Source organism: Natrix helvetica (genome assembly GCF_964273705.1).
Source record: "Natrix helvetica genome assembly, chromosome: 1".
In the NCBI taxonomy this organism is placed as follows: domain Eukaryota; kingdom Metazoa; phylum Chordata; class Lepidosauria; order Squamata; family Natricidae; genus Natrix; species Natrix helvetica.
In genome coordinates, this window is record NC_138548.1 from 246,299,529 (window position 1) to 246,443,707 (window position 144,179).

At 42.2% G+C, this 144,179-nt stretch overlaps 2 protein-coding genes across 2 annotated transcripts; both read right to left on the reverse strand.

Moving 5' to 3' along the window:
• Positions 1-20,324: 20,324 nt before the first annotated feature.
• FDXR (ferredoxin reductase) lies at positions 20,325-62,395 on the reverse strand. Its single transcript, XM_081969370.1, has 12 exons — positions 62,266-62,395; positions 55,638-55,735; positions 42,908-43,003; positions 41,054-41,176; positions 37,208-37,321; positions 36,268-36,369; positions 34,558-34,665; positions 32,392-32,476; positions 27,029-27,228; positions 25,766-25,937; positions 25,253-25,426; positions 20,325-22,519 (listed from the first exon to the last, which is right to left on the reverse strand). Exons 1-12 carry the CDS (start codon positions 62,345-62,347, stop codon positions 22,389-22,391), a joined length of 1,485 nt encoding a protein of 494 aa, XP_081825496.1. The 5' UTR covers positions 62,348-62,395; the 3' UTR covers positions 20,325-22,388.
• Positions 62,396-77,453: 15,058 nt separating this feature from the next.
• FADS6 (fatty acid desaturase 6) lies at positions 77,454-95,946 on the reverse strand. The gene is made up of 6 exons (XM_081951002.1): positions 95,013-95,946; positions 87,909-88,075; positions 83,884-84,064; positions 81,791-81,978; positions 78,974-79,153; positions 77,454-77,612 (listed from the first exon to the last, which is right to left on the reverse strand). Exons 1-6 carry the CDS (start codon positions 95,578-95,580, stop codon positions 77,463-77,465), a joined length of 1,434 nt encoding a protein of 477 aa, XP_081807128.1. The 5' UTR covers positions 95,581-95,946; the 3' UTR covers positions 77,454-77,462.
• Positions 95,947-144,179: the final 48,233 nt, after the last annotated feature.

Here is a 144,179-nt window from a genome sequence, read left to right on the forward strand (position 1 = left end):
ACAGGGGGCGGGGGGGATATCACCTGTAGCTGTTGTAGAAATGACTGAGTAAACGAAGGACAAAAATGCTGATCTGAATTTAAGTGGTGTGAATGTAACATAGTGTCCATTAGAAGTTGATAGCACTGGAACTGGCCATCTCCGACAAGCTACCTTTGGTAAGTAGAAGAGTAAATTCTCCTCCAAGTCAATGCAGTTCCTCAGGAGTTCACGGATATGTGGCCTTTTGGGGGGGAGGGGAGCAGCAGATTGGGTGTAGTTACCCTTGCTTTCTTCCACAAAAAAAAGTGTTTTAAAAAAATTTCGGGCAACAGATTTACTATATATCGGTAGTTTCCCATCCAGGAAGCAAAACCCCCAACTGGGTTTTAGTAAGATGCCAGCAACATCCTTGTTCTGCTAAGGCAGCAGGACCATGGTACTATGGTAGCCCTGATGCGCCTCCAGTAGCGTCTGGGATTTGCTCCAGATAATTGTTTTAATTTTCTAACAGTGCCTGATGCAGGCTATGCTAAGGGATTATAGGTAATTAAAAGATCTGGGATTTTCAGCAGCAAGTCCTGTTTTGTTGAGGCCAGTAATCTCACTGATGTGGGAGACCAACTAGAACCCAGTAACCCCTCAATCAGAAATACAACTCTTCTAATTTACCTCTTTGTAATCCTTGTAATTTGGGGGTGGGGGCTGTGCTGCTGATGTCACTCTCCCCACTTTTTTATATAATTCCATAAAAGCAAAAAAGAAAAGAAAAGAAAAAAGAAAGCCAGGTGAATGGCAATAACAATAAAAGAAAGTGTAAGATAACATTCAGATTATAAAATTCAGCCTCAGAAAATTTACAGTCCAACAATCGGCACAAGTGTCAGCCACGCTTCAGGCAAAGAAATTAAAACATTTGCAGCATCTCACTGCGTGCAAGAAAATGAGATTCAGGACAAGAGTGGCTCACTATAAAAGCCCTTATCATAGATATTTATTATCTGATTGACCTTCATTAAAAATTGCATCTCATCATCCTGTTCGCCATCGGAACCCTTCTGAGAGGAGAGCTCTCATTGTACTATTATCTCCATGTTGCAGATGGAGACTGAAGCACAGCAGAAAGCAGCTGAAGAGAACTCAAGCTCCACATAAGAAACATTCTTTCCTTATTTCATTATAAGTAGAACTGAGATTCTATCTATCTATCTATCTATCTATCTATCTATCTATCTATCATCTATCTATCTATCTATCTATCTATCTATCTATCTATCTATCTATCGTCTATCATCTATCTATATATCTATCTATCATCTATCTATCTATCTATCTATCTATCTATCTATCTATCTATCTATCTATCTATCTATCTATCTATCTATTTATCTATCTATCTGCCAACCTATCTGTTTGAAAGCATGTAAAAATGCAAGTTGTAAAATAGGAACCACCTTTGGTGGGAAGGTAACAGTGTTCCATGCACCTTCAGCATTTAGTCATGCTGGCCACATGACCACAGAGACATCTTTGGACAGCGCTGGCTCTTCAGCTTTGAAACAGAGATGAGCACTGCCTCCTAGAGTTAGGAATGACTAGCACATATGTGCGAGTGGAGCCTTTACCTTTACTCTATCTATCTATCATCTATCTATCTATCTATCTATCTATCTATCTATCTATCTATCTATCATCTATCTATCTATCTATCTATCTATCTATCTATCTATCATCTATCTATCATCTACCCATCCATCCATCGATCCATCCATCGATCCATCCATCAATCCATCCATCCATCTACCCCCTCTCTCACTCTCCTTCTCTGTGTGTGTGTGTGTGTATTTGTGTCTGTGTCTATCTTTGTCTATCATCTATCTATCTATCTATCTATCTATCTATCTATCTATCTATCATCTATCTATCTATCTATCTATCTATCTATCTATCTATCATCTACCTATCTACCTACCTACCTTACCTACCTACCTACCTATCATCTATCTACAGTCTGTCTGTCTGTCTGTCCGTCCGTCCATCCATCCATCCATAGATCCATCCATCGATCCATCCATCCATCCATCCATCCACCCCCTCTCTCACTGTCCTTCTCTGTGTGTGTGTATGTGTGTGTGTATTTGTGTCTGTGTCTATCTTTGTCTATTATCTATCTATCTATCTATCTATCTATCTATCTACCTACCTACCTACCTACCTACCTACCTATCATCTATCTATCTACAGTCAGTCAGTCAGTCAGTCAGTCAGTCTGTCTGTCTGTCTAGCTATCTAGCTATCTGGACAGAACAATTTAAACAAATGTTTTTAGCAGAAAGATGACCTCTGTTTTTTTCTCTGAGACATAAGACTGATCATACTGTCACAAACTAAAAGACCAATTTTTTAAGCATACTTCTTACCATTTACAATGAAATAACAAATGATAATGGGATGTAATATTGACCTCTAAAGTCATTTTTCAGGGAGGAACTGTTGTTAAATGATCACCAAAAGCAGCAGAGCAGCTATATCGCAGAAGCTGTTTTTCTTGTTATTTATATATTTAATTTATTCAATGTGTGATCTAATTTGTAAATTTAATGAATTTGGTATTTAGAAGCAGAAATGTCCAGTTTCTAAAGAGGAGTTGCTGCCGAATTCTCTATTCTGTATAAGTACTTGTCCCCAAGTATTACTCAACATGTCTTCAACTACATTCTTAAACATATCTATCAGGAAGAAATTCTATTGACCTCAGTAGCGATTGATTCGTGGTAAGCATATTTGCGGTTGCACTCTCTTACATCTGATTATCCTAAAACTGATATCCTTTTTCTAAACAAGGTTTTTCAGCCACTGTATTGAAAACAAGCAAGTCAGAAATTGAAAATGCTATTTTGAGTTAAGAGGGAGGGGGGAAGGAAGGGAGGGAGGGAGGAAGAGGAAGGAGAGAAGGGAGGAAGGTTGTTTTTTTAACAGATGAAGGGGCCCTAACAAATACTTTTGTTTTGTTTGGATAAATTTCAGGTAGTGGTGCTATTATGGCCATCAAACTGGCGGCCCGTGGGCCAGATGTGTCACGCACAGGCCATGCCCACCCCGGCTCCGTGCATGGGAAAAACATTGCAAAACATCACGTGATGGCAATGTGACATGTCAAGTTTGACATCTTTGTATTAGAGTACTATTACTCCCAAAATTTTGGGCTCTTTGTTTTTTATTTGACTCCCCATACATATACATCTTTCCAATATTTATATCTATTTTAAATAAAGGGATTCCTCAACTTAAAACCATTCATTTAGTGACCGTTTGAAGCTTACAACAGCATTGAAAAAAGTGGCATTCTCGTGCTCACACTTAGAAGAATCGCATTATCCCCATGGTCATGTAATCTATATTTGAGCATCTGGCAACTGGCATGAATTTATGATAGTTGCAGCATCCCAGGGTCCTATGTTCTCCCTTTGCCAGGTCCCGCCTTAGCCAGGAAAGCCAACTGGGTGACTTTGGGACAATCTCAATCTCAATCTCTCTCTCTCTCCCTCTCCCTCTCCCTCTCCCTCCCTCTCTCTCATCACAACCCACCTCAAAAGGCTGCTGTGAAGAAAATAGGAGGGGGAAGGTGTGTTGGATATGTCCGCCACCTTGAGTTATTTGTAAAAATAATAAGTATAGCAGAGGTGGTATTCAGCAGGCTCTGACAGGGTCTGGAGAACCAGTAGCAGAATTTTTGAGTAGTTCTGAGAACCGGTAAATACCACCTCTGACTGGCCCCACCCCCATGTATTCTCTGCCTCGCGAGTCCCAGCTGATCGGGAAGAAATGGGAATTTTGCACTAACCTTCCCCTGCCACACCCACCAAACCATGCCACGCCCACCAAGGCATGCCCACAGAACCGATAATAAAAAATATTGAATCCCACCACTGAAGTATAGGCAGGATCAAACAAACAAACAAGCAAGCAAGCAAACATGTACATAACTTTCCCATCTGGCTTCCAAGCAAAGTCAGTGGTGGAATATGGATTCCCTTAACCACAAGGTTCTCTTAACTGCAGTGATTCATTCAACAACCATGGCAAAAAGACCATAAAATCAGACATAAATAATTTAAAAATCACCTTGCTTAACAATGAAAATTCTTGTCTCAGTTGCGGTTATAAATCGAGGACTATCTGTACAAATCACTTTGAGGGGGGGGGGGGAGATAAGGAATTGATCTTTCAGTTTTGGGATAGCCCAAAATACTGCTACGTTTAAATCAGGAGAAAAAAAGAAATACATCCTAGCAGTCAGAGAGCTATTAGAAACACAGTGGGAAGCTGTCTTAATGTTATACTTTAGCAGCTATTTAAAAGGAATGAAATGGAGACGAAAACACACGCACAGACCATAATTTTTATTATACAATCAGAAAACCTTCATCCAGTTTTGTTGAAATGATGAATGGAATAAAACCTGGAGTGGAATATTTTCTCATTATTTTAAACAAGTATTTTATACCTTCTCCACCAATCTTCTCCACTTTAATGTGGCCACTCTAAGAATGAAATCAAACATGCTTTATTGTCCTTTTGGAGTGATCAAAGGATGCCTTCAGATCCATCACTACTACAGCAAGGGTTTTTTGGATCAGGCTGTTAAAAGCACGGGGGCAAAGGCACTAATAAAGCTAGCAACTCTACTGTGATGGCTATGTTTACATCCCAGTTCTTGAAGTACTAACGAACTGCAAGGTGTTCAATTTTTGAGGTGGCTGCTTTTCTCAGAATAAGACACACTGGAGGGCATGCTTGCAATACTCTGTGTGTGTGTGTGTGTACACACACACACACACACACATATGGGTTGAGCATCATATTAGTATTCCATTGCTTATCCATTATGGCTTTGAGAATCTTCATCTGTAATTTGATCTTAAACCTTCCAGCTTCTGCAAAAATTTCTCTCAGGAAAAAGGGAAATTAAATTCCATTTCTTCTTCCACTGAGACCCACTATCTGTCTTAGTTTTTTTTTTTTTATCACTTTTTTACTTAGACAGACTTGACCTCTTATGTCAGCTATAAGTGTGCCCTGTAAATGTTTTGGACTACGCCACTCACGTACCCAAGAAGTCAGTTTAATGTGAAGCTTGTGAAAAAGGCAATTGAAGAAAACAAAGGGATGAATAGAGCAATTTCTTATATTTCTTATAAATACAAGAAAAAAGTTTTTTGCATTAAAGTATGAAGACGGCTCTCTGTGTAGAACGAGACAGGAAATGTTAGAAATAACTGGAAAATTCTATTCAGAACTATACAAAGATCAAGATCAGTCAAAAGTAATAACACCCACAAAAGAGGAAATGCCAGATATCCTAGTGGAGGAAGTATCAAGTGCCATAAAACTAATGAAAAAGGGCAAACCTGCAGGAAATCACTGGGTTATGGTTGAAATGCTGAAAGCTGGTGGTCACAGTTTACATAAGGTACTAGCAAAACTATACTCAAGATGCCCCAGAAAAGAAAAAAAATACCTAATGCGTGGGAAAATGCTGAACTTTAACTTTAACTTTATTGGATTTCTAGACCGCCCCTCTCTCGGAAGAGACTCAGGGCGGTGTACAGTCATATTAAAATAGTTAAACAGTAAATATACATGTTATAAGTATACAATAAATAAATTAAACATAGGACTGGAGGAGGTAGTAGAAGTTCCCTGTACAATTTAGTTAAGTTAGATTAAAAATTATTTTAAAAAATTTAAGAAAGTTAAAACATTAACCTTAAAAGCTATCCCAAATAAAATATCCGCCAGGAGGTAAGAGTAGAACTATAAGTGGGCCAGGCCGGCTAATCGGAACAGGTGAGTCTTAAGTTTTTGTCGGAGGAGCGGAAGTCGGTAGTAGTTCTAATATCGGGGGGGAGGTCATTCCAGAGGGTTGGGCCCATCACAGAGAAGGCTCTACTCCTAGGCGCCGCCCGTTGGCATTGCTTGGTGGACGGTACCCGGAGGAGTCCCTCCCTGTGTGAGCGAATTGGTCGCAGGGATGTATGTGGTAGAATGCGATCCCGCAGGTAACTAGGCCCTGTGCCATGGAGCGCTTTGAAGATGGTAATCAACACCTTGAAACGCACCCGAAAAACCACAGGCAGCCAGTGCAGCTCGCGCAGGAAAGGTGTTATGTGGGAGTACCTGGTACTCCCCATGATGGCCCGCGCGGCCGCATTCTGAACTAGCTGTAGTCTTCGGGTACATCTCAAGGGGAGCCCCATGTAGAGAGCATTGCAGTAGTCCAGACGAGACGTCACCAGCGCATGAGTGACTGTGCGTAAGGCATCCCGGTCCAATAGGGGGCGCAATTGGCGCACCAGGCGAACCTGGTGGAACGCCCCCCTTGCCATGGCTGCCACATGGTCATCCATCGACAGCCGGGCATCTAGGAGGACGCCCAAATTGCGCGCCCGTTCCACAGGGGGCAGTTGTTCACCCCCTATGGCCAGTGATGGAATCAACTGGTTGAACCAAGGCACCGGTAACCACAGCCACTCAGTCTTGGAGGGGTTAAGCTTGAGTCTGTTGTCCCCCATCCAGACCCGGACGGCTTCCAAACACCGGGACATCATTTCGACAGCCTCGTTGGGGTGGTTTGGGGTGGAAATGTACAGCTGAGTGTCATCAGCGTACAGATGGTATCCAACCCCAAAACCACGGATGATCTCACCCAGCGGCTTCACATATGTGTTGAACAGAAGGGGCGAGAGGACCGACCCCTGCGGTACCCCACAAGTAAGTGATCTCAGGGTCGACCTCTGCCCCCCTGCCAACACACATTGCATCCGGTCGGAGAGGTAGGAGCCGAACCACCGCAAAACAGTGCCCCCGACTCCCATCCCCTCCAGCCGGCGCAATAGGATACCATGGTCGATGGTATCAAAAGCCGCTGATAGATCTAATAGGACCAGCATAGAGGAACAACCCCTATCCCTGGCCCTCCAGAGATCATCAACCAACGGGACCAAGGCCGTCTCCGTGCTGTGACCGGGTCGGAAACCGGACTGGCACGGGTCTAGATAATCGGTTTCTTCCAGGTGTCGCGGAAACTGCTGTGCCACCACATTCTCTACAACCTTCACTAAAAAGGGAAGGTTGGAGACAGGACGATAATTAGCTAGTTCCGTCGGGTCCAGGGAAGGCCTCTTGAGCAAGGGCCTCACCACCGCCTCTTTCAAGGCGGCCGGTAGGGACCCCTCACCCAATGAGGCGTTCACTAGGCCCAGGAGCCAGCCTCGTGTCACTTCCCAGGATGCCAGTACCAGCCAGGAGGGGCACGGGTCCAATAAACATGTAGTGGGTCGCAGCCGTCCACGTAACCTGTCCAAATCCTCGGGGGCAACAGAATCAAACTCCTCCCAGAATGGTCTCTCAAGACTCACTGTTGATGACTCCCCTGGTCCACTGAAGGGGGCCCATCCACTCCGGATCTGAGCGATTTTATCCTGCAGATATTCTCCAAACTCCTCTGCTCTGCCCTGTAAAGGCGCTTCCCACGACCTCTGTAATAAGAGGGAGCGGGTTACCCGAAACAGGGCAGCAGGGCGGTTATCAACGGACGCAATAAGAGCAGCGCAATGTCTACGTTTGGCCGCTCTTAATGCCACAAGGTAAGTCCGTGAATAGGCTCTTACCTGTGTTCGATCAGATTCGGAGCGTGAGGACCTCCACCTGCTCTCTAGGCGTCTCCTATGGCGTTTCATCACCCTCAGGTCCTCGGTAAACCAAGGAGCCAGGGTGGTTCGTTGCCGTAGGAGAGGCCGCAAGGCGCAACCCAGTCCAAGGCCCCGGCAGCCGCCCTATTCCAGGCGGTCACTAGGTCCTCTGACCGAGAGCGGGTCAGGTCTACAGGAAGTGGCCCAAGTTCCGTCTGGAATCTATCCGGTTCCATCAGGCGCCTGGGGCGGTACCAGCTTGGACAGTCTGGTTCCACCTCCCCGCGGTGGGGGGTAGCACCAGGGAAGCCGATCCGGAGAGATGAGTGATCTGACCATGACAGGGGGGTAATAACTACATCCCCTATTCCCACTGTTCAGATATAAAAACAAGGTCCAGCGTGTGACCACCCTCGTGTGTGGGGCCCTGAATTAATTGGGTCAGGTCCATGGCTGTCATGGAAGCCATGAACTCCTGAGCCACCTCGGACGCTTCCCCTGTCGACGGCAGGTTGAAATCCCCCATAACCATGAGTTTGGGGGTCTCAACTGCCGTTTCTGAGATCAGCTCGAGGAGCTCGGGCAGGGCTGCTGATGCATAGCGAGGAGCCAAGTATACAATCAGCAGACCCCACTGCCTCCCTGGGCCCCATTTCACACCAAGGGACTCACACCCGGATATCTGAGGGACAGTGAACTCTCTTGGCTCCAGATCCTCCCGTATAACTACCGCCACCCCCCCACCCTTACCCAGGGCCCGGGGCTGATGGAATGCATGGAAACCTGGTGGGCACATCTCCACGAGGGGCAAGCCACCCTCGTGGCCCAACCAGGTCTCCGTTATCCCTGCAAGGTCCAGCTCCCCCTCTGAGATCAACTCATTAATGAGGGGGGCCTTGTTGATCACGGACCTTGCATTGCAAAGCATCAGCCTTAGGCCCTGGCTCTGTAGTTCCTGACCACCTAGGCTGCGCGGGTTGGTACAAACGACCGGGCGTGTCCAACAGCCACGGTCTCCCAACCGACTACGAGATCTTCTTCTGTCCTCGCACCCACCCCTCCCTACGACCGTTGTAATAGGGCAACCCTCTGTTGAAGTGTCATTCTCCCTCCCCCCCCTACTACACTCACTTCCCTCCTGGACTCACCTGTTCGCCTGGCACTGGTCCCTCTCCTGGCCTGATTAACCCCACCACCACCCTGGAGCCCCCTAAGAAGGATAAAAGACATTTCATTAAAAGACCCCTAAGTTTACGCTTCCTCCACCTCTCTGGGTTCATAAACCCGTCATCAAGGTGGGCCCCGGAGGGGGCAAAGGGCCATGCCTGCGAGAGGGGGGACTCCCACAGCAGGAGCAAGTCCGACCTCGAGTACGTAATGGTAAAAAGCTATGAGAAAGTCAGGGTGCTGTTGATGTTAAAATCAGTAAGCCAGGATCTAATGGGAGGAAAGCAATGTCCACAATCACAACTAGGTGGGAAGATCTTATGTAGGCCAGGTGATCGGTTGGAAAATAGATAGTAAATAAATAGATGGAGGCCTGTGTGAGGTCCATTGTGGGCGGAAGAGGGCAGATAGTTTGTAGCGTTTGAAGTGATTCTTATACACAAGAAAGGAGCCCAAGATGTTTTAAAAAACTAGCGAAAATTTTGAATAGTTCAGAGAACCGGTAAATACCACCTCTGGCTGGGTCCAGTGGGAATGGAGATTTTGCAGTATCCTTCCCTAAGGAATGGGATGGTAATGGGGATTTTGCAGTATCCTTCCCCTGCCACGCCCAAGAAGCCATGCCCACAGAACCGGTAGTAAAAAAATTTGAATTTCACCACTGTCATATAGGCTGTAAACATGCAGAAGAAGCCTTCACCCTGCCTTGGATACACAATGGCTAAAATGATCATTCTTGTGTTACTGTCTAAAACCTAAACTCACCATAACAGGGTTATAGCAGCATGAACAGCTCATAGGATCACAGGATGATCTAAGAAAGCAGAGCACGCCAGGGGAATCTGTCTTGGAACAGTCTGAAGCCTTTGTAAAATCATTTTCAGAACTGAGTCCATCTGCTGCTTAGCCAGTCTCTTGAGCAGATTGCTTTAGACACCAGCTGCAGGCATGAGTTCTGACAAGCTTTTAAATGGGCACACTTTCAGGCTGAGAAGTACTCTCCTGAAGCATACCTTGTGAAGTTCAAATCCTTGGATAGTAGGAAATAACCCATAATTGAGAGATAAGCTGCTTAATTATGAAAAATAAACAGCCTCATCTGAACTGAGTTTCACACAGATTTTCCAATGAATGTCTATGGAGATTCTCAGTCATCCAGGTCATGGTTGCCCCAAAGATGCTTATTCAAGAGGCTTGGAATCTTCTTGGAACGGTTGAAAGGACTGTGTTGTAGACTGGAGATAGATGATGTCGTATCTCTCCCCTCAGTTGAGAGAGGGCTGTTCAAACACAGTCCTTTCAACAGTTTCAAGAAGGCTCCACACATGTTTGCACCACTCAGGTGACCCTGAGGACACAGATAAACCTCCAGGTGGCCTCAAGGACTCTCTAAAAGGACGCAAATGACCAAATGTCTGCAAGGAGTACAAATCCATCCTCCACCATCCAGAGCTAAAGAAGTTTCTTGGATGAGAAGCGAAATGTCTTCAAAGAAAAAGCAGAGACTCTAGTTGCCTCTTTAAAAAGCACCTTTGAGATATTCTCTGATAAACTTACCGTACAGCTTTTGCAGATATGTGGTTCTGGTTGTTCCGATCCATTTTCAAGGGCCTTTTGATATGTTCTGGTTGTGCCAAAGCAACGTACACTCAAAGAAAGGGAAAAGACACACACACACACATACTCTCTCTACACATGTAAGTTGAATTCAGAGAATGTGAGTAAGTGCAAGAGAAAAAACAGAAAACGAAGAGGAAAAAGATGATTGCAGCAAACAATCCTGAAGAATGAAAAAAAAATGTTAAGGTGTAAGGGATTTGACTAGAGCAAGGCACAAAGGTACATGGATTCTGGTCTCAGAAAACATGAGAGAGAAAGAGAGAGAGAGAGAGATGAGACAAGAGGAAGGGAGAGGAGATACACAGAGATCAATAAGGATGGGCTTAGTGCTATTTGCTTAAGTCAGAGCAGGGGGAAAAAGATAGCAGCAACCAACTGTGAAGAGAGAGATAAAGTATTTTGCATACAGATACCTGCTATCATCAGTGCTTGCAATTGGTGGTGCTCCCAAACAATCCTTTAAAATTACCATGCTGTTTGCCGCAGAAGAAAGATTGGGAGATCAGCCCGTATTTGTGATGTGAACAAGAATGAAGTGAGGTTAGAAAAAAGTTCAAGGGGCTAGGCAGCAGCCCTACGTATCTTAAGTCCCATCATCATCACTCCATCTGGGTTCGATCATTGTAGAAACAAAAAGCTTACTTTAAAAAAAAAGTGTACGTTTCCAGACAGTTATTATATTTATAACTTCTAAAGACTTAAAGCTTCAGTGATTACCCTACATCTCATCCAGTTGAGTACTACCTCTGATACATGGGCCACCTATTGAGTACTATTGCCCGGCCCCTACCTATTAGTGAAAGCTCATTTTGCTGCTTCAAAAGTGACACCAAAGTTAGAAACGTGCTGCTTGGTTTTATATATTTGTGACAAGATAAAGGAATGGATTTTCAATACTAAGAAAAAAAAACATATTTTGCAATTTAATGCCTGGATCTCTTTAGGATGTAATACATAGGTGTCAAACCCACGGCATCACGTTGCCATCACGTGACGTTTCGCAATGTTTTTCTCATTTGCGGAGTTGGGAAGGGCATGGTCTGCGCATGACACATCCAGCCCGTGGACCGCCAGTTTGACACCCCTGATGTAATAGGCTTAAGCGATTATGTGCATCCTCTTTTTTTTTCCTCCCTGCAGAGTTCCACACCTCACAATGAAACCGTTGTTAGTTTTCCCATGGATTATTGACAAAGCTACAGTGGGTTGGTTTGGCAACATGGGAGGACGTAAATCTGACAAACCAAATGGATCTGCCGTTACAATTTGCTAAACCGAAACCAAACAAATCCCATTTAGGCTGAGTCTCAAACGTGAACCCAAGCCATGCATTCTTTGAGCTGTTAAGCAGCACAAACGGGGTCTAAGCAATGCTCTTTCCTTATCCCAGCTCTACTCCCTTTTCCAAGAGCCTTGGCAGGCCTCGCACACAGGCCAACTTGGCAGTGGAATGGAGCCTCTGGAGCCAGCAGCCTTCAAAGCCATCTGTTTGTCGGATGAAGGGCCATTAAACAAAGGACCATGAAGCCATGCACCAACCGGCTGCTGGCTTGATGATTCATGGAAGTTAATGTCAGGGAACTTTTAAAGTGGGATGTCACCCCAGCAGATGGGGGTAATCTAGCAAATTTGTTTCTACGATTTAATTAAACAGATCACTTTTGAAAGGAAGGGCTTGCTGCTTCCCTTCTCCGTTTACGTCAGAATCACCCTGAAGCACATCCTGGTCCAAAATGGAGATTGGAACCTCCATTCTTCCAGCTCTCCTAAGCATTAAAATAACCAAGAAAACAAGCAGTCTGACTCCTGGGATAGCACCGGGCATATGTTGATGAAAAATGCAGACCGTGAAGAGGTTAGGAAGTTAAGCAGTCAGGGAGCACCAGCCATGTGTTGCTCCTCCACAGAGCAACATGTTTAGAAACGCAATGGGAAGGAAATGGCAGTCTTTGGAGTCAGCTAATGAAATGGGCATTTGCTTTGGAGAATGGGCGATTTTGGCACTATCAAGGCTGCCTCGGGATCTGGTGAATGTTTATTCTCTCCCCTCTCCATTAAGCTGTATACTGCACTACAGGAAATGGCTGCTATATTGTTGTTATTGTTTGATCAGTTTCAATTGACTGGGTGTTATTCTCTGAGTTGAGCATGTGTTCAAGTTATACTTGTAGGTCTGTTGGTTTGGTTTGTTGTTGGCATTTGGTTTGTGGTTATTTGTATTATACTTGACTCCTGGGCCAGCTATGCCAAGGCTTGTTGAGCCAGAGTGTCAAGTACAGTTTGGATGTTTCTTATCCTATTTCATTTGTCTTCTCCTAACTGGTGATAATGAAGATCGTCTCTTCGACCTTTCTCCACCCAAAATACGGGTCTAAAGCTGATCTGAGGCCCCCATAAAAGAAAATGGCTGGCTAAGGATCATTGGGACATGACTGACTGACTGACTGAACAAACACAATCAACCTTGTGTAATGGAATTTCACAATTTCTGGCTAGGATTCTAGCGCTTTTGCCGTGAAGCCACTGAAGTCTGATTGTGGTCACTATCCTATGTAAACCTCAAGGTAACTGTAGGTTGTTGACTATGGTGTATTAAAATAGGCCGGGGCTATCCAAACAGGATTTCCTAGCCAAAGCCTGATTAAACAAACAAACAAACAAAGCCAGGTCTGTGTTATCTTTTGAAACCATTGATTTGTCAGCTCCTGGCTCAAAGAAAATTCTGCAGTATTGAGGCAGAAACATTTGACATCTGATGGATGAAAAAAAACTCATGAAAGAAATCCTTTCTCCCATCATGGTAAAGATAAATATACATAGGAGAAGCCTTTAAGGGGATCCTCCATGAAACGTCCTTTGCCCTTTTTTACCACAAAAGAAGAGCGGGTAATTTCTGGAACTCAAGTACAAAAAAAGAAAGCATGCACAATATCTTCTATTAAAAGCTTAGAAATATTGTGTGGCAGCTGTAATGTCATTTGGAGGGATCATGGTTGCCCATGGATTTCAGTTAATACCAACTGGTTGGGTTGCCTCTCCCTATTAAAGTTAGTGAATGCTTCTGATTTTTATTTTATTTTATTTGAATGCAATAAGGCAAAGCCAATTAAATTTGGTCGGCTTCTGTTTTCAAAGAACTATTCTACTGAAGAACTTAGTTCATTGGTTTGGAAAACATAATAAGGGAGGGAAGCAAAATTCCATGGCTTCCAGAATCTTTTCCAACTTTTTTTTACCAGCAGTAGCTACAAGAGGCCTCTTTATGTAAGAAAGATGCATATAGTGACTGTGTGTCTTTTTGTATTTCTGCTTTCCCTCAGATTGTATCTGTGTGTGTTTGTCATATTGTGTGCACTGGGAAATATAGGTTGCATATGCTCTGCTTTGGGTCATGTGTGGAATTTCAAGCAATTTAATAGTTGCTTTCTCAAAAACGTATAGCAAGACAGAATTATAGCAGGGAAATGGAACTCATGACAACAGTCTGATATTAAAACTGAAATATCATGTGTTATATTGTTAAGGAAGGTACAGAATGAGGCAGCAAGAAGGTGAAATATTGGTTTGGGGAAGATCTTGTGTAATTTTGACCAACATAAATAGAAATGCACCTGTAGCCTTAGTGCAATGCTTTGATACAATGGAATTAATCATGGCCGAGTAACAAATATGGTCGAAAACTTAGGACTATCTTTTTTTTTCTTGCACACTGGATTTACAAAAAAAAAAAATCATGGATAAAATCAGGCTCATAGTACTGCAAATTTAAATGCCTATTTCAAAGCTCAATCTTCCTCCAGAATGGAGAAGATGTGCCTATCTCAGGGAACTTTTGAGGTTTTAAGAAATGCTATTAAGTGTTAAGGGATGCGGTGGCTCAGTTGCTAAGACGCTGAGCTTGTCGATCAGAAGGTCGACAGTTCAGCGGTTCGAATCCCTTGTGCCGCGTAACAGGGTGAGCTCCCGTTACTTGCCCCAGCTTCTGCTAACCTAGCAGTTCAAAAGCAGGTAAAAAATGCAAGTAGAAAAATAGGGACCACCTTTGGTGGGAAGGTAAGAGCGCTTCAGTGTTCAGTCATGCCGGCCACATGACCACGGAGACATCTTCGGACAGTGCTGGCTCTTTGGCTTTGAAATGGAGATTAGCACCGCCCCCTAGAGCCAGAAACAACTAGAACGTATGTGCGGGGGAATCTTTACCTTATTAAGTGTTATCTCATTGAAAAGGGCCAATTCTGTCTCACTCTATAGTTGCCCAAACTCAGGTTCTTCTCCTTGTTGCTGGAAAAAATACACATTGGATGTTTGTCTTTTGCCCTTGGTTTCCCTAGTGGCAATAAAAGAACCGGACTACCAATCCTCTACCATACCTTCTGCCTTCCAAGAAGCACCAGGATTAATAACAGGAGATAACCAAGTAGGATGTACTTTCTGCTGCGTACGGTTTGCACCCACAATAGATAGTAGCATGATAACCCTCAGAGAAGATTCAAACTGCCTTCTTTCTATCCTTCAGTCAGCAGGACAGACATGAAACATGCTACCGCCAACGTTGATCCTTTTTCTGTCTCAAGCTTCTGTAGCCACCTCCCACCGAGGTAACGAAAACAAAAGAATTTCATATACGTTGAGATTGTCCTTGAACAGTGGGGAAAACACTACTTTTAACACACTGCAGCTCAGAATGACTCCAAGCTGTCTCAATTATGAGCTGGGAATGAGAAGAGGTCATTGGAGAAATGGTTACAAGTTCTTCCATTTATAGTTTCTCCATTCTTTCCTGCTTTCAAACTACCTGCTGAGACGGGACATTATTTCCCTTGCGATCTATATAACCCACCTGGGACTTTATAGGGGTGGTTAAAGCTTAAGAGTGCCCAAATTGGGTAAAAGAAGACACAGGGCCTTTTAACTCCAGTTTTACATTATTGCATGTTTTTTTAAAGAGCTTTTCTTTCCCAGTGTTTAATACAGTACATGGTGAAAGGCAGGATACCGTACGCTTAATAATACTTAAAGTGTTCAATTCTTAGAGCAGTCAACCAAATTAAAGAAATACAAGCTTGCATTGGTGCTGATGCTTTTAAGCATTAAAAACTTTATCTCAGTTGGGAAATGTAGACTTTTTAAGAAGAGTATTCTAATGTCTTACAGATCCACCTTTCTTAATCTCTGTTCTCAAGGCTGTGTAATTCTTTATGTGTATCTCCAAAGTGCACCAAATGCGTGCAAGGAGAAATTCACAGCAGTAAATTACACTTTTAGCTGTTGCTCTTGACCTTCATGTGTCTGAGAAAGTATCTAAAGCAACATTTAAAAGTGGCTTGTGCTGTTTGATCACTGTCAGATAAAAGTAGGGTAGTTTGTTCTTTTTAAGGGAAGCCCTCTTCATGAATGGAGATTAACACGCTCATGTTCAGCAGAGCTCGATGCCTTTAACACAAGCAGAACCAATGGCACAAAAACAAGATCCTTCTGAGCTCTTTAATGAGGGGCCTCCATTTTGCAGGAGAACACATTTGCCATATTGAAGAATCTGCACACGTCAACAGGCTGGCTTTCATGCTTCAGAAGCTATCTTTTGGACGCGATCTGGGCATCACAGTTTACACATTTGGAAGTTGCCTGGCTTGGGAAAGACTGATACAGGGGTGGGCTGCTGGGGGTTCACAGGGGTTCGGGAGAACCTCTAAGATTCTATTCAGTTCGGAGAACCCCAAAATCCCTCTCCTGGCTGGCCCCATCCAGCCCTCCCCTCCTAGGATTCCCCACATGGCCCGTTTTGGATGCAGGTAAGTGCAGGGCACATGCAGAGGCTCGGAGAAGATGAAAAATGGGCCTACTGGAAGTTCAGGAAGTCTCCAGAGGGCCTCCGGATCCTGGGGAGGCCATTTTTGCTCCCCCAAAGGCTCGATGAAAGCCTCCGGAGCCAGGGGATGGCAAAAACGCACTGCCTCCCCCGCCGGGGTGCAGGAGGCTGACTAGGCCACGCCCACCATGGAACTGGGCAGAGAACCCCTTGCTAAAAAACTTAAGCCCACCCCTGAATACTGCACCCCAATACTGTCAGGACTAACTTGATCTCCAGTCTCTTGGTTTCAAGCAGGAGTTTCTCCAGCTTGTCACGTAGGGTTGCTGAGGATTGAACCTGGGCTAATGTATGCAAAACATATCCTCTGTCACGAGACTTCTCAACGTCTTTTCCAGCATAAGGATATTGACAGGGACCTGATGGATCAGACCCCTGGCCCATTTGGTCCAGCAGTCTCTTCTAACAGTGGTCAACCAGCTGCATGAGGGAGCCCGTCAGTCCATATTTGCAAATGGAACAGTAGTGATATTCAAAAATTTTTATTACTGGTTCTGTGGGCGTGGCATGGCTTGGTGGGCGTGGCTGAGGAAGGTTACTGCAAAATCCCCATTTCCTCCTGATCAGCTGGGACTCGGGAGGCAGAGAATAGATGGGAGCTGTTGTATTCGTAGTGAGGAGACTGAGGCAGCTGTCAGTTCAACAGGTTTATTGGTTTTAACAGGCTGACAGGAACGAACAGAACGCGAGCCGTCTGACAGCTATTTATACTTGCAGCTGTCAGACGGCGAACCAATAGAATTTAACTAATTCTCCCGCTGGCTGGACCAATCAGAGGGCTTCCCTGAACGCCCTCTGCTGGCCAGGCTCCACAGTATACAACAGGAGCGGGACCAGTCAGAGGTGGCATTTACCGGTTCTCCGAACTACTCAAAATTTCCACTACCGGTTCTCCAGAACTGGTCAGAATCTGCTGAATACCACCTCTGAAATGGAAGCAATTTCAAACAAATGTCTATGATTGGGAAGTTGAACAGGGTTGGTGACATGGTTGTTTTTATTGCTTTTTATTATGGGCTGCTTAGGATAGTTGTACAGGTAGTCCTCAAGCTGCAACCTTTCCGTTAGTGACCAAAGTTACAATGGCACTGAAAAAAAAGAGACCTATGACCATTTTTCCTACTTACGACTGTTGCAGCATTCCTCTGACCACATGATCAAAATTCAGAAGCTGTTACTTACCCGTTACTTTACAACTGCAGTGATTCGCTTAACAACTGTGGCAAGAAAAGTTGTAAAATGGGGCAAAACTCACTGAACAACTGTCTCACTTAGCAACAGAAATGTGGGGCTCAGTTGTGGTCGTACGTCAAGGACCACCTGCATATAAGATAAGCAGCTGTATAAGTTGTATAACTAATTATCTCATGGTGACAAAACTTTCCCACTGGCTTTGATCAGAGATATAAATACAGCTGAATACCTTCGGGCAGGAACAACAAGAAGGAGAATTCCTTGTGGGGAAAAATATCTACCCATTATACATTCATTTTTTTTTACCTTTGGAAAAGACTGGAAGCTTGTGAGCACACATGGAATATTATTTTGAGAAGCTCCACTAGGAAAATTAAAAAAAGCTTTATGTTTGAATTGGGGGGAGAGGGAGAGAGGGTGCAAAGGATGTGCTCTGACACCAGCCTTGTACTGATAATCAAACCCACATATGCATGAATAGAATAGACACACAGAAGCCAAGTCTTTTGCTTGCAAACCAGTTGAGCATTGTACAAAAAGCCCATGGGTGTACAGTAAACACTCCTTTGTTGGCTATCCAGATGGAAATGGAAGTTTGTTTATTGTCATGCTGAAGAGGTTCAGCCATGACATAATGTGAGTTGTCTGATTCTGGCAGAACATGTTGATGAACCCACCCATTCTGGCTTCTTGACAAGTAGCAACTGCCTTCTTTATAGCCAAGTAAGAAAAATGACAAGAAAGGGAACGCATATGAAATTTACATGTTCACATTCGCCTTATGAAATGAATCTGCTTTTTAATAAGGTGGTTTTTTTTTTAATAGTAACAAGGTTTACAAAAAGATACAGAGAACTAGAAAAAAAGGAAGGATTATCTAAACATATCACATATCCATCAAATAGTAAACCATATTTTAAAAATTCTAGATTAAAGAAAACAAATAATACCCTACTGTTGTATGATATAAAATCAATGCCAAAGGGAAACATATTGCATTATTTTTTATCAGTAGTTAAAATTGCTTTTCCAAAACAGATGAAAAATATTTTAAATCCAATCCTTAATGTCAGGAATAAAGACTACTTTTCCAATTCCTCAAAATAATTCTCTTTCCAATACAGCCATTATAACTGAATAATCACATTCCAGAGATTTGGGGCATAGTACAACAGTATATTAACATCTTTAATATTAAAAATTTCCCATAAATCTACTTATGATAATACATTACTTCAGAAAGGTATCAGTTGCTTACAAGACCAAATTATGTGAGGCCCCTCAAAATGTTTACATTGTCAACTGAGAAAATCTGACATACATCTTTTCAAATACATTCTTTGGGGTACCCAGAATAGATGAATGAATTTGATGAATCAGTTTTAATCTTAATGCCAATGAAATTGATTTAACATTTTTTAAGACATGAAATTATTGACATCCCATTATTGGATGTTCCATTTTTTAGGCCATAATCTATGATGTGATTAATATCAACTTTGGAAATATTCTTTAGTTTTTGAAACAAATACAACGCAGGTTTATTTTTGAACTTACTCCATCAGAGATGGTGATGGAGTAAGTTCAAATTTCTCAGAAGCAACCACAGCAAGTGGTCCACATTGACCCATCAAGATGTGCTGGGTTGATTATATTACTGCTTTTTAATATGTAAATAAATCAACCAAGGTTTGAAATACCCAGATTTTAGCACAATGGAAGTCATTGCTTTCATGGCTATTATGCATCCAGAACAAGCTCAGAAGCTTCCCAGTTCGGTGGCAACTGTTCCACAAAACCAATTCTTTATGGCCCTTTCCTTCCTACTGGGTTAAAATATTATCCAGCCTTCCTTGCATTGGCAGCAAAACCTCCCATCATAAACTTGGCTGTGCAGAACCTCAATCCTATCTTGCCCGAGTGACATCATTTGTGATGCCCTATGAAATTATATAATTCCGATTTGGGGGATTTGCACATTGCTACAGGCAGGATGATCAGCTTTATCCTTTGGTTTTACTGTCATCCCCTTCAACGCATCATCTGCCAGCCGGTAAATATGCATTATTTGCAAAATGAATGGGGGGTTGAGTCTGATGTTATTGTACTGTTCTGCAATTTGGAGACTTTGTCTGGGCCTCCTTAGGTGAGTTTGTGTGTCTTCATCTCACTGCCATCTCAATTTTTAATAATAATACAAAATAAAGACCCATATGGGAAGACAGTTCCAAATGATAAGCATGGATATTTCAAACGTTCTAAAATTAACTATGCAACACATCAGATTTTGATTCAGACTCTTCAATTAAGACCCAAGGAGACAGCCAGGGCAGAAGGAAAGAGGAACAGACAAGAGGAAGGGAATGGTAAAGGGATGAAAGGAACTGAAGAAAAAAAATGCTACAGGAAAGAACAATTGGGAGAGAAATTACTGTGGTGCCACCTGGTCAATGAACCAAAGGGCCATGAAGCATCTGCCCCGTCTACAGTACAGGTCTAGTCACACTTACAAAAGGTCACCTTGTCTTCAAAATCATGGTTGACAAAACATTGCATTTTTTTGACATCTTGAACTGTGCAGGGAACAATGTAAAATTGAGGAGGGAGAGGCTGTTTATATTTCAGTACACAAAATGGTGATTGAAGATTGTTTAAGAAGGAGAGAAAGAAATGAGGGTCATGAAGCCAAGGAGGAAGATTGAGGCATTCAGGACAATATGGTTCTGCAGTAAATTTCAAATGGACAAATGCCCAACATGAATCCCTCAAGACCTTTACTCATCTTCCTTACCTGTTTCCCCCCCAATTTGGTACACTATCATTTCTTCAGGAAGCTAGAAGCGCTGTCAATATGGCAATAGATAAGGAAAGCAGAATCCTCATTCCAGTATCAGGAATTGTAATCAGAAAGCAGATTGAAGACCAAACCTTCCCTTAACAGCCAGTCTGGATTTAAAAAAAAACTTTAGAGTCTATAGCGGGTCAATCAATCTCCAAACCTGTGCCTTCCTGGTTCCAAAAATCATACTAACCAGACATTATAGAAGATGGAAGTCCAAGACATCTGGAGGGCATCAGGTTTGCTGGAAGGCAGACTTTTAAGTAAACTTCAGAAATTCCCACGAACTTTTTAGAAGCCATCTAACTTTCTTGCTGGCTGTAAGTCATAGTATAGCCTCATGGCGCCACCTAATGAACATTCAGGACAAGTAAGTTGATGGACCATAGGAATTTCATCTTGGAAGGAGAGGACACCCAGTTTTTGGATGGTCAGAGGAGCCCCCAGCTAGTAATATAAGGGCAGTTCAAAGGTTTTAAGTCCATTGAATAGATTTATACGATGTTCAACTATCTCAAATGTGAAAAGTTAGAGGCCCCAAAGACTGCTTTTCTGCTCTTTGCTACAGCTTCCAGTATGAGTATTAATCTCAAGCTTCAAATTGAATTATCAATATGAATAAATAAAAAAAATAGCTTGCCAGGTTTTTCCATCTTAATTGCTGCAACTAAGAAGTAACTGAACTAGAATGGATGGAAATGGTTGCTTCTTGATGTGGAACCATTTTTTAGACAAATAAGAAGTGGGGAAAGATGTGAAACCCATTCTCTCTTCAGTTACATTCCAAAACTTTTACATTCATATTTGCAGTAGTGGAATGGACTGGTTGGCTCAGTTATAGTTTATTGAATTTTATGCTATTCCTTAGGAGTGAGCCTATTGCATACACATGTATGCTACTTTATCTGTTAACAGTAACCCGACTTCAGTTTGAACTGCTAGAAAAAAGAAGCTATTTCGTTTTGATTTCCTAGGACTTGTCAAAACTTAGTGTGCACAGGAATCTGGCAAGAACCAGTCAACTGTGTGAAGCCCAGCTCTGCATTTTCTATCTCCTTAAATTGCAAGAGCAGTAGAATAAGCAGCATATGTTGTGACTAAAAGATTTATGATTGGCAACAAACTGAAGTCTAGATTGCTGACCCAGGTTCACCATTTGAGAAAAAGCTTTGTTTTTAAAAATGATTATACAATACACAATTGGAGAACTAAGTCAGGATGTGAGTAGGAAAGAATTCCAGAGCTAATAAGAAGAGTGACTGATATTGCCTTTCCTCTCTGACTTATCCTCATGATTACGAAGTCCACATTTATCTCCCCCTTTCCTCTAGAGGAGCACTGATTGTCACCTTTACATCCAGAATGTTCAAAGCAACCTACAAATTGTATTCATTTAATTTTCTTCAAGCCTTTGTAAGGCTGACGAACCCAGGTGGAATGCTGTGCGAATTCAATTGTGATTCTTCTATGAAGGCTGTCATGGCATCAGATCTAATGGCAAAAGTCCAGTAGAAATGCAGTGACGAGAGAGATTGTGGTGGAAATCATGTGCAGAAGTTTCTTCAACTGGTTTGTATATGTGGAGTTGAGATGGGAATAAAACAGAGCAGGGCCACCACTCTCAATCCCATCTCTAGCCTACAAAACGAACCTCAAATCATTGCAAAAGCAGACAAGGCACTTACACCAATTGATAAATCCCTGAAAATGAAACCCTGAAAGACTTCATCTGCTCTTCCTCCCCTTTTCTACAGGGATCAAGCTAAAAGGAGAACTGCTCCTTTTTGGGAGCTGCTTAGAGCATCTTCAGAGTAACGGAAAGCTCCCCAGATCAAAAAACATAATGGATGCACCAGACTATAGATGAAATCCATAGCTTTTGGTACCCCCAACCAATGTAGACATTCAAAACCATCAGATATTGTTGGTGGCATATCTGTAGAGGAACGAAAGGGGATTGCACAATCTGTTGCAACCTTTGAATTGTGCAGGAGTATTGTGTTGATAATCCTGAGCAAGTCCAGTCTCATTGTCCAATCAATTCTATCATTTCCTCCTGATCGACTATTTTCTCCCGAGTCTTTCCGGACAATTTGCCTCTTGCCACTTCAACAGCATCAATCTTCTCCCAATCCGAAAAGGAAACAGGGTGGACCCCTATTAATTGTCAGAGAAAGGGGAAGTACAGATCAAAATCCAAATTAAACACACCCACCTACACACACACACGCGCCTCAGAAACCCTCAGATGTGCTGAGGCTTCCTCAGAATCAAATTCTGAATTAAAGACACACTCTCCGCACAAAGGACTAGGCAGACTCAAAAGTCCTAGTCAAATCAAATCAAATCACTTAACCGTTTCTGGAAAGTTTCTTCTAATACCATCACTCTATCTTCAGGGGGAAATTGCCTTTGGTTCATTTGAACATTTTGAATCAATTTAGAGGGAAGACACTAATTGAAAACATTTAAATAAAGTGACAATTTAAAAAAACCCAGTTGGGCTTTAAAACATGTTCCCAGATATACTAGGAAAAGGCCACAGCAAAGCTGATTCAAATGCAACCACACCGCAAAAAGAGATTCCTCTATTCCTCTGAGCCTTTTCCAGGTTTCACATGTCACTGTGAAATCATCCAACCCGGAATTCTCTGGAGGACAATCTGCTTACATATCTAAGCCTATCAAAACCGCTGCTTTATATAGACCTAGTTCTCACAGTAATGCACCACGTCTGTGTCCTCCTATGTAGGCGGGTGGGGGGAAAGCAAGGAAATAAAGACTTGGGTGGAAAATCTGTCATGTGCCAAGGCACTGCCAATCACTTTCTGCTGTCTTTTACCTAGGTAGCAATATCAACTGTGTGCTCCGAGGGACACCCTCATCCCTCTGGTATTCCAATCTCTGGATATTATGCAAATCTGCAGAAAGAAATAAACCCCACGGAAGCAAGGGGCTTAATCCCTAAAATGTTTATTTAAGATTGCAGCTTACAACCTCAGGAGGTAACTTCGGCATAAGAGGTTCAAGCAAAGATTTTCGTAAGCGTAAGTACATAAAATCAGAGGAGGAAACTGTCAAAAAGTCAAAAATACCTTGTCATTAGAAAAATCTCACATGAATAGCATTCCTGTCTAATGTTCTGTTGATACCCCCCATCCCCAACCCCTTTATCTGAACGGGCAGCTAAAGAGACTAGCAAAGCCTGGGGACGACATTTGGGAAGATGTGTCCTCAAGCAGGCATGTTTTCTTGAGACAAAGAAGCAAAATCCAGAGAGATCAGTTCTAAGACTCAAGAAGCACACAAGCTCCTCAAGACAGCTTGGGGGGGGGGGGGATTCCCACTTTCAATATCAATTCAACAATACAAAGTAAACAACCTGAAAGTGTTACAGTGAGCACAGACTAAGTGCAAAGACATTTGTCACAACACTAGGAGGTCCTGCCAAAACATTTAAGATAGGGATTTGGATTCTGGATAAGGCAAAATGAAGATAGCTGTGCAAATGTGGTGCCACTGAGGTTTACAGTTCGTTAAAATGCGATCCTTAGCTCAGATATTCCCACTCATCATAGAATACTAATACAAAGTGGGGAACTTGTCACATTCCAGTTGTATAAACTCAGGAGCTTCCACCAGCAGAGACAATGATGAAGGCTACTTAATGGTAGCCTTCTTAAGTAGCTACTCAATGGTAGCTAGTTAAAATGAGGCCTTTGAACTTTGGTGCTGGAAAAGACTCCTGCGAATCCTTTGGACTGCAAGGCAATCAAACCGTCAGTCCTAGAGGAGGTCAACCCTGGCTGCTCTTTAGAAGGCCAGATCCTGAGGATGACAATCAAATACTTTGGCCACCTAATGAGAAGGAAGGACTCCCTGGAGAAGAGCCTGATGCTGGGAACGATTGAGGGCAAGAGAAGAAGGGGATGGCAGAGAATGAAGTGGCTGGATGGAGTCACCAAAGCAGTCAGCATGAGCTTAAATGGTAGAGGATGGTACAGGACATGAAGGCCTGGAGGAACGTTGTCCATGGGGTCACAATGGGTTGGACATGACTTTGCAACTAACACCACCACCACTTAATGGTTTATTTTAGTAGCATTCTGCTGGCCACAGATTCCTCAACTGTGCGTTAGAACAAGGTTTCCCAACCTTGGCTGGGGGATTCTGGGAGTTGACATCCACACACCTTAAAGTTGACAAGATTGGAAAACGGGATTGTTTATGCTAAGCATCGGAAGGAAAAGGGGATGCCGGCTGTTGAAGTGTGGATTTTAAAATTAACTGAATTGGCAGAGAAGGCAAAATTAGATGCTTTGATTAGAAACAATGGATTGGACACGTTTATAAGAGAGTGAAAGTTGTTTGTCGACTTTCTACATGTTATATACAATAACAAATGGTTAACAGAGGGATTTTGAAGATTAGTTTTACTTTTTACCTGTAGACTGGTGTTTTTCTTTTTACATGCATATAGTGAACAGACATTGGATCAATTCAATTACTAGACAATTAGTTTTCCACATAAGGGACATCTGTTTATGTAATATAATTTTTTTAAAATATCGATGGGAATCTTTATAACTGTTTGCAGGCCTGTTACGTGAGGGGAGGAGAATACATCAGTTTTCTATTTAATTTTGTCAGCATTCAGTGGGGTGGATTTTTTTATGTTTAATATTAGTTATCGATGTATTCAAAATCCATATTTTTTCTACATTTTTTTTGTTGGTGGTGGTGTCAAATGTTTGTTAGTTTGTTTTCTCTTTCTCTTTGTTTTGCATTTTATCTTTGAAGATAAAAATTGAATAAATACGTAAGAAAAAGATTGGAAAACAGGATATTAGTGAGACAAAGAGGCAATTGCAAAATATGTTACATACAAACCTCGGGATTGAAGAATGCGGCTCACTAAATCAAAGCCTTCCTTGCCACTGGAGAGCTGCAAGATACCGGACTGCAGATCTTCTAGCACAGACTGGGCTGTGTCAAAGCTGTCATTCATAGTTGTGATGATTACACCTGTGGGTCCCCTCTTTACCCAGCCACTGCAATAGAGCCCTGGAAAACATAATGACCAACCAGGCAATTGAGACCCAGTGCTTTATTTTGAACAGATCCAAACAATGGTCAGATAACTTCTTGTAGTACATTCATTCAAAGTATCCTGCTAATGCCAGGGAGAAGATCATTCAATTATACTTGCACTAGCTGTATACAAGACGAGGTCTGGAAAGACTAAATTCTTTTTCTTCTTTAGTGGATAGCATAGGTGTGTATCTGAGTCCCAATAATACATGCTGGCCATTCATCGTTCAGCCTTGTAGCCGAACTCTCTGATTCCCCATTGTTTTTATCACACCAATTTCTACTACCTGGCACAACACAAGTTCTACTCACCTGGTACCCCAAGAACTCTGCCTGAATTGTTGGGAATAACACCTCGCTTGCTGTCAAAGGGCACTGCAGGATCTATTGGAAGGCTTTTGTATCCAATGCTGCTAAAAATCAGGCCAGACCTTAGTTCCTCAATTTCTCCAGTGGGAACTGCTTTCATGGCATCTCCTGCTCCCTGCACAGTCCAGGAATGGGAAAAAACATAGAAGGACAACGTTAGGGTGACCATCCTATAAACCAGTTGCACGATCAGGTAACCCCCTTGTTTAAATAGCATTCAAGGAAGTGTGAATGTTCTGACCCAGGCTTCCCGAGGGCATGAAGCAAACTCCTTATCCTGACAAAACCCCCTTTTATTAATTTACTGTGAATTCTGCTCATTCACATCCAGCAAAGTCTTTCAAAGGAGGATTTACAGTCACAGACCTTATCTGGCTTGAAGAGCTGACAGGCCAATATCTGCAAAACTTGGCAAGGAGTCTCGGAAGGTCACAAACCAATTAAGCAAACTAATTGTCTCCTGCAAACTCCACTTCCCTTTCGCTGCTCTTTTGTTTCCTCTGGGAGACGCCATTCATCATCCACCTGTGCCTTACTCCCAAGTTGACCCCTGTTCTTTAGCTGTTCCCTTCGTCTGGCAACTCTGCGCATGCGCACACTGGGAACAGGCTCCAGCTGTTTGTCTGCCTCACTGATGTCTGACCCTGAAGGCAGCTGATAACTGGCATGCGGCTCTGGTCCCCTCTCTGCCTCCGACACAGAGCCCTCATCAGAGCCTTCCCTAGACTCCAGGACCGGCCCATGTTCCTTCCCAACCTCCTCACTGTCTGAATCTGCTGCTAGCTCTGCTGGCCGCCGGCAGGCCACAACAGTGAATGGAATGGAAGCCCACCTTAAGATGCTATGGAGTCTAACAAAAGATAGTTGCAAATCAGTTCTTAGCTAATTCTCCTCCTAGATGTTGGGAGCTTTATTATCAGGACACCCTCCTATCAATGCAAAACAAACAGAGAGTGTTATTTCCATAATGCTACACAGAACATGAATCCTTGGAGACACATATAGACACATCCTGAGAGCCTCCCCTTTAAGCAGAGTGCAGGCAGTTACCCTGATACTTCTAATTAGAGTGGGAAAATAAAATTATATTTAATTTATTGCTAAAAAGGTGTTAGTGTGGAGGTTGTTGCCAACCTTAAAGGGATAAATTAAGGACAAGGGGAAAGTTAAGAGGGCTGAAGGCCCAGAAAATGTTTGAGATCGTACTTCCAACCTGTTGACAGCTAACTGGATTGCTCTTGCTCTCTTGCCATCCATGGTGGGTAACACTTCCACTGGACTGCGCAGAAACTTCAATCTCCACTCTTTGGATGCTGAAGCCCAGCGGCCACCCACTTCCTCGGGTGGTTCTTCCAGAGCTGTCTTGGTCATCAGCTCCATCAGGCGTTTCTTTGGTCTTGGGATGTCTGAAAATTAAAAAAGGATTGGGAAACAAGGGGTTTTCCAGGAGGCAGAGTTTACCACTGTGTGAGTGATGCTGAACAGAATAACCTGAAAAAAGTCTGCCACCTCACAACGCAACCATTCAGTATCAGCTGCCATGAACTCAAGAGAGGGTGTGTGTGTGCATAGGAAGGGGGATGCTTCTAGGGGGAAAAACTTCACTGTAATTCTCTAAGATGGGCTTCCAGGCCAAGCAGCTTGGAAATGTATAGAGGCCAGTGATGGGAGGCAACTAAGAGAGGGGAAAATTAGATATGGGGAGTTCTGGCGATCCATTACTGGATCACTTGACTTCACGTAAACGATATCTTTCTCAACAAATGGAGTTAAAGGTTCGTTCTTACTTAGAGGTTCAAGCTGAGGCAGGTCCGACACTGATTTTCATTTCCTTTCTCTCACTCCCTCACTCCCTTTCTTTTCCTATGTTATTTTTGGTGTGTGTTTGTATGTCACTTTTTAAACTTTTCCTGTTGTCCTCCTCCACCCACTTTTCCCTTTGTGTTGCAATTTTGTATTTTAACTTTTTTATTTTTGAAATTTAATGAAATTGTGGGTTGTTGTTTTTTACAAGGAATGTTTGTGGTGAAGTTAGAGCTGGGTTGACTGGCAATGTGAATGTGTGCATTTATACGCAGAAGATATCGTGTTCTCGACTGAGAACCTGTATGATTTTTGGTGAATGTTAGATAGGTTGGATGAGGCAATGAAGAGCATAGGTCTAAAAATTGACGTATTAACATACAATCAAAGTAGTTGTGTTTGACAGAGAAAAAATGATGAGCAATTGCAAGGTGTATGGCAAAAATTATGAATTTGCACATCTTGACAAAATATGCACTAAAGGTAGAAAAATGAGTGGAAGTGTTTCAAGACAAACAAATGCTAGTAGAAAGGTAGGGCTAATGTGTGCTATGTGGTGAGGAGTGAACATTTGCAGAAAGGAGCAAAAATGGCCATGTTTATGAGCTCATTCCTGCCTATTTTGTAATTGGGGATGTATGAAAAGGAGAAGGAGAAAAACTAATTCCATTAGGAAGTAAAAATTACTTCCATTAGGAAGTAATTATTTAAGAAGACAAAAGCATGCTAAATGATGTACCCAGAACACAAAAATGAGTGGTCACCATGAATAAAGTCCACTGAGGTGGTGTGGTGGGAAAAAAAATCCCAGATTACCCTCTCTCAGTGAAAGCCATGTAAACTGACAATTCATCACTGGCAGAGAATGTAACCATTGAGTCCACATAAAGATTCTTCCTTAGGTTATTACATGTAAAGCAAAGAGAAGAAGCCTGGCTTTTGAAATTAGAAATTCGGAGAAATAAATTAGCACAAACTGTACTGGTGTAAGAAGAAAGGCAATTTAGGACAGCTCAGTGCTGATACAGAAATTTAAGCTTAGAATTTACCTAACCCTGCTGAAAAAAGCATTCCATCTACAGTTTGTTCCAATTTACATTGTACACCTGCACTTTTTGTCACATACTTTTCGGCTTTTCTCCTCTGATCCTCACCTCCCCCACCCTCAATTCAATTTGCAGAAAACCTGCTCTTTGTGGAGAAACCTCAGACAGGGAATGGTCCCAGCTCTCTCCCAAGGTTACAAAGCACACTGCATGTTCAAAACACTGCAATTCAACCAGGCAACACAGGTGGCAGTTTATTATTATTACAAGAGATGTTCTGGTGGAAAATGAGGGGAAACTAGGAGATACATCTGGCTCACTAAAAAACACAGGGCACTAAACCATTTCAAAAATGGCTGCTGTACAAATCTGTCCCTTCATAACAATTCACATGGAATCTTCAATGTTCCCAGTGATTGATAAAACGAGCTTTTGTCTGGCATCAATCATTACACCCAATGACTAAATTATAATTGCTTTCATTTGGCCTGGATCACACTGGCCAAATTATAAATTATAAAACAACCAACTTATTCAAGGCCCTGGCTGCTGAATTAACTCAAAACATTAGTAATTCCCATCTGGATGACACATCTAAGATTCCTGCTGATTTGTTCAAGCACAGTTGAGGAGAAAATCAAAACCACATTAGGATGGAAAACCTTTACTCTCAAATGTTGTCCAACAGTAACACCTAGCAACTCCCATGATAAATGGTTGGTAGAGGAGGATTCTGGGATTTGTGGTTCAGCAACATCAGGAAGCCTACAGAACTTTACCATAATTCACTTAATCCAAATTGCTTCATTCATGGAAACCTAGCTTCTCTTTGTGCCTTCACAGTTTTGGGGGATTTGTTTCTCCTCATGCTATAGCTCTGGGGTGACAAATGTAGGCCCAAATACACTGTATGGCACGAGACTACTTTGAGGAGATTGCCAGACAATTTTACTCTTCCCCCGGACTGATGTATGGAAATATCTCTGCCTTAAGTAATGTGTAGATTTTATTCCTCACTCCATTTAATTTTAAGCAAGGAAGCAAATCTATGAATTTCCAGTCACTTGGACAAGAGGAAGCATGGCCTTCCTTCCATTTGTCTCCTTGACCATTTCCATATCTGTAAGTGGTTACTGGATTTTTCGGAGTATAAAATGCATCTTTTTTCCTCAAAAAGGCTGAAAATCTGGGTGTGTCTTATACACCAAATACAGTATTTTCTGACTCCTGAAGCCCCGCTCCTTCACCAAAATGGCCGTGCATACCCTTATTGAGGCTTTCAGAGACCTCCCGGGGGGCTGGGGAGGGCAGAAATTAGCAAAAAACGGGGCGTTTTTTACCCCCCCCCCCAGCAGCACTCTATAAGCCTCCATAAGGCTATGCATGCAATATTTTTGACAAAAATGGGCCTGTTTTCGTGAAAAACGGGCTGTTTTTTGCTCATTTATGGCCTCCCACCCCCCAGGAGCACTCTGCAAGCCCCCCCCCCAAGGTTATTCATGTCTTTTCTATAAAAAAAAACGGGCCCCCTTTTTGCAAAAAGTGGGCCATTTTGAGGAGGTTTGCAGAGTGCAAAACCTTCCCCCCCCCCCCTTTTGGAAGGTTCTTTAACTGATTGATGAGAATTACATTGATCAAGTGCTGTGCCAGCAGAAACAAAGTCTTAGATGCTGCAGATTGTCAGCGATTTCCTTCTCCAGTACATGGATAAATACACCTGGAAACATCTACCTACCTACCTACCTACTCACTCTCTCTCCCTACCTACTGTATTTCTCTCTCTTTCTCTTTCTCTCTCTCTATCCATCCACCTACTAACCTATCTACTCTCTCTCTCTCTCCCTACCTATCTACTGTATTTCTCTCTCTCTCTCTCTATTTCTCTCTATCCCTCTACCTACCTACCTACCTACCTACCCACTCTCCCTCCCTACATACATACTGTATCTCTCTCTCTCTCTCTCCCCCCCTTTATCTACCTATCTACCTAACTACTCTCTCTCTCCCTACCTACCTACTGTATTTCTCTCTCTTTCTCTCCCTCTCTATCCCTCTATCTACCTACCTAATTTTTTAAAAAAATTGCCTCTTCAAAACCTTGGTGCGTCTTATACTCCAGGGCGTCTATACTCTGAAAAATATGGTATATGGGCCTATTTGCATTCTTCCTGGTGACTCTCTCCTCCTCCTCACTGGCTATTCTTTAAACTCCTGCTATGAGACAGGGTAGAAGTACAAGTATAAAGGCTAACATTTTGTAACTGATCAAAATCCTATGATGGCTAGTTTTAAAAATTGGGCACAACAATTGTGTCAATATTGTGCCTTTTAAAATATTACTTTAGCAACCTGATTCTTTAGTTATGAAATAATGCCCTATTCCATAACCTGGCCTGCTTCAGATGTGTTTGGCTAAGCCATCTACCATACCAATCTCAGTTAGGGAAGCCTAAAACCCTTGTAGATAATTTATTGCAATTTATTTGTCTTTCAATCCTGTTTTTCAAACCTTCCTGGCACTTTACAAGCAATATAACAATTGTGAATAAAAATATGTTAGTGAAAACAATCCAGATGATAACAACCCAATAGATGGAAAAAGGAAACTCCACCCAGCTTTTGAATAAAAACTCCCATTTAAAGAATATAATTAAAGGGAATGGTTTTTGGACCATGGGTCTTTATTAACGACCACTCATTTACTGACTGTCCAAAGTTATGATGGTACTGAATGAGTGGTACTTACAACTGGTCTTTGACATTCTAGCCCACCCATCACAATCTGGGTGCTTGGCAATTGGCTTGCATTTACCACAGCTGTAGTATCCCAGTCATGTGATTTCCATTTACAATCTTACCTACTGGCTTCCCACAATCAAAGACAACAGGGAAGCCAGCAGGGGAGGTTGCAAGTTCCTCTAAATCAGGGATCTCCAATCTTGGCAATGTTAAGCCTGGCGGACTTCAACTCCCAGAATTCCCCTGCCAGCTTTGCTGGGAGTTGAAGTTCGCCAGGCTTACAGTTGCCAATGTTGGAGACCCCTGCTCTAAATCGCTCACACCAACATGACTTTTTCTCTTGAGAAATATGGCTATGGTTTATGAGGTCCAGGATCTGTAGAACATGCATGTACCCACAGCAGGTACTCCTGCATGTGGCAATCCCTCCCTTCTGCAGCCTGCACACCCTCCTTCACCAGCACCTCCTAGGATTTGAAGCTTCCTGCCAGCTCTCCCATTGACTTTGCATGTGGAAAGTTAACAGGAAGTTGTGAGGAGGTGCTCACTTAATGACCCACAATCAGTGGTAAAATTCATTTTTTTTTACTATTGGTTCTGTGGGCGTGGCTTGGTGGGCATGCCAGGGGAAGGATACTGCAAAATCCCCATTTCCTCCCCACTCTGGGGCCAGCCAGAGGTGGTATTTGCCGGTTCTCCGAACTACTCAAAATTTTCGCTACCGGTTCTCCAGAACCTGTCGGAACCTTCTGAATTTCACCCCTGCCCACAACCCACAATTAACAAGAACAGGGCCTGTTGGGATTGCTACCACTAAGTGATGCAGTCATGTGATGTTACACTTTACAGTTGCATTGCTTAGTGATGAAAATTCCAGTTCCAATTACTGTTGTTAAGCAAGGACTGAAGATTTAGCTGACACCAGGTATTCATCTGTTAGTTTATGCTACTTTTATCAACAGGTACTTAGCTGATCCTCACCTTTAATGGCATCCCCAAGATCTCTGAAATCTGCAGGATCCAGGAAAGGTCTAACACTGGGTAGGTTGATCATTTCCCGCAGCTCCTGAAGGTTTCAGAGACAGAAACACAAGGCAAAAGGGTAGGTGATGCAGGGAGGCTGACATTGACACACAGAGAGGGTGATAGGTTTAGTTTTCCAAAACCAGCCAAACCTGACTAGATAAGGTCACCTGGGCAGGGATAATTGAGAGTAAAAGAAAAACCTCCTTATTATAGCATGCCTGGATCTAAAGCTTTCCTAATTTTGGTGAATGAAGGTGAGTGTACGTGTCCCAGATTGGATCCTGCAACATTATTGTTGGAATACACCCAATACACCCAGACTGAATCCTGAAATAACAGCCAACGGTTTAAAGCTCAGAAGACCCACCCAGATTATTTCCTAACTCTGCTTAACCCTTGCAGCTACAACCAGTACTTTAAAAGCAAAATAAGATATTTAAAAACAAATTAAGATGATACACATAGTAGGCATCCATCATACCATTTCAATCAGGTGAGCTGATGCACAGGTTCGGCCCGGTTTGGCCAAGTAGGTAGTAACTCGGCCACCCACGCATCCCAACCGGTTCTATTGGCGGCGCTGTAGGTGCCGCCATCTTGTATTTTTACTACTGCTTTTTTACTAGGCCAGCATAAAGCGTGCACGAGCCTGAAGAACATCCCTGAAAGAAACCGGCAGTAGAAGAATCCGGAACCTGCCCCTGCATAGGTGCCATAAACAACCCTGAGAAGAACAGTGCACTCCTACCACATCAACAAGTATGAAGTGAATCTTGGTCATCTTTTCCTCCTTCAGAACCATGAACTAAATTCATTAGATTCAGAGCAGTACATTCACTTCCTGCTTGAGCATCCAATATGATGGGGCTACTTCAATTTCCAAAGCGTAGGCAGTGACTGATCTTAACAGGGGACACGATGTGGATGCTTCTTTTGTCCCTTGACTGGTACGTTGCTACACTTGGTCTCCCCAAAGTGAGAGGAAACAGAACCAAAGAGAGTAGCTTTAGGCAGGGAGATGGATGGCATATAAATTTAATAAATATTTTTTTAAAAAAGAACAATTAAGTGAAAATAATTAATAGTCATATATTGCAGAGGATATAGGAAAGAACCTTGAGCAAACAGGAGGAAGAGCTGCTATCAGTGCAACAGTCAGATAAGAGGATCTTGAGCTCAGCAAGAAAGTAATATGAAAAAACCTCTTCCTAGTGCACACAAAAATAACGTGATCGTGGGGGAACACATTCAGACTTGCAGAGTCTATCACTATACAAAAAATGTAGATCTGAACTGTATCCATTTCTTAGTTTGGTCTATCTTGTTGGGCTGGTATACATGCATGTCAGTGGTAAAATCTATTTTTTTTATTACCGGTTCTGTGGGCGTGGCTTGGTAGGGTCATGTGACCTGGTGGGCGTGGTTATGTAGTCATGTAACTGGGGGATCAAAAGACAGAAATTTATTTTAACAATGTCCTGCTGGAGCAGGCTTGGACTAGATAACCTCCAGGTCCCTTCCAACCCTGGATTATCCTCTGAAGCTGCATCTAGTGTCAGGTTTGTAGTCCTTCCTTCCTCTCCTTTTTCCCTCCTTCCCTTCCTTTCCTTTCCTTTTTCTTTCTTTATCTCTCTCTCTCTTTCTTTCTCAGTACCCCTCACCCCCCATTTTTGGCCTAGCAGACTTCAGGGAAGCCTGCTGGGAGCAAAAACAGACACCCTCCCCCCTGCGTTTCCAGAAAACCTGTAGTAAAAAAAAAATGCTTAAAAAAAAAAGTTCCGAAGATCGGCTGTGCGACGTGCGATCGTTGAAACTTTTTTAAAAAAAATTTTTTAGTATTTTTTACTACCAGTTCAGGTGAACCGGCGCAAACCGGAAGCATTTCACCCCTGATGCGTGTGCTTATTTCCCTAAGTATTTCAGAATGTTTGTATTGTCAATTACGGTAGTCAGCAGCAGTTTTACGGAGGGCTTCAGGGTAACACTTTGAAGTTGGGTGGGCCTTCAGTGGGCCCTTCTTACACATTTCTGTCTTAGTGTGAACTTGTCTTTGTAGAATGAACAACCATACTGGATGTCAAGACCTGTTAGCGAACTACCCTTCCTCCTTTTTCCTTTTACCTTTATGGTGAAAGCCACCTGGAGGGGACCCCTTCTGCCAATAAGATACACTCGTCTGACTTTACTGCTGGCCAAGGCAGAGAAGGACTCTTCAGTGATGTCGGTTTTCTAGAGGGAGGGAGGAACGTAGATTAGGGCAGGCAACATGGAACGAGCAGCCATCTGCTCAAATGAATTGCACTCAACACAAAGACCTTCTCTCAGGTTAATGCCACAGTAATGGAATGACAGCATGCATTTTTTTCGAGCAATTTTTCACAATGCTGCATCTGTTGACAACACATCAACACTGTGATGGAAAGAGAAAAGGAAACTGGTGAAAAGGAGAGAGCAGGAAGGGGGAGAGGCAATACTGATGGGAATTAGTTATTAATATGAGAAAAAAAAGGCATTAACACCTGCAAATAACTGTACGTTGAACACTTCATGCATTTATTACCAATATTTTAATCTCATTTTCCTGTTTTAAAAAGATTCCAAGCAGCTAGCAGCGTACTTAAAGCAGACTTAAAACCAACATTTTAAAGTCTCAGTAAAAAGATATACCTAAAACTTCGAGGGAATCACTTTCGTGTATTTTCTGCCTGCAAAGTCTAAGAGAAAGCACCCTCAGGTCTGGGGAGAAACAAGCAAAGGCGGGGGATCAATCTGGCCTTAGGTTTGCAGTTTTGCCCCCTTTTACTTGAAGAAGGTATAAGAAACCTGGGAGTTCATGGTGGCGTTTCCTAGAGCCAGAAGACTGTTCACTACTCCAAAGAATTCTAGCATCAGAGGGAAAGAGAGAAACAAAAATTGTTCCACCACCTTAAGACAAAAAAAGCAGGGAGGCCGAGGAAAAGCAGGGAAAGAGGAGAAAGTCATGCCCCTAAAGAAGGGAAGGCAGTAGAGTATGAAGCAAACTGGAAGTCTTCTTCAAGAGTAGTGATGGCTAACCTTTTTGTCGTCACGAGCTGAAAGCCCGCCCTCATAATGCAATACGCGCCCGCCCCAACGCATGCACGTGCGATCCTCCCCTCACCCATTTTTGGCTTCCAGGTTGGTGCAGAAGGCCTTCCAGGCACAGAGGGGCCTCACGTGGCACCCCCACACCCCGTTTTGGCTTCCAGGTTGGTGCAGAAGACCTTCCAGGCCCAAAACAGGGTGCCGGGGGGGGGAGGGCTCATGTGGCACCTCCGTGCCTCATTTTGGCTTCCAGGTTGGTGCAAGAGGCCTTCCAAGCCCAAAATGAGGAATGGGGGGGGGTATGCGCCCCACACATGCATGCACATGTCCCATGGATGTGTGCGTGCGTCCCGCGCATGCATGGCAGAGACCTGAAGACCAGCTGCCTGGCGGGAGGTGTGCACGTATGCATGCATGGTGAAGCTGGGCTGGGGCGACGCTGACATGCTCGCAGAGAGGGCTATGCGTGCCAACTGTGGCACGCATGCCATAGGTTCGCCATCACGGTCCTAGAGGATTTTTGAAGAATGATTCACATGCAGCCACCCCACTCCTACAGCAGGAGATGCAAGGTGTCCTCCCCTCCCCTTCAATAAAACAGTCAAGTGTTCACCTGAAATGCAAGACTCCAGGATGGCTGCAGTCAGATGGGCCTTTGAATCACAACCCTTCATTACCTGAAAGGTTATTTTCTGGCAGGTCGATAGCAAACCTCACTGTTTGGCTCCCCACCATCATCCAACACTCTAGGACTCGTTCACAACTTACCCGAAGAAGCTCAAGAGGCGATAGGAGAATCCGTGCAATGTCCAGCGCCACATTCCCATGACCTAGGATGACCGCTGTCTCACTGTTCAAGTCTGGCTTCAGCTAGAACAACAAAGAGATCTTTCACAGTAATCCTTCATCTCATACCTCCCCAGGAATTCCAAAGGGTCCGATTGTCCTCAGCTCCATCGAATCAGTGGCTCATTCCCAGTTTTTCATCCAAGGCAATCAGCCACCAGAAGACCAGCTGCCTGATAATTTCAGGACCGGCTTGAAATGCTGAAAGCTCTTCCATATCCTTTAAGATGCACCATGCTACAGATTCTGTGCAATCACACGGAACATACGGGAAAATATTTCTACTTTCAAAATATGTCTTGCAGGGAAAGAGCTTTGCAAGACAAGGAAAAGTTACAAGGACAAGGCTAGTTTCCCTTCATATTTATCACGTCTTCCTAGAGAAAAGTATGTGGGCTGTGCTGTTTAATAAGGAAATATCCCTTCCCAGTCATTTCTGAGTTTATCATGACAATGCTACTCATTTGAAGAGCACTGAAGGGCCAAAACTGCTCAGCAGCTTCCATTATTGTTACATTGACAACTATTCACAAATGAAGTTGCTTGGCAAAAGTGGGAGGAACATAATCATGTCCACGGCTGTGCTGCAGTGCCCATGTTCCACACCTAATGTCAAACATTCCTACAAGCATCTCTTTTTTTTATCTCTAGCCCCCCGAGCTTCTCTTCTGGCCTTCTCATTTCAGATGAGAGAGAAGGATAATACTTTCTTGAAGATATGCAAACAAGTTCACAGTCATCAATCATTCTGGATTTAATTTGGTAACTATGTGTTCTTTTCCAACTGCAGGTCCCTCCCCTGGATGCTTGAGCAGGTGGCAATCTTTAAGAGGAGGAAAAGGGATGACACTAAAATTCTTACATTTCTGTTCTCCGGCAAGCCGTTGTACCATCCTACAAATGCTCTCGCCGTGTAGACGCCTTCAAGGTCCTCCCCAGGAATTCCAAGTGTCCGATTGTCCTCTGCGCCATAACTCTGCAAGAAGGGAAATAAGCTTTACAGCACGCAAATCAGCGGCTCAAACACATATTATATGCCCTATTTTCTGAGACAGCTTTTCCCCTCCAAAGAATATATAACTCTGGCAGAATAAAGGTCAGGAATGGTTTCCTGTATAGCTGAAAATCCCGAGTGTTGCCAGAGCACTGAAAGGCCATTTATTATGTTTCCTCAATTCAAGGTCAGTTTGCTGATTGCAAAACTCTGAGATTTTTATATGCCACTATTATGTTGGTTGGGACGCGGTGGCTCAGTGGCTAAGACGCTGAGCTTGTCGATCAGAAAGGTCGGCAGTTCGGTGGTTCGAATCCGTAGCACCGCGTAACGGAGTGAGCTCCCGTTACTTGACCCAGCGTCTGCCAACCTAGCAGTTCAAAAGCATGTAAAAAGCAAGTAGAAAAATAGGAACCACCTTTGGTGGGAAAGTAACAGCGTTCTGTGCGCCTCTGGTCACATGACCACAGAGACATCTTCGGACAGCGCTGGCTCTTTGGCGTTGAAACCGAGATGAACACCGCCCCCTAGAGTCGGGAACAACTAGCACATATGTGCGAGGGGAACCTTTACTTTTGCCTATTATGTTGGTTGTATATTACAGATACTGCTCTCTGTAGAGGCGTTACAATACTGTTCACCGTTCTTGGCTTTTTAACTGACAGGGCTGAGCCAAGATGGTATAAGACAATGAACCGGACAATTTTTGGAGGGGTTCAGGAGGATGGCCTCTGTACTGCAGGAAGCAGAGTGGGGAGCAGCTAGACCTGCCTCTTTGGCCACAGCACAGGTGGGAAAGCATTAGGCTAGGTTTGAGGGGCTTTTGGGGTGTATGTGGGTGCAATAAAGGCAAGAGCAACAAAGGTAGATGTTGGGCTCATTCATGCTATTAACAGCTTGCTGCTCTTATGTCCTACATCTTGATTTTTTTTTTTCAGGAGAGGAACAAGCCACACTGATCTGCAGCTACGGGATGCAGGAACTCCATCGTCTTTTACAGTGGGCTGTCCTTCTGGAAAGTTGTGCTTTAGCTCTCCTGATGCAGATCGCAGCTTTGGCATCTATAAGCATTTCCTCTTTCCCTTTCACTTGTTTAACCATTTAATTGCTCCTATCACAGGAGGTACCATATTTTTCGGCGTATAAGACACACCTTTTTCCCTCAAAAAAGAGGCTGAAAATCTGGGTGCATCTTATACACTGAATACAGCATTTTTTGCCGCCCGAAACCCCACCCCTTCACCAAAATGGCCGTGCAGAGCCTCTAGGAAGCTTTTAAAGAGCTCCTGGGGGCTGGGGAGGGCAGAAATGAACAAAAAACGGCCTGGTTTTTGCTCAATTCTACCCCCCGCCCAGCCCCCAGGAGCACTCTATAAGCTTCCTAAAGGCTATCCATGACCTTTTTTTTACGAAAAACCGGCCCTTTTTTGATCGTTTTTGCCCCCTCCCCCGGGAGCAATCTGCAAGCTCCCTAAAGGCTATTCATGCCTTTTGTGTGTGTGGGGGGGTGGCCCCGTTTTTGTGAAAAACGGGCCGTTTTGGGGAGGTTTCCAGAGTGCAAAAACTTTTTAAAAAATTTTCCTGTTCAAAACCTTGCTGCGTCTTATAACTCCGGTGCGTCTTATACTCTGAAAAATACGGTATTTTCAATCACGAGGGACTCTGGGTGCATTATGTAAGATCTAGATGAAAAACAGAGATGGACATTTTCCCCCCCAAAAAAACGTATGCCTTTAAAACGGCAGAGGTTGTTAGAACATGCTATGCGGATTGTGCCAGAGATTTCATTTCCATATTGCAAAATTGTGTCTATCTCTGCTAAGCCTCCAGAGGAGGTACTTTGCAACACATGGGCGAAAGAAGAACACACCTGTCTTTGAATTATTAATGCAGCCACATCTTTTATTTCACAAGCTGCTCAAGATAGTCATCTCCACCTGCCTCTGCACAGCCGCTTGGCTCACATGCAAGGGAAAACTGCTTGCATAAGCCTTGGTGCCAATTGTTAGGTCTGCCTCAGTATAATGTATAACTTCAGTAACTGTAGTTTGTTTATCAGGACTTGTGTCTTTATATCATGTCACCAGGATTTGTTCAACAAGCTTTGACTGAAACAAGTCATGGTCCATTGCTGCATTCATACCTCATGTTAAGTCCTGATGAGGTTGGGTTGTTGCAGAGAAATGTATGAATCCCTCTATTAGGATTTAGCAACATATGTGAACATACACTATATTTCCAAAAGTATTCGCTCACCTGCCTTTACTCGCATATGAACTTACTGTAAGTGACCTCCCATTCCTAATCCATAGGGTTCAATATGTCGTCGGTCCACCCTTTGCAGCTATAACAGCTTCAACTCTTCTGGGAAGGCTGTCCACAAAGTTCAGGAGTGTGTTTATGGGAATTTTTGACCATTCTTCCAGAAGCGCATTTGTGAGGTCACACACTGATGTTGGACAAGTTTACGCGGCCTACCATTTCGTGGCTGAGTTGCTGTCGTTCCCAAACACTTCCACGTTCTTATAATACAGCTGACAGTCGACTATGGAATATTTAGGGGCGAGGAAATTTCAAGACTGGATTTGTGGCATCCTATCACAGTTCCATGCTGGAATTCACTGAGCTCCTGAGAGCGACCTATTCTTTCACAAATGTTTGTAAAAACAGTCTGCATGCCTAGGTACTTGATCTTATACACCTGTGGCCATGGAAATGATTGGAACACCTGATTCTGATTATTTGGATGGGTGAGCGAATACTTTTGGCAATATAGTGTATATCCTTTATGACTTGGTGAAGAAAACATTAGTGAAAAAAATTACATTTATGCAAGATCTGTGAGCTCAGCCGATAACTCAATGGCATTTGAATCCTAAATCAAATTAAACACATCACAGCTTAGCAGGATTTGTGAACCAGGCTTAGTGGGTCTGTTTGTCTATTTCAGCTAGATCCAAACTTTAGAATTCAAGGCAGCGTTGTGAAGAACTCTGTCCCATGTCTGATGGGATGATGGTCAAAGATTTTATAATGCTGGTCTATGTATTTATTTAACAATATTGCTAACCTGGCCTAATCCTAATGGATGGCGGAAAAGAAAAGAAAAATTCCCATAAGGAAAATAAAGCAAACTAAACCTAATAAAACCGTTTTCTTATACTACCTATGATAATGGCCTCAATATGTGGGCAGAAATATATTCCAGCCCCTCCTAGAATGTAGGTAGTCCTCAACGTACGATGACACTTGAGCCCAACATTTCCACTGCTACATAAGACCGTTGTTAAGTGAGTTATGCCCCATTTTACGACCTTTTTGCCACAGTTGTTAAAGTGAATCACTGCAGTTGTTAAGTTAGTAAGGTGGCTGCTAATTGAATCTGGCTTCCTCACTGACAAAAGGCCACAAAAAGTGATGATATGTCTCTGGAACATTGCAACCGACCTAAGTACATGCCAGTCGCTAAGCCTCTGAATTTTGTGACTGAGGGGATGCTGCAAGGGTTCGTAAGTGTGAAAAATGGCCGTAAGTCACTTTTTTTAGTGTTGTCGTAACTTTGAACAGTCATTAACCAAATGGTTGTAAGTCAAGGACTACTTTATAATGAAAAACATCGTAAGCTCTGATGTGTCACTCCTGGCATACCTTCACGTCTTCACAAATACTATTCCTTCTCTTGAGCCTATTAAAACCGCCGACAAGAACACTTACCAAGACTACCGCGTGATAGGCCTTCTGCAGCTGCTCCACAGTTACATCCCTCCCCACAGTCACATTCCCAACAAAGGAGCAGCGGTCGGAGTGGGCTGTCTGGGTAAATGTGTTGATCACGTTCTGGGGAGAAACGTCAAGAGAGGTGCCGTCTGAAAGCCATCTCCTTGCCCCCAGCGACTAAGCGCCCAGGCAAGAGGCTACAACGAAAGAACGAGGCCGGGCCTGATGGCTTTGCAGCATCTCAAGCAGCAACTCACTTTACAATTCAGGCTGGCACCAGGCCAGTCGGCTCCATTAAAATAGCACATTTTTCTTCCAGATACAGGCACAGGAAGAAGGTAATATGGCCTATTGCCAGTGGTGGACATTCTAGTTGCAGACAAGGTCATAACTAGCTTACGGCAAAACACAGTGCATTATCATCAGGTTTACCTGTCCAAACTCAAGTGATCTTTATTACTGGTCCATTCCATCTGACAAAAGCACAGTCATGAGGCATAAGAAAAAAAACCATACCCACAGAATGCCACAAAACATTAGGGCTGTGCTAAGTGTTCAAAAGAGATGCTTTGCGAAAAGTGTTAAGGCAAATAAAGTTCCTCTTTTCAGACTGTTAAAGCAGCCGTGTCTTTTGGAAGACTCCTTTGGCATCTTTCAAAACTGTTTCCTGTGGTCTGTGTAAGCCTCTGTTTTTTTTAACTGACATTTTTATTATTTTATATCACAAATTCCATTTCCATTTCTATTTGGAACAGTGTGTTCTCTAGGTGTCCAAAGTGTTAAATAAACATCACAAACATACCTGAGATAATATCAATCGTTATTGAAAAGTATACTATCTTCCATTATGATATCAATTATATAACCATCAAAATATTTACTAAACATTTTTTCTTTCTCATGTAGTCCACATTTCACATAAATCCACTCAACTAATCCCTGTATCTGTCAGCTAACCATTTGTAGAAAAGTTCCCATATCTCAAAATATTTTTTGATTTTCAGAATTAACCTATCCATTTCTGCGCATTCCAGAATTTTTTTGATTATATTATCATCTGTAGGGGTTTCTACATTTTTCCAATATTGTGCGCATACAATCCTGGCTACTGTTAGAACATGCAAAATGAAATATGTGTTACCTTTCTTATTGGAGACCACCAATGAAGCAAAGTGGCTGTAGGCACACAAGCATATACTGTATTATACTGAGAGAAAAGAGGACAGCTTTGGAAGCAGCTGCACAGTGTGTGCAAAAGCCCGGCTACTTTCACAATTCAGAGAGGTGTATCTTTCATAGTATTGGGCATTATAAAACACCTCTTCTGAATACTTTATTTTATTTAGTTTGTCAAACACGTACGAGATAATAGATATAAGTATAAACATGGGTATGAACACAGGAAATGGGTACAAATAAATGGGGACAGTAGGACAGGGACGGTAGGCACGCTGGTGCGCTTATGCACGTCCCTTACCGACCTCTTAGGAATGGGGTGAGGTCTGCAGTAGACAGTCTAAGGTTAAAGTTGTGGGGATTTGAAGCTGTAACAACAGAGTCAGGTAGTGCATTCCAGGCATTGACTACTCTGTTGCTGAAGTCGTATTTTCTGCAATGGAGTTTGCATAGCCATAGTACATATTTCCAAATCTTGCTTAAATAGTATGCGGTTATCGCTCATACAATATCTCATATTTTCTAAGGGTTGTGTGCAGATCAAAAGACAAAACAAAAATGGAATGAAAAGAAGGTGGCAAGAAGGAGAAAGGGAATAATTTTAGGGGCTCTTCCCCTGCTTCCATTTTAGTAGATCCCTTTTGTGACTGCTAATACCGAAAAGGAAGTACCAACCTTGACTTCTGGGTGATCGGGAGCCACTCCAAAACGAACCAAGCCAAACGGAACTGGTAATTTCTCATAAATATCCACCTGAGTCTGTTTGTGATGCTGGAAAAGACATCCCAAGTCATTAATGCATTTAAGGAACAATAAAAAGAGTGTGTTGAATTGGGTCATTTAACTGCAATGAAACCCTCCTTCAAATCTAACCCTCCAAGTTTCAAACAATTGAAAAGGGAATTGTAGGACTATCATTTTGTCACAACTGCAGATATTCACAAATGGACTGGAAGGTTTCTCTACAATCATTTCTACATAGCAGATTCTCCACCATTTTAGCTACTTAAGTGATTCCATGGAAAATATCCTGACAAGCCAAAGGGTTCCCCGGCGGGGAGGGGGGGAGAGGTGGTTAGGACTTTAATGTTAATCCCCTGTGTTATTCTCATTGCAGGACATGGTCTTCTGATGGGGTGGGGGAGAGCTGTGAGGCCTGGAAGCCATCTTTTGCATTGGGCCTTCAGGCCTGCCACAGTTAATTCTGGAAGGGGTGATTATATGGAGTGGGGTATATATAGTCGAAATAACATTCCTTTCTTAGAGAGTCAAGGACATCTTGCCCTGCACCTGGAGTGGCGTGACGGGAAGGCATCTCCAGTTGGGACGGTGCCCGATTGGACCATGTGACGGACATGTGGGTGCTGGGCAGGGGCTTGGACTTTCATTTGGGTGGGGAAAACCTGGAAGCTTTCAGATTCGGGTTTTCCCAGATGTGCCAATATGACATCTCTAATAAAATGGAACTTTGAGGAATCCCAAGCCTCGGAGTCTTCTTCCGTTGGGGGGGGGGGGGGGGGCTGTTACTTGGAACCCTGACATTAGCATTCACAGAAACCACACCATCGTTGAATTTGATGCCCTATCAAAGCAGGAACCTGTGTTGGAAATCAATATTATTGCTTACACTTAACATTTTCCTGAATGTTATGCTATTTTACCACAGCCAAGGATTATCTCAAGCCTAGCTTTTCTGCTGAAGCCAAGAGATATTTCTTATCCTGGGTCTACAGATACTAGATTTCTGGATCTAGCTTTTAGAAAACTGCCACATACTACTAACTGATGTAAGATTTGCCTCTACTTTCCCTTCCCCTAATTCTCTCCCTAGTTTTAAATAATACAAAGAAGTTTTATAAATATATTTCAAATAAATGAATAAAAAGCACTCATGCACATATCTTATATTCATTGATAAATCTGTGGCAGCCAATTGCAAAGCAACAGGGCCCCCAAGAAGATGCAGAGCGTCAAAGGAGTAACTGCTGAACTTCCTGCTAGTGGGTAGCATTTATTTATTTAGCATATGGCATACAATGAAAGGGAAATCTACACATGCTAGACCAGGGGTCGGCAACCTTAAACACTCAAAGAGCCATTTGGATCTGTTTCCCACAGAAAAGAAAACACCGGGAGCCACAAAGGTCCTAACAGGAAGCTGCCCATTTAATTCTGGAGCTGACCGGAAGTTCGGTTCCCCCACCATAGAATCTCCTCCTAGTGCGGCGTCCTTTTTCCTCTTCCTGTCGTAACCGAAAGCCCTATCAATTGTGCAGCAGACTGGAAAACCCGCCCCTTGCCATAGAATCTTCTCTTGGCGCACTGTGCTTCTCCCCCCCCTCCAACCAGAAGCGCCTCTCAAAATTGTGGCACCGACAGACAACAGGGAGCCGCAGCAGAGGGCTGAAAGAGCCACATGTGGCTCCAGAGCTGCAGGTTGCTGACCCCTGTGCTAGACACAATGTAGTCCTGATAATCTAGATTGCTAATTTATTATGTTTGGCGCTTTGCACGTCTATCTTGGCGCACTGTGAGGGATGAAGTAGTTTTACACCAATTAATTAGTGGTGCTTAGGTTGCTGGATCTTTCAGACTTCTCCATCACTCTCCCCTCCCCTTGCCTCGTGTCGTGATGCCTCGTGTGTAGCCAGGAACAGCCCAGGCTTCCGCTCTCCACACATAAATGCAACTAGTTTTTCCCCCCACCAAAGTGGTACCCATTTATCTATTAGCAATATTGCATGCTTTCAAACTGCTGGGTGGAAGGAGCTAGGGATCGAGTGATGGGAGCGCACTCTTATCTCATGGAGCCTAGCTCAAATTTCTGGAGTGCAGATTATTTCTGCCCAACAGTTTCAGCGCCATTAAGCCATTGCACAGGAGATCACCCCACGTTTCAACCAAAATATGGACCAAATCCATATTTATAAAGGATTCAACAAGGCAAATGTGTTTAGAGAGAGAAACATACCCATCCTAATATACTTGGTGTACATGTTTGTTCAGTGCATTTTAGAAAGGTAATTGAATTTACAATTACAAAATCATAGTATTAAATAGGACAAGTTTGCAACAGTGATGAGAACTGTGAATTACCAAATGCTTTGGTCTCTATTGATAATTCTCCCTATTACAGAAGCAAAATGATTGCAATCTAGTTGTAAATGTCCAGTATTACCTGAACATTGGGCAGGCCTCTACCCTCCGGGCCTGATTCCCCACAAGTGCTGGGATAAGATTGGATGTTATTTTTAATGTTCCAATGCATTCAGATTTATAGTTTTAATATAGTTTCATTTGTTGTTTTAACTTTTGATTGGGAGCCGCGCAGAGTTGGTTAGAAGATGGTCTCTATATAAATAGTTTGGATGGATGAATGGATGGATGGATACAAACACACACACACACACACACATGCACATGCACATACGCGTGCACACACACACACACACACACACACACACACACACACAAAGGTATTCTCCCTACCTTCCATTATTTATTGCTATGAATTTTCTTGTGTGATTTGTGTGACTAAACTAAGGTGATAAAGCATGGTTAGAATTTTAATTTCTGCCTTAGAAAACAGCCATAGACAATTTGTCCATGTTTTGGAACATGCAGTGGATAGAAATGAAATTTTCTGATTGGGTTCTTCTGAAAGAGGAGAGGGAAATGTACATGATAGGTAATCCTAAATGTATGATTACATTTGAGACTGGAACTTCCATTGCCAAGCGAGGTGATTGCTAAGTGACTCGCACCCGATTTTATGACCATTTTTGCCATGGTTATTCAGTGATTTACACATAGTTGTTAAAATAATCTGGATTACCACATTGGCTTTGCTTGTCGGAAGTTAGATGGGAATGTCAAAAATGATCACATGACCACGAACAACTGCAACGGTCACAAATACATGTTGGTCGCTAAGCATCCAAATTTTGATCATGTGACCAGGGGAATGCTGCAACAATTGTAAGTGTGAGGATCAGTTGTTAAGTCATATAGAACTGAGGTGGCAAAGTGGTTAGAGTACAGTTCTGCAGGCTACTTCAGCTGAATTTTGCTGCAGTCTTGCAGTTCAAATCTCACTGGTTCAAGGTTGACTCAGCCTTCCATCCTTCTGAGGATTTTGGGCCTAGCAGGCCTCCCTGAAGCCTCCTGGGACCAAAAACAGGGAGCACCCACCACGCACCGCAGCCCCCCCATGCTCCCCCCTCACCCCCCACGCACCGCAGCTCCCCATACTCCCCTCACCATCTGCACATGCACCACACCCCTGCACATGTGCGGCAAAGACCCGAAAATCAGCCAGCTGGCGGGAGGCACATGCGTCTGCATGGTGGAGCTGAGCTGGGCCGATGGCTCATTTGCCCAGAGAGGGTTCCACGTGCCACCTGTGGCACATGTGCCATAGATTGGCGATCACGGACCTAGAATCTCAAGGCTGTAAGCTAGCTAGGGAAGTAGAAATAAATAAATGAACCCTTTGGGGGCCTCTTTACTTTTAATTATGACTACATACTCTCAAGGCAGACAGTTGTGTGTACTAATAAGGCAGGGATGTCAAACTGGCAGCCCACGGGCCGGATGTCTCACATGTAGGCCATGCCCACCCCACCTCCGCAAATGGAAAAAACGTCATGAAATGTCACATGACAGCAAGGTGAAACCACGAATCTGACACCCATCAGCGAAGGCATCAGACAAGAAACCAAAAAAACGTGGCATCTAGCCCGCCTTTGGCATAAAGTTAACTGAGTGATTTTGGGCCAGTACCTTTCTCTCAGCCCTAAGTGGGAGGCAATGGCAACCACTTCCAAAAAACCTTGCCAGGAAAACTGCAGGGATCTATCCAGACAATCTTTAAGAATAAGACAGGATTGATTGGAAGGGAGAAAATGTTCTCTTCTAATCTGCTGTGTTACATAATTCAAGCATGCGGTAACAGAGACAATTGACCCTCGTAAACTATCATAACCTTCAGGTGACCTCAATGTTACACATCAGCGAAGTCTCTTTCATAGGATCAAGATGGGATTACTGTATGGAAGAATATGACAGTACAAATGTATCATTATTTTGTTATAATTTCATATTATACTGAATTATTTTCAGTGGATTATTTATTTTATTCAATCTGTTTGTCCCCCATTTCACCTAAATGACTCTTTTAAAGAATTATATAATTTGCATTCTAAGTCAAAAATACTAGCGTTCACTTCTAGCGATACTTTTTATTACATTTTTCCTATTGTCTTTGCATCTTCAAATATATCAAATATTGAAGATTATTTATTTAATTCTGTTTGGACATTGCCTGACTCTAACTGAGACGGGGCAGTTCATAAATAGTATTGTAAAAACCAATACGAACCAAAAGAATTATGCTGGGCACAATATAAAAACAGAAAAATTAAAATTAAAAACACACCCTGGGGGCCCCGTCTGTCTTTGGATTTTAATCCTGATGAGAAATCACTCTCCCAGCCAGGGGTGGATTGTAGGTGGTACGCCCCGGTACGGACATACCGGTGCCTGCCAGGAGCACCGGGGACCGTTCCAGTACGGTGCTCCGGAGGGCCCACCTGCCCACCCTCATTCCTTACCTGTATTTGAAGGAAACGGGCCATCTGCGCATGCACTCGCAACGTATGGCGCCTGCATGACAGTCCTCCGAGCAGCTGGAGCGTCAACGGAGGCATCGCTGAGTGTCGCAGGAGGTAAAAACGCAGGCGTGTGCAGCACATGTGTGTGCGCACGCTGCACGCGTTCATGTGGTGGCCGCCGGGCCCTGTTGTACCGTACCGGTTTCAACAGGACCCGAAAACCATCACTATTAGGGCTCCCAGCCCTAATAAGGAAGCAATGGCAAGTCACTTCCAAAACACCTTGTCAAGGAAACTGAATGAACTAGTCCAGGCAGTCGTATGAAGCCAATGAATGAATGAATGAATGAATGAATGAATGAATGAATGAATTATTTATTTAACTGAATAGACCTGGAGTGCCAACCCAACACAAACCATGGTAATCCTCCAAGGAACATGGTCTATGCCTCTAGTCACACAGCTATAGTGTAGCACCAGCATTTTGAATTGAATCTGCAAGCAGATTGGCAACCAGAGCATTTCGTGAAGGAGAGATAGTACATGAGCATAATATTTTTAAAAGAATGCACTATTTGTCAGTTTAACAAAATTAGGAGTAATAAAACTTATTGATGTGCTAATATTGATAAAATGGCAACTACAAAACAGAATTCCTTTCCATCAGTTGGATGAATGACATTAGAACTTCCTGAAACAAAATAAGCCACTTTAAAGTTACTGGAAACAAAGCCTTTATTTCCTTCTCTTTTAAACTCCCTGCAATTTATTTTGGGTAGCAATAAGGGAAATGCCAAAATTGGGGATAGGCAAAATGTTGTCTGTGTGGAACAGCTTTCAGGAAATCCCTGCCCAAATCTATTTGAGAAGTTGTACTTCAAATGAAACAAGGTTGTTTCGTTCTGGGTATGGACCCAAACAAATAGCAATGAACCAAAATAGCAAAGGTATTCAAGAATTCAGAAAATTAAAAAGGGGGCACCTTTTTTCACAGAGTTGTAGGAACTTCAGGTGTTTACTGTCAAGTTCTTGAAATGTGTAACAAAGAAAAATTTGCTTTAATGAGGTTGTGAACACAGACTGGCTTAGTGCCTAAGACAAGACTAGAACTCACCGTCTCCTGATTTCTAGCCTGGTGACTTAACACCTACACTAAAATAGCTGTCACATAAAGTGTGTGTGTGTGTGTGTGTGTGTGTGTGTGTGTGTGAGAGAGAGAGAGAGAGAGAGAGAGAGAGAACAATGTTAATTTGTCTGAATCCAGGAAATCTAGCAATAGCATCTGAAGTGTCTACTTTTTTTTATAGGGTGGACAATATATAACTGCTTAAAAAAATATTGTGAAAATACAGCTTTCATCATTATTCCCCCTACAGTTAAAACACTTAGCTGGCAGACAACCATGAAGGGCAAGGTTATATTCAGCTAGCTGGAAGTTGGTGTTGTGGTAATGAGGGATTCATTAGCATTATTTCTTTTATTATGATTGATTTTAGTTTCATGGATCTAAGGTTTGGCTTCTCTTTCTCTTTTCTATGTTGGTTCTGTGTGGCTTAAGTGGAGGCTAACACTTAGCATTTACAATGGTTAGATTTTTTCAACCCTGACTAGATTTCATGGATTTATTCAGTTTTCAAAATGTGACCTTTCAAATGCAGCTATATACCCAGGTCTATTTTGAATCATTACATCTTTGAAGGATGCACCATAAAACACGAGGTCTCTAGGTCCTTCCCACAAGACCCAAGCAAATATTGGATTGAAGAAACATGTGAGGAAAGATGATTTCAAATACCAGGGCAGGCCTTCACTATTTACATTTGTAACATATTTTGTCTTCTTTCCTCATTAAAGGCACATCCCCAGGGAAGCGCGGAAGCATTAAAAAGCCATTTATGATAAATTGAAACAGATTGATTGAATAGATGGTTCAGCAACCTCAGTCTGGACAGGGATCTGGGTGAAAGGATATCTGTTGGCATTGAAAACTGATAAAAACCAGGGCCAGCTGAAGTGAAGGAAAAGGAAATTCCACAGCCAGGGAGATGGAAATGAGCATGTACTCTCTCTCTGGCTAAGCAGAGCAGCTCACTGGCAGATGTATTCATCTCATTGGAGCCTCTCCACTGGATCTTTAATTGATGGGCAGATGCATAAGAGTTCAGCACACCATCAGATACTCATATTCTAAGTCATGTATGGTTGTGCATGTAGAGGACTTTATAAATGATCTGCAAAGGGGTGACAAGCTAACCATAAGAAAGAAAAAATGTTGGGTTTCTCCCCCCACCCCCGAGCAAAGAACATGATGTCCTTGAAAGTTGGAGAAGAGCCACAACATCCATTTCCTTCCTGGTATCAGCCTGTTTCTTTCAGGATTATCTGTCAGGACTCTCCACAGTCAGCAACAGCATCTTCCCTGGTAAAACCAAGGTCGAGCTTTGAAATTCAAAAAGATAAGAGAGGGGAGGGGAATCGATCCTAATTTAACAACACCACCTTCCTTTGGTAAATATAAGAAGAATGTTTTCCTGCCAATAATATTAACTTTCATTAATATTAACTTTTCACAGAATCATTCTTGAGGGGAATTCCATTGAAGCAGCTTTGTTTACTCTCTCTCTCTGATACCAATTACAATTCCCAAGATATTTTACTCCCTGAAAGGAGACCAAATTGTTCTTCACCTCTATCGAAACAAATGTTTAAACCAGGGGTGGTATTCTACCGTTTTGGACCAGTTTGGGTGAACCGGTAGCTCGGACGATCAGCTGGGAGCAAACCGGTTCGGTCCAACGATCAGGTGGGCCCACCCGTCCTTGACTGTATCTTCTAGCTGATTCACACGGCAGAGCGAATTGCCGCACCTCAGCTGTGTTACTCCCCAGCAGTAATGTGGAAGGTAAGTTTTCTTAAAACTCTGCGCATGATCACCAAACTGGTTGTTAGCCAGCAGGGTCCCATCACTGGTTTAAACCCTGCATCCTTCAGACACCGGCTTCTTCTTTCCTTTTCTCTTTCAGTCCTTTTTCTTCACAATCTGGCTCTCTCCAAATGCACCAGAGCTGTAAATTCTAGCTTGCATAGCCACTGGCCCGAGAATACACATGGAGGAAACAAAGAGATCTACCCCTTGCAACCCTTCCAGACTTTGCGGATCCAGTCTCTGATCTGTAGCCTCTGAACCCCAAACAGCACATTGGTAGTTGAGTACTTTGAATAGCAGAAGGAGGACTGTTAACGCTGCAGCACCAGGCTTTCCTAAGCATCAGAATTATGAAAAGTACTGGCTGAAGTAGGAAGTAGGCATGGTAAGTAGACTTTGTAAAACAGAATCAGGCTGGAGACAACATAGCATTTCAACCTGTGTTCCAATCTCACCTGTGTCAGAACCTGTGACTGAACTTCTTTCTTGTATACATCAAGCTTAACTTAAACCTCCCACTATTCTTCTGATCTATCTCTATTAAACTGTGCTTCTTGGCTTCAGATCCATGGTGCAGCTTCTCTAAGCCTTTGGCTCTACTCTATTTGGTCACCATCCTTCTCTTTCAATCCCCTCAGTCTCACGGGAAGGAACATAAACTTCCAAGCCAGAATTAAGCCTGGAGTGTTATTTTTCAACACATCTGAAACTTGGACCTCTGCCATCACACAAACCCGAAGGGCATGATCTGCACAATTGTTTAGTCCTCGGATTATGACCCTATGCAGTACTGCAGGCTACTTCTGCTGACTACCAGTTGATGCCAACCCAATTCAACTCAGCTTTTAAATCTATTGTGTGTTGGAAGTGGCGGACAAGTGCCTATCCCCACTTGCGGGAGTAGCAGGCAAGCACGTGTGTGCTCCACTTGCACAAGTAACAAGGTGTCTATGCCAGCCACTTGTGCAAATGGAACTGAGCATGCGTGCTTGCCCACCACACACAGGGAACCATCCTCTGCCGCCGCCATCCGTCCATCCACAAGGCTGAAAAGGTTGGGGAACTCTGGATTAAGGGATCAGGTGAATCTGAATTAAATAAACACTTTGTGGTTAATTAAAAGGATCCTCTCTGGTGTGGAAAAATGTTTGCTTACAAACTGATAACAAGACTTTGAAGTATGGACATTAGAGACCACCGATGACTATTTTAAAGGAAAAGTTTAGCACCTGGTTACAAGAGGGTCTCAAGCTCTTTAACTTGATAATGGAATCAAAAGCTATTCTTGAAGAGGAACAAGCCCTGCTGAATAAAATAAAAACAGATTTTTAAGGTGGATTTTAAAATTTAAATAATAAAGTGAAATAAGATTTCAACTAACAAAAGTGAGCTGGTTTTACAAATAGAATTGAATCATGAACTCAAAATTTTTAAAAAGATATACAAATAATAAACTAAAGAATGTTGTGAGTTTTTCAATGGACTATAAAGGATTTACTGGAGCTATAGGACTTCACTACAACTACAAAAGAACTTTGATAAAGATGACAAGAATTTTGAGAGAAGAGACAAAGAGACCAGACAGGAGATATTAAAATATTATTTGTGGGATGTAAAGATTTCTTGCAGAAAGAAGAAAAAATACAAAATTGGTTTATTTGACTATAGTTAAAATATTGGCTATGTGTGGTATATGATCAAGAGAGTGGTTTTTTAAAAACTGGAATTACCATATTTTTCGGAGTATAAGATGCACCGGAGTATAAGATGCACTTTAGTTTTTGAGGAGGAAAATGGGGGGGGGGGGGGGAGATAATTCTGCCTACCAGATATTCATCTGGCTAGTCCTTAGCCTGGTCAGCTTCAGCACATTAGTTCGCTCGCTGGTTTTGAGGTTGGGGATGATGGGGGCTGTGTTCTAAAGCACAGCTGATTGTCGGAGGGGGAAGCAATTAGAAAAGCAGGCAAAGCATGGAAGATCGCTTAGCTCGTGTTTGGGCTGAAAAACAGCTTCAAAAGCACAGCTGATCCTCAGAGGGAGCTCCAGTGACTAAAGCAGGCAAAGTGGGGAAGGGATAAGAGAAGGCAGCAGCTGTTCTGGGTAGCCATTTTGGGCACTGCGCCTCAAGCATTTGGAGGCTGAAAATGCAATGCGCGGAGCCCAAAAACACAAGCCATTGGTGGCAATCTCTGCAGTCAGGAAGAGTATGCATGGAGGCCGAAGGGTAGGGCCCGGCGAGTAGGCAGGGCTACATTCAGAGGGAAAGACGCACCCAAATTTTCAGCCTCTTTTAGGAGGGGAAAAAGTGTGCCTTATACTCTGAAAAATACAATAGATAGTGATAGATATTTTTGGCAATGTTTAATTGGATGCAATGGATTAAATTGTAAAGCTATTCCGTGTAACAACAGGCTAGAAAAGCTGGGTAATTTGGTGCCAGTCATTCTCTTAGACCAGGGGTGTCCAAACTTGGGAACTTTAAGACTTGTGGACTTCAACTCCCAGAATTCCCCAGCCAGCCTGGCTGGGGAATTCTGGGAGTTGAAGTCCACAAGTCTTAAAGTTCCCAAGTTTGGACACCCCTGTCTTAGACCAATCCACCTCATAGTGATGTTGTTGTGATGAAAATAGAGGAAGTAGGTGTGTTGGAAATGTTTGCCACCTTGAGATACTTATAAAAATAACAAAGGCGGGATACAAATATATTAATTTTAAAAACTTAATTGGAATTGGATTTTTATTATTTGAAGAGAGGGACCAGAGGGAATTTGTGTAAATGGAAATAGAGACATTGTATTAAAGTTGTTATTTCTGTTAGCCTTTACTGGATTTTTGCTGATTAATAAGGGGATTGAAGATTTAGAGATGAGTTTATAGAAAGCGGGGTGAGGTATGGAATGAAGAAGCATTTAGTTCTATTTTAAGAGACAGTGGTAAGATAAAGGGGGAAGTTTCTTCTTAATTTTTTCTTCTCTTTATTACGAGGGGGGAGGAGACTGTGGGTAATTGGGTATTTATTTTGTGCTGGTTAATAATCACAACAAAGTTAAGTAAATTGTTAAAAAAGAAAGAAAAGAAAAAAAATTAATACAGTATCTCTGCACAAGGGGCAGTGAATGGACTGTTTTGGAAAGGACTTTTTCAATAGCATAGTCCAACCAATTGGCAACTTGCCTTGGCCTGCTGTGTTTTTTTTTTCTGGTGTCAGAGGGTGCCTCTTTTAAAATCTCTACCCTTTTCTTTAGAATGTCAGGTCTTGAATGTCAGGGTTAAAACTTGTTTAAAATATTTCTTTGTGCTGCTTGAAATATTCCGCTGCACTAACTTTATTCTCTGCCACAATATTTTTTATGCTATGTTATATTTGCCATGGTTAATAATTCTCCATTATTGTTCTTATAAGCCTGTCCAGCATTGTTAGCAGGCAACAACATAAGAGTATCATTAATCAGTCCAAGTGGAGATGGGATGTATTTGTTCTTCATTTTAAAAGGATGTGCACCCAAATTATGCTTTTCTGGGATAAAAACAGGCAGATCCAAGGTCAGATGGGATCAGGGTGCAAAGGCATTCTATTCTCACCAAGGTCCTTTATGCAGGCACCCAAATTAAAAATTGCCATAGTGCAGAAGTGCTTTGCCACACCCGTCTTTTTTCAATTTCCCACTTTAGTCTACATCTCTGATATTCCCTGGAAATCTGCCACACTAATGTTGATCATCAAGAGAAAAAACTTTATTTTTATTTCCTTTATCAAACCCTAGCTCTCTGGGGCACACTGGTTCCTGGAAATAGAGATTCATTCATTTCATTCATTCATGTTGTTTCTGTGGCCACCCAACTCACAGTTGCCATTCTGAGCAACTTGCAAAGGGTTTACATTAAAACTGAGGTGTCAATCTCAAGGCCTGTGGGTCAGATCCAGCCTGTGAGATGGTTAGATCTGGCCCACAGGACCACCCGAGAAACAGCAAAGGACTAGCCCACGGGGCGCTGAACTGCAACCTGGTGGCAGCGATCCAAGCCAGCCTTAGATCTGTGGAGCTGCCTCAGGCCCGCTCCACGAAACCATCGGCCTGTGAGCACAAAGGGCAGTGGCTGACAGTTTCTGGCTGCAGCCCGCCTGCCCCCCCCCCGCCTCGCCTCATCTCATCCCACAGGTCGAGTCTCCCATCCACCGTCCCACCTGCTAGAGACCTCTGGATAACCTCCCCAGCTTTACTTGGCCCCCACAGGCACGCGAGCAACATCCAGCTGGCCATGCTCTGTGGGCCATGCCCAGTCAGCCGCAACCACCCTGGCCATGTCCCTCCCCGGCGGACAACTACAATGTTGATCTGTCCCTCAATGAAACCGTGTTTGACAACACTGCTTTAAGAGAACAAAAAAGAATCAGCAAGACTAAAAACAATAAATGCAATTAACCCAAAGCACAATAATATTTCATGCTCTCATCTCATTGCAAGATGGGCTCATCCAATATCTTGGCCCAAAGCGTAGAGAAGAACCAGGTCTTCAAGGCTTTAGGAAGGGGCCATCCAAATTTAAATAAGAGGTTGCTCTCATTATTCAGCCTTGGAACCAGGTTTTTTTGTTATGTTAATGATTGATTGTGGCACAATTCACGAATCACCAGTCATGTTTAAATTCATTAAAGCACACAAAAAGACATAAATAGGCAAAGTGGAATGTATCTCTGAGAATTCTTTGCCACTTCTGTAACGACAGGAGTGATGGAAGCCAAAAATTGCCTACTCCTACGTTAAGGGAACTCTGTCTTCCAAAACTAATTGCAGGCTCTCAATGGCCATAAACTAGCAGGGGGATAAGAACCCATGTGTTTGTCCTTATAAATGTGCCCATTACCTTCAGGAGATGCTGTGCTGTGTAGAATCCAGCTGGTCCACTGCCTACAATACATATTCGAGGTTTGAACTCGGCTGTGGAAAGAAGCCGCTTGACGCCTGAGAGCAGAGAAAAAGAAGAAATTACGTACAGGTCATCCTTGATTTACAAACATTTGTTTACTGACCCTCCGAAGTTACAACAGCATTGAAAAAAATAACTTGTGACAATTTTTCACACTTACATGACCATTGCAGCATCCCCACAATCAAAATTTGGATGCTTGGCAATTAGTTCATATTTATGACGGTTGAGCTGTCCTCATTGCACAATCTTTTGTGACCTTTTGACAAGCAAAGTTAATGGAGGAGCCAGATTCACTTAACAACTCTGTTACTAACTTAACAACTGCAGTGATTCGCTTAACAACTGCGGCAAGAAAGGTCGTAAAATGGGGCAAAACTCACTTAACAACTATCTTGCTTAGCAGCAAAAATTTTGGGCTCTATCGTGGTTGTTAAGTTAAGGACTGCCTGTAGTCCTCCAGGTTCAGTCTGGAAGCTGCTGGAATAATCTACCAGAAAAGAGAAAAGAGTGAGCCACGAAGAAGATACATTTACAACTATGGCCCACTGCCTTCAAATTCAGTTCCAACCCAGACAGCTGATGATCCCAATTCTCTCTGTTTCTTGAACTGAAAAAAGTAACACAGTACAAGCTTGCAGGCAGCGAGCGGCTGGAAGGGGCAACCAAGTGGCTGGAAGGGGTGAGTGGAGACCGGGTGGGTGTAGGCGGGGCCAACTAGGGGTGATTTTTACCAGTTTGGCAAACCGATTCAAATAATCCCTACCAGTTTGCCCGATCCGGTCGAATTTAACCCCTGCTTTGGTCTGCTTAATAACACAATGCACCAGACATGATTTTGTATGATTTGGCTCAGATTCCTATAGAAAGCTTAAGCTTGCAATAAATTGTTATGTTCACTTGAACTGGCTGAATCTCCTGATTTCCCTGGCACTTGAGAAAGGGCCTTAAAGATTATAACACCACCTTGAATTGAATCTGGAAGCAAACTGGTGGAACAGCAATGTAACATAGACCACCATAGGGCGCCCATGCAGCTGTTTTCTGGCAATTGCTGCTCAATTGTTGCTCAGTGATTTCCAATCTGTGACCTAACAGAGATCAATTCATTAGATTTGTCTGTGAAGAACGATCTTTGATTTTTCTAAAGATCACGTCTTATACAATAATGTTAGCTTTTGCTTTACCTTTAGCTCTTGCCAATACAGTCTTGGAACACCTTCTGCAACAAGTAAATGAGAAACCATTCCACTCTGCTATTCTTCTCCCATCATGTAATATTTAGATATTGGTTTGACTTTTGAGATGCATTTATATTTTTTATGATAAGCAAGAAATGAAGAAGATAAGAAACAGATAGAAAGATAAGATAAAGATTCAGCTGGTGTTAGTTATAAATCCTTATGAAAGCTGTGAATTATAAAATATAAATTAAAATATACGAACTAAGATCTTTAAAAATGCTATCTACACATTCAAATAAAGGGTTAGTACAACCTTGGAACAACAATTGCCACTTAATTGTTTTGAAATCCATCTGAATGATCTTACCATTTTGCATCATTGCATGACTTTAGGGTCTCTGGTGTTTACATTATCCATTGCACTGCAGATTCCTTGACAATGTACTTATCTATGACAGTAAATTCATTCATAACCTCATTCCTTATGCTGTATTTTAACACTAACACTATTGCTGGTGTAAAATCTTTCATTCATTACAGCAAAAATAAATAAATAAAGGCCAGAGGCCAGAGATCAGAGAGTTAATCAGGGATGTGAAGGCCTAGACATGGCAGTCTTTTTTCCCCCCCAGTGCAACAACCTTGACATTTATTGATTTTTATTTTTGCACTATAACATGCAAAGAAATGTCCAAGTATGCTGCTAAAAAAGAATCTTATAAATACTGCTTCTATCATTCGTTCTCTGTCTCTGGATATCAGGAAATTGATGAGAGGAAAGAGTATTTCACACATTTACTTTTTACTTGAGCTTAAATCCTTTCAGATCTTTCATTCACCTTTATGCTGGAGGGAGAAAAATGTTGAGAAAAACCTGGGCCGCCAGAAGAACATATTATTCCACACAGGGGTGGGCTTTAAAAATTGTAGCAACGGGTTCTCTGCCCAGTTGCTGGGTGGGCGTGGCCATGGTGGCGTGGCCTAGTCAGCCTCCTGCACCATGGCAGGAGGGTATTTTTGCCCCGCCCCCCGGCTCCAGAGGCTTTCTTTGAGCCTCCGGAAGGGCAAAAATGGCCTCCCCCCGGGGCTCCAGAGATTCCCTGGAGGCCGGAAATGGGCTCATTTCTGGCCTTCCAAAGCCTCCGGGAGGCCCACTTTTCGCCCTCCCTGAACCTCCATGCGGGCCCTGCACTTACCTGGCATCCAAAATGGGCCACGTGGAGGCTCCTGGGAGGGGAGGGAGGAGTGGGCGTATCCAGCCAGGAGTGGGATTTGGGGGTTCACCGAACCGCGCAGAATCTTTGCTAGAGAATTGCCCGAACCTAGGCGAACCCAGAGCAGCTCACCCCTGATTCGACAGCAGACAAAGTAAACCCCAAACTGCTTGCCTGAAGCACTAAAATGTAGATCAAGTTTAACTACTTTAGACACACAATGTAAAGGCATTACTAAAGTCAATGGAGAAGACTCCCAATACTTCTGAAAATGGAAGGTTGAGGGAAGATAAGATGACTAGATACAGTCAGTGAACTCACAAGCAGGAATTTAAAAGAACCCAAAGAAAGCGTTACTGACAGACTATCCTGGAGAAATTACCCGTATAAGACGCACCTTTTTTCCTCAAAAAAGAGGCTGAAAATCTGGGTGCGTCTTATACACCAAATACAACATTTTTTTGCCTCCCGAAGCCACAGCCCTTCACCAAAAAAGCTGTGCATGCCCTTAAGAAAGCTTTCAGAGAGTTCCTGGGGGCTGGGGAGGGCAGAAATGAGCAAACAATTGGCCATTTGGGGGGGGGGGCAGCAGCACTCTATAAGCCTCCATAAAGCTATGCATGCAATTTATTTGACAAAAAACGGTTCGTTTTTTGCTCGTTTGTGCCCCTCCCGCCCCCCAGGAGCACTCTGCAAGTCCCCCCCCCCCCAAGGCTAGTCATGCCTTTTATTTGAAAAAAATACAGGTCTGTTTTCGTGAAAAACGGGCCGTTTTGGGGAGGTTTGCAGAGTGCAAAAAGTTTTTTCCCCTCTTTTGAAAAGCTCTTTAACTGATTGATGAGAATTACATTGATCAAAATGCTCTCCCAGCAGAAACAAAGTCTTAGGTGCTCCAGATTGTCAGCGATTTCCTTCTCCAGCACATGGATAAATACACCTGGAAACATCTACCTACCTACCTACTCTCTCTCTCCCTCCCTTCCTACTGTATTTCTCTCTCTCTCTCTCCTCCTCTACGTACCAACCTACGTACTCTCTCTCTTCCTACCTATTGTATTTCTTCTCTATTTCTATCTCTCCCTACCTATCTACTGTATTTCTCTCTCTCTCTCCCTCTACCTACAAACCTACCTACTCTCTCTCTCTCCCTACCTATCTACTGTATTTATCTCTTTCTATTTCTCTCTCTATCCCTCTACCTACATACCTACCTACATTCTTTCTCTCCCCCTACCTACTGTATTTCTCTCTCTCTCTCTCTCTCTCTCGCACGCTTTATCTACCTACCTACCTAACTACTCTCTCTCTCTCCCTACCTACCTACTGTATTTCTCTCTCTTTCTCTCCCTCTCTATCCCTCTATCTACCTACCTACTTTAAAAAAATGCCTCTCCAAAACCTTGGTGCGTCTGATACTCCAAAAAATACGGTATGCCCATTGGGTCAACATGTTGGAAATAACAGGACAAGTATTAGTTTTCTTCAGAGAGTTTGCATAACAACTGCTATAATTCCCAGGAGAATTAATTGTTTCAGAAGAGAAAGGGTTAAATACAGGTAGTCCTCGACTTACAATCAGAATTGAACCCAGAATTTATGTTGCTAAGTGAGAAATTTGTTGAGTTTTGCCCCATTTTATGACTTTTCTTGCCACATTTGCTAAGTGAATCACGGCAGTTATTAAATTAGTAACATGGTTGCTAAGTGAATCTGGCTTCCCCATTGACTGCTTGTCAGAAGGTTGCAAAAGGTGATCACGTGACCCTGGGACACTGCAACCGTCATAAATATGAACCAGATGGCAAGCATCCAAATAGCTAAATACTGGCAGGAGTGAATCAAGTGGGGGATATCAACCTTTATATACCTGGCATTCTTACTGCTACATTAATCAGTCTTTGCTTGCTAACAGGAGATCAGGAGAGATCAGGCTAGTCCTTGATTTACAACAGTTTGTTTAGTAACTGTTCGAAATTACAGCGACACTGAAGGGGACCTATGACCTATGATAATTTTTCACACTTATAAACATTGCAGCATCCCCCATGGTCACAAGATCAAAATTCAGATGCTTGACAATTATATTTACGACGGTTGCAGTGTTGTCGGGTCATACAATCTCCTTTTGTGACCTTCTGACCAGCAATGTCAATGGGGAAGCCAGATTGAGTTATCAACCATGATACCAACTTAATGACTGAAGTGATTCACTTAACAACTGTAGCAACAAAAAAGTTGGGCTCAATTGATTGTGGTCATAATTCGAGGGTTAAGGTAAAGGTAAAGATTTCCCTCGCACATATGTGCTAGTCGTTCCTGACACTAAGGGGTGGTGCTCATCTCCGTTTCAAAGCCGAAGAGCCAGCGCTGTGCAAAGATGTCTTCATAGTCATGTGGCCAGCATGACTAAACACCAAAGGCACATGGAACACTGTTACCTTCCCACTAAAGGTGGCTTCTATTTTTTCTACTTGCATTTTTGCATGCTTTCGAACTGCTAGGTTGGCAGAAGCTAACTAGAAGGGACAAGTAACAGGAGCTCACTTTGTTATGCGGTGCTAGGGATTTGAACCACTGAACTGCCAACCTTTCTGATTGACAAGCTCAGTGTCCTAGCCACTGGCCACCGCGTCCCTCTAATTCGAGGGTTACCTGTATGTTATTCCGTAGCAAGGATATACACAGACTGAGTGCAGCCACCAAAGTCCTTACTTCTTACACATTCCCCAAATGTACTTCCTATAGAAGGTAATACAGAGAAAAGGGCCCCAGAACTTTTGACAGAGTCTAACACAAGTATGTGACCTTTGAACATTCTCATACAAACTTATCCATGGCTTTGGAGATCATAACCACCACTTTACATTGTGCCTGGAAACAAACCAATTCTCAGTGGTCACATTCTCATGCTCTTTCTTAACCTGATCTGATGTCAACCAAGATCATGTGCAAATGACTCCCACCAGAACTTTGACAGCCAAATTGATCTAAACCCAACATTAGAATTTTCCTTCTCTTATTTTAATGGAATGTGTACCTATATCTATATTTTATTAAATTAACCAGCAGTTCATAAACTAACATATATATGTGCAACAGTTGTTTTCATTATACTTTTGCAGAAAACGTCATGGATACCCCTCAGCAGCATTACACAACTGTGGCAATACTAAACCTGGCCCAGGACAACAATGCCAGCATTATGAAAAAGGCATTATAATACAGAGCCTCTGAAGAGCTGGCTGCGTATTTCAATGTGCAATTAAGCACTCTGCTTTAAAAAATGACATTGCAAAAATGCATAAGTGCAAAGACACAGCAGCAACACCATGCCCTGTTCTCAGTCTCTTGATTTACAAACTTTAATGCTCAAATGAAAATGTACATATAAAGGCCTACAAGTAGAGTCCTTTTCTTTTCATGGGAGCACCATACTATAAGACAGGGGTCACCAATCTTTCGGACCTCAGAGATGACTAAATTCATAATTTTAAATCCCACGGACCACTAATATGAATTTTTTAAAAAAGATAAATAGTATTTAGTGCAATATAAAAATGCAAATAATTGTAATGCCGGCCATCAAAAGTTTCTCGTGGATCACCACTGGTCCACGGACCATTGGTTGGTGACCACTGCTATAAAACCTCCTAGTGCAGATGCTGCAGCCTGTCTCATCAAGGGCTCATCATCGTTATCTTAGGCACTTGCATTGGGCCGTCTCTCCCCTTATCACCTAAAACGCTAGTTTGGGCCTTCCCATTTATCTTTTTTTCCCCGATTTGCATCAACTTCCTCGAGTTGATCTTCAAATAAACTGGACTATAAATGCAACCAGTCCCAGAAGTGCTTTTCTAGAGGGAACGGGTGACCCGGCGCAATTCATCCGGGCAGTCTTCCCCAAAACCAGACTCTTCCACCACCACCACCCCTTTCCTTCCACCGTAATTATCTTTTCTTAATATTTTTTTTTTTTGCAAAGACAAGGAGAGGGGATGATGGGTCCCTCGATCTCTTTCTATCGTTCCATAGCCCGAGCTCCTCCGCCCCCTTTGAATCTCACTGTTCTTAAGTCTCCCCGCCTCTCGCTTGTTCCTGGACTGCCAGATCTCTCTACAATCCCCCCAGCTCCATTCACAACCTGCAGAAAAACGAGAGATCGCTCACCAGCTAGAGGACCCTTGGGCGGCAAGACCCCGAGCGCAGAAAGACGCCGGCCGCAGCCGAGGATCCCCCCGCTACGGCTCATCGTGAGAGCGGCGTGACAGCGTCAAACCACAGCGCTTACCCCGCCACTTTACCCGGCTTTCATCAGAAGGCAAGGGAGCCAATCACGGAAGGCGAAGTATATATCATTAACATAGATCCGCCCACCCGTCGCCGGAAAACTTCTTTTTGCCACGCCCCCGCGATCGAGTCAAATGCCTATCACGTCGATTGCTGTAAGACCTTATTGACCAATCCGGAAATCGAGAGTCTACGAAACAAAACGCAGGATGTGCTCTGTTAGTAGTGGTGTTAAACTCGGTCGCGTATCCTTCACTCAACGAAAGTAATATAAAGCGTAGGTTTAGTAACGTTTGGATATTTCGATGTGCATAAGCTGGGTTTACAAATGGGGCTAAACCATAACGATTTAATAAATGTTTATTAGATTCCCGCAATGCATCGAACTATAAACTAGCCTAGCAGTTATGATGTGTATATATGTGGTCAATTATGATATACAGTATTAAACTATGGCTTAACCTAGGGTTCCCAGATGTCTGAACAGGCAAAGGTGGACAAGGAAAGGAAAACACATGGGAGAGAGGAGGACACACTGAATGTTCAACTTTTTGGGGATCTCGTGTTCAAAATTATAGCAATTTCACCCCTGGTCTACATAAATATGAAATTACTTTTTACTGCTCAGAAAGTCTAGTTGGTGAATTGCAATATTTTCCAACACTTTTTTTTATTCTCAATAAAATGCTAGCAATAATATAGAATCAATGGTGATGTGCTTTCTTACATTTCAGATTTACTATAGAAATGTATGAGGAATGATAGGACTTACACACTACTATAATCATAGATTTGACAGGAGGGAGTAAATGTAGGCTGTCAAATCTGTCAAATGAACAAGGAAAGAAAGAACAGATAATTTATAAGCAGTATAATTTATGCTGCTATGAAACAGCCCAATTTAAAGCAAAACCAAGACATTCAAAAAGCAAGTGAGTATTTGATTTTAAGACTCCCAAACTGAAAACATGAGGACAAAAAAGAAGACATGTCCTTTGCCAGACATCTAATAAGCTATGGTGAACCCAGTGATAGGGAGTAGGGGTCAACAATTGGGAATAAAGAAAAAAACTTGAGTTGGAAGTATGTAATTTTCCAGAGTATAGTTACATTTTGTCTGGTGCAACATAATACTCTGTCATGACTTTGCATACAATTTGTACTTTTTTCCCAGTGTTCCTAGCTTAGCTAAATATGTCCAGATAAGAAACCTACATCTCTTAGACTACATTTAATGTAAATGTACAAAGACAAAAAATGTTTCCGAGAATCTATTCAAAAGACAAACAGCTGTATTTTATATAACTGTGCCAAGAGTTTTTTGTTTGAAAGTCCCTTGAAGCTGACTAAAAAACATAGATCTGCTTTGTTTAGATCCTATCTGGATTACTGTAGTCACTTCTGAGCACTTCATTGTAAGGATTCAGATGAACTGAAACAAATTCAGAGAACAGCCATGAGAAAGTCTAGAGGACTAGAAAAAAAGGCTTGTGAAAAAAGATTAAGTTGGCTGAGCAACTTTAGCCTTGAGAAGAGAAGATTGGAGAGGACAGATAGCTCTCTTCAAATACTTGAAAGGATGTCACGGATAAAAGGTTATAACCTAATTCAAAGTGCCAGATGTGGAATAATGGATTTAAGTTCGAGAAAGGCAAATCTGATTGAATGTTAAATGTTACTCCTAACAATAAATACTGTTCAGAAGTGGATCCAGTTACCTAGAAAAGTGGTGAACTCACTTTCACTGGATGTATTCAAGTGGAACTAGATAACCATCTTCAGTTTGGATTCCTTCAATTAGTAGCAGTTTGGCTTTGACCAGACAAATGGCTTCTTTGAACGTTATGATTCTATAATTTCTGCGATTTCAGTGAATTCTTCATGATTTTAATGAGATGTCTGTTGGCTCCGATCTCCATATGAAAACTTGAAAAATACAGAAACAGTTTACTATTTAGCAAGTTTCCCCTTAGCTCATCACATGGAGAACCTGGTCAACCTTTTCTGTGGACAGAAGCTTAGCACTGTTAATCATGGTACTCATTGTTAATTAGTTCCAGGAAACGTGATGAGTACCAAAAACAATGAGCACCAAACAGATTTTTCCCATAAGGAATAATATAGTGAGTCACAAGGCAGTTGACACCGACAAGTTCTAGCTTGTCTGTTGAGTACCAAACAAACGATGAGTACTGGGACAAAATTTTCACATCAAAATGTATTGAGTATCAAATTAGATGAGTTTCAAAGCAGTTGAGTATCAGGGTACCATTACCATTGTAGTTAGAATTGTATGAAACTTGCCAAAAGTAAGTTGCATTAGATCCATAGAAATGTCCAGTCTGATCTTATGCATGTTTACCTGGGTTCCGTTAAGAACTGTCATTTTATTTTCAAGTTAACTAATTTAGCGCTGTAGTCTCTACGTTCTGCTTTGTACAGAATGCTCAAGCATATTGAAATCTGTTTTTGCTTAACTTTATTTGTAAACCTGAACACTATTGCTTGGTCAGCAAATCATAATACAGGTAGTCCTCAACATACAAGAATTCATTTAGTGACCATTCAAAGTTACAACGGCACTGAACCATTTTCACACTTAACAACCATTGCAGCATCCCCATGATCACAAGATCAAGCTTGACATCTGGTTCGTATTTATGATGGTTGCAGTGTCTCGGTGTCATGTGATCCCCTTTTATGATCTTCTGATAAGTAAAGCCAGATTCATTTAACAATCATGTTACTAACTTAACAACTGCAGTGTTTTAATAACTTAATAACTATGGCAAGGAAGGTTGAAAAATGGGGCAAATCTCACTTAATAAATGTCTCACTTAGCAACAGAAATGTTGGGCTCAATTGTCATAAGTCAAGGACTATCTGTAGTTTAAGGTCTTGGCTTAATGTTATATCAGAATTCATTTATTTGTGAATTTTGTCACCACACAAATGGATTTCTGCTCTTTCCTTACTTCTCTCCCCCATTTCCTTCCTGCAAATTCTTCTAACAGTTCAGTGCACATCAGGAAGAATCGTGGGGATGCTGTGACAGCCAAATGTAACTTTTATCTATGCTATTGTAACTTTGAATAGTCGCTAAACAAATGATTGTAGGTTAAGGACTTCCTGTAACAATGTAGTGGGCATTTTGGCGTCAAGCTCAAAACTTTATATGAAAGCTTTAATTGTATAGCTTCAGTGATCACCTGTCCTTTATAGGTATTATGTTTTTTTTTTAAAAAAAACCCACATCTCTGTTTTTAAATTAAATATATAAAATAACACAACAAATCACCTGGCAATCATGTTATATCAACCTTTACATGCTTGATGCCCTATGCAGGTTATGAGATTGCAGTTCCAATTATTCCTTTACAGCCATGTTTCAGGGAGTTGTAGTTGAAGATTTCTGAGGCACCCCAGTTTGGGGAAGACTCATACATTGAAGGATGAGTATATTGTCCCATCTCAGAACTATTCTTGTTTCCAGACTATGCCTTTTTTGAAAAGCTATTTCAGGCCTTGAAGCCAAAAATAACTTCCTAAAATGTCCATTAGATAAGCCATCCATGGAAAAATAAAGCAAGGCTACGTAAACTCTCTTTTTAAAATATATCACATAGTTGCCACATCGCATTTCATATGGTGGTCTTTGATCTGCAGAATTATGAATATTTATAACTTCCATAGGAATAATGAAAAATGTACCACAGTTTGGTGCCCTGACACTGTCAGTTTTCTGTTTAATTAAGTAGCTGGGAAAATTGAAGACTTTTATTTAAAAACAGTCTGTTTTGTGTTGCAAACCACAAATATCTTGTATGATTAAACTTGGATTTCAGCTGACATTTTAAGGTGATTTGTGCATATACTTGTTTTCATTGGGCACCAAATTAACAATTGATATAGGTGATAGATGCAGGCTGAGTATAATAGTTGCCAATGTTAAGCTGGTTATAACTACATTTCCCATCAAAATTGATAGGAATAAAAAGTTGGCAGAGATTTTGCATTTTAAAGTGGCTGTTAGGTCATTGCTTCATTATATGCATAAGTAGCAAAGCAATCGGCTTCCCAAACCACCTTGACACTCTTGTTGCAGCAATATTGTGGCAACACTGCAGGCTAAACACACCTTGGCTTCACCAAATAACTGCTGATCTTTTTAGCACTAATTTAAATTGCATGTAATCCTCAACGTAAGACCTCAATGGAGCACAAAATTACCATTGTTACGCAAGATAGTTGTTAAATGACTTTTGCCCCATTTTATCACCTTTCTTGCCTCAGTCGTGAAACATTTGGCCATTAAACAAATCTGGCTTTCCCCATTGACTTTGCTTGTCAGAAGCCAGCTGGGAAAGTTACAAATATTGATCACATGACCCCAGGACAGTGCAACATCATAAATACATGCCAGGTGCCAAGCATCACTGGCTAGGGAATTCTGGGAGTTGAAGTCCACACCTCTTAAAATGGCTAAGGTTGAGAAACATATGAGGTTGAGAAACTGTATGCTTTTTTTCCTCCTCTGATTCCTTCGTGAAGGAATAGCTGACATCGATAGCTTTATTCGATGCTACATAATCCTCTTTTAACATATGAATTGATTGCTGATATATTCTGTGGCAATAGATTATGTACTCGAGAAAGAAATACTGCATTTGCCTTCATTTCCCCACAGTCCAGTTCCCTGAAGTCCTCCTTGTGTGTTCTTTATATGTGAGGGTTCATGCTCAGGATAGGGCACTGTCCCCGGGTGTTGGCCTTGCCCCAAAAACCTTGACCTTGTGGTGTTAAACAATATGATCCTCAAGGGAGTTCTATGAATGTCCACTTGAGCAATCGTAAAATTAGCCTCTCTGCTTTAGCAGCAGTTGCTGTTGTTCAGGCAAAAGGATTTGGCCTCTTATCAAATAGGATTGTATACTCTCTGAAAAATCAGATCCAGGAATTGAGTACATTTCGGCACTCGAGCATTTCCATAGCAGAGGAATGTATTTATATAATTAAAGTTCCTGCCTCAGCTAGGCTGTCCCTGAAGTGCTAGCCATTTTAGTACACAATTACAACCGCTTGGCTTTCAGTAACACACAGTTTGTGGACAAATTGCCTTTGAAAAGTATTTGGAATGTTGAGATAAAGTTACTGATAAGAAGCCTTTGACTACCTTTAATTACTACTGTCTTGTAATAAGGTAATCAAATTTTGTCCTGTTTCAGACCAGCATTCAAAATGCCAGCTATAACTCACAAGGCCCTAGACCAGTGATGGCGAACCTATGGCACGTGTGCCAGAAGTGGCACGTGGAGCCATTTGTCAGGGCACGCGAGGCGCTGTCCTGTCAGCTGGCCAGTGCGCATGCGGCGCTGACCAGCTGAGTTCACCTTTTTAAAAGCTATTTTTCACCTTCCCAAGGCTCCAGAGGCTTTATGGGAGCCTGGGGAGGGCGAAAAGAGCCTTCCCCGCCCCCCCGGAGGCTTCAGGGACCATCCGGAGGCTTCCCTGACGCCTTCGGAGCACTTAAAACGACCCTCCGAGCAACCCGGAAGTCACTTCCGGTTTGCTCGGAGGGTCGTTCTAAGCATTCCGAAGGCTTCAGGGAAGCCTCCGGACGGTCCCTGAATCCTCCGGAGGGCCTCCAGGGGGGGGAGGCTCTTTTCGCCCTCCCCAGGCTCCTATAAAGCCTCTGGAGCCTGGGGAGGGTGAAAAAAGCATGTAAAAATGGGGGTGTCGCGCGTTGTGCGCACATGCACATTGGGGGGGTGTCGCGCATTGCATTATGGGTGCGGCACACCCGCACACAACCCCCCTGCACTCCCCCCACTTGTGGCACGTGAGCCAAAAAAGGTTCGCCATCGCTGCCCTAGACAACTTGGAAAGAGGCTATTTGAAAAAAAAATGCCTTTTCGCTTATGATTCTGTTCAGATCTTTAGTCATTTTAAAATTACAAATGGCATAATAAAACTAGAGCAAGTAAATAAGTGTTTATGTCTTTGCAATATATTTAATAAAAGTAAGAAATTGGACAGAGAAATTTTAGGACATGGAACTACTGAAAGAAGGAATTGGTAAAGTTCCTATTGTGCAAAAGGAATGCTTACTGAAAAAAAAAAGAAAGCAAAAATATCTGTATATAAGAGTAATCTTCTGCCAGCTTGTTACATTGGAAATTAGAGTTGGGTTTCTCAAAACAAAACAAAAAATGAATGTGTGCTGAATGATTATAAATGAAATTTAAATAAATACAAAAGTAAGAGATCAGCATGAAATAAATACTTTGAGATGGCTTGATCACGAAGAGGGTGGAAGAGACTGTGCAACAATTATATGAAGAGTTAAAGATTGAGAGGAAAGGGAAGTGCCGTGGGGAAATTAATGAGAATTTGAAAAAGATAAATTTAAAGAAAAAAAGCAATGTGTGAAGCAGCGTTTAGACCCAAAGATTATTTTCAAGGACCAAAAGATATGGAAAAATATATTGAAAGGTATTGATGTAAAATAGTTTTATCTATTTCCCCCCTTTATCTCATACTATTAATTTCTTTGACTAGTTTTTCCAACCCTTTTTGTGTTCTGCATAATGCTGCTGTTGAAGCATTACATAGAGCATAGAATAGTGTGACAAGTACATATCTATGTCAGTGGATTTATCTATTATGCTAAACTAGCATAAATGGACTGCAAAAATACAAGCAACCACTAAATGGCAGAAAGAATTGAGTTTTCTAAATCTCTTTGCTACCATCTTGTGGCAATCTAGATTTTTGCAGCTCTATATAGTAGTCCTAGTTAAGACTCCTTATGTTTTGCTATGATTTATTACAGAATACACAGTTGCTTCAAATAAATCCCATTTGGCTTAGCGTGACATCTGAACCCAGCCAGAGATTACACTTTATTCAGTTTCAGTATTTGTTAAAAGTGAAACGCTATAATTATTTAGCTATGAATAAGCCCATTGGGCCTAAAGGTATTTGTTTCTAGCTAGGTTGACTAAATACATCCATAGTTATGCTTTATTCTAGACAGAATAGAACTGGTCAAACTTTTCATTTCCAAACTGAACTGTAATTATGTTAGCAGCATGTAGGAGTGGAATTAATTCACAAACAAAATCAGAGTAAAGCTGCATTGAATGTTCCCCCTTTTTAATCTTTGTGCTGCTAGATTGGGAAGTCTTTAAAGCTATCACAGAAACTATTCATGTTGATAATCATGTTGATAATTAAATTAGTAAATGTAAATGGATTGGATGTTAAATCAACTAACCGTGCTCTGCCAACTCAGGATTATTCTCTATGTGATGTTCACTTCCAATCTGAAATGATAAAGCCTTAATTTCACTCTGTGCCTATCAAATGGAAGGTGTCAATTTAAAACAAAACCAATTGTGTGTTCTTTTAAAGGTCAGGCTGGTTTCCAGAAATGTATCTGAATGTTTAGAGGCAGACTTTTCTTTAAGGACTTTCAATGCCTGTTGTTTCATTTGTCATGAACTAGACATATCAATTTGAACTATGGTGCTGGAGAAGACTCCTGCGAGTCTCTTGGACTGCCAGGAGATCAAATCGGTCAGTCCTAGAGGAGATCAACCCTGACTGCTCTTTAGAAGGCCAGATCTTGACGATGAAACTCAAATACTTGGACCATCTAATGAGAAGGAAGGACTCACTGGAGAAGAGCCTAATGCTGGGAAACATTAAGGGCAAAAGAAGAAAGGGACAACAGAGAATAAGGTGGCTGGATGGAGTCATCGAAGCAGTAGGCGTCAGCTTAAATGGGCTCCAGATAATGGTAGAGGACAGGAAGCCTGGAGGAACATTGTCCATGGGGTCGCGATGGGTTGGACACGACTTTGCAACTAACAACAGGGCACATCAGCTATGATTTATTTTCATATTCTATTCACTCAGGTATATAGCTGGATTCAGACATCACACTTAAACCAGATTTATTAAGCATGTTTTATTCAATAAACCATAATTGTCTAGAGTCACCCTTGCTAGACTTACATGATTCACTTGACATACTGACTGAAAATGGAGGAGGAGCTTCCTAGGGGAATGGCGGTCTGCCTCTGAGCTCCCTTTGACTATGGGGGCTCTTCAACGGGGCAGGGATGCTGCCGGCCCTCTTTGCCATCCCGAGGGCCGGGAATTTAGTTAGCAACCACCCTGGCTCTTTTTAGGATCAAGTTGGTCCTCCAGGGTGGTCAGACAGCCAGGGGGAAAGAGGAAAGAGGAGAACGCACCGTCCGGAGATGGAGCTAGAAGCAAAGGCCCGAGCAGCGGAGGGATGGTCTGAGCGGTAGCTGGAGCGGCGGAGCGGCGGAGAAATGGCTAAGGGAACAGCGAGGACGACCCAAGCGACCCAAGCGGCGACGGCGCCTGACCCAGCGACCCGAGCGGCGACAGCAACGGCATGGCGCTGAGAAACACCGAACGCCATTTTCCCGGCCGTGGTGAGCCTTGAGATCAATGGGAAGCCGGCGAGGGCCGTACGAGAGCCGCGAGAGGGTGGAGCGAGGCCCGAGGCGCCGGAGGCCGCTGGTAGAGCAGCGGGAAGATTTGAGGCTGGCTGGAACGGAGACGAGCCATGGAGATGAGAGGTTGAGGGTGAGGGTTTACGCCTGAGCTTTTCGGACTTCTTTACCCTTCTTTACCCTGCCCTTCGCTGTCAATCTGCCCCCTCCTCTTACTCACTCCAACTGGGATCTCTCCCCTATCGCCTTTTACGAACTGCTTTCCAGCTCCTATCTACAGACTGCGGACTGGTTTCCATCTAGGATGTGGACTATGGCCATCCGTTTTCCCTCTTTCATATGGAACCCTGACTTTTAACTTGCTAACTTATGCCAGCATTACAACACTCTGTTACGAGCTTGGCCCTGTTGCAGTCAGAAGATTGCTGTTTATTTGAGGTCAGACCTGTTACAGCTGCGAGAGTCCCCCCTCTCGCAGGTATGGCCCCCTGCCCTTTCCAGGGCCCACCTTGATGACGGGTTCATTAACCCAGAGAGGTGGAGGAAGCGGGGAATTAGGGGTTTTTTAATTAAATGTTTTTTAAATGTTTTAGGGGGCTCCAGGGTGGGGGGGAGGGTTATACAGGCCAGGAGTGTGGTTAGAGCCAGGCAAACAGGTGTGGTCAGGAGGGAAGTGAGCGGAGTGGGGGGAAGGAGAGAAAATAACATTCCAATAGAGGGCTTTCTTATACCAACGGTCGTAGGGAGGGGTGGGTGCGAGGACAGACGAAGAACTTGCAGTCGGTTGGGAGACCGTGGGTGTTGGACGCGCCCGGTCATTTGTACCAACCCCCGCATTCTAGGTGGCCAGGATCTACAGAGCCAGGGCCTGAGGCTGATGTTGTGTAATGCGAGGTCCATTGTCAACAAGCCCCCCCATTAACGATCTGATTTTAGAGGGGGAGCCAGACCTCGCAGGAATAACGGAGACATGGTTGGGCCACGAGGGAGGTTTACCCCTCGTGGAAATGTGCCCACCAGGCTACCGAGTGTTCCACCAGCCATGGGCCCAGGGTAGGGGTGGTGGGGTAGCGGTAATTATACGGGAGAATCTGGAACCGAGAGAGTTCACTGTGCCGCAGATATCCGGGTGTGAGTCTCTGGGCGTGAGATGGGGCCCAGGGAGACAGCTGGGCCTGCTGATTATATACTTGGCTCCTCGCTATATATCAGCGGCCCTGCCTGAACTCCTCGAGCGGATCGCAGAGATGACGGTTGAGACCCCCAAACTTCTAGTTATGGGGGACTTCAACCTGTTATTGAAGGGAGAAGCATCCGAGGTGGTTCGGGAGTTCATGGCTTCCATGACAGCCATGGACCTGACTCAATTAATTCAGGGCCCCACGCACGAGGGAGGCCACACACTGGATCTCGTTTTTGTATCCGACCAGTGGATGAGTGATCTAGGAGTAGGGGACCTAGTCATTATGCCCCTGTCATGGTCAGATCACTCCCTTCTCCGGCTCGATTTCCCAGGCGCTACCCCCCTCCGCGGGGAGGTGGAACCAGATTGTCCTAGATGGTTCCGCCCCAGGCGCCTGATGGAACCGGATAGGTTCCAGACGGAGCTTGGGCCACTTCCTGTAGACCTGGCCCTCTCCCGGATGGAAGACCTGGTAGCCGCATGGAATAGTGTGGCCGCTGGGGCCTTAGACCGGGTTGCGCCTCTGCGGCCTCTCCGGTGGCAACGAACCGCCCTGGCTCCTTGGTTTAATGAGGAGCTAAGGGCGATGAAACGCCACAAGAGACACCTAGAGAGCAGATGGAGATCCTCCCGTTCCGAATTTGACCGAACACAGGTAAGAACCTACTTAAGGACTTACCTTGTGGCATTAAGAGTGGCCAAACGTCGACATTGCGCCACTCTTATTGCGTCCGCAGAGAACAGCCCTGCCGCCCTGTTTCGGGTGACCTGCTCCCTCTTGTCACAGAGGCCGCGGGAAGCCCCTTTGCAGGGCAGGGCAGAGGAATTTGGGAAATACCTGCAGGATAAAATCGCTCAAATCCGGAGGGAATGGGTCCCCCTCAGTGTTCCAGAGGGGACGTCCAGGGCGAGTCTTGAGAGACCATTCTGGGAGGAGTTTGACTCTGTTGCCACCGAGGATTTGGACAGGCTGCGTGGGCGACTGCGAGCCACCACATGTTTATTGGACCCGTGTCCCTCCTGGCTTGTACTGGCATCCTGGGAGGTCACACAAGGCTGGCTACTGGGACTAGTGAACACTTCATTGAGTGAGGGGTTCCTGCCAGCCGTCTTGAAAGAGGCGGTTGTGAGGCCCTTGCTCAAGAAGCCTTCGCTGGACCCAACTGAGCTAGCTAATTACCGTCCCGTCTCCAACCTTCCCTTTTTAACGAAGGTTGTAGAGAGTGTGGTGGCTCAACAGTTCCCACGTCACCTGGTGGAATCTGATTATCTAGAACCGCGCCAGTCCGGCTTCCGACCCGGGCACAGCACAGAGACGGCCTTGGTCGCGTTGGTGGATGATCTCTGGAGGGCCAGAGATAGGGGCTGTTCCTCTATCCTGGTCCTGTTAGATCTCTCAGCGACCTTTGATACCATCGACCATGGTATCCTATTGCGCCGGCTGGAGGGGTTGGGGATAGGGGGCACCGTGTTGCGGTGGTTCCGCTCCTACCTCTCCGACCGGACGCAACGCGTGTTGGCAGGGGAGCAGAGGTCGACCCTGAGGCCGCTCACTTGTGGGGTGCCGCAGGGGTCGGTCCTCTCGCCCCTCCTGTTCAACACATATATGAAGCCGCTGGGTGAGATCATCTGTGGTTTGGGGATGGGATACTATCTGTACGCTGATGATACGCAGCTGTACATTTCCACCCCGAACCACCCCAACGAGGCCGTCGAAATGATGTCTCGGTGTTTGGAAGCCATACGGGTCTGGATGGGAGACAACAGACTCAGACTCAACCCCTCCAAGGTGGAGTGGCTGTGGCTACCGGCCCCCCGGTTCAACCAGTGTATTCCATCGCTGGCCATCGGGGGCGAGCAACTGGCCCCCGTGGAGCGGGCGCGCAATTTGGGCGTCCTCCTAGATGCCCGGATGTCTATGGATGACCATGTGGCAGCCGTGGCGAGGGGGGCGTTCCACCAGGTCCGCCTGGTGCGCCAATTGCGCCCCCTATTGGACCGGGATGCCCTTCGCACAGTCACTCACGCGCTGGTGACGTCCCGTCTGGACTACTGCAATGCTCTCTACATGGGGCTCCCCTTGAGATGCACCCGGAGACTACAGCTGGTCCAGAATACGGCCGCGCGGGCAATTATGGGGCGAACGAGGTTCACCCATGTAACACCTCTCCTGCGCGAGCTGCACTGGCTCCCTGTGGTCTACTGGGTGCGCTTCAAGGTGTTAATCACCATCTTTAAAGCGCTCCATGGCACAGGACCTAGTTATTTGCGGGATCGTATCCTGCCCCATACATCCCTGCGACCAATCCGCTCTCACAGAGAGGGACTCCTCCGGGTACCATCCACTAGGCAGTACCAGAGGGCGGTGCCCAGGAGTAGGGCCTTCTCTGTTATGGGCCCAGCCCTCTGGAATGACCTCCCCACAGATATCAGGACAACGGTGGATCTCCGCTCCTTCCGCACGAAACTCAAGACCCACCTGTTCCAACTAGCCAGCCTGGCTTAATCAGAACTTCTAACCTCCCTGGCAATTTTAAACTGTATATTTAAATCTATTTGGTATTTTAATTGTTTTAATTGTTTTAATTTTATTGTTATTTATTTTAACTTTGTGGCTTTTATTTTCATTTGTATTGTTAATGTTGATGTATTTACTTCCTCCATGCCACATGCTTTTATATTTGATTGTACGTCGCCCCGAGACCCTTCGCAGAGAGGGCGCGACTGATAAATTGAATCAAATAAATAAATAAATAAATTCATTTACTATCCTTAGTCAGTTTCTCAACTTCAGGAATTTTAAGACCTATGGTATTCAAGTTCAAGAATTCCCCAACCGACAAGCTGGCTGGGGGAATTCTGGGAATTGAAGTCCATCTACTGCCCTAATCAATCAAGTAGAGTATTAGGGTAGGATTTTTCTGATATAGGTTGTAGCCTAAGCTGAAAAATCAAAAAGAATGCTCAACAAAACGTTATTGGAAAATCACTTCCATTTTGTTGCCAACAAAGTTACCCAGATGTCTGCAGGAAGCTACTAGGAGTTAAAACTTAACTAAAGGAAGCTTATATTTTTCTTGAACAGTATGAGAACTGTTCAAAAGTTACATACATTCACACACTAAGCATCCATCACAGATTCGTATTTTCAGACTAGTGAAGCTATCTCTCTTTGTTCTCCATAGCTTAACAATTCTTCTTTTGATGCACAATTAGCCTTTTTGTTCTTAGTAATATTCCAGATTTTCCCAAACCATCTTTTAGAAATTAATTATGTAAAGACATAATTCAAACACATATTTGAAAAGAATGTTTTCCTGATAGACATATTTCAGCAGTCTTAGGAATATATCTCAAGTGAAATTACTAACAAGCTGGAGAAAACTAACACTACAGTATGCACCTTCATTCCAGAAATTGTAAATAGTGATCATTGGGCACTTCTCCAGAAAGAGAAAAATGGGCCCTTGGGTAGAAACAAGAGCAAAATATGTAGGTTTCCATTGCACATGATTGTTTAGGTAATTTTCATATAAATAATAGTTATATGTTGTATCATAAATGTGTGAATGTAAACATTTTTACTTTGAGAACAGTTAAGGACTGGTTTTGACTAGCTAAAAAACATGGGGGCCATGCCAACTCATCAAGTCAGTGTCGGGGGGCGACACCCAGGAGCAGAGCCTTCTCTGTGATGGGCCCAGCCCTGTGGAATGACCTCCCCCGTGACATCAGGATTACTTCCGATCTCCGCTCCTTCCGTGTACAGTTGAAGACCCACCTCTTTCAATTATCTGGCCTGGCTCAACCGTAATTTTTCTTACTCCTCCTGACTGTCTTTTTTAAATTTTAAATTTTAATTGTACATTGGGTTTTTACTATTGGGGTAGGTTAATGGTGATTTTTAATTGTCTAAATGTTGTAATTTGTTACCTCCTCCGTGCATGTATGTCTTTGTATATATGTATGTTTATGTGTTTGTACACATGTGTTATGTTCTGTATGGTCCATTGTACGCCGCCCCGAGTCCTCCCTGGAAAGGGAGCAGCTAATAAATTCAAATTATTATTATTAATTATTATTATTAAGTCGGTGTTTATTTCAAAATATTTTTTTCAATTATATCTACTTGCTGCTTTTTCTTGCCTAATCTGCTTGCTTTTTACGTTGTTCCTTTTATTAAACCACACTCCCTCCACACAACTGGATTGGGAAATAATTTATTCTCTCTTTGCATAGATATCACCACATTTGTCAGCAGGAACTTTTATACAATCTTTCTTTACATCATTTGTGTTAATAAAACATCCGCTGGTAATGACAATTCTATTTCCTTCAACCGTTCAGCATCGTAGTTTAGAGAAGCTTTTTTGGAGGGGGGGGTCTTCTTGCAGGAGGAGAAATTTTAGTAAAGTCTCCTTCAGATCAAGCTCAACTCTCGGCAACTGCAATAACGGATCCCATGTATTGGGGAGTAGGGAGTTGGCAACTGTACAGAAGTGGCTTACTGCTGCCATCTTCCAGGGTGGTTTTTGATTTCCCAATTTGGCTCTCAAACATGATAGTCTATGGAGGTCTACTAAGTACAGACTTGGCCTGACCTTTCTTAGCTTCCCAGAACAGTCAAAGTAGTCTGGGGATTGCTACCTGCTGAGAGTGTGTTAAAAAATGAAAATCTATGAAGCATCTGACAAGAGCTATTTCTTTACCATATAAATTCTCATGTAATCAGAGCTATGGAAATATCGGTCCAACAGTCAATGCCATTTTTTTCATGTTTCTTCTAACCTCTAGGGTTTCTTTCCCAGTGTTCTTTCCAGATGTTCTAGAATTTCAGAAATTCCCATGCTAGCTGGCATTCTGGTAATTGGAGTCTCTGCATATCTAGAAGGCACCAGTTGAGCTGCTCTAAAAATGCATATATTGCGAAGATAGCTTGCATTTTCGGCAGTGTGGATTTCAGATCAGTTAGTAGCAGTGATGTTTTTGCTGTCGAATACCCACGATGAGGAAAAGAAATTGCTACATAGAACTTGCCAAAGTTTGTACTGTGCAAATGTCTTTTAACTTGGAAGTCATTTTAATTTAAGAGGAAGAACATTAAATAGCCCTTAGATTTCCCTCCCTCAAGTTGCAGAACAGCAGAATGGAAATAATCCATTAAATATATCAGTGTGCAAAGATTATTACAGCAGAGAAGAAAAATCAAAGATAGTACAATTGAATTAATTGGAACTATTGATTTTCCCCTATGACCCATTACTGGGCAGCATTTTTGCTTGACCGATATGGAAGACATAAATAACATACTTATTTTCCCTTGATAACTTAGTCTTTAAATGTATTGATCTTGGAAAAAGAAACCATGCTGTCTTAAGGCCCTAGCTCTAGCCATAAAAGTACCATTACTGAATCCCCACAAGTTCAGAAATAGGAGGTGCATGGACCATCAGTTCTTCATATTTGTCCAGGAATAGCTTCAAGCGGGACCAGTAAGAATCCTCATTGTATTGTAATTTCTTCTTTTTAAAATACTGAGAAACCACAGGTTTTATCTGAAATATAATGGAAAGATAAGGTTAGTATTACAGTAAACATTGATGCTTATTTTTTAATAGGATAGGCCCAGAGCCAAATATAAAGAACATTGTTGGTCACTAAAAATGGTAGAAATCCTGTTAGGGTCAAACAAGATCCACACATATAGAGTTCAAGCTAACTACAGCACTTTATTATTAGATTAGATTGACAGAATTTGAAGACATCTTGTAGGTCATCTAGTCCACACACACCCCGCCCAAGCAGGAGACCCTACATCCTTTCTGACAAGTGGCTGTACAGTCTCTTCTTGAAAGCCTCCAGTGATGAAGCTCCCACAACTTCTGAAGGCAACTTCTGTTCCACGGGTTGATTATTCTCACTCAGAAAATTTCTCCTTATTTCTAGGTTGAATCTTGAACCTTGATCAGTTTCCACCCATTATTCCTTGTCTGACCTTTGGGTGCTTTGGAAAATAGCTTGACCCTCTCCTCTCTGTGGCAGCCCCTCAAATATTGGAACACTGCTATCATGTGTCCCCTGGTCCTTCTCTTCCCTAGACTAGCCATGCCCAGTTCCTGCAACTGTTCTTCATATGTTTTAGTCTCTAGTCCCCTAATCATCCTGGTTGCTTTTCTCTGCACTTTTTCTAGAGTCTCAGCATCTTTTTTATAGTGTGACTATTATGTTCTACCTACAAAACGAGAATCTCCCGACTGGCAGCTTTCTCTTGGGAACAATTAGATAAAGTTCCAAGAGGTTTGGTGGTTGGGTATTGATCATAGCCTTTTGATGGGTGTGTAGTGACTCCAGGCTAATTCCACATTTGAGCCCCCCTTCTTGCCAGATTGGGTGCTTCCCAACATATATACCACTGAAATAAGTATTAATTAAACAGTATAGACAGAGTGCTTTAGCAACCTCTGGGATACCTGTCATTTTTAGCTCCCTTAAGAGAATGTGAAGAATTCTTGAAGAGAAACCAACTATGTTGTGATGTAAAGTACTATAAAATAAAATGAAACTGCCGTAGTTGTAGATATGATCCATGGAAGGAAGAATTAAATATCCAATGTGAAATATATTTCTCAAAAATGAAACTTTATATTCTTTATAAAATATGATTTCAGGTCTATAGGATGTGTAGTTTTTGCCCAGTGCCTCCTTCCAATCTCAAAGCATCCTGAACTATATAAAAATTAATTTCTGATCAAGAACATTTTTTTTCTGTTGTTGACGGATAAGATTTTGGCCTATATGAAACTCATCAGCTCTTAATCACATACCCTTCTCTTTACAAGTAAACATTCAGCAGGTATTTATTTTGCCCCACCCTACTCTTCCAAATACCCATTCCATCTGCCATTCAACCTCACACCTTCAGGCACATGTTATCAGAAAATGATGGGAAGAGGTGATGCTCCACATGACAACTAATGAGTGAGTGTCCAAAAGCCCAGTCCAACAGAGGATTTCGAGGCAAATTGAGAACTCCGCAGCTCATCATGTAGATGCGTTTTGGCTTCTTGTCAGGTGAAAACATGGGTAGGCCAATATGCTATAAGATAAGACCACAAATGTTAATTTATTAGGACATTAGGAAACCAAAACTCTTGGGATAGCAATGCTGTCAGCCAAGGAGGATTTTTTAATGTGTGAAATAGCAATAGCAACAACACTTAGACTTATATACTGCTACATAGTGCTTTATAGCATACTCTGAGTGGTTTACAAATGTCAGCCTATTGCCCCCAATAATCTGGATCCTCATTTTGCCGACCTCAATGGAAGGCTGAGTCAACCTTGAGCTGAATGCAGTATTGCTGACTAATTCTTCCCACAGTCAGTCAGGATCAAACTCCTGGCTATGGCCAGAGTTAATCTGAAATACTGATTCTAACCAGTGCGCCAGCACCAGCTCCGCTGAATGTTTTTTCCAATTTCTTTGCAATTTGCAATGTTATAGATTCCATTCTGTGGAATATTTGGAGAAAAACTCATACAAAAAGAGAACAGGTATGAACAAGAGATGGAAAATCTATAGCCCTCTACATGTTACTGCTCTCAGCCAGCAGAGACAGTAGAGACAGATGCTGGGAATTTAGCAACATCTGGAGATCCAAGTTCTCCAAATATAAATTAGACTCTTTCTGAGAAATGCTCAATATTCACCATTTAATTAAAAATAATAATACAATCATATACCTGGAAGCAAATCTCACCAAGATTATTTATGACTATATCTCACCAAGTTTCTGTAGGACAATCTGAAACACTTCAATGTTTTCCCAGTATGTATTGTGTAATAATAAAAAAAAACCTCTTATAGAATGGATGATGAAATGATTGCCCAATATTATGTTATTTGTAAGAAGCCTACAGCTAGAAACATCCTTATTTTTACATGACTATGCACAAGATAATAGCCTCAGTGCAACTACATAGCTAAAAATAGCATAGGTAAAGGTAAAGGTTCCCCTCGCACATACTGTATGTGCTAGTCATTCCCGATTCTAGGGGGCAGTGCTCATCTCTGTTTCAAAGCCGAAGAGCCAGTGCTGTCCGAAGACGTCTCTGTGGTCATGTGGCCGGCATGACTAAATGCCGAAGGCGCACGGAACACTGTTACCTTCCCACCAAAGTGGTCCCTATTTTTCTACTTGCATTTTTACATGCTTTCAAACTGCTAGGTTGGCAGAAGCTGGGACAATAATGGGAGCTCATTCTGTTACGCGGCGCTAGGGAATCGAACTGCCGAACTGCCGATCTTTCTGATCGACAAGCTCAGTGTCTTAGCCACTGAGCCACCATGTTCCTACGAAAATAGCATATACATTGAAAATAGTTGCTCCAATTATCTTTCCAGTCTCTAAGGCCCCCTTACACAATCTCTGTTTCCCAGTCAAATGTTCAATCCGATTTATTGTGATCGAACACTAGTACACATAAAATTTAGTACAGAGTTAAAATGCATTTGTAAAATGAACTCACTAGCATGTAACATATAAAATATAAATCCCAAGATGTAAAGTATATATAGATATATAGATATCAACAAAGTAGTAATATTTAAAATTTAAATAAATTATGGTTCCCGGAATGGGTGGGATAATCAGTGGTGGTATTCTACCGATTCAGACTGGTAGCAATAATCATGGGTGACTCCACCCACCTGCCCTGGCTCTACGGCATCCCATTTAGGCCCTTTTTTTGTCAAAAGTGCATGCATGCTCACATTTGCGAACTGGTAGGGAAGGTAAATGAATACCATCCCTGGGGATAATGGTCCATTAGTGTTTGATGGATCTTCTGTGCTGATGGGCAAAACCTAGCTAAGTACACTGTGACAAGGGGTATTCCATCTATAACAATTATGGTGAACCTATGGCATGTGTGCCCGAAGTGGCACACAGAGCCATGTCACCAAGCACGTGCTGTGTCGCCCGTTCCTCTTCCGAGTTTGTGACGTGCATGGACATGTGACGACTGGCTAGCCTTTGTGTGTGCAGCAGTGCTGGAAACCGGAAGAGTTGGTCTTCCATTTTCCGGCGTGAGCATGTGTGCTGGCTAGCTGATCAGCGCGTGCACATGCATGGCAGTAACCCAGTGGTGGGTTCCGAATCCTGTTGCAACCGGTACGGTGCAACTGGGTCCAGCGGCCACCACATGAACATACGCAGCACATGCATCCGTCCTTAGCTCCTGCGATGCTCCACGATACCCCAGCAGCTCGGCGGAGCATCGCGCAGGCGCCGTACGCTCCATGCACAGAACCGCCGGAGAGCTCAAATACAGGTAAGGAAAGCGGGCGGGCGGGCGGGCCCTCCAGAGCACCGTCCCGGAATGGTACCTGGTGCTCCCAGCAGACACCAGTACGCCCGTACCAGAGCGTACCGCCTGCAACCCACCACTGCAGTAACCGGAAGACTGTGCTGGAAACTGAAAGTTCATTTCCCAACATGCACATGCCCCCTGGGCAGCTCCTCTTCCTGTTCATGGCTCAGACGAGTGCAAAGTACTCCCTTGAAGGTTCACCATCACTGATCTATAAGCAGCATCTGGACATAGGGCATGTCTGGACACCCAGAATATACTCAAAGGGAAAACGTGCACTTTTACAATGCAGGATACTTATGCCAAGAGATGCTAATCTAATAGATTTCTTCCTACAACATAGGGTTGTTGATAGCCTTACCTGGAAGATATTGACATGGATGTATGCATGGGCGAGGAGAGCACGGGTGATCAACATACAGCCAAGTGCAGACCAGATAGACTGGAACCCTGAGATATTAAACAGCAGCCAACAATGGCCATACAGACCAATGAATATGCAACACAGAGTCCGAAGGGCAGTTTTCAGTCCCACTTCTGAGAGTAAACCTATGGAAAGGACAATAAGTTAATCTACTGTTTACTGGGAGGCTACTGTTTCTTCTTGTTACTGCTTTTGCGGGGGGGGGGGGGGAGGGGAAGGTACAAGAAGTTGCTCTGAGACTCTTGAGAAAGGGAAGGGGGTATTTATTGAGATGAACAATCAGGGGATGTGAAAGAACATTACAGACTTGTCAAAGAAATGGATACTTAAGCCCATCGTGCACACGGCCTTGGAAAAGGAAATTCAGAGACCTTACCTAAAGACATCACTACTGGTTGTAAGAAATGGCTAGATGTTTCCTCTACTCTGTTCTCAATATCTTGGACAGGTAGTCTTCGACTTACAACAGGTCACTTAAACAAAAAGTGAGTATTTTCCCACTTATGACCATTGCAGCATCCCCATGGTCACATGATTTATATTCGGATGCTTGACAACTAACTCACGTTTATGATGGTTGCAGTGTCGTGGGGGTGTGTGGGGTGTCATATGATCCCCTTTGCGACCTTCTGACAAGCAGAAGTCAATGGGGAAGCCAGATTCACTTCGCAACCGTGTTTACTAATTTAACAACTGCAGTGATTCAGTTAACAAATGTGACAAGGAAAGTCATAAAGTGAGACATCTCCCTTAACAAATGTCTCACTTAACAACAGAAATTTTGGACTCAATTGTGGTCGTAAGCTGAGGACTACTTAGACTCTTGGTTGTGCTCTGCAATTAAGGGGCTTGACAATTGGCTGCCATTATGGGAAATCTGGAATGGCAGTGCAGGCATGATGGAAATTCACTATGTCTCCCCTAAGCAATTTATATCTTCTAAGCTGCAACCACGTTTTTTTTTGACAACCTTGCAACATTTAGGAGATACAGATAATCGTCCACTTATTTTAGTGACTGTGTGAAGTAACCGTGGCACTGAAACTAGTGGCTTACCACTGGTACCCACACTTAAAACCATCACAGCATCCCCATAAGCACATGATCAAAATCTGAAAATGCTCGGCATGTATTTACAAGGGTTGCAGTGTCCCAGGGTCATACGATCACCAATTGCAACTTTCCCAGCCGGCTTCTGACAAGCAAAGTCCATGGGGGAAGCCGGATCTGTTTAATTATCATGTGATTCGGTTAACTACAAGGAACTGTAGTTTTAACAACTGTGGCAAAACAAAAAGTCATAAAAGCGGGCAGGACACACTTAACAACCGCTTTTCTTAACAATGCAAATTCTGGTCTTAATTGTAGTCAATTAAGTTGAGGGCTACCTCTACTCCTTTAGATTTAGATCAGGGTTACAAAGTTTTAAATGGCCAAGAAAAGGTGCTTTGAAAGAAGGAGTTTACAATTGTCCTTTATGCTATTTTTTTTCTTTTTTATTGGTGGAATTCCCAAGAGAGGAAAATAAAAGTTTCCCTTCTAAGACACACATTGTAACTTGGGGGAAGGAATAATTTAATTGTTCAGGGGAAAGGATCAGATGCCGCTTTTCCTAGTGCTCAATCTCTGATCAAATTTGAAATTCTCTTTAAAAAAATAATAATCCAGGAACCTGATTGCAATCCTTCAAAATCTGCTCCCCTTTTTTTTAGTATACGTTTTTTTTAATTAAACAGGAGCAAAGGGATTTGGAGGAGGGTCTTATCCAATAACACATCATATAATCTGTGTTGCAAGCTGCTGGGTGAATAGCTTTTATCTCATGGAAGAAGGTTTAGGCTGCTGGTGGTTTATCTTTATTCGTTCTACTTCTCTGATTCTTCCAAAGGCAGATTGCCACAAAGCCAGTGAGTTATAACGACAGACGATATTAACGAAGAGACTTAATTGCATTCAACATAAACACTGTAAAACCAATGAAGAGAAGGGGATGCTCATTAGTAGGGGGGATTCGGAGGACAGTGACATACCAATGGCTACTAAAGGAGTGATGACAGGTACAGCAATAGGTGCAATAAACATATAAACATAACGGTTCAGGAAAGGAATCTTCCATGTACTGGAATCCCCAAGGCCAATGACATTTGTATAAGCATGGTGCATTTTGACATGGTTGTAGGACCCTCGTTCTGCTGTGAAAGAGGAACAAACCTAGGACAGAAAGAAATGGTAAATAAAGAACACTGCAGTTACCCAGGTACATATAGGGTACATCTTATGGTACTCAGCAGATGTGTTAGAATATAGCTTCCATCACTCAAAAAATGATGAACTCCTGCATGATACTCAACTGTCAAGAGTTGCATTCCAAAATATGGCAGCTGGAAGGAACCACATTGAAGAAGTCTATAGCAGATCACAAGAATGAAGATCTTTATAGTTGCCCTCCTAAATTCGATTGTTGCTTGTTAGATAAGAGTGTGACAGTTTTAAAGCAACGTTGATAACAGCATAAATCTTCAAACCATTTAATTGGATTTAAACAGGTATCTGATGGGATAAACGGTTTCACTATAGTCCCCTTCAGGAGTCCATAATATACCAATGGAGTGGAGACATTTAGTCAGCCTATGTCATCCAATGATACATAAGACATATATACATCATAGAACTATTCAACTTGTTATTCTCTAGATACTCTGATGCAGTTTCCACAGACTGGAGTCTGGCCATACTAATTGGGACTGAAGGGAAGTATAACTAGAAATATATCTTAGAAATTATAAGACATAATTGTTCCACCTTATTGTGGTTTGAATAGATCTCATCTAGATTTCTGTATCCAGTTCTGAGCACCACACTTTAAAAGCATTCAAAGAACGTTTAGCGAATGTGTGGCTAATGAGAGGGCTCAAAGGTAGCTTTATGAAGAGAGACATCACTGGAGTTGGGCTTGCTTAGTCTGGGGGAAAAGACAAATGCAACATAATGCTTTTCAGATATTCACAAGTATGCCCGATCAAAGTAGGTCAAGGCTTGTTCTCCCTCATTCCAAATTGCAAGGCACAGAATAATAGAGTTACACTACAGATTACGATTAAATGTTACAGAAGCAATAACAGCAAATAAATATGGATAATAATAGCCAATGGAACCAATCATGCAGAGAGGTGTTGGCTGCCTTCACTACATGTGCTCAAGTGGAGACTACAGACAGAGCCATCTGTCCAGAATGCTTTAATTTGGATTCCTGCATTAAGTAGGAGATTGGACTGGAGGTCTCAAAGAGCCCCTCCCAATTCTCTACAGTTCTATGAAATTCAAACATAAAATCACTACCAGGATGCCTACCTTGCTAATTATATAATCCTTGATTTACAACCACAATTTGGGACCAGAATTTCTGCTGCTATGCAAGGCAGTTGAGTGAGTCACACTGATTTTGCAACGTTTTTGTTACAGTTAATTTACCACTGCAGTTTCTTAAGTGAATTGCATTGTTTAATGAATCATGTGTTTGTTAATCCAGCTTTGCCTATTGACTTTGCTTGCCAAAAACAGGCTGGAAATGTCACAAATGGCGATCCCATGACCCAGTTGTGGTAAATATGTGCCAGTTGCCAACCACCCAAATTTTGATCCTGTGCTTGTGGGGATACTGCAATGGTTGTAAGCATGAAGACTTGTTGTAAGTCGCTTCTTTCAGGGCTATTGTAAGTTCAAGTGGTTGCTAAATGAATGGTTGTAAGTCAAGGGCCACCTGTGGTTTTCAGCCACTTTTGAAACAGAAAACCAACCTCAGTACAAGAAAAGGACCAACTGAGAGCCATAGAAACAGTTTCAGATGTTTTTTCTCCCAATTGCAGCTCTCTAAGTTGTTATTTTGTATTGCAGACTTCCATATATTTGAGTATATATGCATTTAATGCATCCATACTAGTCCACAATAAAAAAAAGTTTAAATACCATATTTTTCAGAGTATAAGTATAATCTTTATTGTCATTGTACTTAAACACAACGAAATTGGTCAGAAGAGGATGAAAATCTGGGTGCATCTTATACACTGAATACAGCATTTTTTGCCTCCCGAAACCCCGCCCCCTTTGCAAAAATGGCCATGCTTAGCTTTTAGGAGGCTTCCAGAGTGCTCCTGGGGGCTGGGGAGGGCAAAAATGAGCAAAAAACAGGCCCATTTTTGGCTCGTTTTTGCCCCCCCCCCCCCCCGTTTTTGTGAAAAAAGTCCATTTTGGGGAGATCTGCAGAGTGAAAAAGCTTTTTTATTATTTGCCTCTTCAAAATTTTGGTGCATTTTATACTCCGATGTGTCTTATACTCCGAAAAATACAGTAAGCACTAAAGTATTTTCGGTTCTCTAAAGGTCATTCAGTTGTACTAATTGTGACCAGAAATATCTTCTTCTGTTTTTGATACAGAATCAAAAGCACTTTACCTATGTCAATAAATGAGCTTCCTAAAATGAATCAGGGGATCAGGTATAAATAGTCTCCATTCACTCCCTTTCAGTACACTTATTTCAGGTGTAATGCTGGCTCAATTGAATGCATCTGTGGTTTGTTTGTTTTTTCCCAAGAGCCATCATTTGGGGGTATCTACAACAACCCACCACCGCCAACACATCATGGCCAACTCGCCAACAGCCATCTCACCACGGCCAACTCGCTGCTGCCAATTTGCCATGGGCCAACTCATTGTAGGACAAGAGTTACACTAATATGGAAAAAAACAGTGCAATAGAATCCTTAAAGAAAGGATGCATAAAGGAGGGACAAAATGAAAAGTGAATGATGAAAATTAATACATATTTTAAACTATTTTAACTAATTTAATTTAATTGTCCCACATCAAGTTGTCTCGTGGCGAGTTAGCCGTGGCCGCAGCAAGTTGTCCCATTCCGTTCTTGGGGCATGTATGCTGGCTATTTCCCACTTATTCTTTTCAGATAAAGAATAAAAAATGTAATTAGAATACATGAAAAAATTATTCTGGGCTTCCTTGGAATCCTGCTGAGAAGGGATTAGATTATTGATTGTTGACTGGAGATATTGATTTAGTTCAAGCTGTTCCACCCATCTACCCTTCAGTGGTACAGAAATCGCCCCTAATCAGGACAATGCCAATTTTAGTTCCATTTTACTGTGCAATACAGTGTCCTACACTCAATTGAAAATAACATTGAAAGCCATTAAATAGTCTCAATTCTACTAACTTGCAAAAACCTAACAGAACTAGCTTTTGCCAATTGTGGCACTAATGTTATTACTTTCTATGACCTAACAAGAGGAAGGAGGAAAGGATTTTCAAATATATTAATGCGATTATCTGTCAAGATCCAATAAAGAAGGAACAAAAACTTTATTAGACCTAAGATAAGGCTACTGATTACTGACGTAGCATAATTGACATATTTATTTAATTAGTTAATTAATCTGGAAAGAACTCCTACGACATTATAGCCAAATAACAACTTTGTGTTTATAGAGTATCAACAATATCAACATCAGGTGCCACTTATTAATATTCTTCACAATATCAACAATGTGCCTTTTTAAAAGATCCAGATTGCAGATTTAATCTACTTGGCAACTGCTATCATCTCTTTGATTTTAAGTAGCCACAATTAATTAATTAATTATTACTTCTTCGTTACTGCACTTACATAAGCACAGTACCTAAGAAAATAAATAAATCTGGAAAGCATACTACTTTGAGTTGTGTGAATCTGGCAATAGCCCCAAGCATTTCCAAATAATTTTGCAGTGAAACATTTGATAGTGGGCTATTTTGCAACTTGAAAACCAGGACACCATGTTTCAAAATGTTCACTTTCTTATTAAATATGACCATAAACCTTCATAAGTTGCATAATTTTAGCAGTATATACAGCAAATGAAATAAATGCATATGATAGTTTGGTTTAGTTAATGTAATTTATGCAGGTTCTGTCAATTTTTCATTTTGGATGAATATCACACACCCATAGAACTCTTGTCCTGCTTTCTATCTCTCAGAGAACGGGATTAGCTAAAAACAAACCTCAATGAAGAATATGCTCCATAATTTCCCCCATGATTTGGATTCCACCAGAGAATTGTGGCTAGCCAAGTGGCTTGCCTTCACAGCGAGGGTATGATGGGCCACACCCAGGACGATAATACCCAGCAGGAACACAAAAGGATTACTGGACCGGAGAAGCAGGAATCCTGGAAATGGAAAAGAAGCACTTAGAATCTTTCCAGATATAAGCAAAGACAACAATGCAGTCTAGATTCATGTCATTTATCATCTTCCATGGCAGTCTTCACAAATATTTGATAACTGGATTTAGTTCAGAGCCTCAGGAGAGAGGCAGAACATTTTCTTGGCACAGCAGAACATAAGGAGTGTCCTGCTGGATGAGATCTCAGAGGGTTCTCAGAGTGGCCAATCAAGCAAGGAAGTCCATTCCCCCGCCCCCAAGGCTTTCAGGGATAGCCACACTGCCATCAAGGGTGATCCCCATGACTTCCATGACTTGGTCCTACCCCTTTTTTGAATCCAACCAAACTGGTAGCCAGCACATCTTGTTAGTACTGAATTCCAAGGTTTGACTGTGTGTTTGTATACACCATAGAGCCATGGAGGCGCAGTGGTTAGAATGCAGTATTGCAGGCTAACTTTGCTGACTGCCAGCCGTTCAACCCTGATTGACTCAAGGTTGACTCGGCCTCCCATCCTTCCAAGGTGGGTAAAATGAGGAGCCATACTGTTGAGGGAAATAGGCTGACTCTGTAAACCACTTAGAGAGGGCTATAAAGCACTATGGAGTGGTATATAAGTCTATCGCTATTGCTACTTTTTCCTTTTGTCTGCTCTTCCATTCTTTCAGGATTCAATTTCATTGGGTAGCCTCTGGTTTTAGTATTTTGGGAATGGGGAAATAGCTTTCCTCATCCACATTATCCATACCATGCACAATTTTGTACACCTCAGTCATGTCACCTATCATTCACCTTCTTTCTAGACTAAAAAAGACCTATTGAGATATTTAAAATGTTATTTATAGGGAAGCTGCTGCAACCCTTTCATCATCTCAGTTGCTTTTGCCTGAATCTTCCCTAACTCCACTACATATCCTTCTGAGGTTTATCAACAAGAATATTCTAGATGTGGTCATTGCAATATTGACAACTCGTTTTTTTGTTATCCCCATGATGCGGTTGTCCTTTTTTATAGCAGAAGTTGTCAACATCTTCATTGAACTGTTTACCACTACTCCTTGATCTCTTTCTTTATCAATCACTGCTGGTTCTGAACTTATTTGTTTGTAGGAATAGTTAGGATTTTGGGGGGCAATGTACATCACTCTATACTTGCTCACACAAAATAACATCTGACCAGAGGTGAAATCTACTTACCTTTGCTACCGGTTCGGAAATGTGAGTGCACATGCCACCTCTGTGCATGCGCAGGACCTTCCGTGCATGCACAGAGCATCAAAAACAGACGTGATGACGTCTGGGTGGGTGGGCGGAGCCTGCTACCAAGCGCGCTTGCAAAGGTAAGTAGAACAGCAAAGGGGGGGGGATCCGCTGTGTCACACGATTTAGATTAGCTAAAAAGCAGGAAATCCAACGATTCTAGCTAATATAAATTGCGCACCACAGCTGATGGTCAGAAATACCAGTTCATCCGAACCAGCACCCACTAGTTACATCTCTTCATTGTGAAGAATGTTCATTTATTCTTATCCTTTGTTTTCTATTCTTTAGTCAGTCGTCTATGGATGGATAGTCATTAGATACAAGACTGGCTTGTTATTTACAGTTCAGGGAAGCTGAATGCTTTAAGGATTGCCTTACTGTGTATTTTACACAGATTCCTGTTTTTGGAAGATCCAGCATGGCATTTCAGTTGGAGTCCCAGAGCTCTTGTAGCAATGGTAAATTTGCTGGGAACTGCAGCCCCAACCAATTTGAAACAAAAAATCATATTTGAAAGGCAGGGCAGAAGTCAAGAAGGCTGCAGTATGATAATCTCTAATTTAATATCCCTTTCCCGGTTGCAATTACCCCTGCTAAACAATCTCTAAAATATGTAACTAAAGACTCAATTTTGCCCATTTTAGTGAGCAATATGATGCATTTATTTTGGCTGAATCATCAATCTAGAGAACATTCAGTATGGCTATGTCTGTGCAAGACCATTCCTTGAGATAAGGTGGCATTGTCACATTCTAGAATGAAAGCAGATAATATGACATGACAGTGATGATTTCATATTTCAGCCTCTCTTGCAGATCTGCTATCACATCTGGTGCTAATCTGATGTTTGGAAGCATTATCCTGATGTCTTCAATACAAAAATAGAGTATATCTGCAGGACATGACTTGCATCCAGTATGATTATCCCAATGTTATTGGAATAATCTATTAACAGTATAAGCAGGCACCGTGTTCTATTGATAGTCTCAATGGATATTTGTCCAGCCTAGAAATAATTGAAGGGCCAGGGTTTATCTTGCATAATGTTGCTATATTTATAGTTGCAAAGCATTTTATTAAACAGCCACCCATCTCCCTAGTTGTCAATCTCTTCATTATATATCAAATGAATCATATAAGATACGCTCAGAGAAAGTGACAGCCACTTTTTATCTCAACGGTCAGGAGAATCTGGCATGTATATTGTACATCTGCCCTGCTCTTTCTTCAAAGAATTTATTGCATTATCCTACGATGATTTGTCTTTGAAATAAACATGCCTCATAAATAAGGAAGGCCAAAAGATTGTGGTAACCCAAGGTCTCCAATGGAGATACATGAAAGGATAGCATGAATCAGAACTGGGGCCTTCCTACTAAATCTGAGTAATTTGCCACAGTACATAAAGAAAAATAACTTGTTTCCAGAGGATGTCCCAAAAGAATAGTTCTAATTTCATTGATATAATTGTTTGGGTTTCTGTATTTCACCTTCCCTAGCCTCATATCCTCCATATGACTTGGGCCACGGTGCATATCATTCCTATCAGCATGGCATTCGGTTATGTTGGCTATGGCCAAAAGATGCTACAAACCAATAGATCTGCCTGATACCAGATTTGAGAAGACTGCCATACAGTATACTATACAATATTCATGTGGATTGCTATTGGGTAATGAACCGAGACAGCTTGCCCCCGTCAAATGCATGTTAGGTATTCTTTTTTCGTGACTACTTCAGAAAAGTGTTTCAAATCTGCCCTTAGGAAGGTTCACTGAGGAAGCTATGCCTTCATGCTTTTCCTCCTTGCATTCCTGTTGCAGATCTTTCTGATATAAAGAGAAACATTTTTAGAGTTTCACTAACTTTAAGACTGTGCAGCAAAATACTCTGAAGGAATTAGTGATTGATCATCCCTGCCTTATTATCTTAGATCAACTCTACTACCCCCACAGCATGAAGATACTTAGGGCTTATCTGCCCTGCTTGCTGTGGGGTAAGGACTGCCCATGTACAATTTCTCAACTGGAATGCATTGCCTCATGAAGCCTTGCATCAATTCATTTCTTGCTTCTCTGTAAAAACAGTATTTTTATACTTCGATTGGCAGAAGCAGAGCCAAGCACTCAGCAAATAATTCTAAGCAAAGTTCAGAGAAAGGCACCTACCTTGTTTTCATTGGCCATTCTCCCTTCCACGCCCTAGCCTCTGGTTTTCAGAATCATTTACCTTTTGTCAGTGAGACAGTCAAGGTTTTCTGCTGAGCTAAGCACCCACGTTTCCCACTTCTCTTCCTAACTGATGGGATGCAGGAAAGAAGGAGGAGACTTTGCAAGGCCAGCTATCTTGGCATTAAAAAGATCCCATTCTCCTTCCTCCACAGAAGATTCCTGCAGGGTGCTCTCCCGCAGTACTGTACAACTGCTTGCCACCTCAGGATAGACAGGACTAAAGCAGAAGCTTTTAGCACATCAGTACAGAGTGAAGCAGCAGAATTTTGGATATAGGGCATGTGTCAAAAAGGCACCAATGACATGTTTCAAGAACAGCTCTTGAAACTGGGGGATATCTAGTCCCAACCCCACAACTTTGATACATCCACACTGAAGTTATGAAGGCCATGATTGATGTGTCATTGGTCCACTTATACCACAGATTCATGTTAAGCTGATGCAGGTCAAGTAATCCACCCGCAAAGTGTTTGATTGCTGTACACAGAGCTAAGAAAGTTCTATGTTGACTTCTTCACAGGTCTGCTTGTTCTAGTAGTCCTTCTCCTATGACTGCCAGATCATCTAGCAGATCTTCAAGCCATGGGTTGCTTCATTATACCATGGGTTGCTTCATTATAGAATGGCAGTGGCCCACAGTTTCTTCATAGAGTTGTGGCCATAACTCTTTCATAGAAAAAGTCAGAAGCAGCTTCAGCAGGGAGCCCACACAACACCTGTTTTAAGCCCCAGAGTGAATTTTTCAAAATTAAAGCAGTCCCTGGAGTTCTTCTGCCAGCACCCCGGGTAGCTTTACTATGGCACTTTCATCCTACTTTCTTCCCTGTAAGAGGAAACTAAAAATATTTGCTGTTTCCCTTTTCCCTACCACGCAGCAAGAGAAGAGGGAGAGAGAAATGGAGAAAAGCTTCTGTGTTTCCAGTTCTCCAATTCCAGGGAATGACCCCAGCACAGTGGTGGGCAACCTTTTTTTTCAACTGAGCCAAATCTCGCCAAAACCACGATTGAAATTTATTTTGAGAGCCACATTTTTAAAACCGAAAATACATAGGATGGTACACTGTTTTTAGTTTCAATAAACTCTGGCATTTGAAGCACGCAAGTCTTAAAGCTGTCAAGTTACAAGACCCTTGCACCCCTAACCCTTTAGAAAAAAACCCAGGGGTCTTCAAACCTGACAGCTTGAAGACTTGTGGACTTCAACTCCCAGAATTCTGAGAATTGAAGTCCACCAAGGGCATCAATCATATTAGCCCAGGGATCTGCAAAATTGGCTCTTAAGACTGGTGGACTTCAACTCCCAGAATTCTGAGAATTGAAGTCCACCAGTCTTAAAACAGCCAACTTTGCAGACCCCTGTGTTGGCCCAAAGCCTGGTGCTGGGCCTTGCTCCCCCATTGGTGGAGCCCCAAGAAGCGAGGAGGGAGAAAAAGAGACAGAGGCCAAGGAGCTTCCCCCCCCCCCAGCAAAAATCTAACAGGGGAGCCGGGCAGTAGCAAATTAGCCAATCATGCGCGGAAAGCGAGGTCTGACCGGGTGGGCAGCGAAACTCCAGGGCTCTCTGTTCTAATTCCCCGTGAAAACTGTTGCCTCTGAAGCGTTTGCTCTACTGTTTGAACCTTTAAGTGCCCCTTTCCCTTTTTTCTTTTCGACCCACAATGATTAGGGAGGATCCTGAAGTCGGGCGGGGACGAGAAGCGAGGAGGCAGAAAAAGAAACGGAGGCTAAGGAGCTTCCCCCCCGCCCCCTCCCAGCAAAAATCTAACCGGGGAGCCAGGCGGGCAATAGCAAATTAGCCGATCACGCCGCATGGGCAGTAGCAAATTAACCGATCACACGGCGTGATCGGCTAATTTGCTACTGCCCGCCCGGCTCCCCGGTTAGATTTTTGCTGGGAGGGGGCGGGGGGAAGCTCCTTAGCCTCCGTTTCTTTTTCTGCCTCCTCGCTTCTCGTCCCCGCCCGACTTCAGGATCCTCCCTAATCATTGTGGGTCGAAAAGAAAAAAGGGAAAGGGGCGCTTGTTTTGAAGTGCCCGAGAGGAGGGAGGGGAGCGGGCGCCCGGCACACAGAAGAGCCGCATTAAAATGTGTAAAGAGCCGCATGTGGCTCGCGAGCCGCAGCTTGCCGACCACTGCCCCAGCAGACCTGTCTCCAGCCAGTTACCCGTGTTCCACACTCCTCCCTACTTCTGGTGTGGATAAAACACCTGGTCTGTTCTGTTGCCAAGACAAAGTAGGGGTTGGAAATGCAGTCCGAACTTCCCTAAACTGGCATTATTTTCTGCTGTCTCACACTAGAAAGAGGTACCTTAGTGTTGTCATGCAGAACAACTCTTAAACCACCAGGGTTGGGTCATTAGTTAAGGTGTTGAAGCCAAGTTCAAATTCCACTCAACTGTGAAGCTTACTGGGCACTCTCTACCCAGCTAATCATTCTCAACCCAATCTGTTTCACAAGACTGTAGGATCTAAGTAGAGTAAGCCAAGGTAATGCAGTTTTATACCACCATAGAAAAGTTCATCCACTATGAATGTCCTTGGTAAATAGATTTTACCATATAAACCACATATTAATGCCAAACTCTTTAAGACTCTCTTTTGTTCCATTGTCAATTGTAACAACATGTTTATGCTCATTTTTATAGGTGTGTAGATGTAGCCTTTTTTCTGCTGCACATCAGATAATAATAAGTCATGTTGCTACATGAAAATTGTTGTCAGCATGCCCTCTCCCTGCCCCAAAAAGGGTGGGGGACTACAGGCTGCTGTAATTGGGATCAAACAAAATTTCTGTTTCATCTAGCCAATCTCTTGATAAGCAGTCAGAGATACCAAAGAAACTTTTAAGTAGGACAAGATTTCACTGCTAGATGCTAATCATTCATCAGAAATTACATACTGTACTTTCCTAGTTTCCAAAAGAGTAGCTGTGCTATTATTCTTATTTTCCCCACAAAAGCAACAAAGAGTGTTGTCAGATCTTAAGACTAACACTTTTTTCTTCTCCCTCGTAAACATGCATGAATCACAGTTCCTTTCTGCAGTACAGTCATGAATGTGTTACTCTTTAAGGTGCTGCCACGTGCTACATTATTTTTCTTCAGTGGCTTCCCCTGTTACATCATGTACTACACACAAGGCACCAACCGGATCAGCAACTTGCTCTTTTGCCTACACCGTGGATGAAGTAACTGCCTTAGGGACGGTTGCAAAGTAGCCTGCCTTAAACATTCCTGTCTGTGTGATAACCAGACATAAGCCTCCTCGCCTTCTCTAGGAAAAGGGACAGCCTGCCACCGCTTCCTAGTAGGACCCACCTTGTGGTAGGCAGCTTAACGACAGAGTGGATTTCCCCCGGACAGAACAGAAACCCAGGTGGAATGATGGGGCTCTCCCGTCCACCCAACGTGCGTCAACAGGGGTCCGGTGGGGAACCCTTTCCTTACCTAGGGGTAGGCTAAAGAAGTTCAGAGCAATGATAGTGTCATCCACGCCGTGTCTCTCCCACCAGCTGCTGCTCTTCACCACCTTCTGTACCATCTCGGAGAGCTCCCCCATCAGGGCTTCTTCGGAGCCCCTCGGCTCTCCAGTGGGCTGCAGATCTTCCACCGCTCTTCTCTGGAACATGACCCCCTCTTGCCCCGGGACAGTGAGCCGGGCATCTTCCCCCGGGGCCCAGCCAGCTCGAGTGGGCCTGGAGCCTTGCTCTGTGGAGCCTCCTTCCTCTTCCTCCTGTCCAGCTGCTTTGCTGCAGCCGTTGGGCCGTTGTCGCCGGACGCCGGCGTTCGAGGAATCCCCTCGCCCTTGGCTCTCACCTTCCTCGGGCATTTTCTCCTCCGCCGGGCGGCTTGCAGGAGGACAGCCGCCGCCGCCGCCTTCTGCTAGCGGCGCGATGCCCGCGGCACCTGCTGTGTCCCCGGCTCGCTTGGCTTTCCCTCGCTCCACCTCGCCCGGGTCCCGCTTCTTCGGCAGCGCCTCCTCCTCCTCCTCCTCCGCCTCCCAGCGGGGGTCCATCTCCCGCAATCAGGACGCCGCTGCCCTGTCCGCAGAATGCGAGGACGCGCGAGGCTGTCCCGGGAAAGGGCAGCGGCAGAGGAGAAAAGGGGGTGGCTCTTTTTTCTTTTCTTTTTCTTTTTTCTTTTGGGGCAGCGGCTCCGCCACAGCGTGCAGTCAGACTCGCTCGCCAGGCTGCCACCTCCCGAGTGCTTAGCCAGCAGACAAGCCTATTAAGCCCGAAGGGGCTGCCCAGGATCCCGGGTTAGGCGTTGGGAGCCAGCCCTGCTCCGCCCGCTGCCTCCGCTTGCCTTCAACCCTAACGCTGCTTTCTTCGTCTGGAACGGCGTATTCCGACCGGAGCGATACTGGATCCAGCCCAGGGACCTCCGCCAGGTACAAATCAGTTGTACTTGCAAGAAGACGGAAGTCCAGGAGGTGGCTCTCGCCTTAAAGGCCCAGCAGGGCTCTAGAGCTTGCCCTTTGGCCCTGACTGTTCCTGGCCCCCTATTTTGGAGACATTCTGAATTACTTTTCTATAACAATAGGAATAGCACTTAGACTTATAGACTGATTCACAGTGCTTTTACAGCCCTCTCTAACCAGTTTACAGAGTTAGCATATTGCCCCCAACAATTTGGGTCTTCATTTTACCCACCTCGGAAGGATGGAAGGCTGAGTCAACCTGGAGCCTGGTGAGATTCGATCTGCCAAACTGCTGGCAGCCTGTGATCAGCTGAAGTAGCCTGCCAAACTGCACTCTAACCCCCGCGCCACCAAAGGTAGTCCTTGATTTACAACGGTTTCATTGAGTGTCTGTTCAAAGTTACAACAGCACTGAACAAAGTGACTTATGGCCATCTTTCACACTTAACGACCGTTGCAGCATCCCCACGTGATCAAAATTTGGCAAATAGTTCGTGTTTGTGATGGTTGCCGTGTCCTGGCATCATGTGATCAGCTTTTGCAAACTTCTGACAAGACAAGATTGTTCTACTAACTCAACAACTGAAGGGATTCACTGAACAACTGTAGTGAGAACGGTGGTAAATGGGGCAAAACTCACTTAACAAATGTCTCGCCTAGGAAACAAAAATGTTGGACTCAATTGTGGTCGTAAGTTGAGGACATCCTGTATCTCAGTTACTTCAGTGGAAGGAGACATGTTTTTAAAGGCAGCAAATGAGAAGGAAGGAAGGAAGGAAGGAAGGAAGGAAGGAAGGAAGGAAGGAAGGAAGGAAGGAAGGAAGGAAGGAAGGAAGGAAGGAAGGAAGGAAGAAAGAAAGAGAGAGAGAGAAAAAGAAAGAAAGAAAGAAAGGCCCCCAAATTTTCAGTTGGTTTTATAGTGCCAGGCACTTTATTTCAGAAAAACAAACAGAATATCCCAAGGGAATGGGGGGCAGGAGAGAAAAAGGTCACATCCAATTTTTCTGAGCATGAGCTTTAAGAAATTCATGAGAAATTCACAAGAAACTGACAATGAACTATTGTCATGCTTTTCTTCAGTTCTCTTGGCATGAGAGCAAAGCTTTCCCACTGCCCACCTTAAATAAACACTAGAAAATCCTCTCATTAGTTTCTAGGGCTTTTAAAAAGAGATTCCAAAGAAGATGGAGAGATGGAACAAAGAGCTGAAAATGATCCTTGAATTCTGCAACAGGTTGGAAAGAACAGAGTTCCCTGCTAGCCTGTTTCCAGGGTCAATAGCAGGGGTGAAATTCAGCAGGTTCTGACAGGTTCTGGAGAACCGGTAGCGGAAATTTTGAGTAGTTTGGAGAACCAGTAAATACCACCTCTGGCTGGCCCCAGAGTGGGGAGGGAATGGGGATTTTGCAGTACCCTCCCCTGCCACGCCCACCAAGCCACACCCACAGAACCGGTAGTAATAAAATTTGAATTTCACCACTGGTCAATAGCTACGATAACTCAGGTTTTGCTCACTAATTTCTTTCCCAAGGTCGTAAAATGGGGCAAAACTCACTTTAAAAAATGTCTCACTTAGCAACATAAATTTTGGGCTCAATTGTGGTCGTAATTCGTGGACAACCTGTTTAGCACAGGCTGTTTATTAGCATGTAACAATCAATAAATCCAGTGGATTGTAGCCTGCTTTTTGATGCACCAAGAAAATCGGCATAGCCTACCCTTGATTTGGTACAGAATTAAAAGGCACATACATATTTAATTTAAAATGAGAGCTGTTTTGTTGTAGTGGTGGGACACTAGGAGATCCAGTTCTCCCTTTAACTCAAAGCCAGCTTGGTGACTTGGTGACTTGGGCTAGTCACTTTCCCTCAGCCCGGGGAAGGAGGTAATGGCAAAGCACTTCTGAAAAACTTTGCCAAGAAAACTGCAGGGGTTTGTCCAGGCAGTCTCCATGAACAGACCCAAAAAAAGTATTTTCAATCATACAAAAATGTGAAAAAGAAGTTAAGAAAAATGTAGCACTATGTGTGGTATCTTGCCACACTTACATTATTGCCTTGTAATTAGAACTAAACATGTTTTCTATTTTTTTTTTAAACCAAACAACTGAGTCATAATTAAAATAAGTTTCTTTCATGGGATCATACAGTTAGGCAGAGGAGATTATATTGATATACAGGGGTGCTTTTAAAAAAAATGAAAGAAAAGAACTGTTTGTGCAGCTCCTACGCCTTGTAACAGCACAGATTGTTCACAGCACATTGAAGGCCAATCCATCCGTTCCACACAGATCAAGGAAAGGGCACAGCTTGTCTATTAATACAGGAAGAGTCCCCAATGCCTGGGCTGCAGCCCACTATGGGCCGTGGCCTATTTGGAATTGGGCTGCATGCGTGGCTGCACACATGCACGAGCAGTGGGCTAGCAGGCACTCGCGTGCATGCGCACCAGCCTGCCACTCCTGTAAGTTAAGTTGCACATGTGTGCACCAGCCCACTAATCGCACAAGGTTTGCGTGCATGCCGGCCTACCCTCTGCGAAGCCCAGTTCCTCTCTTACCCCTCACCCCAGCCAAAGCCAACTGACCTACAGTATTTTGCTTTTCAGGCAATTGCATATGACACATTTAGCAAGCTGAAATTATTTGCATCCACAGGGAGAGGAAAAGGAAGGGGAGAAAGGAGGAAAAGTGAGGCAGAAGCAGGTAGTGAATACAGCAAAGATGGTGGAACATTGGCTGAGAGAAACGCAAGTGCTCTCTTTAGCCCAGCAGACATGGTTTCAGTTTCCTGAGAGATGCAGAATATTTATTTATATATCGTGTAAGCATACAGATAATCCTTAACTTACAACCATTCATTTAGTGATCATTCAAAGTTATGACAGGGTTTCATACTTACGACCTTTGCAGCATCCCATGGTCACATGATCAAAATTCCAATCACTTTTGCACTATATTAGGGTCATGTGATCACCATTTGCAACCTTTCCATCTGGCTGCTGTCAAACTCAATGAGGGAAGCAAGATTTTCACTTAACAAATGCAGTGATTCACTTAACAACCAAGGCAAAAAAGGTAAAATGGGGCAAAATGCACTGAATAAACTACCTTGCTTAGCAACAGAAATTTTTGACTCAATTATGATCATAGGTCAAGGACTTCTTGTACTCAAACTATTAACTCGAAGAAAGAAGAAGGCAGAAGCAGGCCAAGGCATTTATAAAATTAGACTTCAGTTTTAGGAGTTGGCACAAGATTTACTATTATGCCTATTCCATAATTCTCAAATTGGGTCGCTGTTGGGGAAAATGGGAGAGGGAGTAAAGATATGATATAAACCTAACTTAATAAAACGAAGAGGTGAATTTTCAGGAAAGCGTTCACAATTTCCAAATGCTTTTCATTATCTGCCTATTTTGTACTGTTTAATTTATATTTTAGTTCCCCTTTTGAAGTGACATTGCTTCTCAAAGGAGCTCTCTGTGAGAGAATTTTGCCTCCAGGGTTAAAAGCAGAAAACCAGAATATTTTTATGCAAGGATAATGAGACATTTTAAAATCAGCTCCAAACAACAATATTTTAATACTGTTTTAATACTGTTCCCATATTTTCATACTGTTCCCGTATTTTCAGCACCATTTAAGAACTTAGCTGATTTATTTCTTGTTCTGATGTATTTGAAATCATAGTAGAACCAGTTTTGTTTTAAATGTTATGGTTCTGCGTCTTTCTTAGTTTGCAGGAACTTTCCTCAGTTCAATGCAATCATCTAGCAGATCTCCACCCAGAAATTAGCTGGGCTGTTTTGCATTTGACAAGACAAATGTAAAAACACGAAATAAGGATGTGGGAGGTGTTTATTTTATTCTCTTTTGTGTGGAAGGGTAGGGGTGAAAAGATTTTAGGCCCTCAGCTCTGTCTGGGGCAATGACTCTATGCTGCTCCTCAGCATTGGGAGGTCACTGGAAGAGGAGACAATTATTACGTTCAAACTGATTTTGAAGTTTGGGAAAGGGAAGTAGTTCACTGTGTCACACTTGGAACAGGGAGTAAGGAAAACAGGACAGGATAGAGACTGGAGATAGGTGCAAACCAATCATTTATGGAATGTTTACTCTCTCTTAATTATTACAGTTCTCCTGGCAAAGCATGAAAATTGGGACAGGACTGGCAACCCTATTAGGCCAGTGCTGCCTCAGCAAATGAGTCTGCAACTCACTTGTTGCCACAGCAAGTATGTTACATCAGCCCATGGGGCACAATGGGCCAAAGCTGCCACTGCTGATATATCAGTGGATATCAGCCACTGCCAGCTGATATCATTAAAAACATTTCCCAATATACCTGTGGGATCCACTGAGCACAGAGAGTTCCATTTAGTAGTTTTTAGTTTTTCTCCACCAAATCAGTATCATCACAACCACGATCACCTAGACATCCAGGGAACGTTATTTCATATTCACATAATTGGTGTTTTTCATACATCCTTCAGTGTTTTCCAATCTGCAACTTTAAGATGTGTTGACTTCAATTCCCAGAATTCTCAGCAATGGTCAAATTAATCGGGAGATTCTAGGAGTTCAAGTCCACACATCTCAGAGTGGTCCAGATTGGGGAAGACTGCTCTCTAATCTATGTTCCAAAGGTGCCTTTTTTTTCAAGAGGCAACTGGACTTTCTGGTTTTTCTTTCAGCTCAAACGAAGAAGCTTCTTAAATGAGAAGGGAAACATCTTCAAAGAAAAACCAGAGAGTCCAGTTGCCTCTTGAAAAAAAAGCACCATTGGGACAACCATGATTTGGATAACTGAGAATCTCCATAGACATCTCTAATCTATGGTTTGCTTAATCACCACTTATTGAATAAACTATATGTTGCTGGTTATTAAGCTCTTACAAATCATGTTTGGTTCACTCAACATACCCCCCCCCCAAAAAAAATCACACTATCTGAGATATGAGTTCAGCTTTTTCTTTCTAACATTTTCCCCACAAGTGCAGGGTCCGCTTTTTCAGATCAACCAAATGTTGATCCCATGGTTGTGACAAGAACTGACTGACAATCTTGTCAATTTCAATTTCAATTTCAATTTATTTGATTTGTTAGCCGCTCCCTCTCCACAAGGAACTTGGGGCGGCGTACAATAAAAAAGCACATATATATATATACATATACACATACACATACACGAAGGAGGTAACAATCATTAAATACATAAAATAATAATAATAAAATCAGCAATTACAATACCCCAGTTTAAAATTACAGATTTAAAAAGACTGTCAGGAGGAATAAGATGGAACTATGGTTGAGCCAGGCCGGATAATTGAAAAAGGTGGGTCTTGAGTTTTGAATGGAAGGAGCGGAGATCGGAGGTAATCCTAATGTCGAGGGGGAGGTCATTCCAAAGGGCTGGGCCCATCACAGAGAAGGCCCTACTCCTGGGTGTCGCCCTCTGACACTGTTTAGTGGACGGCACCCGGAGAAGTCCCTCTCTGTGCGAGCGGATTGGTCGTAGGGATGTATGGGGCAGGATGCAACCCCGCAGGTAGCTAGGTCCTGTGCCATGGAGCGCTTTGAAGATGGTAATCAAAACCTTGAAATGCACCCGATAGACCACAGGAAGCCAATGCAGCTCGCGCAGGAGAGGTGTTACATGGGAGTATCTAGTACTCCCCATAATCACCCGCGCGGCCGCATTCTGGACCAACTGTAGTCTTCGAGTGCATCTCAAGGGAAGCCCCATGTAGAGAGCATTGCAGTAGTCTAGGCGAGATGTCACTAGCGCATGGGTGACTGTGCGTAAGGCATCCCGGTCCAATAGGGGGCGCAATTGGCACACCAGGCGGACCTGGTGGAACGCCCCCCTTGCCACGGCTGTTACATGGTCATCCATGGACAGCCGGGCATCAAGGAGGACGCCCAAATTGCGCGCCCGCTCCATGGGGGCCAGTTGCTCGCCCCCGATGGCCAGAGATGGAAGCAACTGGTTGAACCGGGGGGAAGGAAGCCACAGCCACTCCGTCTTGGAGGGGTTGAGTTTGAGTCTGTTGTCACCCATCCAGACCCGTACAGCTTCCAAACACCGGGACATCATTTCGATGGCCTCGTTGGGGTGGTTCGGGGTGGAAATGTACAGCTGGGTATCATCAGCATACAGATGATATCCCACCCCAAAACCACGAATGATCTCGCCCAGCGGCTTCATATATGTGTTGAACAGGAGAGGCGAGAGGACCGACCCCTGTGGCACCCCACAAGTGAGGGGGCTCAGGGTCGACCTCTGCTCCCCTGCCAACACACGTTGCGTCCGGCTGGAGAGGTAGGAGCCGAACCACCGTAAAACGGTGCCCCTAACCCCCAGCCCCTCCAGCCGGTGCAAAAGGATACCATGGTCGATGGTATCAAAAGCCGCTGAGAGATCTAATAGGACCAGGATAGAGGAACAGCCCCTATCTCTGGCCCTCCAGAGATCATCAACCAACGCGACCAAGGCCGTCTCCGTGCTGTGCCCGGGTCGAAAGCCGGACTGGCGCGGGTCTAGATAATCATTTTCCTCCAGGTGACGTGGGAACTGTTGGGCCACCACACTCTCTACAACCTTCGCTAAAAAGGGAAGGTTGGAGACAGGACGATAATTGGCTAGCTCTGTTGGGTCCAGGGAAAGCTTCTTGAGTAAGGGTCTCACAACCACCTCTTTCAAGGCGGCCGGAAGAGACCCCTCCCCCAACGAAGCATTCACTAGTCCCAGGAGCCAGTCGCGTGTAACCTCCCAGGATGCCAGTACAAGCCAGGAGGGACACGGGTCCAATAAACATGTGGTAGGTCGCAGACGCCCACGTAACCCGTCCAAATCCTCGATGGCAACCGAGTCAAACTCCTCCCAGAGTGGTCTCTCAAGACTCGCCTCGGGCGTCTCCCCTAGCCCACTGAAAGGGACCCATTCCCTCCGGATTTGAGCGATTTTATCCTGCAGATATTTCCCAAATTCCTCTGCCCTGCCCTGTAGAGGGGCTTCCCGCGGCCTCTGTGACAGAAGGGAGCGGGTCACCCAGAACAGGGCGGCAGGGCGGTTATCTGCGGACGCAATAAGAGCGGCACAATGTCGATGTTTGGCCGCTCTTAATGCCACAAGGTATGACCTTAAGTAGGTTCGTACCTGTGCTCGGTCAAGTTCGGAGCGAGAGGATCTCCAACGGCTCTCTAGGTGTCTCTTGTGGCATTTCATCACCCTTAGCTCCTCGGTAAACCAAGGGGCCAGGGTGGTTCGTTGCCGCAGGAGAGGCCGCAAAGGCGCCACCCGGTCTAGGGGCCCGGCAGTCGCACTATTCCATGCGGCTACCAGGTCCTCTATCCGGGGGCGGGTCAGGTCTACAGGAGGTGGCCCAAGCTCCGTCTGGAACTTATCCGGTTCCATCAGGCGCCTGGGGCGGAACCATCTAATGCCTTCCGGTTCCGCCTCCCCACAGCGGGGGGTAGCACCAGGGAAGTCAAGTCGGAGAAGTGAGTGATCTGACCATGACAGGGGAGTGATAGCTAAATCCCCTATTCCCAGATCACTCATCCACTGGCCAGAGACAAAAACAAGGTCCAGCGTGTGGCCTCCCTCGTGCGTGGGGCCCTGAATTAATTGAGTCAGGTTCATGGCTGTCATGGAAGCCATGAACTCCCAAACCACCTCGGACGCTTCTCCCATCGACGGCAGGTTGAAGTCCCCCATCACTAAAAGTTTGGGGGTCTCAACTGCCACCGATGCGATCAGCTCGAGGAGTTCAGTCAGGGCCGCTGATGTATAGCGAGGAGCCAGGTATACTATCAGCAGGCCCAACTGTCTCCCTGGGCCCCATCTCACGACAAGGGACTCACACCCGGGTGTCTGCGGCACAGTGAACTCTCTCGGCTCTAAGTCTTCCCGGATAATCACCGCTACCCCACCGCCCCTTCCCTGGGCCCGTGGCTGGTGGAATGCTCGATAACCTGGTGGGCACATTTCCACGAGGGGTAGACCTCCCTCGTGGCCCAACCAGGTCTCTCTTATTCCTGCGAGGTCCGGCTCCCGCTCCAAGATCAAATCATTGATGAGAGGGGCCTTGTTGACAACGGACCTCGCATTGCATAACAACAGCCTCAGGCCCTGGGTCTGTAGATCCTGACCACCTAGCATGCGGGGGTTGGTACAAGCGACCGGGTATGACCAATAGCCACGGTCTCCCAACCGACTACGAGTTCTTAATCTGTCCTCACACCTACCCCTCCCTATGACCGTTGGTATCAAGGAGCCCTGTATTGTCCCCCAAGTCTGACATCATGGACCAAGAAAGAGGGACAGGCCCAAAGTCACCCAGTCAGCTTTCATGTCTAACTCAGGACTAGAACTCACAGTCTCCAGTTTTCTAACCTAACCACTAGACTAAACCAGTTCTCTGTGATATGAATTCAGCTACTAAATAGTTTTCAGTTAGGTTTGACTCACAAGCTGTTGTGGCTTATATAATCATATAATTAAAACCAATTATCTATAATTATCTTTCTTATAGATATGTAGGGCTGTCCAAAAAGATGAACCAACCTTTGCCCCATAATAAATCCATATCTAAAGATGACTTGTTAGAAGTAAATTAGACTGTACAAATTCCTAACAGTTCTTTCTCCTAACCGCATTCCTTTTATTATATATCAGTTGGGTAGGAATTCTTGACGTAGCTCATTGGGGAAGGCGGGAAACGTTTCTAAGCAATTATCCACAAGTCCAATTCTATAGTTGCATAAAAGGCCATGTGTTCTTTATATGGGTTTATGCATCCTACTCACACAACACAGTTTGGTACAGTAGTGGTTAAGGCATGAGGAAATAGAACATAGAAAATCAGGATTAGAAGGGACCTTGAGAGTCTTCAAGTCCAATCCCTTTCTTGAGGAGAAGACCATACACCTTTCTGGACAAATGGTTGTTCATCATTAGTTCCAGTCCCACCTTCAGCTAGGTGATCTTGAGCCAATCATTCTCTCTCAGTCCTAAAACCGGGGTAATAGCAAATCACTTATGAAACACTGCCAAGAAAACTGCAGGGACCTGTCCAGGCAGTTGCCAAGAATCCAAAACTGACTCAAGGGTACGTGCACACACACACACACACACACACACACATAGACTTCCTCACACATTATACTTGAATAGAGTTTTGGATGCCAGAAAATACAGAGTTAAGCAGACCGTAGTTGGGGTCTATGCTTTAAGGTTGTAAATATGAGGGTTGGATGTAAAAAAAAAACACTACTACTCCACTCCTAACTTTAGTTAAATTCAGTATATTTTAATAAATAAAAGTGGAAATCAGTCCTTGAAATAAGTTATTTTTTTATATTCAATTTCCCCAGGGCTGTGTTCCTGCCAGTTCTAACCTCTTCTATAGAAGAGGTTCCACAAATCTACCATGCCATTTAGAACTGGTTCCAGCTCCCTCCCCCCGCCTGTCCGCACCACGCTTGCCCTGCCCACCGCTCACTGATTGGCTGGCTCATCAATCACCCGGCCCGCCTCTAAGACTCCTATCTAAACCTTAAAGTCTTAAAGCTGTCAAGTTTGAACACCCCTGGGGGTTTTTTTCTAAAGGGTTAGGGGTGCAAGGGTCTTGTAACTTGACAGCTTTAAGACTTGCGTGCTTCAATGCCCGAGTTCCTCAGCCAACATTTTGGTTGCTAAGCAAGAGCATTGTTAAGTGAGTTTCACCACATTTTACAAGTTGGCCACACCCACCCAGTCACATAACTGGCAAGCCACTCCCACCCAGTCACATGGCTGGCAAGCCACTCCCACCCAGTCACATGGCTGGCAAGCCACTCCCACAAAGCAGGCCACACCTACAGAAGAAGTTCTAAAAAAATTTGAAACCCATCACTGACTTTCCCCCATAATCACCACCATTCTCTGTCAATGATGAACAAGCTTCTTAAAACTGTCATGAAAAAGTATCTTCAACCAGGTTCTGATAATATATTCCATCTCAACATTTGAATCACAAAAATATTCCTCCAAACTGGGGGGAAACTGGAAATCTGGACTGTATGGTAAGGGGTGGGGGCGATAAGATGGTGAGATCCAACTTCCCAATTGCATTTTGAATGGTTTATGAAGTTAAACTTTGTCATCTTGCAGCAACATTTCCTTTTTGTCCATCCAAACTCTACACTAAATCAGTATTTTAAAATGTTAAGTGTTTCAGGTCAGTACTTTGAAAGGATAGTGGTGCTAGGTTCAAGAAAATTCAGGTGAACAATGCCATCTGCATCCCAAAAATCTGTAATCGTAAGATTTCCTCCTGATGCCTTTCCCCCCACTAATAAAACTTTGTGGTGTTAATGGACAGATATTTCACAATGTCATAAAGAAATGCCTCACTTTCTTTCTCATAGCATGGCAACACATACTGGCAAATTTCAGCTCTTGAAGCTTTCATTTCTCCCCATCACCATAGGAGGAAACTAACTTGTACAGATTTGAGAATGAAGAACTTGAATAAATCAACCACATGTCCCTGTAAGATGCCAACCTTGGCCACAATTTTCCTTTGAGCAATCCTACAACTGTCCTTAACCAGGTCATCAACTTTTTTTCATGTGAAATCTATCAGTTGCTGCCATAAATCATCACATCCATTCTTTTTTTCCTCATTTTTTAATTTTTTTGAACAAACACAACAGACAGAACAAAATATATTAAAGCATCTTCCATTACAAATTATAGAAAGTGTGTCAGTTGGTTACAAAATTTCTGTGTATCCCTTCCACAGTCATCACTTGCAATACATATCAAATCACATGTTTTAAAATCAAATATATTTATATATATATTACTATTATTGTACCTCAGCCTTCATTTGATTATAGTTGCTTTTACGTCCTTTTATATGAAATATTTTAAATCTAAAGTAAAATTATATAATGGCATTCCATTAGATGTTCCTAAAAACATCCAATAACATTACATCTTTATAACATGTTCTAAATAAAATGTATTATATTTAATAACAAAGCTTTTAAACCTTCTCTCATAGTCTCCATTTGTAATTTATATAAAATTTCATATTGTCAAACTAATATATGTATATATGCATTATTAACCATTTATTTGACTATAACTATTATCACTTCATTTTATACATAATACTCTATATTTAACTAAATTTAACAATTTTTATTATACACTTTCATTACATCAACCAGTATCTTTCCAGTAATAGTGCAGTCTCTTTTCTAATAATAAAATTTCCTCACCAATTCGACACACTTTCTCTTTCCGCTTTCTTTCCGTTCCGGAGCTGTCCCAACTTCAGCAGCTTCAAAGGCTGCATTTCTGTCATTGGAAATAAGAACTTCTCCTGGATCAATCAGGGACTTTGCAGTGTCCCTGAGATCAGCAGGATGTACTCTTCACTATCACTGTCTCAGTGGGATGGTTTAGGTCCAAATGGACCATCCAGTGGCAGAAATATCAACTGCGATCTTGGAGCTCCAAGATCGCACATCGTGTTGTCACAATGTCAACGCCTCCTCCATCAATTCCATTCTTGATCACAGATCAGCTCTTTCTAGTTCTACCCTCTTTATATTTTTTGGCTCGATGACCATTAAATACTTAGTCTTCAGGATACACAACCTATATTTGATGATTAATTTTAATTTGAAGGATTCCTCTGTCAATCAAAAATTCAAACATGGCTTGTTGCTTAAAATTCATGGATGAGTATGTACCCACTATCAACAAATTCATGAACAATATTTCCCCACAACTTTCCACCAACTCAAATGAAACAACACATGCCAAAGAACAGGTCAGAGTTTCTATCATGTCAGTAACATCATCTGTTTACAATTTATGAAGGCATTTCCTTTCATTTACCTCCCATATATGCTTTTGATTTTTAAATCTGTGTTTCAAAAGACTAATGGAATGGAGTTGTACGAGCTTCTTATTTGAATGCTTATTTCCTATGGGAGAAATTAAATTTTAGTTTCTTATTCTAGGGAGCAAAATACAAAGAATTTGTCTATGGAGATTCTCAGTCACCCAGGTCATGGTTGTCCCAAAGATGCTTTTTCAAGAAACAGCTGGACTTTCTGATTTTTCTTTGAAGACGTTTTGCTCTGAGCTGAAGAAGTTTCTTGGATGAGAAGCAAAACACCTTCAAAGGAAAACCAGAAAATCAAGTCCAGTTGCCTCTTGAAAAAGCACTTTTGGGATAAACAAAAGATTGTTCATATCTCTACATGTTTATGTTTTTATTTGTCAATCAGAAAAAAAATCTGAAATTCCCTGAATTCTAATACAATTGATAATTCTTTTTTTTTTTTAGTTTTAGCTTTTATATACAAAGGAACTATGAGAATAAAAAGAAAGAAAGGTCATTTTCTTTGTGGCAACCATCTGACTGCACACAATGGCTGACAAATGAGAAGTGGAGTGCCTCTGTATTCTTCAAACTCAGTGCCTGTATGCAAGGAGTTAAACACTCCTCGCCCCCTTGTAAGGAAAGGCATCCAGTTTCTTTTGGCCACCTGGAAATCTTCCTTGTTGTGGCTTTTTCTCCCTTAATAATATAATTCACCATCAGTCAATTGCAAAAGGCAATTGAACAGCTTACATTTTGCAATGATACCTTTAACACCATTAAACAACATCTGCTATTCCAGGTCTGTGGGAAGGACTTAATACGTGGACCAAAATGTCAGATACAATCTAAACATCAGACTGACTGTGTGACCAACCATAATAATCATATAAAATTAAGTCTTCTTAGTTTTGTATCTCATGTCATCTTGCCACACCTCTGGGAAAAGACTGAAATATTTTCGTGATTCGGTTGGAAGAAAAGCAACTTCACTTCTGTTTCCTCTTGGCCACCTTCTGGAACTGGTTCATGATCTAGATGAACTTTCAAACGCTATGCACATTTCCTCATTGTCTGCTTTGATTAGGGAAAGTTCAAGTACCCAAAGCAGCCCATTCACTAGGAAAGAGGCCCAGGGTTAAAGAATAAAAATGTGCCCCTAGTTAAATTTTCCCTTTCTTTCACAAATATCTATGTTCCAGAAGTAGTATTCCACAGGTTCTGACCAGTTCTGGAGAACTGGTAGCAGAAATTTTGAGTAGTTCGGAGAACTGGGAAATACTATCTTTGACTGGCCTTGCCCCTATCTATTCTCTGCCTCCTGAGTCCCAGCTGATCGGGAGGGAATGGGGATTTTGTAGTAACCTTCCCCTGGAGTGGGAAGGGAATGGAGATTTTATAGTATTCTTCCCCTGCCATGCCAACCAAGCCACGCCACGCCCAGCAAGCCACAGCCACAGAACCAGTAGTAAAAATTTTGGAATCCCATCACTGAGTTGCTCCCTAAACGCAAGGAAATAAGCATCCCATATGCTGGGTCTGGTCTCAGCCTTAGGCAGAAAATGATGCCCCTTCTGCCAGGAAGACTTGAGATTTCATGAAAAGGCCAAAATAAAAATATGTTAAGACATTTTCTTTATTATTTGTGATTTTTTTCCGCCTGTAAAGGGTGTGTGTGAGAGAGATAGACTATTTCTTTTTACTTTGCATCTTACTTGACTCTGTAGAGAACTGTATTTACTGCTTTGTTTTAGGCAGTAACTCTTCGGGCCTGCCCAAAATACCTACAGAATCTAAATCAAGTCAGCTGTCAAAAAGACGAATCCCTAATTCTGTTTTCAACGCAGCAGCTCTGGAGCCTGGAGCAGCAGTTCTGGATCAAACGACATAAATAAATTGCTAAGTCAAGAACAATGTGTTACTAGTTCACCCAGCAAGTTCTTCCTGTTTATGCAAACAAATACTTCTCATGTCCCCAAACTAAGAGACAAGATTAAATAGCATTATCCCTGAAAAAAAAAAAAAAAGCTTATGACTTAGCTCTGAGTCACAGGCACAGAATCTGGGAATCAGCTTTTGTAGTAACAAAACTTGAGAAAGCAGTAACTGGTTCATAGATTACACAGCTATGAAATCGTCTTATTGCATCAACATCTTTACAGCAAATCAGTTGCAAAGGCCTCTTTTACAGTTGTTGCTTTCACAGCTGTCCCAATCAGCACTTCCTTCTCAGATGGTGTGTGCTTGCAAACTGTCCAAACATCTCTACAATAATTCTTCTTTGGAGCTTTCCTTCAGCTTACATGAGCCAATTAAAATTAATTGTAAAAAAAAAGAAGCAGTCACACTGGATTGTTTTCTCCTTCACTCATATTTTCATACTTTTGACTCAAAATAATCCCCAGTAAGAAAGGAATTAACTGCAGAGATTTTTCCCCATGAAGGAGAGATGAGAACTACTACCTGTTGTTCTAATTGTATAATTGCTCATAACTGTGGGTTGATGCTCTTGTTCAGAAGTGGCAATAGCTACCATTGGCAGATAATATGGAACAAGCATTCCAAATAGCTGCTTTGTCAAATCAGGTTGGATTGAAGACAAGGTGGTAGTTCTCATTTGGGCTGTAAAGCCATCCATAAGATTAACTAGCATAAATAGAAATAATAAAGGACTAATGAAGAAGTCAACAAACATTATTATTAATCCTATATCACATAACCTTGCATTATTCTTCTTCTTGTGCCATATCCGTCATTGAATGTTGATGATCGTGTTGGCAATTATATTTTTATCAACAGCCGCATGAAAAAGTGCTGTTGAGTTTTGTCCAAACCAGTCCCTTAGATTTTGAAGCCATGAGGTTCTTCTTCTGCCTGGACCTCATTTGACTTCAGTCTTTCCTTGGAGGATTAAGTGAAGTATACTGTATTTTTCCGGGTGTCGCATCACATGTCCAAAATAGTCTAACTTTTGCTTTTTTGTGGTTTTGATGATTCCCCTTGGCTTTCCCAGGCAGCTTAAGACCGCCTCATTTCTGATCTTGTCAACCCAATTTATACGTAACAGCCGCTTGTAAATCCACATTTCAAATGCTTTTAATCTCTTTGAATGGCTTTCCGTCAGAGACCAACTCTCCATTTCGTAGAGCAGGATAGAAAAGACGTAGCATCTGACAAGGCTGATTTTCAATCTTAGGCTTATGTCGTGACTGCAGACGACCTTTTTCATTTTGAAGAATGCTGTTCAAGCTTTCTCTATCCTTGTTTTTACTTCAGAAATTGGTCAAAAAGAAGTACAAATGAACGATTTTAAAAGATAAAAATGCCTTCTTTGCATAAAGATGCATTGCTTTCTTCATTCATCTAAAGTACAAACAGATGAATAGGAATATAATGTACAAGGACAGTTATGAGGGAAGAATGCACTTGTCATAAAAGGTTTACAAGAACTGAAGAATACAAAAGTCCCCAAATTATATAATGCTTATTGTATTTATAAATCAGAGTCTGTAAACACTTTTTAAACCTGTGGTTTTTTTAAAAAAATGTTATTATTTTAAGGCCTAAGCTTTTGTGAAATTCAGGAAAGCTTAGGCCTTAAAATAATTATAAAATTAGACAAAAATGATGTATTTGGAATACATACATACATACATACATACATACATACATACATACATACAAGTGGGGCAAAAAAGTATTTAGTCAACCACCAATTGTGCAAGTTCTCCCACTTAAAAAGATGAGAGAGGCCTGTAATTGGCATCATAGGTAGACCTCAACTATGAGAGACAAAATGTAAACAAAAAGACCAAACAATCACATTGGCTGATTTGGAAAGAATTTATTTGCAAATTATGCTGGAAAATAAGTATTTGGTCACCTACAAACAAGCAAGATTTCTGGCTCTCACAGACCTGTACCTTCTTCTTTAGGAGGCTCCTCTGTCCTGCACTCATTACCTGTATCAATGGCACTTGTTTGAACTTGTCATCAGTATAAAAGACACCTGTCCACAACCTCAAACAGTCACACTCCAAACTCCACTATGGTGAAGACCAAAGAGCTGTCAAAGGACACCAGAAACAAAATTGTAGACCTGCACCAGGCTGGGAAGACTGAATCTGCAATAGGGAAGCAGCTTGGTGTGAACAAATCAACTGTGGGAGCAATAATTAGAAAATGGAAGACATACAACACCACTAATAATCTCCCTCGATCTGGGGCTCCACGCAAGATCTCACCGTTCTTGGGGTCAAAATGATCCCAAGAACGGTGAGCAAAAATCCCAGGATCACATGGGGGGACCTAGTGAATGACCTGCAGAGAGCTGGGACCAACGTAACAAAGGCTACCATCAGTAACACACTACGCCGCCAGGGACTCAGATCCTGCAGTGCCAGACGTGTCCCCCTGCTTAAGCCAGTCCATGTCCGGGCCCATCTGAAGTTTGCTAGAGAGCATTTGGATGATCCAGAAGAGGATTGGGAGAATGTCATATGGTCAGATGAAACCAAAATAGAACTGTTTAGTAGAAACACAACTCGTCGTGTTTGGAGGAGAGAGAATGCTGAGTTGCATCCAAAGAACACCATACCTACTGTGAAGCACGGGGGTGGCAACATCATGCTTTGGGGCTGTTTCTCTGCAAAGGGACCAGGACGACTGATCCGTGTACAGGACAGAATGAATGGGGCCATGTATCGTGAGATTTTGAGTGCAAACCTCCTTCCATCAGCAAGGGCATTGAAGATGAAACGTGGCTGGGTCTTTCAACATGACAATAATTCCAAACATACTGCCCGGGCAACGAAGGAGTGGCTTCGTAAGAAGCATTTCAAGGTCCTGGAGTGGCCTAGCCAGTCTCCAGATCTCAACCCCATAGAAAACCTTTGGAGGGAGTTGAAAGTCCGTGTTGCCCAGCAACAGCCCCAAAACATCACTGCTCTAGAGGAGATCTGCATGGAGGAATGGGCCAACATACCAGCAACAGTGTGTGCCAACCTTGTGAAGACTTACAGGAAACGTTTGACCTCTGTCATTGCCAACAAAGGATATATAACGAAATATTGAGATGAACTTTTGATATTGACCAAATACTTATTTTCCAGCATAATTTGCAAATAAATTCTTTCCAAATCAGCCAATGTGATTGTTTGGGTTTTTTTTTTACATTTTGTCTCTCATAGTTCAGGTCTACCTATGATGCCAATTACAGGCCTCTCTCATCTTTTTAAGTGGGAGAGCTTGCACAATTGGTCGCTGACTAAATACTTTTTTGCCCCACTGTATTAATTTTTATGCTGCAGTGGTCTAGAGGTGGAGCTGTCGCCTCACAATCAATCCTACTTGTCTGTGCATGCTCAGAAGCATCCAGATGGGTGGGCAGAGCCTCCTACCACCACTACTACCAGTTCGCCCAATTCAGGCTGAACTGGCAGCAACCCACCTCTGATGCTTCCTCTTCATTTTTTGCACATTATTTCTTGTAACTACCAGTAATATCTGGCTGGATCAAAGTTTCCCTCTCACATATGTGCTAGTCATTCCCGGCTCTAGGGGGCAGTGCTGATCCCCATTTCAAAGCCAAAGAGCCAGCACTGTCCAAAGACGTCTCCGTGGTCATGTGGCCGGCATGACTAAACATCGAAGGCGCACAGAGCACTGTTACCTTCCCACCAAAGGTGGTTCCTATTTTTCTACCTGCATTTTTACTAAGGTGACCAACTTTTTTACAATGAAAAGGAGGACAAAACACGTTCTATTGTCCAAAATGCTAAGGTGACCAACTTTTTTACAATGAAAAGGAGGACAAATAAATTGGAAAAAATATATCATAAAGAAAAGAAATATTTTATTCATTGCAACAATAACACACTAAAATATGATATATGCATAATAAAACATTTGCAACATTTTATATTGTAATTATGCTTACATGCCTGTTAATTATTATTTAAATGAGTACTTTTCCATTGAATTAATATTTTTTGTCAATGTATCATCTTCTAAGAATATATTGGAAATATCTGAACAAGAAATATCCTTCATATTGAATTTTACGGCAAGTGCTGCAGCTAGAGTATCATCATTCAATCTCGATTTCTCACTTGTCGAAAAATCATTGGCAATTGAAAAAAAAACTCTTTCAACTGCTGCATTAGTTCCAGGGCAGCACCACGTAAATTGAACAAGTATAAATAAATGTTCACATGGAATATGTTCATTTTTGAAATGGCTGAAAATATCCACCCATCTTTCATCAATTTCAACATGTTGATTTTCCCATTGTATTATTTTTTCAGAATTTAAATATACATTCAGTCTTCTAATTTCTTCAAAGACACTATTGCCGTCTATTTTAATGTCTAGCATTTCTTTAGATAAAAATTCAACACAGGATTCAATATCTGTCCAATATACTTGCGATGAAGTAAAAAAAAACACCATTAAAAACTGTTTAATAAAATACGTCACATAACGCGCAACAGATTAGCCTTCAAATATCAAAAAGGAGGACATGTAGGAGGACACTTTTCAAGGGAGGACAGAACTTACAAAAGAAGGACTGTCCTCCCTAAAGGAGGATGGTTGGTCACCTTACTTTTACATACTTTCGAACTGCTAGGTTGGCAGAAGTTGGGACAAGTAACGTGAGCTCACTCAGTTACGCGGCACTAGGGATTTGAACCGCCGAACTGCCAACCTTTCTGATTGTCAAGCTCAGCATCTTAGTCACTGAGCCACTGTGTCCCTTCAATATCTGGGTACAAATGCAGAAAACATACCAGTTCTTATAGTGTGATAAATATACAAATCAGACATAATACAATTATTTTATTGCAAATTATAGAGAATGTTAAATGCCCAATGTGTGGTGGTTTTTTATTTTATTTTTCAGGTTCTTTAGTATTAGGCAGCAGAGCCTGGTTATCCATCTTCTCCAAGTGAAGAGTACCATCTGCTGGTAAATGGATAACATTTCATCCAAGTCTCCAGTGGTTACATAGGGACTATTACCTTAACACTATGCAAACAATAGAGGATACTTTGGTAAACAATAAATGATTTGTCTACCATGCATGTGATTCCTCTGTTTTTTAGGATACAATTTATTTTATAAAATAGAATAGTAGGGTTTCTTAAAACACTTTATTATGATATAACTCTTTACAGAAAGAATACTGAGGCTTTGGTAGGTAGTAGTCCTGGGCCCCTATATTTATTAATTTTTATATAATGATTCTCATTTTATCTAAAACCTTAGGGTCATTTACAATAGAAAAATCACAAATTTGATTTTCAAAGAATCCTTGCATATTTGCAAGCATCGTTCATCCAGGTAAAAAAGTGTGATCATATGATGGTTGAACCACTAAATATATCATTAAACCAGTAAAAATAAAAGGTATGTTGTAAAGGAAAAGAGACTGGATGAGGCATTTGAGTGTAAGAAAAAACAAGAACACTCAAGACCTCAGTACTGGAGTGAAATTCAGGGGGTTCTGACAGGTTCTGGAGAAACGGTAGCGGAAATTTTGAATAGTTTGGAGAACCGGTAAAGACCACCTCTGGCTGGCCCCGCCCCCATCTATTCTCTGCCTCCCGAGTTCCAGCTGATCAGGTGGGAATGGGGATTTTGCAGTAACCTTCCCCTGGAGTGGGGTGGGAATGGATATTTTACAGTATCCTTCCCCTGCCACGCCCACCAAGCCACGCCCACAGAACCGGTAGTAAAAAAATTGAATCTCACCAGTGCCTCAGTATCATTACTGATCACTAATGTACCCTGCCACTGCTCTTTAGATCATGAGGTAGTTCCTTGAAGACAATTCCCTGGAGAAACCAAACAAGACTGGGCAAGAAAATAAATGGAAAATAGATTTTCCCTTCTGATGTGGGTACAAGTCTTTTTTAAAATAATAACAAAATAGTATATGCAGAACTCAAATGTCTTCTCCAGCATTTTCTCAATAACATTGTTGAATAATGAAACAGTTGACAGTTTCAGGTATTTATATACCTCACCTGAATGTGAGAACTTCCTTTGTAGGCTTTTGTTAACCACCATCCTTTTTAAAAACAACAACAACAGAATTTTATTGGTTTTTTAGAGAATAAAAAGGAAAGGGGTATTGGAATAGATTACAAATTTTGGCAGTTACAATATGTAGAAGGTGTCCCCGCCCCCCGTACTCATAGTATTCATTTAAACAAATAATTCAATACTAAATAATGATAATTTGTCAGCATGTAAATTCAAATAATAATTTCAATCATTTTATATCAAACCGATTTCCTTATTCATTTTTGTGATCTGAGTTTTCTTGGTATTGCCCCTTCTGCCCCCGGCAGCAGGGCTCCAGCCCCTCCCGTGTCTTGTATGTCTGGTGTAGGATCATCAGGTTTATCTAGGAGTAACCACCATCCTTTTATGAGTGTCTACTCATTTTATACATTTATTTATTGGAATCCCTGCAAAAGAGAGGGGGGGTCACTTGCATTTGCTATTTCTCTGATTCCTGGGTTGATTTCCTCACTCTCTTCAATAATTCCCCCTCCCCCCCTTAATACATTGAATAATCCCCTTGATTTCATAGAATAAAGTGCAGATAGTCCTCGACTTGCAAGAGTTCATTTAGTAACCGTATGAAGTTACGACAGCACTAAAAAAAAATGACTTATGAGCATTTTTCACACTTATGACCCTTGCAGCATCCCCATGGTCACACGATCAAAATTCAGTTGCTTTACCTTTACCTTTACCTTTTATTTCGATTTTTATACTGCCCCCTCTCCCCAAAGGGACTCGGGGCGGTGTACAGTCAAGTGAAATAGATAAAATAGACTACAAACATGGAAACATAAAAACATAGAAGAGGAGGCAATACAACACTGTACAGGTAAAGCAGATAAAAAACAATATAAACAATCCTAAAAAATACCCAATTAAAATTACCCAGTTAAAAATATATCTGCCAAGAGGTATAATGAGGTTATGAATGGTCCAGGCCGGCTAAACGGAACAGGTGAGTCTTCAGTTTTCGTCGAAAGGAGAGAAAGTCGGTGGTGGTTCTGATATCGGGGGGGAGGTCATTCCAGAGGGTTGGGCCCATCACAGAGAAGGCTCTACTCCTAGGTGTCGCCCGTTGGCACTGCCTAGTGGACGGCACCCGGAGGAGCCCCTCCCTGTGAGAGCGAATCGGTCGCAGGGAAGTGGCAGCTGATTCGTATTTATGACGATTTCAGTGTCCCGGGGTCATGTGATCCCCTTTGGCGACCTTCTGACAAACATCGTCAACGAGATGCCATTTTTTTACTTACCAACTGTATTATTAAGTAAACAACTACAGTGATCCACTTAACCATGGCAAGAAAGGTTATAAAATGAGGCAAAATTCACTTAACAAATGTCTCAATAACAGAAATTTTGGGCTCAATTGTGCTCGTAAGTCAAGGACTACTTAACCCTCCGGTCTCCCAATACCTTCTAAATCCAGCATATCTCAGCTCTAAAAATCCCCCAATGGTTGGCATGATAAGGGGATGCGGATGACATCTGTAGCAATTCTCAGTCGTCATCCAGGTCACAATTGTCCCAAAGGTTTTTTTTTTTTAGGAGGCAACTGGACTTCCTTGTTTTTTCTTTGAAGATGTTTCGCTTCTTGGATGAGAAGCAAAATGTCTTCAAAGAAAAAACACGAAAGTCCAGCTGCCTCCTAAAAAAAAAAAAAACACCTTTGGGACAATCAAGATCAAATATTCAAGACTCCTCCTAATTCTCTGCCTCTCCCTCACTCATCCTCCATCCTCAGATGGTTCCTTCTCATTCTCAAACTTCTTAACTGCCCATCTCTCTCGTAGGATGGAGACAGAGATGGGCTTCACATATTTTTACCAACGGTTCGCCGTGCACCAAAAATGTGAGCATACGCGCAAACTCACTTCGCTCACACACACGCCTTCCTCGCATGTGCACGGCCTTCCATGCATGCGCACTGCTCACATGTGCGGCTTGCACGCATACGGGCAGCTTAGAAAATGTGGCTAAATAGGACAGCATAGCACCGGGGTCTCCACTACCAGTTCGCCCAAACCGGTCCGAAACGGCTGGATGCAGATATAGGAAACTGAGGCCCAAATGTTTTCATTTCTGCCCTGCCGATTCCACTCCTCTGTCGAACAGTTCCAACCTAAATCTATTAATTTTTCATTTAAAAGGGACAGAGAAAAAAATTAAAAAACAATCCAAGGAATAGTTATACAATACAATACAATACAATAGTAGAGTTGGAAGGGACCTTGGAGGTCTTCTAGGCCAACCCTCTGCCTAGGCAGGAAACCTTATACCGTTTCAGACAAATAGCTATCCAACATCTTCTTAAAGACTTCCAGTGTTGGGGCATTCACAACTTCTGGAGGCAAGCTGTTCCACTGATTAATTGTTCTAACTGTCAGGAAGTTTCTCCTCAGTTCTAAGTTGCTTCTCTCCTTGATTAGTTTCTACCCATTGCTTCTTGTTCTGTCCACAGGTGCCTTGACTCCCTCTTCTTTGTGGCAACCCCTGAGATATTGGAACACTGCTATCATGTCTCCCCTAGTCCTTCTTTCTCTTAAGCTAAACATACCCAGTTCCTGCAACCGTTCTTCATATGTTTTAGTCTCCAGTCCCCTAACACATTGTCATCGGGCAGGACAGTTCATTGATGGGAACAGTCCGTTGAGCTGCAGATAGGAAATGAATCAAATAAAATGTTTAAAAGTTATGATATTTATGTAGTTACTCACCAAGCACATCTAAATTATATTAAAGTAATCAAAATATCTTTACAATCCCCAAGGCAGGTCCCAACCTTTGAGCACCCTTAATGTTTGAAAATTGAAAGTTGAAAAATTTGACACTCCCTTAGTAAGAGTTCTGTGACTCTGATCCAGGGAGAAGGTTGTTCCAAAATATATTTGACTGCATTTCCATAGATGCACAAGAAGATAAAGCAAAGCTAATACTAGTTCTGGATTCATTTCTTCTCGGGATATTGCAAATAAAGGGTGCAATTTCACTGTTAATACGGGGTGAATCCTTTGGTGATGATGTTTGTCAGAAGGTCGCAAAAGGGGATCACATGACCCCGGGACACTGAAATCGTCATAAATACGAATCAGCTGCCAAGCAACTGAATGTTGTTAGAACCAGCATTTGTTTCTGCAAACAATTGTGATATATAGGTAGTCCTTGACTTACAACAATTCATTGGGTGGCCATTCGAAGTTACAATGGCACTGAAAAAAGTGACTTATGACTGTTTTTCACACTTACAACCATTAGAGCATCCCCATTATCATATGATCAAAATTTGGCTGCTTGGAAACTGCTTGGTTCATATTTATGATGGTTACAGTATCCTGGAATCATGTGATTCATCTTATGAGACCTTCTGACAAGCAAAGTCAATGGGGAAGCCAGATTCACTTAGCAAGGGTGTTCCTAACTTAACAACCAGAGTGATTCACAACTGTGGCAAGAAAGGTGGTAAAATGAGGCAAAACTCACTTAACAAATGTCTCACTTAGGAAACAAAAATCTGGTACTCAGTTGTGGTTGTAAGTTGAGGACTATCTGTATCTCAATTACTTTAATAGAAGTATTTTTAAAGGTAGCAAATGAGGAAGAGAGCAAGGCCCCAAAATTTTCAGCAGGTTTTAAAGTGCCAGCCACTTTATTTCAGGAAACAAACCGTCACAAAATACTCAAGGGAAGGAGGGGTGGTGGGAAAGGAAAGAGTCACATCCAATTTTTCTTAGCACGAGCTTAAAGAAATTCATCAGAAATTCACAAGAAGCTGACAATGAACTATTTGTCATGCTTTTCTCCAGTTCTCTTGGCACGAGAGCAAAGTTTTCCCACTGCCCACCTTAGATAAACACTAGAAAATCCTCTCATTAGTTTCTAGGGCTTTTAAAAAGAGATTCCAAAGAAGAAGGAGAGATGGAACAAAGAGCTGAAAATGCTCCTTGAATTCAGCAACAGCTTGGAAAGAACAGAGTTCCCTGCTAGCCTGTTTCCAGGGTCAATAGCTACGATATGCCTCCAGAAGTTGTGGGAGCTTCATCACTGAAAGCTTTCAAGAAGGAACTGGACTGCCATCTGTCAGAAATAGTGTAGGGTCACCTGCTTGGGTGTCTGGGGTTGGACTAGATGACTTACAAGGTCACTTCCAACTCTGTTAATCTGTATCTGTATTCACTCAGGTTTTGCTCACTAGTTTCTTTTCTATTTTTTAAAAATACAGGGCTAATTCCAGGCATTTTTATCATTGAATTATAAGTAAAGATTCTGCAAGTTCATGAGCCAATTTTCTTTTTTTAAAAATAATATTTTTATTAAAGTTTCAAAAACAAAGATAAAAAAACTAATATTGGACAAACTAAGAAAAATATGAAAATGAAAAAATAGAAAGTAGAAAAAGAAAATAGGTAAAAGAAAGTGGTAACAAGGGTGTGTGTGAGTGTGTGTGTGTATATATACACACACACACATACATATATACACATACATACATACATACATACATACATACATACATACATATATGACTTTCCCCTTCGCTAAGTACAAACATTGATAGCAATTTAAGTCCACCTCTAATATTTCAGCCCAAAATCTCTTCGTCCCATTTCTAGTAAACCTCATCTTATAAAACTTTAAAACCTCAAATTTAATCAAGAAAAATTCCATGACACGCTACTAGGAACAACTAATTTTCCAGGTATATAGTAGAAAATATTTTCCTGGGACCTTTTGGCCCATCTTTCTCTCTCCTTAGAAAATAAGTTTATAATTGAATTATTTTGAAAGAATTATTTAAGTATTTCGTATGAATGGCACTCATTTTCAAAATTAATCATTAGTTAAATAATTTTATTTATATCGTATTAAAGAAAATATTTTAATTTTATACAGTTCAGCAAGAAAGAGGGATGTTAATTAATGAAATTAATTGATTGGTTTGATTTGGTGGAACATCATCTGGGTTCCCAGGAGGGAAGGGCTGCTTTCCATGGGCAAAGGAGCAACTGAGCTTGGAAAGTTTGGTTGGGAGAAAGAGAATTAAAACGGCTCCTCCCTAGCTTTTCCTAGAATATATCTGTAGTTACGCAAACAGTTGCTTGAGTCTGGCAGGTTTCTGTCTGCAGTTGAAAAACAATAAAGGGAACTACTCTTGAGTAACTCTACATGCCATTCTGGTGTTCTTGACCATTAATAATTATTATAATTTATATTCTAATTAACTAATGCTGTAATTAATTATAATTAAGGTTTATTTCATAGTTGACTAATATGTTCAATTATTAATTTTATGTTAAACATAACATTTTATTTTTATTGTTATTGTCAGCTAGGTTGCTCACACAATTCAGAGGGAAAGGGAGGAGGTCAATTCAGTGGTTCTCAACCTTTTCTTCACCAAAGTCTCCCTATAAATAACTTTGGGGGCCACGGACCATGGACACAGAGCCCCCCCCCCCAAGTTAACATTTCTTCAAGCCTTCATGGACTCCCTGTGATATCATTGAAGGAGTCTGCAGAAAATCACTGTGCTAATTAATAATAAAGATACAATAACCCCAAAAATAGGAAAAAGAAGTAGTAGTTAGGGGAAAGGGGGAGACGAAAAAAAAAGAATTAAAAGTGGAATTTTTGAAAGCCCAAGAGAAAAAGGTTAAAAGAGGAAGAAAGGGGAAAAGACATTAGTAGACTAAAGCGAATAGTAGCAAGATTGTTATTGTTATGTAACTAATTAAGAAATAAAGAAATTATAGTATATTGTTAATTGTGGAAAAAATTGAAAGAAATACTCTCTGTGTTTAAATTGAATTAGAGGATATATGCTGTTTATAGCAAAATATACCTATGGAGAAAATAAGAAATGAAAATTTGGTGTAAGTTTGAAGGTATTGTTTATGTATTAAGAAGAAAAATAACTATAAAGATGAAAAATAATGGAAGAGAATAATTTGGCTGAAAGTGAAAACAAAACTATGATGTAAAATGGACCATGTAAATGAGAGGATTGTAAAAGAAAAGACCCAGACAACGCTTTGTTCCTATAATATGTATAATTTGTATTAAAAAATAAAAAACCTTGAATTAAAATAATAATAATAATAATAATAATACTTTTAATTAATAATGAAATAATTCATATTATAAACGATGTTGTGAAAAAGCATCATAAGTAATGTAATAATAATTAATTAACACTTTTAAAGGTAACATTTTACTTTTATTGTTCAGAGGGAGCTGTATTTTTGCAGCTTGTTATTCCACAATAAATCTGAATAAGACATTTGTTTTTTTTTCTTCTCTCAGAATTGTTTCTCTCAATTACTGTAACAACTTGTCATTCTAATATATATGTAAGAATTAGTGTCCAAATTTACTTATGGTATATTTCTTTTCCCTCCATATGTGCTTGTTCTTTGCGTCACAGCAGTATAATTTGGACTTCTATTTTGCCTTGATTGCCTTGGTGGAAAAAGCAACAAATTAATTGATTAAAACAAGATTTAAAACTCAAGATTAATTCGCCACATTGAGATGGTGTGCTGTGCATGGTAAATAAATGTGTCAGGTCAAAATGTGGTGAGGTGGTTGTGCGTCATTACTTTGCCACTGGAAGAGCCACAACCTGACCGGATGTATTATGCCACCACAAAACCACGAATGTGCAATGTGGTAGCCAATGTGTAGCATTAGTCTATCAGATGGGATGAAATACTCATGGAATTGTTGATATACACCACTAAATTGTGAAATCTGAGCCAAGGGCTCCATGGACATCCCATGAAATTGTAGCTACTGCTACCTGCATCAGAAGAAAAATGTTAAGGATAAAGATAGGTTTCCATCACTTAAGATAAAAATACCTTTCAGATTAACTTTTTAAAAAATTAAATGAAAAAGCGTCTTAGTTTTTGTCGATCAGAAAGGTCGGCAGTTTGAATCCCTAGTGCCACGTAACGGAGTAAGCTCCCATTACTTGTCCCAGCTTCTGCCAACCTAGCAGTTCGAAAGCATGTAAAAATGCAATTAGAAAAATAGGAACCACCTTTGGTGGGAAGGTAACAGTGTTCCGTGCACGTTCGGCATTTAGTCATGCCAGCCACATGACCACGGAGATGTCTTCGGACAGCACTAGCTCTTCGGCTTTGAAACGGAGATGAGCACCACCCCGTAAAGTCAGGAACAACGAGCACATATGTGCGAAGGGAACCTTTACTTTTACTGCACAAGAATACTTAGAACTTCAAAATCAAACTCTTAGGTACCATCTAATATGTATCTGGAATTTTGCAACCCAAATACCACCGAGTAAAAATTTTCCAAGCTTTCTCCAACATAAAATTATTTTTAAAAATGAGACAAGATTGACAAAATAGAAACAAGGCACAGTCCTCAAATGATAAATAGATTGATTGATTTATAGATAGATCGTTCTATTTATAATAGATAGCTCAGAGTATTTATTTATTTATTTCATTTCTAGATCATCTCATAGCCATTAAATTCTTCATCAAGTATAACTGAATTACATTTTAATTGTAAAAAAAGGTAAAGCTAAACAAAAGACAGAACAATAAGACAAATATCTTCCGCACCAATAATAACGGTAGCAATTCAAGCAACATGCAGATCTGTAAAATGCAGCAGTAAAACAGCAATAATCCAAGAACTCTAAAATAGATTTTAAAATGCCTGGACAATTAAAATATAGACAAATCTTCTTCACTTACTCATCACTCCACACGTAATTGATATTAGTCTTAATTTTATGAAAACTATGTTAATCCTTAGTTTCCTAGTACATTCTGTATTGGAATAATAACCTCACCAGTCTGTCAACTGTTGCAGTGAAGTTTACTTAATTCTTCTACCGTAAATTATGCTTCACTCTGTATTTTAAATTTGGTCCATTGCTTTCAAGTAAATGTGCAAAGCAAGCATCTCAGTCATCCAGATCATGATTGTCCCAAAGGTGCTTTTTCCAAAAGTCAACTGGACTTTCTTTGTTTTCTTCAAGATGTTTCATCCAAGAAGCTTCTTCTGTTCTGACTGAATTGGGGGGGGGGGGGGGTTCGGAATGGAAGGATGCACTTTGATTCAGGTGACTCTGAGGGCACAGATAAATCCCGAGGTGGCCTCAACAAATCTCAGAGAAACAACCAGATGATTGCAAAGAATATAAATCCTTCCATTCCCCCACTCCTACCCCATCATTGAATAGACCTGAAGAAGCTTCTCTTTCAAAAGTTGTCCTTTGTGCAAAGCAAATCTTTCTTGAAGATGTAAGCTCTCAGATGAACAAAATGTATAGACAAAAGTAGACAAAACATCTGTTTTGTGTAAAAGCATTCACTAATGCTCCAATTTCCTTGAAATAAATGACTCTGTGCTTAAACTCCAACGTGCAATTATTTCCATAGTTGTATCCATTCACGTTCTGGTAGCCATTCCTAAACTACTACGTTCTACTAGCCATTCCCAAGCTACTAATATCCAACAATAGACTCTTGTTGTTTTTCTTGTTGTAAGCTTTCCAGAGTCACTTATTAACAAGATGTGTTGCATACAAATGTAATAAAATAAATAAAAGTAACACCAAACACCAGCATCACTTATTCTAGTTAAGTTGGCTAGCCTGAGAAATTTTTGTTTGACGAAGGAAGATAAAATCCATCCTCCTCAAGTCCATTATTCTCAGGAAAATATGTGGCAACAACAGAACTGATTTTATAGCCATTTCTATTGCATTGGCTCTGCCGTGATCTTGAAAAGCTAAATAGAATTCAATCTGATTAATACTTGGATGAAAAAGCATTCAAAAAAATTCCAGGGTTGTAGGCTAGACTAAAAATAAGAATAGGTCTAAAACCAACAAATGGCATCTGCCAATCCCACATCCTTGAGAAAGTGGATAAAAATGCCAAAACTAGTCTAAACATTTGGCTGACTATGACCAATCACAATTCTTCTAGAAGGTAGTTGTGGCAAACCATTTGGCTCCTGTTGCCAACAAGACTACCTGGAGCCATCCATGAAGTTCACGAGTTGAGCTCAGCTCAAAGAAAACTTAACTTCTATCTTGATCTCCAGCGAATAGACTTCTTTCAGTATTATCTATAAAAGGAAACCCTTCTTCATTGATCATGGAGGTATACAAGCAATCCAGCTGAATGCTTTGCTTATCCATTGTATGTTCACTTGAATCAGAAAACCAGAGGAAGGACTTAATGAAGATACCAGTCACATTGTTCATGATGTTTGTATGCCACTGAATTCCAAAAGACAAAGCAATTGGTCATGCCTACTTTATCATTCAATATGCCTCAGAGCTGTGGTAGTTTTCTTATACAAATCTGTGGTAGCATGTGTTTTAATCAACAATCTTTTCAACTGCTACTAGACACTTGTTACTTTATCTGCTACATGTCTATAGGCAAGATAAATATGTTAATGGGAAAATATAATTTGATGAGTTCTAGTTTGGAACAAAACATCAACTCATTGCATAAATCATTGGTTTGGGCAAGATGAAGATTGTCGCCCATTGTTCCTCTAGAATCTATCTATAAACTCCCAGTGAGTCTGGGTGGTTTACAATTGTTAAGAACAAAAAACCATATAAAAAAAACACACACAAAAACCAGCACAAAACATAACAACAATGGCAAAGAAAACAAAAGGAGAACAAAAAGAAGGAAGGAGTGTCAGTCATCCTTGCAAAAGGTCTGGGTGAAATCTTTTGAACCTATATTTCTGACATTATATTGTGATTCCATTACAATTTAAAATGACTTTACAAGTAAAGAAGAGCAAAAGAAAAAGTTTTTGGAGATTCTTAATCATCCAAGTCATTATTGTCTCAAATATGTTTTTCAAAAGGCAATTGGGCTTTCTTGGTGTTTTTTTTCCTTTGAAAATGTTTTACTTCTTATCTAAGAAGTTTTTTCAGTTCTGAAGGTTGGGGGGGGGAAGCAACTTATGGGGGTTTGAGAGATTTACAAGACAAGGTGATATGGGTAGGAGCACCTACCCTTGGGTAAAAAAATTCCATCACACGCGATGTCTTTTTAGTGGAATAAAGAAAAGGGAAACACATGCAAACATACATTGCAAAATGATTTGTTTTGCAATGCTTAAATTGCAAAATACATTGTCTTCAAAGATAGCAATCAGACAGAGCATATTAAAAATTATAATAAATATTTTCTTGTTTTCATTCCCCAGTCTCACGTTAAATGTCATTACAGGTAAGAAGGGCATCTCTGAGCATCTCATAGCAATCTCTTGCTGGGTTTTTCCAACCTGCTTAGAAAACAAGAATGAAGAACTAAGGGTATATGCACTATATACTGTCCACTGTAGAGTTAGGATGCTCACTATACTAACAATTTCCTCTGTTTCATGTCATAGTATTGATTCCTACCTAATGCTTGTTTTTGGTGGAACACATTTCATGTTCAAAACATGGGGAGAATATACTCTCCTGCTTCTAATTACCTTTGGCTTTTATTCAGATGCACTGTACAGTCAAATCATTTTGTTCCAGAGAATTAGGGCAAAGGTTATTAACATCAATACGTTGTTAAAGCTAATTAATGATGCACATGATTAAGTATTATTCGTTTTCTTCATACTTATTGTGCTGGTATAAAGAGACATATATGAATAAGTCATGTATACTTGTTTCAAAAGCCCATTTATGAAAAAAAGAAAAGGAAAAACAAAAATGAGTTCTATCCCAAGGTCATATCACTATAATGAGCTTCATAGTAATAGAGACATTATTATGTGATTAGTTATCTAGTTTTCAGTCATTTCTGATAATAACTGGAATCAACTGCATCTGAATAAACATATAATCTATTACAGGATCTCTCTTCTATTGGCCTGATTGTTCTACTAGAAAGCATGCATATATTTATTTCAAGCTTTAACATTATTTTATTGGACTCTATGGGATTCCAAAGTCCCATTAGGTCTGGCGTATTGCAAAACTGGAAGTTGGAAGAAGCTTAGGCTGTGCAAAGGTCATTTCCCTAAAATGAGATCCAACCTCTTTGTTCAAAAATATTTTGTTGTTGCTGAGGGGCAGATTCACAGAACTGTCAAAAGAGTGCATCATTCGTGAACATCTGGAAATAGATGAACTTTGAAACATTCAGATGAGGATAAAAAAATTAATAAGTTAAGACAGAGAAGAAAAGGAAGGAAGGAAAGAAGGAAGGAAGGAAGGAAGGAAGAAAGAAAGAAAGAAAGAAAGAAAGAAAGAAAGAAAGAAAGAAAGCATCAAGTCCAATGACTTGATGCAAATGTATTGGTTCTAGCACCAAGAAAAGATACATGATCAATCAATTAATCTGTTATATTTCTGCCCACCCTGTGACAAACAGCATCCTCATACTCAGAGAATTATAATATTTTTAATGAACCTTTATTTTCCTTGAAACCATCACAAGGTGAACTATCTCTGCAAATTGCATTGTATTCTGTTCTCAAACATTCAAGTTGCAAGAATGACAAAATTATATTTAAAAGGAGCATATTGAGAAAATCCCTCTTCCCATTTCTGTAAAATCTGGCATATTTTTTTAGCTCATAAAATGTGAGCCTTGCTTGCAAATGTCATCCCATCCTGCTAAAAAAGAAAATTTATACCGTGTTTTCCCCAAAATAAGACAGGGTGTTATTTTCTTTTGACCCCTGAAATAAGCTCTTAACCTTTTTTTCAGGGAGGTCTTATTATTTTTGAGGTTCAGGAGGCTGCGAGCGTGGAAGCAGCATCTCATGGGTGCTGCTGTGTTGCAATATTTTCAGGGAGGGCTTATTTTAGTGCATGCACTCAAAAGCCCGATTGGACTTTTAAGACCCCAGGGAGGTCTTATTTTCTGGGAAATAGGGTTGCTATGTGGATTTTCCCTGTGCTAAGCTACCAAATAATAGAGTTTAGTGTTTGGTCGATTTGGATTTTACATTTTGTTCCTGATTTGTCTATAAAATTGGAACATATGATCTCTGGGCTGATCTTATCAAACCAACCTATTCTAAAGCTCTATAAGCTCTAACTTATACGATGGTCTTTTCAGTTTTCTAGGATTATTTATTTTAAAATATTTCTTTGACTAAGGCAGAGATGTCAAACTCGATTTCATTGAGGGCCGCATCAGGGTTGTGTTTGACCGGGGTGTTGGGGGTGTTGAGGTGGGCATGGCCAGCTCATCGTCACTCGTGTCGGAGGTATCTGTGGTGGCCAAGTGTTAAGGCAGGACTTCCCTCAGACCCTCACTCACTCTCCTTCCTTTTTTTCCTTCCCTCTTCATTCTCCTTTCTTCTTCCTTCCCCTCTTTCCTTCTTTTTCTTTCCTTGCTCTTTTTCCATCTTTCCTTCTTTTTCTTTTTCTTTCCTCTTTCCCTTTCTCATTTCATGTCCCTTCTTGGATGCTCAAATGCAAATGGGGAAATATTTGTCATTTTGTTTTGTTTGTTTTGCTAGCTCTTTGCCAGCGAAAACAGAACTCAGGGATGTGGGCGGCCTCCCTGGGGCCTGTTTTCAGCTGGGATGGCCTCCTTCAACCCCCTGCCAGTGAAAATTGAGTTTGGGAGGGCCACATAACCTCACTTTTCATGCGCTTGTGACGTCCCGGCTAGACTACTGCAACACTCTCTACATGGGGCTTCCCTTGAGATGCACCCGAAGGCTGCAGTTGGTTCAGAATGCAGCTGCGCGGGTAGTTTCGGGAGTCCGTAGATACTCCCACGTAACACCTCTCCTGCGCGAGCTACACTGGCTACCTGTGGCGTTTCGGGTGCGTTTCAAGGTGTTGATTATCATCTTCAAAGCTCTCCATGGCACAGGACCTAGCTATTTGCGGGATCGTATCCTGCCCCATACATCCCTCCGGCCGATTCGCTCACACAGAGAGGGACTCCTCCGGGTGCCGTCCACTAGGCTGTGCCAGCGGGCGACGCCCAGGGGAAGGGCCTTCTCTGTGATGGGCCCGACCCTCTGGAATGACCTTCCCCCTGACATTAGAATCACTACGGACCTCCGCTCCTTCCGCCAGAAACTCAAAACCCACCTGTTTCATCTAGTCGACCTAATTCCAGCTTTCCCACCTCAGTTTGTATTGTTAAATTTTATGGTTTGGTTTTAAAGTTTAAGTTTTTAATTCTTATAAATTTGTACAGGGGATATTTAATTCAATTTTAGTATGTATATTATCGAGTGTATGGTTTTTAAATTTGTACCTGTACACCGCCCCGAGTCCCTTCGGGGAGAGGGGGCGGCCTAGAAGTTTAATAAAATAAATAAATAAATAAAATACTGCAAGCCAGTCTGTTGCTGTTTCCAGGGCAGACCTGTGGGCCAGATCTAAGCATTCCATGGGATGGATACATCCCGGGGGCCTTGAATTTGACATCCCTGAACTAAGGGTAAATGAAATGACTATCAAGGAAGGTACACAGCTTTTTTGAATTTCCCATTGATCCATCAAAGCTGGCAGTAACAGCCCAACAAGGTCTCCATGGGAAGATCTGTTGTTCTTGTCGAAGACCCTCTAGTGAGTTCACAGAAAAGTTAAGAAATGAATGGAGACATTCCAGATATGTTGTTCTGCCTTTTAGCCACTCTACCACTAGACTTAGAGCTGCATGAGCCACTTCCCATTCTTGGAAAATCCTGGTGATGTTACAATAGCCATGCATCCTGCCAATTCATGTGATGTACTAACATAAAATGCAATGAGACATCCAATTTAACAGACAACTACTCACTGCAAGTCACATCTTGTGAACTTGCTCTAGGGTATGTATTATATGTAATTTTCTATTTTAATAAATTATTGCTTCAAATGCATGAATATCCCATGTACATTGTAGCTGAAGCATTCTTCCCAAACCTACAAGCTACTGTAGTGGTAAGAAAAACACTTTGTCATACTTAAAACCACCAACATGGCAGTATATTTATTGAAAAGAGAGTCACCATTAGAGGGAGACATCCACATATTGTATATATTATCAAAGGCTTTAAGAGAGAGAGAGAGAGAGAGAGAGACAGACAGACAGACAGACAGACACAGAGAGACAGAGAGACAGACACACACACACACACACACACACACATACACACACAGACAGAGACAGAGACAGAGACAGAGACAGACAGAGAGAGAGAGAACACCACTTTTCTTTGGTAAAGATAAAGATAAGAATGTTTTCCTGCCAATAATATTAACTTTCATTGATATTAACTTTTCACAGATAGGTCACTCTTGAGGGGAATTCCATTAAAGCAGCTTCTCCCAGCCTGTTACTCTCATGATCCAAAGCCAGAATCTACTAAAACATACTGTATTTGATTCTCCAAGAATATCTAGATATAAATATTATTTCACATAACTAAAATTCAACTAAATTTTCAGCATGCTAATGGTAATCTTATCGATGTCTTCTGGGTAGCTTCTAAAACTGAACAATTTTAATAAGAACTAGGATCAATCTTGCTGTATTTGTTTAATTGAAATGTTTTTTTTTAAATTAAATTAGTAATAGAACATATTCCTGCACAATGGCTGCTCCTCTAATATTAAATAAATCCTGTGTCACATAAAAAGGAAAACAGGAAGAAAAAGAAATCCATATTGAATGAATACCTTCATTGGGTCAACTGAAATCTTACAAATTAGTTTCAAGTGTTCGTGGAAACTTTTCATAAGGCAAAAAATTAGATGGATATTTTTTTTAAAAAAATGAAACGTGTCCATTTAGTAGACTACTGACTAAGTGAAGTACATCATCTTTGTCCTAAAGAGCGAAGGATGATACATTCTATAATAGGGATGCCCCGTACCAATTTTCTCTTCCTTGTGGTCTTGTATTTCTTCAAGTGTGAGTTGAAGACAAGAAGGAACCCTTCTGTTAGCTGAATTGTGCACACATTGTGTGGTGTGTCATGCACTTATGTGCAAATCTGGCAGTTGTTGATTTGCACACGTGGAAACCTGTTTGCCTTCATTTTTGCGTGCACAAACACAGTGGCAGCTGTTCTTACGCTGCATTCTCTAAAGTCAGATTTACCCTACTCAGAATTTTTGCAGCTCAAGGATAGAAAAAATATACTTCTAATTTCTCATATTTGCAGACTTTACCAGAAGAAATTGTCATCTAAGGCTGTGTGTATCTATTAGCAACTAGCCAAAAGTGTCAATTCCTAGGCATTGTTACTGTACATTATTTTTCAATCAGTATCACAGTCTGCCCTTCTTTGCTCATTTGAACCTTTACAGCAGGGGCGTCAAACTCTCGGCCCGGGGGTTGGATCCAGCCCATGGGTCCTTAGATCTGGCCCATGGGGCCGCCCTGGAAACAGTGAAGGACCAGCCTGCTGTGCCTCCGCCCCTGAAAACGGAGCTCGGGAGGCCCGCAGGTGACCCTGGCGAGCTCCATTTTAGCTGGCAGAGGGTTGCAGGAGGCAAGGCCAGCCGAAAATGGAGCTCAGAAGTCTGTTTTCGCTGGCAGAGTGCTCGGCCACCACAGGAGCCCCACCACAAGCTGGCCACACCTACCCTAGCTACCCCCTGCAACGTCAAACACAACCCTGTTGTGGCCCTCAATGAAATCAAATTTGACACCCCTGCTTTACAGCTTCAGGTTTCTCTATCTTTCCTGCTTATTTTGTTTAAACTGAAGTTTAAAACGTCTGAACCAACCATTTCATGACGTTACGGCATGATACTCTCTCTCCATCACCATGCTTTATATAATGCTTGTGACACAGTGTAGCGAATGTTTGATCTGCATTGTAAGAAACTGATGCAACACAAAGATGATAGAAGGGGCAAAAAGATGATTGAATCATTTATTAATTACCCTCTCAAAATAACCCACAGTATAATAAAACACAAAATATCAAATCATAATGTGACACACAAGCCACATAATTGTGTAATGGCTTGAATCCAGAGTTAGTCATTTTTAAGGATAAAGAGATTGAAATCAATGAATGTTAACAGGTCTGCACAATACGTTTTCTCTAAAATTAGTTCTCGAGTAGGGGGCAAAACAGAAACATTAATTGATAGAACAAAGAGAGCCTGGATGTATCCTATTACTCGGTGAAATAAACCATGACCACATGTAGTTGATGGCCACTTACTGGAGTCCATTCAAAGTCCTGAAGAAATCATTACTCTAGTGCACAGACCATGATGAACTGTTCAGATACCATGATTAATTCCTCTTCCATCATTGTTTCACTTGCTTCTGCAAGGTGTTAATCAATTTTCAGAAAACCATTTCACTTTGATGTCTTCTTCCACTTCAGCCTAACCACAGCAACAGTTTATTCTAAGATCGTATCTTAATGAGATGAATAAAACTTGTGGTACCAATATAGAAATAAAAGGAGAAGCTGTGCAATCTTGACCTTGAAAAACTAAGACTGGCTTCCCTAGAAGAGCTTTTAATAAATTATTATCTTGTTTACATCTTGTTGTTGCATTGCAGATTTCCTCCTTTGATGTAACAATATATGGCCTGAATTTCCTTACTCCAAAAGGGGGAAAGGAAGGGAAAAAAATCTGAGGATTTATGAAGTTTGGTGAATACCACACCCAATCTGCTTCTATGTTCTATTTTAAACTATTTTAAAATGTCTCATAAATCCTGCAAAGTATGGGCCCTTTAGTCCTAGTTCCTGAATTCTTGTAGGACAACAATTAGGCTACTACATCTATGCTACACTGCATGCATCAAGTCTGAAGATTTCAAGGATAATCTTAATTGTTGTTCTACAAACTATGAGCTGGCTAAAACACAGCCTTCCCCAAAAACCACACAAAGCTGCTAATTTCTCTGGAGTGTAGGCTGGTTTTTAACCACCTGAATTAAGGAGTGATATCATAGATTAAGCAAAACGAGATTTTTGGTTGATTCAAATGTTCATGATAATATTCTGTTCACGGCTTATCTTTTTTATTTTAAGAAGGAGGACACATCAGTGTTAAAGGAGAAATTCCTGACATTAGCCGGTATCTCCATTTATTCCATAATTCCATCAAATTTTTTTTTAAAGGGGATTTTGAATCCTCCTAGCAATTTTTTAATAGCCTTTTAAAACCAATATGTTTCTATAGGATCACCTATTTCCCTTAACTCTATATCCCTCCATATTAAATCTCTAGTTACTACCATAATATATGGGACCACCTTTAATTGATTAGCTACCCAATAATTTCTAATATTTGGAAGACCCAGCCCACCCAATATACCTCCAGCAGCCTCTGTATTTGTTTTAATTCTTGAACTGAAAATTCAACTGGTATCATCCAAAACAAAAAATTAATTTTTGGTAAAAGTTTTATCATTGCAATTCTTCCAAACCATGATAATTTTACTTTCTCATATTTATCTATTTTATCTTTTATATCTTTCTGTAACTTTTCATAATTTATTTTCTTTAACTCTTGAATATTTTTTGGGATGTCAATATCTAAATATTTAATACTATCTACTATTTTTAATTTATCTTTCCCTTTCCTTTTTTTTTTTTAAGAAGGAGGACACTTCCACATAACTGTTTTTATTTTGCTTCCATCCACAAGTAAAGCATGGCTAAGCTTTTGCAAACAGTTCATAATTCTGTAGCTGGACTCATGTTGCAGAGCGCAATCTATACATCTATGAACGTAGAGGAGGGCTAACAGAGTCATGGTTTCCAATTTCAATTCTGGAATTGCACAAACAGAAATTTCACAAGCAGGATGGGGCCGTTTCCTTATAGATGCAGCAAAAAAAAAATATTTCAGGCATTTTTCACAGAGGTGCAACTGGTTCAAATTTGAGCATAGCAGATTAAAACAAAGTGTGCTGCTGCAATCGCTTGCACTTCTTCCCTTGCATAGTTAAATCACAGAAAGTGTCACCATACAAGAGTCTGTTGGCATCCAGGACCCAGGAGGGACGATGGAGCAAGAGCAAATCCAATACAAAAGCCAAATGGCCCGAAGCACCAGTATTGCAAAAAGAAAACCCAGCTTTGCTCTAGTTTCAGAAAAACCTGTACAAAGCCAGAGTCAATCTGACTCACTCCTCAAAACAAGCTTTCAACATATGAAGAAGCAGATCCAGTGCTGATCCAGGACCAGCCCAGGGTATATAGAGAGACTCTGAGATCCTGGAAGAGAAGTTGATGAAAACGTCCAAAATATGGTTGTTGTGTGGCGCACCAGTGGCCACTGACCACAGATTCGGACAGTGAGGACATTGCGGAGGAACGTGGGCCAGTCCTGGAGTCTGCGGAAGCCTCTGATGAGGGCTCTGTGTCGGAGGCAGAGAGAGGGCCGGAGCTGTATGCCAGTTATCAGCTGCCTTTAGAGTCAGATATTGGTGAGACAGACAAACAGCTGGAGCCTGTTCCCAGTATGTGGATGTGCGGAGTTGCCAGACGAAGGGAACAGCTAAAGAACAGAGGTCGACATGGGAGTAAGGCCACAAGTGGACGATGAATGGCCCCTCCCAGAGGAAATAAAAGAGGAGCGAAAGAGGAGTGGAGTTTGCAGGAGACAATTAGTTCATTTAATTGGTTCATGACTGTCCAAGACTCCTTGCCAAGTTTTGTAGATATCGGCCTGTCAGCTCTCCAAGCCAGATAAGGTCTGTGACTGTAAATCCTCCCTTGAAAGACTTTGCTGGATGTGAAGGAGCAGAATTCACAGTAAACTAATAAAAGGGACAAGGAGTTTGCTTCACGCTCTTGGGAAGCCTAGGTCAGAACAGTTGTGTATTTTAGGTTCCAACGTAGCCTTCACTTTCCATGTAGAGGTAGTCCAACTGAACCCAAAATTTCTGTGGCCAACTGAGACTGCTGTTAGGTGACTTTTGCCCCATTCAGCGACCTTTCTTGCCACAGTTGTTAAGTGAATCTGATTTCCCCGTTGAGTTTGCTTGTCAGAAGGTCACAAAAACGTGATTACATGACCCCGGGACACTGCAACTGTCCTACATATGAGTCAAATGCATCACATTACCATGCAGTGGTCGTAAGCATGAAAAACAGCCACAGGTCACTTTTTCAGTGCAGCTGTAACTTTGAACGGTCATTAAATGAACTGTTGTAAGTCGAGGACTACCTGAACCCGTAGTGGGAGAAAAAGACAGTTAAAAATATTGTGTGATGGCCAGTTCTTTGTAAAATCTCCCGTCAATGCAAACCAACCCCAGCAAAATCTGATAGGTAGGTTTAAGAACTTCTTTATCTGAAGTTTTTTTTAATGTAAACTGAATTCAGGGAGTGGTGAAGAAAAAGCAAAATACACAGTCATGTGCAATTAAAAATGTTTGGTTAGTAATAGTTGTATTATGCTTTCATAGCTACAATAATTTTTAGGATCATTTGAATATTGTGTGTGTGTGTGTGTGTGTGTGTGTGTGTTGTATTTGTGCTGATAAATAAATAAAGGGAGACTAGTATGGATCCATTTCAAGCTATTTAGCTCTCATCAGCTAGCCATACCCTTACTGGGATTCAAACCAGGGCTGTATTGCATATTAGGCTGATGTAATTGCCACTAAGCCACAGGTTCTCCTCCTTTATCAACACATATATGTGTGTGTGTGTGTGTGTTTTGTATTTGTGCTGATAAATAAATAAAGGGAGACTAGTATAGATCTATTTCAAACTATTTAGCTCTCATCAGCTAGCCATACCCTTACTGGGATTTGAACCTGGGCTGTATTACATATTAGGCAGGAGTCTTAGCCACTAAGCCACAGGCTCTCCTCCTTATCAGCTTGAGCCAGGGAAATAGGTATGTATTTTTGTTACAACTCCTGGTATGCCCAAATATGGGAGGGAGCTCACTACTTCCCCTTTCTGTCCTTCGGCTCATTACAGAAAACCATCCAGGCAGAAACCCATATTTTTATTTTTAATGTTGCCTTTTTATATTTGTGTTGTATTTGTGCTGATAAATAAATAAAGGGAGACTAGTATAGATCTATTTCAAGCTATTTAGCTCTCATCAGCTAGCCATACCCTTACTGGGATTTGAACCTGGGCTGTGTTACATATTGGGCAGGGAGTCTAATATATATTTCCATAAGGAAGAAAATGGAAAATGCACAACGAGGTACTAGAAAGGTTACATTATGCTTTTATATTCACAATATTTAACCACCGCCACCACAACATGTACCTGCCTGCATGGAGTTTAAGCCATCCTGTGGAAACAAGGAAACAATTATAGCCTGCTGCAGTAAAACTCTGAAAGATTGCTTTATCAAACTAAACACCACCTTTCATGTTTTGGCACCACCTTTCATGTTCAGGCCAAACTTTATCAAAGTTACTGTGGAGAAGTCATTTCAATATTTTGATCGCTGTGTATTTATACAGTTTGCTATGTACACCATGTGGGGCACTGCAAAGTAGGTATTGAATAAATAACTTAACCAGGACAAAGCCCCAGTGCTTTAACAATAACAACAAAAAGTCTCCTGCCACAATCCAAACCACCCCTTAAACCAGAGGTCTTCAAACTTGGCAACTTTAAGACTTGCGGACTTCAGTTCTGGGAGTTGAAGTCCACAAGTCTTAAAGTTGCCAAGTTTGGGGACCCCTGCCCTAAATTGTTTGAAGCACACTGTTTGTAGCAACAGTAGAGAAATACGATCACAGCATTGTTTGATCTCTTGGATGGCACTCTTTTTTACTTCAAACATTGGCATTTGAAGAAAATTCAAAGGTGATGCAAAAGATCATTTCAACCTGAGTATGGGTTGCTTTTCCTCTGTTTGTCGCCATTTGGATGTCAGTGGAGTTTGCATTGCAAATGCTTGGGCAAGGAAGAGAGACAAGTCAGCAATTGGCATCACAGTGTCCTTCACAAACACAAGTATTTGATCTGCTCAAAGAAATCCAGATTGCCTCTGGATTTAGATTTGCATCTCTGAAGTAGCCAAATTGCCTTTTGTAGTCTGTACCTAATGGCAACAACTGAGGTTTTTATGCAAGAGGATTTGGATAGAAATGCTATTAGGCGCTCTTGTTTACCTTCATTAAATAACACAAGGATATCCTAGGGATCAGGACTTGTGAAGTGCAGTGCAGATTTTTAGAAGATTAATGTTAAATTGCATGGTATTTCCCATGTCTAACTGCCCTACATATATACCACCCCGGAATATTTCTAACTCAAGGCAAGTTTATTTGAGAAATCAATTTGAAAGAGCAAGTTTGCTTTTGTGCTCCAGATGTCTTGAATTAAAATAGGTTAGTGCTTGACCTGACCCAATGGTATGTACAAATCCTCTAGATCTCATAGAACTGCATAGCAAGGACAGGTTTTGACCCAGATCTTAGCATCATTCTGACTATGTGGGTTAAAGCCCATAAATTTGCATCAGAGGCACTTAATAGTCTAGGCCTATTGTGTCCTAATACTTTGGGCAACTCCTTCTTTCAAGAGGTTCAAAAATGGTCTTGTTTATCAGGGAGGGAGGGAAGGAGGGGAAGGGAAGGGAGGGAGGGAGGAAGGAAGATCTGCACATACTGGCCTAGTGAAATAGGTAAAACCTACCGGTATGTATGTATCCTTTAGAATAAATTGTTTTCTGCCATAACACTAGACCATAATTTGGAAGGGAAAAATATGCAGATTTTTCCAATATCCAATATGCAGTATTGGAGATTTCATAAATTTAATAGGATGGATAGCATAGTAAATTCCCTTCTTTTCCATGATTTGCTGCATCTCCCTGAAATACAAGACCTCTGCAAAAATGTTATGTTTGAAATAGAAAAAGAATCATACAATGCTGTCATCAAAGCTACCTTATTCGTTGCAAAATTCATTTTATATATTAAAGAGGGATTCATTTGATTCAGATATATCAATAATTGCCCAAGAGGATGGACAATTTTCATAAAATTACTGTGCTTAGTACCCTCCATATATATTGGACCACAGCTCCTAGAATTCCAAACCCAACACATCTAGAAGGGATCAGACTGAGGGAAGCTGCTACATACAAACTCATAGCACATCTAGTTTGAATTTGCCTTCTTTCCTTTACTGTAGAAGTGAGTAATCTTTTTATGATTAAGAGTTGCTCTGACTTTTCTTCTTTTCGTTCCACCTGGTTGCTTTTTTCCGCTCGCAAGACACAATAATGTAGGACGGTGTCTGAGAAATTGGAAATTAATAATTAGTAGAATAATAGGAATGATAACAAACTATGTTTGGAAGAAAGGAAAAGGAAAAAGACAGGGGGAGAAGAAGTTGGTAGGTTAAATTGGACTTGAAAGATAATTTGCTCAGAGCAATGGAAGAAAAAGGAAGGGAAAGGAGACACATTTTACATTGTGGTGTTTGTTTAAACAGTGCCCTAAGATCCCACATTTTACACACATGCAAAAAAAAACCTATAGTCTCATCTGGGCTCAAAGACTGATATTGAGTGCTTGCTGAAGTTCACTTAAGGGAAAAGGTAGGAGCTTCAGAAGCCATGGCTCCTTGCACACCCTGTACTAAGAGTATGTAGAAGAATACCAAAAGCTAGAGTAGCTGTTGTCAGGTCTGGGCCCCAAAAGTGCCCAAAAAATGAAGAAAAAGAGAGAAAATGACACTTGGACACTTGCCTTAGTATGAGCAAAAATGGGGGAAAAAGAAATGATGGTGTGCAGTAACTGGCCATATATCCCTGGTAGACTACCTGGCCATCTAGTTTATGGAAGATGATTGTGAGTGGATAAAGAATGCCAGCTTGATCCAGGATTGCCCAGAGTGAAATTTATGAAGCCATGAACAACATTGAGAGTGGGAAAGCAGCCACAGAAAGTAAGATGTAATTAACTTTTACCCTTAATAACAGACAGAAAATTGGAGAGGAGGGTCCCGGTCCTTAAACTGAAAGAACAACTGGGGGGGATACTCTGCCTATACCCACGGAGTCCCTAGACCAGGCGACAGCCCAATGGGGAGCAGGAGGGAGAGAAAAGGTGGATGCAGATCAATGGTGGGTTCCAGATCCCGTTCCAACCGGTATGGTTGGAAAGGGCCTGGTGTCATCCACATGGATGCACGCAGAGTGCGCATGCGTCTTACTGTCCAGTGACGCCTCTGTGATGCTCCAGCTGCTTAGCGGAGCATCGCGCAGGCACAGTATGCGCCGTGCACATGCGCGGAGGCACCGAAGACTTTAAAGACAGGTAAGGAGCTCAGGCGGGCCCTCCAGAGCACCATACCGGAATGATACCCCCAGTGCTCCGGGCAGACACTGGTATGCCCATACCGGGGCGTACGGCCTGCAACCCACCACTGATGCAGATGCAGGAAGGATGGATTGGGAAGGCTGGGATTGGATTGGGTTTAAATGAATATGACTCTCAAATGCAGGGATATCCCCGAAATCTGTGATTATCATATGGGGGAGGAGGAGAAATCAAGGTGGTGGTGGTGATAAATGCACAATGGGAAAGGGGAGGTATGTTGGTGAAGTTGGGGTTGGCTCCTTCTAGGGAAAGCGAGATAGGAAATCCTGTGTCAGTCCTCTCATTCCACACTTTTGTAAGCTATTTTCAATGCCAGATCTCTCTCTCGTGTCTATAATAAATTTAGGCTTGTCCTCCATGAAATTAGGAGTGGAAGGGCAGACCTCCAGGAATCAATGAAACCTGATTGGATAAGGAGGAGTGAGTATCTTTCCCTGATTTTTTTCCATCCAGTTTTTGGTTTGTGCATCAGCTACCAGTTTTGTAGGTAGCTAGGTATGAGTTTGTATTTGTGAGGTGAGGCCTGAGGTTGAGGGTGACTATTCTTGTACTTTCCTCTCAGCTGTATTGCAGTATCCCTTCCAAGCTATTTGATCTTATTGCAGGGGTGTTTATATAGTCACTCAAGCTATCAGTCTTTGATGATTTTTAACCTTTCCCTCCAGGGTTGGAGGTGGCTCAAGAATTTGTGACCACCAGTCGCCATGTGTCCAATCTACAGAGCTGGCCAAACATTGCCCATGGAGCAGGTACAACATGCTCTGATAGGGAACATTTCCATCCATTCCTTTTTATGGACAAATCAGTTTCTTCTAATCTGATCGTCAGATTGATCAGGGCGACTGGTAACCTTCAAAGGGCAGATAGACTAATTTGAATGCCCTGTAGCAGGCATATGATTTGGTAATTTTGTCAGTAAGCTGGAGGGTAGTTCTGAACTCCTAATTATCATTTAGAATATACAATATCTTCTCTGCACCCATTAATCCTGGGTGGTTCTGTGATAAATTCCAGGAAAGGCGGTGGGTGAAGAAACACCAGGAATGACAGTGGCAAAAGACAAGAAGCACATATGATTGGATGTGAGCATAGGATTAAATTCAAACCTACTCTGGGGCAATAAGCGTGGTGAAGAGGAATTATTTCTCCACCCTTGTTGAGTCTGCAGACCTGTCGTTCAAGAGTATCGGTTAACATGACCCATTCACTTCTTGGGAAAAGTAGAAGAGACAATGAGTGTGATTGCCCAGCTGATCAAATTGCTCACATTTGTTCTGAGTTTGGATCCATGTGGACAGGTTATGATGAGATGACAGGGGAATTGTCTCATGATGTATGATAACGGGGAAGTTTTTGAGTCTCTGAAATGGACGGAATTCTCTGTACCCTTAAATTTATCACCTGTAGGTTTTATCTCTTACCCCCCTGGTGATTAAAATGACCAGGGAAGGCGCAATCAAGGCAAGAGTCTATGCCAGCAATGGCGAACCTTTTTTGGCTCGCGTGCCACAAGTGGGGGAAGCACAGGGGGGGTCGTGTGCGGGCGTGCCGCACCCATAATGCAATGTGCGACCACCCCAGTGCACATGCGCGCACTATGCGCGACCACCCCCCATTTTTACATGCTTTTTTCGCCCTCTCCAGGCTCCAGAGGCTTTATAGGAGCCTGGGGAGGGCGAAAAGAGCCTCCCCCGCCCCCCGGAGGCCCTCCGGAGGCTTCAGGGACCATCCGGAGGGTTCCCTGAAGCCTTCGGAGCGCTCAAAAGGATCCTCCGAGCAAACCGGAAGTGACTTCCGGGTTGCTCAGAGGGTCGTTTAAAGTGCTCCGAAGGTGTCAGGGAGGCCTCCGGATGGTCCCTGAAGCCTTCGGAACACTTAAACCACCCTCTGAGCAAACCGGAAGTGACTTCCGGTTTGCTCGGAGGGTCGTTTTAAGCGCTCCGAAGACTCAGGGAAGCCTCCGGACGGTCCCTTAAGCCTTCGGAACACTTAAAACAACCCTCCGAGCAAACCGGAAGTGACTTCCGGTTTGCTCGGAGGGTTGTTTTAAACATTCTGAAGGCTTCAGGGAAGCCTCTGGAGGGCCTCCAGGGGGATGGGGGAGGCTCTTTTCGCCCTCCCCAGGCTCCTATAAAGCCTCTGGAGCCTGGAGAGGGCGAAAAATGGCTTTTAAAAAGGTGAACTCAGCTGGCCAGCGCCTCGCGTGCCCTGACAAATGGCTCCGCGTGCCACCTGTGGCACGCGTGCCATAGGTTCGCCATCACTGGTCTATGCCTTTCAGGAGGCATTGTAGGAGAGGATGATAATAGCAGGTTTTAAAGCTGTAGAGGCTTGCCTTAGATCCACTTGTATTGGGCAAAAATCATCCTATACCCATCCTATACTCTCCTCTGTGGCAAGGTTGAGGAGAATGCAGGGTGGATGACAGTTATGGGGGATCTTAAAGAAACAATTATCTGGATTCACGGCACTCAGAAGTGGGAGTGGAACTACCCTACTTGCCTCACAAGTGGCTTGCAGCAAGACTTGGAGGGAAGGAGCATAACCATCCTCATCCTATTTAGATGCCTGTTGACACTATCAATTTTCTAAGCCACTGATTAGGAATTGATGGCACCACAGTACAATAGTTCTGTTCTTTTGTGAATGGGAGAATCCAGCTGGTTGTCACCCAGGGGAGGACAACTGGCCCTCAGGTGTTTCCCTATGGGGTGCCCAGGGCTCAGTCCTCTCCCCCATCCTGTCTAACTTCTATATGAAGCCTCTAGGAGAAGTCATCCATCAATTTAGGATAAAATATCAGCAATATACTCATGATAGGTAAAGGTTCCCCTTGCACATATGTGGTAGTCATTCCTGACTCTAGGGGATGGTGCTCATCTCTGTTTCAAAGCCAAAGAACCAGCGCTGTCCAAAGACGTCTCCGTGGTCATGTGACCAGCATGGCTAAATGCTGAAGGTGCATGGAATGGAACCAAAGGTGGTTCCTATTTTTCTACTTATATTTTTTACGTGCTTTCGAACTGCTAGTTTGGCAGAAGCTGGGACAAGTAACGGGAGCTCACCCCATTACATGGCACTTGGGATTCAAATCACCGAACTGCTGACCTTTCTGATCGACAAGCTCAGCGTCTTAGCCACTGAACCACCGTGTCCCATAATACTCATGATACCCAGCTGCAAACCGAAAAACAACTTGAACAGGCCATTCACATTGGTCTGACTCTAACCCGGTGTCGGAAGAGTGCCAAGAACTGGATAAGGAGAAAAAGTTTCACATTCAAACCTAGAAAGTCAGTAGTTATGGCTTTGGAATCCTTCTGATTCTAGATTTATACCTCGTTTGACACTTCATGGACTGGGACTTAGGCATGGAGAACAGGCTTACAATTTGGGAGAGCTCCTGGACTCATAACTCCTATTCAAACATCAGGTGGAAGCTGTATCCTGGAAAGCAGTGGTGGGTTCCTACCGATTCAGATTGGTTCAGCCAAAGCAACAATGGTTTGGCAGCTGGTTCTCCGGGTGGCGCCATAGGCACTGCCATCTTGTTTTTCAGTTCTACGCATGTGCAGAACCGTTTTAAATGTGAAGAGCGCGCACGAGCGAACCAGCAGTAGTGTCTGCCGGAACCCACCCCTGCTGGAAAGCCTCTGCCTGGCTCCAGTTGGTGCACCGATTACAGCCTTAACTAAAATACAAGGCAGTTAAGATGGTCTCCCTCATAGAATATTGAATGGATTAAAATTTGTTCTTCATAGAAGTGCCCTTGAAGACTATCTAGGAAGTGCCCGTTTACCAAAGTCTCTGGTTTGGGACTTTGTGTGCCATAGAAAAAGTAATAGAAAGTAACCTCAGATATCAATCTTTTCTTCTTAACATATTAATTTTGAAATGACTTGCTTGAACTTTTCTAGGAAAATATTATATTATCACTCTGAAAAAACAACAGATATGTGTGACAAGTCACCAAAATGTAATTTTTGGTTGCAGGGACTTTTTGTTACTGACACTCAGAGCCAAAAGAAATTCGATATAATAGCCATGCTTGTTCGTGCATTTCTTTGACCTCATATACAGCCAGAGGTAGAGAGACTTATCTTGCACACACACAAAAGTGAAAAGATTGATCTTCTGAACTACTTATCAGAAATGCCATTTCTTTCATCCAGCCTAATTTTGATGACAGGAGGGACTTCTCTGAGGTGAAAATGTCCTGAAGCCCTCAGGAAGTAAAAATGGGTTCAGTTCCCTCCATGCCTTGCTTTGTTATTGAAAGAATCGATACCATATATTCATACATTTATTTGTGAACTAGGAGAAGAATAAACAACAGGGGCAAGGCCCTCCAGATACTGTTGCAGGTCTCTGAAAGACCTTAGATACTGGTAAATTACAGCTCTCACAGCCTCACTTCTGGCAGTTTTCAAGCAAGCAAAAAATCACTTTGAAACCCAGGCCAAAAAAAAATCTCACTCATCTAATAAGTGATCGATTAGTACAAAACATTTAAGAAAGAGTCCTGTTTGGCTAATGTGACAATGTTAGTTTCATATTTTGCCTCATATGTCATCCTTTATGAATAATGCATGCAACCCAAATTTCTTCAGTCATGTTGAGTCTCTCCTTAATTAAGGCTCACTGTATAGATGATGTCTCTCATTTTGGCAACTTTAAGATGCATGGACTTCAACTCTCAATTCCCCAGCCAGCACCGGGTATAGTATAGATAATTTGTGCATCTGTTCCTGTCCAAATAAAACTAAGAACTTTCTATTGTCTTTTTCCTGAGTGTCATCACTTTCACTGAATAAAATTCTTTGGGAGGCTCATTAAAGTTCTACTGCTCTGATGCTACCCATTGTTGTCTTTTTCAACAATCAACTCTCCTTTAAGCTTTTCACTTACCTCTGCATCTGACTCTGCTGATAGTTTTGTTTTAATTACAAAAAAATAAGCAGCATCCAGA

What these genes read in the sequence shown, in the direction of transcription:
- FDXR (XM_081969370.1), bottom strand. Translation starts at nt 62,347, where the DNA reads ATGAGCCGTAGCGGGGGGATCCTCGGCTGCGGCCGGCGTCTTTCTGCG. An exon ending in CCGATCACCCAGAAGTCAAG is followed by an intron (nt 41,177 to 42,907) that starts GTTGGTACTTCC and finishes GTTTCTCCCCAG; the next exon opens with AACGTGATCAACACATTTAC. An exon ending in CAGAGTTCTTGGGGTACCAG is followed by an intron (nt 25,427 to 25,765) that starts GTGAGTAGAACT and finishes TATGTTTTCCAG; the next exon opens with GGCTCTATTGCAGTGGCTGG.
- FADS6 (XM_081951002.1), bottom strand. Translation starts at nt 95,580, where the DNA reads ATGGACCCCCGCTGGGAGGCGGAGGAGGAGGAGGAGGAGGCGCTGCCG. An exon ending in GGAGCATATTCTTCATTGAG is followed by an intron (nt 84,065 to 87,908) that starts GTTTGTTTTTAG and finishes TTTCTGTCCTAG; the next exon opens with GTTTGTTCCTCTTTCACAGC. An exon ending in TCCATGTCAATATCTTCCAG is followed by an intron (nt 79,154 to 81,790) that starts GTAAGGCTATCA and finishes CTTATCTTATAG; the next exon opens with CATATTGGCCTACCCATGTT.